At 33.3% G+C, this 121850-nt stretch overlaps 6 protein-coding genes across 20 annotated transcripts; 2 read left to right on the top strand and 4 right to left on the bottom strand.

The window, feature by feature from the left end:
- Positions 1 to 8620: 8620 nt before the first annotated feature.
- On the top strand, positions 8621 to 27065 carry LOC100243216 (OVARIAN TUMOR DOMAIN-containing deubiquitinating enzyme 12). 6 transcript variants are annotated; one of them, XM_010652909.3, is made up of 12 exons: positions 8621 to 9336; positions 10152 to 10729; positions 10832 to 11004; positions 11844 to 11917; positions 12121 to 12175; positions 13080 to 13154; positions 13290 to 13363; positions 13451 to 13499; positions 15077 to 15161; positions 25972 to 26028; positions 26500 to 26590; positions 26711 to 27065. In XM_010652909.3, coding segments are annotated over exons 2-12 (1062 nt in total). In that variant the 5' UTR covers positions 8621 to 9336; positions 10152 to 10401; the 3' UTR covers positions 26712 to 27065. The 6 variants fall into 6 exon arrangements, 4 of the variants coding, with proteins under 4 accessions (XP_010651211.1, XP_002282609.1, XP_010651212.1 ...); XR_002030351.1 differs by having other exon boundaries at positions 8623 to 9112; positions 15077 to 15150; XM_002282573.3 differs by having other exon boundaries at positions 8624 to 9112.
- Positions 27066 to 42351: 15286 nt separating this feature from the next.
- LOC104879624 (transcription factor TCP8) lies at positions 42352 to 42936 on the bottom strand. Its single transcript, XM_010653155.1, has one exon. The coding sequence runs from the start codon at positions 42934 to 42936 to the stop codon at positions 42352 to 42354; it is 585 nt and encodes a 194-aa protein (XP_010651457.1).
- An 8832-nt stretch (positions 42937 to 51768) lies between these two features.
- On the bottom strand, positions 51769 to 59367 carry LOC100260316 (DNA-binding protein REB1). Of its 2 annotated transcripts, none has more exons than XM_002282588.5 (2): positions 59202 to 59367; positions 51769 to 54643 (listed from the first exon to the last, which is right to left on the bottom strand). In XM_002282588.5, the coding sequence occupies exon 2, from the start codon at positions 54587 to 54589 to the stop codon at positions 52529 to 52531; it is 2061 nt and encodes a 686-aa protein (XP_002282624.1). In that variant the 5' UTR covers positions 54590 to 54643; positions 59202 to 59367; the 3' UTR covers positions 51769 to 52528. The 2 variants fall into 2 exon arrangements, with proteins under 2 accessions (XP_002282624.1, XP_010651215.1); XM_010652913.3 differs by lacking the exon at positions 59202 to 59367 and adding an exon at positions 58496 to 58664.
- A 3102-nt stretch (positions 59368 to 62469) lies between these two features.
- On the bottom strand, positions 62470 to 76616 carry LOC100255238 (protein TRAUCO). 3 transcript variants are annotated; one of them, XR_002030357.2, is made up of 4 exons: positions 75505 to 76616; positions 71813 to 72052; positions 70673 to 70783; positions 62470 to 65648 (listed from the first exon to the last, which is right to left on the bottom strand). XR_002030357.2 is itself a non-coding variant. In XM_002282594.4 (3 exons), exons 1-3 carry the CDS (start codon positions 76406 to 76408, stop codon positions 70731 to 70733), a joined length of 1197 nt encoding a protein of 398 aa, XP_002282630.2. In that variant the 5' UTR covers positions 76409 to 76616; the 3' UTR covers positions 69474 to 70730. The 3 variants fall into 3 exon arrangements, 1 of the variants encoding a protein (XP_002282630.2); XR_002030358.2 differs by lacking the exon at positions 62470 to 65648 and adding an exon at positions 65793 to 66147; XM_002282594.4 differs by lacking the exon at positions 62470 to 65648 and having other exon boundaries at positions 69474 to 70783.
- Positions 76617 to 84271: 7655 nt separating this feature from the next.
- On the top strand, positions 84272 to 112239 carry LOC100243315 (NAD(H) kinase 1). 7 transcript variants are annotated; one of them, XM_010652917.3, is made up of 13 exons: positions 84503 to 84610; positions 86941 to 87055; positions 93553 to 93697; positions 93809 to 93928; positions 96610 to 96738; positions 104191 to 104381; positions 105631 to 105744; positions 105943 to 106037; positions 106396 to 106502; positions 106912 to 106985; positions 108105 to 108183; positions 108333 to 108640; positions 111566 to 112239. In XM_010652917.3, the coding sequence occupies exons 2-13, from the start codon at positions 87035 to 87037 to the stop codon at positions 111872 to 111874; spliced, it is 1692 nt and encodes a 563-aa protein (XP_010651219.1). In that variant the 5' UTR covers positions 84503 to 84610; positions 86941 to 87034; the 3' UTR covers positions 111875 to 112239. The 7 variants fall into 7 exon arrangements, with proteins under 7 accessions (XP_010651217.1, XP_002285357.1, XP_010651219.1 ...); XM_010652919.3 differs by having other exon boundaries at positions 84517 to 84610; positions 86944 to 87055; XM_010652920.3 differs by having other exon boundaries at positions 84522 to 84610; positions 86973 to 87055.
- Positions 112240 to 113690: 1451 nt separating this feature from the next.
- Positions 113691 to 121390, bottom strand: LOC100265633 (protein RETICULATA-RELATED 4, chloroplastic). The gene is made up of 8 exons (XM_002285327.4): positions 120642 to 121390; positions 119378 to 119446; positions 118055 to 118186; positions 117900 to 117953; positions 117754 to 117798; positions 116262 to 116401; positions 114045 to 114170; positions 113691 to 113964 (listed from the first exon to the last, which is right to left on the bottom strand). Exons 1-8 carry the CDS (start codon positions 121170 to 121172, stop codon positions 113907 to 113909), a joined length of 1155 nt encoding a protein of 384 aa, XP_002285363.1. The 5' UTR covers positions 121173 to 121390; the 3' UTR covers positions 113691 to 113906.
- Between the last annotated feature and the right edge of the window lie 460 nt (positions 121391 to 121850).

Here is a 121850-nt window from a genome sequence, read left to right as displayed (position 1 = left end):
ATTCAAAAATCTTTTCTTGAGTTTATTGTGGGGAAATATAACAGTAAATTAAAGAGAAATTTATTCAACAGGTGACATGGAATTAAGAAGTTGTTCAACTTGAGTGCCATTCTTTTTTCTTTAGTTTCCACCCATTTTAACCCTTTTCAATATATATGTATTCTTAAAATTTTCATAATAAACGCAATTGCGTATTGCATTTTGAGGATTTTTTTTATATATATATATAAATTATATACCATCCTTATTAATGGTTGTGTTTCTTACACTTAAAAAAAAAAAAAAAAAACCTCATAGCTATGATTTCCTTTAAGATCATGTTTGCTTTTTGAAAAGTACTAAAAAAAAGAAAAAAAAATCGAAGGAAAATGATTTTTTTTATATTTGATTTTGTTGAGAAAAATATAAAAAAAATCGAATATAATTAAAATTAATTAAATTTTTATATATTTTAAAATTATTTAATATTTATATTAAAAAAAAATGAAATAAGTTTGAAGTAACATATAAAAATAATTTATTTATTTTTTATTTATTCTACTTTTTCACTATACTTTCTTTCCTCGCATTTTCCTCAAATTTTCTTAATCAAATATGACCTTAAAAAAATGTAAACCCAACCCACACAACATAGTGGAAAGGAGTAGTTAGGCAACGGTTTGAGGGGCATGTAAATGGAGGATTTTTTATTTTTATTTTTTATTTTCATTGAAAGTAGTGAAAATGAGTGGAAACTCTTCATCTATTTTTAATACGTCCTAAGCAATGTTATAAAACTAAGTCAATTGTACCCAAACTTTTCACTTTTAAATCAAATATATTCTTATTTTGTTTATATATATATATATATATATATTTTTTTTTTTCCTTTTCCTTTTTCATTATTATTATTATTACTAGGGTTTATTATATTTTACCCTTCCAACCTATATCGTGTTTTGCACATTATCCCATTGAATTTGAAATTGATCAGTGTACCCTCTATGTTTTATAATTATATGTAATGTATATTTTTGGAGTAATGGTGTAACATTTTTTTTTATAGAAGACACATATGCTCTTCACGTGATCGGGAGCAAAACGGTCATTTCATTTCAAAACACCAAAAACCCCAACCCAACTCTTCTCTTCCTCTTTCATTCTTCCTCTCCAACTGCTACTATTGATCCCTAAATTGCAATGAAAGCGTAAGCATATTGTGGGGTGAAAATTGCAAAAAAATGGTGATGATGTAGCATTTTTCTAAACTTTCATTTTCTTATTCTTCTTCTCTCTTCACTCTTTCTATCTCCCCTCATTATTATTATTGTTAATATGATCATCATTAGTGGAAGCATATTGTGAAGTGAAAATTGCAAGAAAATGATAATGATGATTATTGTTATTATTTGATCAAGGTATGAATAAGTTGATTTAAGGTATGAAAAATGTAATTAGAATACAAAAAATATGATCATGACTAAGGGTCTCCAACAGGCCGGGCCGGGCCGGGCCCTTGATATATCTAAGGCCCGTGGCTCCGGCCCGTGGGCCCTCAAGCTGGGCGGGCTTGGCGGGCCGGCGGGTGGGACGGGGTAAAAATTAAAATAATTTTTAATTTTGAAGGGAAGGGGTTCCCCTTCCCTTATGGAACCATAAGGGAGTTAGCCACCAACTGAGCTAGCTCTCTTTTGTGTAATTATTTTGCATTAATTATATATATATATTAGAAATGTTGTATGATTTTTGAAAAAAAATAAAAGTGAGTTGGTTGTTCAACGGTTACATGACCATTGAACATGCCACTCATAATTCAATTTCAAATATATGACCGTTGAATGGTCTTGAAATTTAAAAAAAAAAAAAATTAAATCCTAATATTTAAATCCCTATAAATATTAAATACCCTCAATTTTTTTCTATTCTCTCAACTCTTAAGCTCTCTCCCATTCCACAATATTTCCGATTATTGCATTTTGTCTCAAATTATTCAATATTATTGGTGGTGAAAAACAAGTATTGGTGGTTCAAAGAGTTCAAATTTGAAGGAATTTCTACTTCGGTTCTCCAATTTAGTAACATACTTCACATTTTCTTTTATTTATTTGTTACATTTTAATTTTACATTTATTATTTTTAGCATAATATTTTATCAATAATTATAATTATGGCAAGTGGTTCTTGTTCTTCATCTAATGCATGTGATAGCAAAAAATTTACTTCAAATATATGGAATTTTTTTGATAGAATATAAATAAATTTAGAAAATAATAAAAAAGAAATAAAAGCAAAATGTAAAATTTGTAACAAACTTCTTAGTGGTGGCTCAAATGCAGGTACAAGTCATTTAAAAAGGCATCATGAAAATTGTAAAACTAAAAATAATGTAAATATTAGAAATTCTATGCAATTAGGTAAAGATGAAAGTGGAAATTTAAAAACATTTTCTTATGATGAATCTTATTGTTGTGAAGAAATGATTGGTTATATAATAAGAGTAGAACAACCTTTCAATTTCACTAGTTCGCCATCACCACCAAGATATAATGATTAAAATATTTTACTAAATGTATGTCATATTTTTATTTTTATTTTTATGGTTGAAAAGTACAAATGATTGATAAATAAGTAGGTACCAACCTAGTTGGGATGTATTTATTTTGTAGTAATGTAAACTTTTCCCACATTTTCAAATGTAATGTATACATTCAATGAATAAAATAGTTAACAATGAATATTTTTATTAATGTAACATTTTCTATTTCTTGAATTTTTTTTTTTTAATATATATATATTTTTTAAAGTGGCGAGCCTATGGGTGGGCCTATGGGCCGGGCTTGGGCTGGGCCGCGGGCTTTTTGGAGACCCTTAAATTCATGACACAAATAATGTAACCTGAGTTTGAATAATGTGACTTGGGACCAAGATTCAAATAATCTAACCTAAGTACAAATAATGTAATTGAGATATGAAAAATATGACTAAGATAACCAATGGACAAATAATGTAACCATGGTACAAATAATTTGATTAAAATATTAATAGTATGACCAAGGTATAAATAATGCAACTTGGGTACAAATAATATGATTGAGGTATGAAAATGTGATCAACATAAAAATAATGTGACCAAGGTAAGAAAAATATGATCATAGTACAAATAATGTGACAAAAGTAAGAAAAATATGATCATAGTACAAATAATGTGACCAAGGTAAGAAAAACATGATCATAGTACAAATAAAGTGGGATAGTGTTTGAATAATATAACCAAGGTACAAAAAAATATCACTAAAATATGAAAAATATGATTAAGGTACTAATCATGTGGTCAAGGTATAAATAATGTGATCAAAGTATGAAAAAGTTGAGACATATATGAAAAATATGACCATGGTATAAATAATATGAATTGGGTACAAAAAATGTGACATGGGTACAAACAATATAACCATGTTGATTGAGGTACGACTAATGTGACTTGGGTAATTTTTATTTTTATTTTTGGCAAATCTTATGTAATAAAAAATATTTTCTATTCACACAAAAAGAAAAATAAAAAAGCTCAAATCAAAGACAATAAATCTTGGGTGTCAATAGTGTAAGTTTCACTTTACCTTTGGATTTCAAATAAGATAATAGTAGTTGATATGAGAGTTTAGGAAAGAAATGGAAGAAGAATAGGAGAACATAAAGCCATTTGATGTAAGCTTTGAGATATTTTTCAACTTTCATTTCTTGTTTGATTTTTTCAATGGAAAATACAAGTAGGTTTGAGGGAATGGTTTACTAATGCAAGTTTTTTTTTTTTTTTTTTTTAGAGTTAGTTTACAAAATATTTTTATTTCTTTTTTTAGGTCGTTGAAGGTCATTTTCAACATTTTCTTTTCATTATTTACCCACATGGCCTTTGGATGACTTTCTACCCTTTTCCATGATTCTTTTATAAGACTTATCAAAATAGTCCACATTTCAAGCTCGTTGTCGAATCATGTCTTCCTTTTATAATATTTTTCCTCTTATAAAACAAATATTTTAAAATGTTAGTACAAGAATTAGGTCCTTTTGCAATAATTTTATGTTTTTTTATTTATTTTCGTTGAAAGTTGAAGTTATAATTTTCAAAAAGATATTTTTATTTATTTATTTATTTTTAATTTAAATCTTTTAAGTATAGGGTATTTGATAAATCAATTTGATAACTTAATAATTTAATTGTAGTTATCTATATTAGTATATTTAATAAAGTAACTTAATATTGTAACTTAAAAAATTAAAAATAACTTTAATAAATCAATTTAATGGCTTAATATATATGGCTTATAACTTTAAGTATAATTTAGTTTAAGAATTTTGGGTCAAAATATCTCATTTTGACAAAAAAAAAAAAAATGCAATATGGTTCATTTTTTAAACTTATATTAGATCTACCTTTTTTACAACCACATAGGTGTCATGTTGGTTTTTGTAATTTTTTTTTTCAAGTGAAACTAAATTTTGAAAATGTGGTTTCAAGAAAGATATTTGTTCCCTTATAATTTTTTTTTTGAGTTATTTATTTATTTATTTTAGAGTACAAATTTTTTTGAACATCCACATGATATGCATAAAAAAAGGAAAAAGTGCGAGAAAGTAGAGGACATGAGAAACAATCAAATTGCTTGGAAATTGTATTGTATCAGGTAATTTCACCATTGTTTTAGTTCAAAGCGTTGATTTTTTTTTTTTAAGTTTTTTCTTTGTGGGTTTTACTCAATTCTAGTTTTTGAACGTGGGTGCTATGGTTTAGTAATTGTATTAATTTTTTTTTTCACTTTGTTAATTTTTTTTGCTTTATGGGTTTTGAAAACTTGTGTGGATTTTTATCATTTGGTTGTGTTGTATGTATTCTTAGTTCAAATATTGATTTTTTATTTCTATTTTGAGATTTTTGCTTATTTCTAGTTCTATGCTCATTTCCAATTCTAAATGTAGGTGTTGTGGTTTACTAGTTGTATTATTTTTTCCTTAAATTTGTTCAATTTTTTTGCTTCATGAGTTTTGATGTCCAGTGTAGGTTTTATCATGTTGTTGATTGGTTCTTGGTTTATTTGTTCTATGTAAAAGAGGTAAATAGATGTTTGTGAGTGTGGCATAGCCACAATCTTAATGAAAAAGCAAACATCAGGGCCAAATGTTTATTTGTTTTATCAATTCCTACCCACACCACACGAAAAAGTAGAAGTCATTTTATGACAAACTTATATAGATGACATATTAACATTGCTTCTAAACATTTGTTTAAATGATCAAGATATTTGACGAACGATGTTGTTACTTACATTTTTTTTATATCGTTGAGTGACATCGTCTTAAGCATGTATTAAGATAGTTTGAACTCAAGTAAAGTATTCTATCACATCTTCCACAAACATTGACTTTCACCTATATATGAACAAAGTTAATCTCAACATGATTAAAAGATATCATGAGTGTTATGGGATGCTAGGAGGATTATAATGTCATTGTTAAGCCTATAGAGCCTTAGATGGACTACTATGCTCTATACATGGCATTGTATTTGGAAGCATTGAATAGATTGAGACTATGATATGGATTATATCTGGAGGAGGTCAAGCATGGGAGAACTATAATAGTGATGCTTGTTACACTGGTATTGTTGATATTATTCACATGTCCACTGATATTATGCATTATCTAAGGAAATATTATCGTCTCCCATATGTACAACATGAAGGTGGTAGGTCACTAACTATGCAGAATCTTGAATTACTTTGTTCCTTATCCCATGATCAAATTAGGTATATGATTTTCTTCCTAGGCCTCTAGATCCTAACAACGGAAGTAAAAGATATAATTTTTTTTGACAGAAAAATCTAGATTAGTGTGCTTATCTTTGATTTGGATGTTCTCAAATCAATTTCGTTCAAAGAAGAATCTAATTGTAGTCGTAAAAAGTCTCGTAAACCCATAATCTTTAGTCATAATGACTCAACCTTGTACTTCACACTCAATCGATGAAAATGTTAGGGAAGGTGGATGCTAGGTCTCTCTTTTCTCTTTTAATGGTAGGAAATAACTCTATTGAAATCCTAATCCTTGAGAGGTACTTATAGGGTTCTTTAACTAGGCTTAAGTCACTTAAGCCCATCAAGGATTTGAGTAACTTAATCTAACTAAAAACAAATACTAATTGATTAATTAACCTCGCATGGTGATCTAATTAATCAATTAGTCAAATCCAAAGACTTTGATCACTAATCCATGTACAATCTTATTTAATTACCAAAACGTCCTTACGCACAAAAGTAAATTAAGTCAATCTAATCTTTATAAATCATGTCAACAAAGTATATGAGCTTAAGGAGAGACCTTTGGGACACATAAGACAATACTAACTCCCTTAGAATCTAATTTCGAAGTTGATTCAACATCCAACTATAGAGAACCACTATACTCCAATACCCTATGTAAATAACAACGAGATGCTAAGTGCTCAAGTTCGTGACCTGCTATCCATTGTGTTCAGTCTCTCCATGAATTGTTGTTTGTAGTCTAATACGGTGAAAATTATTAACGTTTCAAGACTACCTCTATTATCCTTTAGTTATAGATCCTTATATTATGGATTCAATTGATATATCTTAGCTCTCGGGAGCTTATGTCAAATTTTACTTAAGGATCTATTATGATCATAGTTTACATGGACACACATCCTTATGTTGACCCAATGGAACACTTTGTCTCAATTCCATGAGGTATCATAGTTTCTTTATTGAGAATACTTATTGTTATCGATTTCCATCAACGATAACCTAATCTATAGGGAATATATGATCAACTTATGATATCACTCATAAGTCAAAACCACTGTTAACTTTAACACAAACTCAATATTCTTTCAAGGTTAAGAGATAACATAATGAAGCAACTTGATAAAGTTATGACTACTTAATAGTTTTATGTCATGACTCACCATAGATCCTATCTAATGTGTAACCGTACACACTAGTACATTCACAATGAGAAACTCATCTCAATAGTTAAGATCATCTATTTCTCAAATTATGAGGTAATGTATTTCAGTATCTAATAGGTTGTTTAGGCCCACAAACTGATGATGAATAAATCATCTATTTGCAAGGAACCTATAACTTGAATTTTTGGCATAACTCATAATGTACCCAAGTTACGTATAATGAAAGAGATGTAGACCAAAATGCTTATAAGGTATAATGCATGGAATGAGGATAGTTAAAAGCGAATGAGAAATTTATTAATAAATAATAAAATTCGAAAGTTATTACATCATGTTATGCTTTATATGGTTCTATCCTAATACTAACATAATTGATAGTTGCTTGATTGCCATTTGTTTAAGGTTGATGAAACATCTTGAAGTGGAGGTCTCAAACCTAAAATTAGTACAACTCCTTACCTCTTTAGAACCAACATTAGTATAATCACCAAACTTTCAAACCCTTCATCAGTACACCCCCTACCTCTTCAGAATCACTTTCAGTATCCCCTACCACATATGTCAACCCACTTTCATTGCTCTTTGATGCTTCTTTAGCTATGCCACAAAGACATGAGTTTAAGTCATCAATTTGACCCCATACAAATGTCTACACCATCTACACCTTTGTATGATACATTTATATTAGTCTTTTTATATCGTATAGACAACTATATCTGTTTAAATATATTTACCCTCAGGCATTTTGAGGGGTTGATGTAGGTAATGTTGTGTTACCTCTACCATTAGGTAGACATTTGCAATGCTATGCTACCTTTACCATATTTATTTTTAGCTCCATCATAGATATATGTTCATCACATGTCCCATGGAGGTTTGGTAACTTCTATAATTAGAGAAGAGTGATCAAAGAGAAAGAAAGTACCAATTAAACATAGGTTCTTCTCTTGTAGAGGCATATGAGATTATTTATTTATTTCACTAAATGAATGATTAGTAGACATTTAATTTTTTGTGATTTTGATGAAGCTTGTGAAAATTACATTTTATAGTAGACTTTTAAAATTTGATTTCATTACTTTCAAAATTTATCTTTGAGGTATATGTGTTGTGTGTGTATAAATAACATCATTAAAAATATAAAATTATAAAGTTGGTATATAAAATTTATACATTAAAGATTATTATTTACCAATTAATACTCTTATTGCATGAAATTAAAAATATATGCTTTAAAATAATAAAAAATCTATATATTGACACTTAAAGAGTAGAGTATTATTTTAATAAAAATTAATTTGTTTAAAATACTAATAAATTACTGTTTTTATTTATGAATAAATTAATAATCTTAAACAATAAAATTATATAAATAAATAAGACAAAAATTTTAAAAATCATAAAAAAATGCAAAGGTGTGAAATTAAAGCAACTTTTTAAATAATAAAATAATTTTGTCGTGATGAAAAATTAATTTTATTTTAAATATTAAAAGCAACTTTTTTAGATTTAAAAGTTAGAAACATAAACCATCGTAGCTAATACCTGATACCTCTGTGATTTTTTATATCTAAGTTTTTTTTTATAAAAAAAACCCATAAACGCTTTTAAAAACAGAGTCCAAAAGGCTTTTATAGAGATGAAACGTCTAACAGTTGAATCCAGACAGGCCTTCCTTAAAGGGCCAGGTAGAAAATTTTGCTAAATCCCTGAAAGGGTAAAGGAAGTGCTTCTGAACTCTCGGAAATGCTTATATCAGGAGGGACATGAAGAGAAAGTGAACTGCAGAGAACCCAAACGCCGTTAAGTAACGGCTCCTCATCAGTGTCTGTGTAGTGTGTCCACTTCTCTGAGAATGGGCTGCTGCTAGTGTCAGAATAATCCGTACGACAGCCTCGTGACGTCCGTTCCCGTCGAAACAAACACAAAACAAAGCCCTCTCTACTGGTCACTCTCTCCATTTCGTGGCGTCTCGAACGCGCTTCTCTCAAATATCATTTTCATTTTCCTACCCTTCCCTCTCTCTCTCTCTCTCTCTCTCTCTCTCTCTCTCCTGTTTTTTTCTTCTTTTTTTTTTTTTTTGGTAAAAAAAAAATCTCGGTATCATGATTTGTGAGGATCAAGCGATGCGATCTCATTCGATTCACATAAGAGGTGAGAGATTCACCGTTTCGTGGATTTTGATTTTCAAGCCTGAATGAGTGGATCCTCACTGGTCCAAGTAGGGGTTCTGTTTAGTTGTCTGAGAAAATGGAGAGAAAAAAAAGGAAAGGAAATGGGCATTTTTTGATGATTGGTTGAACTAGGCTAGGCTGAAAAGATCAAGATTTTGTATTTTTTTCCTTGCATTTTTCTCAACAGCGAAATGGAGGACATAGGTAATGCCTGATTTTGCAATGCTGATTTATTAGTAGAATTTGTGTTTCTTTTTTGGCTTAATTCTGATTTTGTGGTCAATTTTGACTTTACTTGGTTTTGGAGATTGACATTTTGCTTTATCTGGTTTGAGGTTTATGGTTCTTTCATTTGCTCGTGAATTGTAATTTAATGTTCTTGTATTTTTTCTTTGTAAATTGATTATAGTTGGACGCACATTTGAACGGAAGATCCATATTCTTCAATGTCGTGATTTTTGAAAGTGGTTATTGAAATACCTAAAATACCAATGTTGGTCATGCATGCTTTTCTATGATTGTTGAAATACCGAGAATACTGAAAGTTGGTCTAATTTGCTTTTCTATTATTCTGAGAACACCATATTGGAATGATTTTAAATACTATGTCAAAGACAACTGAATGGTTTCTATTTTGGTGGGATGCATATTCACACGGCCTAGTTCAACTGTTAAGGTGGGAAAAAAGGGATCATGAATGATGATTCCAGTTGCCAAACTTCTTTACTTTGATTGCTCATCGAATTTTGTTAAGATCATGTTCCCTGTTGGTGTTTTATTTATCTATAATCTATTTGTTCGTTGCCTATAAAGAAAGGTCATCTCTCTCATTTAGATCAGAAAATCTCATTTTTTTTTTAGTTTATTGGTATTTTGTAACTTTTAGTTTCAGTATTAATAGGTTTCCTTAATTCCCCACAATTATTATTTTTTTTTCTTTTTCCTTTTTGATTAAAGTTTCATGACTATTATATATCTGAAATAGTCAAATTTATTTCCGGCAGCTTTATTTCCTGCAGGTAAAAGGTAACAGTTTATATTTGCGCATCTGTTGGTAAACCTTTTGGCTCTTGTGGTGCATTTTGTGGCAAATATCCTGACTTGTTGGAAGTAAAATGTTCAGTGTCATGTATTATATTGAATGGAAGCTGGATATGGTGCGCTTCACAAGATAGATTAAGTCATGTACATCTTTTAGCAAAAGAACATCTGGTTCAAGAGTGTCAAAAAAATCAGATTTTGAGTTAAGAAGAGACATAGAAATTGCAAATGATTACATATGAGCAAGATCCTGATGTTGTTCGGTGGGGTCTCCAGCTTTTTGATGGTGATCCGTTTTCTAATTGCGGGTATGGTGGCACCATTGTACAAAATGATGTAAGTTATTATGATGGACCATATTTCAAGGAAGATCATTATGATAATGAATGTAGCAATGTGGAGAATGATGAGATTATTGCACATGCTCTTCAAGAAGAACTATCACAACTTGCTGTTGACGAAGCAGCTGGACTTTCACATGAAGTGGTAGAGGATTTGCAAGTTTCTATTTTTCCAGAAGAATGGCCTGATCAATCTATGGGAAATTATGGATTTGGTATTGGGAAAATTCAATAATACCAATTTGATTATCTAATTAGTTTGGTTGGATGCTTTCCTTGCTTTGTTCTATTGTGCTTATTTCCTTTATAACTTGCAGGGCATGAGAGCGGCCAGGAAGATACAGATGATATGGGACTTTCTAGTTCATGTTCTAGTCCTGACGAAAAGTCATACAATGGGGAGGATTGGTCATATTCTCTAGATCTGACAGATGAATATGCACTCGATGATGAAGTAGGCAAAATATTGAATCAGATGGTTCCTGTTCCTGTAAGTGTAGCATCTATTGAACACTCTTTATGCTTGAATTAATGAGATAAGATATCCACTCTGTAAAATTGGTTAAAATTGAAAACTTGAAGTCCTGCATTTTGGGGAGTTGTATTCCATATATCACTTGTGCCCTTGTTTTTCCATGTTGAGGACTTGTCACAACATCCTCCTGCTGTATTATACCTGTTTAAGTTTGCTTGTGTCTGTGTAGCATTAGCATGTGGCATATTTTGCTAATCTTTAATTTCACTTTGTATACTCTTTTTTCAATAATTTGGAAGTTTCTAACAATCATTAATGCTGTGGATTGAAATATTACTGTTATAGAAAATAATTGGTTTTCACTTGCCTAGTTTATTGTGTTTCTGGTCACATAGGAAGTTTTGGTCTGGGATATCCTAATTCTGTATTCATGCTATGATTAAAAGAGAGATTTTGGGCCAAGAAAAGAAAAGAAAAAAGAGAGTGAAGTTGGTCTTTTTATAGAGCTAGGAGTACAGATTCTTATTATGTTCATCATTTTAAGCCTAAAGTGTTCTGTTCTATAATGTTCAGGAATATAAATTGATAATATGCAAGCTAATCTTGAATAGTTAATGTTCAGAAGTATGCATTACGTATTGTAACTGAATGGCTTAATGTTAGGTAAAATTGTATTGTCTCTAGATTCTCTAACATCTCCAAAACCTTACACATGAAATGGTCAGTAACACATGCTACAGGATGATTGATTGTTGTGCTTGCTTAATTTTGTAAATTGAGGGGCTAGTATATGCTTTAGCTCCTTATACCATCCTCAAACTTATGTTTTTGTTTTTCTTCTTGGTTCTGTGCAGCATGTTCCCAAAATCAATGGAGAAATACCCTCTCTTGATGAAGCAACTCTAGATCATCAGAGGCTGTTGGACCGGTATTGATTCCTTATCATCCTGGACAAGGAGTATCCTGTGGATGTTTTCTTTTTTCTTTTTTCTTTTTTGTTTATTTTCCTTTTGCTTATCTTTCATTTGTCAAGATCTTTGCATCTCTGTCTATTGTTATGGTTCTGTAGCAATTTTGTTCTGTGCCTACTCGTATGTACAATTAAGGCTGTGAATGTTTGTTCTTCTATAGATTGCAGTTATTTGATTTGGTGGAGCTTAAAGTTCAAGGAGATGGTAACTGTCAGGTTAGCAATTTAAATTTTCATGCCCTGATCATACACAACATGCTCTGCATACTGTGAATTGATTTATTTGTTTATTATTTTTTATTTTACTACCTGAAAATGGGGGTGTTACTCCTTATTTAGTGGAGGTTAAATTGAGTGGTTTACTATTTTGCCATGTACTTTTTTTTTAATAATGGAATGATAGTGCTAATGTTTTTGGTGTTAAAGGCAAGAGACCACAAAGGCCATACTGAACTGGCCATGTCTTTCCAGTCTTACCATAGGTGATCAGTAGATCGGCATATCATCTCCATCACTGGATGTTAATGCTGGTGTTAAGAATATGTGCTAGACGAGTGGTACTTTTGTGCCAGAATCTCGATGGAGTCTTCCCAAGCTTTCTTCAAATCTTGGGCCTTTAGTCAGTGTTTTTGCATGGAATTTATTGGTAGAACCAGTTTTCTTACCTGATTTCATTAAGCCAGGATTCACCCTCTTTTCAGCAGATTTAAATGTGCTGTGAAGAACTATTTTCTTTTTTTCATTGTCTTGTAACAACTACTGACTGTGAAACCAGTTAAGTAGGTCAGCCTGTTTCCTGTCCACCTTTCCTTAAAGTTTTGTGGATCTGTATTCAGCGCTTGAAGTGAATTCACCTTTTTTCTATGCCAAGAAAGACAGCCTTGCATTCACCATGTAGGTCATTTTAAGTTTTAGTTGAATGATGGTGAATCTCTTTGATATGATACCCTCTAACATCAACTTATTTGTACATCATCCATGTTGCTGTCTCCTGGCCCAATATTGCTATGTGGCTATCTCCTGGCACAATATTGCTATGTGGCTATCTCCTGGCCCAATATTGCTTGTGCTGTGATTGTTAGTGAATGCCACTAACTCAGTTGATGTCTAATTTTTCCAGTTTCGTTCTCTGTCAGATCAAGTTTATTGTACTCCTGAGCACCACCAATTTATTAGACAACAAGTTGTAAATCAGGTTGGCCTCTCTAATTATTACACCATTTTATATAATATTAGTTTGGGAACTATGAGTTAAAATTTGAGGAAGCAACCATTTTGGACTTTATTTGGATTGTGATGTTCCTTGTGTTTTAATATTTTGAACTATCAGCTTAAGTCTTACCCAGAGATATATGAAGGATATGTTCCCATGGCTTATGGTGACTATTTGGAGAAGATGTCCAAGTATTTCTCCACTCCCTTTTGTTGACTTGAAATTAAACATTTGGATAAAACTTGACTATGCTTTTGCTGTAATATGGATGAAAATAGGACTGGAGAATGGGGTGATCACGTCACTTTGCAGGCTGCCGCAGATTTGGTATGTTTTGTTAGCTCTTTTCATGATCATGTATTAATTTAGGAACTTTTATTCTGATCTTACAACTGTTATAGCTTGCATTAAATCACCTTTCTTTTGTTTGTATGGTTTCTATTTTGGTATCCCCCAGGCTCTTGTTACTTCCATCCCAGGCAACTAGCATATACTACCCACAATTCACTGTGAGCAGATAAGTGTTTTGGGTATTATGTACTAGCTGCCTGTGGTGGAGCTAACAATGCCTGGTTGTGGGTGGGGGGAGAGGGAGTGCATGCCAAACAACTAAAATATATGTTGATTTTTGCTGGATTTGAACCCAGATCTCTTTCAAGGAGAGGACATGGGAGTACCATGAGGCAAAATTTATCACTATATACAGTTTTGTGTGGTGCAAACAACCACTGCCCTCCCTCCCCACACTCAACAACACCCCCCCCACCCCCCCCCCCCCAGATAAATATCCTACTCTTTGGCCCCCATTATAAATTTCTACTCTGCCATTGCTGACCACATTATAGCTTCTGACCTCCAAAAACAATTGTAAATCTTGAGGCATGAAACTTAAGCCTCATAGTTTCATTTTTCAAATAATAATTGATTGTGAACGAGTAAAATGCAGAATTACCTTGAGTGAGCTCCAGTTAAGCCTCATAGTTTCATTTTTCAAATAATTATTGATTGTAAATGAGGAAAATACAGAATCACTTTGAGTGAGCTCCGGTTAATTGGAGATCTCGAGTTTAGGTCCTCATTGGGGAACCTGAGACCTCCAATTAACCAGGGCATTTTGATTGCATGTTAAACTATCAATTTTTCTAAAAGTTGAAGTTGTTAGAATTTGGTCTCACAATGTATATCATTCACTAACAACCAGCTTATAAAATCTTTGTGAGTTTCTTAGGAGGGGTGAGGGTGGTGATGATTGAGTTTCTGGGAACCCCTTGAGAGAGTTGGGATTTTGCCTTGTGTCTTATGTTGTCATGCAAAAACTGTAGAGCCATATCACTTTGTTGCTTTTAATTAAATTAGAAAGTACAGAGTGGAAGACTGAACATATGGGAAATAAAAACCTAATGATTTAGGCTTTTCAAAGATACACTGGACCCTATAGCAAGCTTCTTTTGTGATTTTTCTTGCCCTCTGTTTCAAGTTAAACCGTTGACGGTTATTACAGTCCATGTCTGTGGCCAAAGCTGCATTCAAGGTTATCACCTCCTACTTTATCATGGAGACCCTGTTGGGCCTTGATGCCTTAACTCCCCACTTAGGTGCAGATGTGGAGGGCCAAATTCAGCTAACCACACTATATGTTCAATAACAAGCAAGTCTGCATCCCATTCTGGTTCCACAATATTCACATGATTAATTGTAAGTTCACATGGAATTGATTAGTCATATTTACATTCATTTTTAGAAATCTATGGAAACCTGAATACATCAAGTACTTAAGGAGACTTAAACTTGATTTTCTGTGATCAATATGTTAAAGTTAATCTGTTTGCCACTTTGAGAGTGTTTTTCATAGAAATGTCAAACAAATAGGATGCTACCTAATGCACATTAATGATTTTTTGCAGTATGGTGTTAAAATATTTGTCATAACATCTTTCAAGGATACATGCTACATTGAGATTCTTCCAAATGTTCAAAGGTCAGAGCGAGGTATTATTTCAAGAGTTCTCATTTTCAACTACTAAGTTTTCATTCAGAGAACTTACTAGTAAATTTATGCTGTTGGATAGGTTGATTTTTTTACTGATGTTGTAAGTAATATTTCCAATGTTGATTCTGGTTTCTCCTTTTTAAGGATTTATGCCTGTGTTCATCTTCCTATCTTGCACCATGTAGGGTTGATATCTTTAAAATCTTAAATAAATGCAAAGCATAGCATGATGATTTTGCTGTTTATAACAGTTGTCATTTTTCTTAAGGTTGTAGTCAGTTGCCTTAAGGTGCCCTTCATTTGAGCTATCTCCATTGTGATGAACAGCCCATCACCGTTCATGCGGTGCCATAGCATTCAGTGCATTTCTTCATCAAATTACAACCTGAAAACACACAAACCAGTTCTACTTCCCTTCACTGTTCCATATCGATTTACACTATGGTAAGAGTCAAATGTACTAGTTCTTGCTCAAACATCAACTCAAAATCAAGATGTTTCCAAGCAGTAGAAGGGTTATGAAAGTAGCGAGAAGGGTAAGGGTGCGTCCTAGAACTTTCCCTAAGTAAGCTCGCAACTAGGATGACATGAGCAAGCTAAATTATGAAACATCACCTATGAATTCTCCCAATATGTTGGAAACAACAAGAATGGAGTAACCAAGCTTTGCCTCACCTTAGCTTAGAAACTTGGTCACTCATTGTGGCAACACAAAGTGAACAAGAGCAGAAAATTGAAACTTTAAATTTTATGAGTAAAAATTCATTTTGACAACTACATTCTTAACTTCCTGTTGAAGAGGATAACTAAAACTATCCTTACATTTCTTCCTCTCCCCTTCTTCTTGCATCAAGCCACCCTTCACCTCTCTTAAATAGAACTATTTTCACACTCTTTTCCAACGGATAGGAGACAAAGATAGCATGGGCAGCTTGGGGTACAACTGGCAGCAACTTGAAGTAAGGATGGCAGTGACTTTTCTCAGCATGGACAGTAGTTGTAGAGGTTATTTTAGGCATGGAAAGTAGATGGAAAAGGTGCCTAAGATAGCTGGAAAAGGTTGGTTCCCATGGTTGGATGATGTGATGGTCAATAGTTGAAAAATATGGCAGCCATAGAGCGGAGAATGTGGCAGCCAATAGCATGAAAATATAGGCAGTTGGCAAAATGTGATGTAAACATGCCAAAAACTAAGGAAAATACCAAAAAGCACATTAGACTAAAAGTTAGGGACTTGGTAATAAAACTAGGTAAAGTGATGTATTTAGAACTTAATATCAAATAGAAATGTTTAAGTTAAGGCAAAAAAAGAAAAAGAAAAAAAGGGACAAACTAAGTGATGGCCAATGTTCGGAAAATATGGCAGCTATAGAGCAGAGAATGTGGCAGCCAATAGCATGAAAATATAGTCAATTGGAAAAATGTGATGTAAAAATGCCAAAAAATAGATGTAAACATGCCAAAAACTAAGGAAAAAGCCACAAAACACATTAGACTAAAAAAATAGTGACTTAGTAATAAAACTGGGTAAAGTGATGAATTTAGAACTTAATATCAAATATAAATGTTTAGGTTTAGGCAAAAAAAAAAAAAAAAAAAAAAAGACAAAACTAAATTTTTCCATAGGATGACTAATGCACATGAAAAGAGGCAATCTTATAAATAGTTCAAGTATGAATGGGTTTGCTTTATGTTCATTCATTCAAAGGACCCTTGCCAGGAGTCCCATTATGGGAGCTTTTTTCAGGTCCATTGCCTCTATTGATAAAGAGGGGTTGGAAAGGCTTTTTGGAGAGGAAGAGGTTCTGAAGGCTTCATCTAGTTTATGGAGTGACAAAGCTCTAGGTCCAGATTGTTCTTTAGCAATTTTGTTAGCCTGTTGTAGAAAGGGATGATATTTGAGTTCTTGGAGGAATTCCATGCAAATGGATCTTTTGAAATAAGTCTTAAATACTATTTTTGTAGTTCTTATTCCTAAAAAGAATAGGGGTAGAGGATGTCAAAGACTTTAGACTTATCAATGATCTTAGAAGCCTTTATAAGATCTGGCATAAATTTTGTTAAAGAGACTGAAGAAGGTCATTAGAAAGGTTGAGTCAGAATCTTAAAATGCTTTTATGGGGAGTAGACTAATTTCAGATGTTGCTTTGATCATAAATGAGGTAATAAATTCCAGTGAGAGGGGCTTGGATGAGGGTTTATTGTGCAAATTAGATATCAAGAAAGTGTATGATCACATGAATTAGAAGTTTTTTTCTTTCTGTTATGGATCAAATTGGTTTTGGGCATAGATAGGTGGGTTGCATTAGTTACTGCATTTCTGCAGCCAGTTTTTTTTTTTTTTGGTTGGTGAATGACTATCCTACAAGCTTTTTTCAGACCTCTAGAAATTTTAGGTACCTATTTATTTGTGTTGCTAATGGAAGCCCCTAGTGAGGATACATTTCAAGGGTCATGCAAGAGGGGCTTATTATTGGCTTCAGGTTGGTGGAAGGAAAGGATTAGGGCAGGAAACTCATCCTCTCTTTCCAGATGATACCTGGTTGTTTTGTAAGGCTTGTGAGGAGCAGTTGAGATATCTTCAGTAGGTTCTGACTTACTTTAAGCTAGTGTTTGGATCGAAGCTTAATTTATAAAACAGTGAGATGATCCTGGTGGAGAAGGTGAAGGGGGTGAAGACTTGCTTCTTTGCTTAGTTGCGGGGTGGAACTACCTATCTAGGACTGCCTTTGGGTACTTCTCTTAACTCCTGCTTAGCATAGGATTCAGTGGAGGACTGCTGAAGAGGAGGCTGTCTTCTTGGATGAATCAATGCTTGTTCGTATGTAAACTGAAACTTATTAAAAATACTCTTTGAAGCATGTCAATTTATTTCATGTTGTTGATTGTCATTCCCAACATAGTTAAAAATAGGCTAGAGAAGATCTAAGAAACTTCTTGTGGGGGAATCAAGTAGAGGGGATAAAGCTTCATCTAGTGAGTTGGTCAAACATGTGTGTGGGTAAAAAGGATGGCAATTGGGAATCATAAGGTTTTCTACTTTAAATTGGGCCTTGTTTGCTAAGTGGTTGTGGGGATATATACCCAAATAACTTGTGAAAGAGGGTCACTAAGGGCAAGTTTGGGGCGTTAGATCAATGATAGAGTACCCTGGAGGTGAGAGAGGTATTTAGGGAGGAATGTGGAAAGCCATTAGAAGGGAATGATAAGAGGTTAAGATCAAAAGTTTAATCTTGATTAGGGATGGCAATTTTATGGGTAATTCGGGTCACCTGACCCGCCCCACCCCTATTGGAACGGGTATGGGAATATCCTATTCGGGTATAGAATGGGTTTGGGGAATATATAAAAACCCGAATTGGGTTTAGGGTGGGGATGAGTTTTTTAGTTTCCGCCCCGCTCGTATGTGAATTACCAATTCACCCTTATGTCATTACAAAATACCCAAAAAGTGCTCCATATATAATCATTTCTTCCTAAAGTTTTAAGGTTCTTTCACTCGTAAAAGAGTCAGAGGGCTTTCGTTCTCATTTCTTCCCGTTTTCTCATTTCTTCCTAAATTGCTCAGGGTTTTTTTTCCTTGTAAGAGGGCGTTCGTTTTCTCATTTCTTCCTAAATTGCTTCTTCCCGTTTCACCCTAAAAGCACAATTTTTGCTTTGAAAACCAGAATACCAAATTCGTAGACAACAAATTATTAGAGTTTCTATGGATTCCTCACTTCCAGGTAAGAAAACCCTAAGTTTTGAGGTTTTGTTAGAAATGTCTTGTTTTTCATATTTTCTGGTTTTAGTTGATGGATTTGAGATTTTTTGGATTGTTTATTTGTAGATTTGTGCATTTTGTTCTCGTATGTGCAGTTTGCAATTTTGTTGCACAACAAATGTTTGATTAAATGTGGATGAGGAGACAACACAACATGGGTGTTGTCGGAGTATGAATCATTTTGAAAGAGGTTCTTTGTAGCTTAAATATGATAACCCAGATAGCGTTTATTGAAATTCCAGAGACTCATGTTCTGTAAAAGCATAATTCCCGAAAATACATTTGGGACGGGGATGGGATTATCATCTCTTTTGTAAATGGGCATGGGGGACACCAACTCGCCCTGCCCCGGGTTTGGGACGGGGATGGGAAAAAAAATGTATAACCGAGACGGAAATGGGGTAGGGGTGGCCCGTCCATACCCGCCCTGTTGCCATCCCTAATCTTGATGGGGAATAGATTAAGGACCAAGTTTTAGCGGATAGGTGGATTGGGGAGCATTCTTTGAGGAAAGCCTTTCCATCTCTTTGTACTCTTGCATGGTCAAGAATGGAAGAGTGACGGATATATGCGTGGTGAAGGGAGATCAAGGTCATTGGAACCCCTTTTTTTGTAGCTCCTTTCAGGTTTGGTATTAAGAGGTGGTGGGTTTGTTTTATGGAGTTCGTTCATTCCATGGGAGTGCTTCGGGTGGGAGTGGATAGAACAGTTTGTCAGGGAGCAAAGAAGGGATGGTGTTTGGTAAAATCTTATAACAATTTTTTGTAGGGGAGGAAGGGGAATAAAGGTCAGGAGTGGTAAGAGATTCCTATGAAGTTAGGGTATGTAAAGAGATTGGGAAGCAATGGAAGCTTTTTAATTCAATGATTTCCTTTGAGGTGGACGATAGGTGTAGGGTGAAGTTTTGGAAAGACAAGTGTAGTGAAGAGCCCTTATGTGAGACTTTCCCATCCTTGTTTGCCTTATTTGATTCTAAAGAGGTATGGGTAGTTGATTTGTGGGAACATTGAGGAGGAGGAAATTGGAACTTCTGTTTGGTTAGGAACTTGAATGATTGTGAGTTGGGTGTTATGAAGTGTTTTCTTTCTAAACTTCAAGGACATTTAGTGAAAAGGGAGCAAGAGGATAGAGTAGTTTGGAAGGGTTATAGCAAAGGGGTTTTCTCTGTAAGGGGGCTTTATTCTTTGCTAGAGAATGATAGTACTATCCCTTTCCTTTTAAAGATAGTTTGGAACCCATGGATTCCTTCAAAGGTGAGTTTCTTCACTTAGGAGGCTTGTTGGGGAAATGTTTGGACTTTGGATTAGCTTCAACGAAGATGGTGGATTTTGACCAATGAGCGTGCATTGTGCAAAGAGGAGTTAAAGTCCATTGATCACATTCTTCTTCATTATGACAAGACGAGATTATTATGGCGGTTGGTGTTCAGTGGGTTATTTTTTAGTCAATTAGGGAGACCCTCCTTGGGTGGCGTGGGTCTTTTACAGAGAGAAGATGTATTAAGGCTTGGAGAGTAGCTCATTGCATTTTCTGGACAATCTGGAAGGAAAGAAAGAGGAGATACTTTGCCCTCTCAGATCTAAACGGGGACAAGGCTCCTGGTCCAGACGGCTTTTCTCTCAGCTTTTGGCAGTTTAGCTGGGATTTTGTGAAAGATGAGGTTATGGGCTTTATGAAGGAGTTCCACGAGCATGGCAGATTTGTGAGGAGCCTGAATTCAACTTTCCTAGTCCTTACCCCTAAAAAACCGGATGCGGAGGACCTTAAAGATTTCAGACCGATTAGCTTGATAGGTGGATTGTATAAACTGTTGGCAAAAGTGCTAGCAAACAGGATCAAGAAAGTGGTGGGAAAGGTGGTGTCTTCAGCTCAAAACGCCTTTGTTGAAGGAAGACAAATTTTGGATGCTGCCCTAATTGCCAATAAGGCAATAGATTCATTGCTGAAGAGAAATGAGAGTGGGGTGTTGTGTAAGCTAGATATAGAGAAGCCGTACGATCACTTGAATTGGAATTTTCTACTATTGGTATTGCAAAGAATGGGGTTTGGGGAGAAGTGGACTGGCTGGATCTCCTGGTGTATCTCCACAACGACGTTTTCAGTCTTGATCAATGGCACTCTAGCCGGTTTTTTCAATAGTTCAAGGGGTTTGCGTCAGGGGGATCCTCTCTCTCCCTACCTATTTGTTATCGGGATGGAGGCTTTTAGTAAGCTCATCCTTAGAGCAGTGAGGGGGGGTTTTCTTTCGAGCTGCAGGATAAAAGGAAGAAGTGGAGACGGGGCTGTGGTAACTCATTTGCTGTTCGCCGATGATACTTTAGTTTTTTGTGAAGCTTCCCAAGATCATATGACTCATATAAGCTGGTTGTTGATGTGGTTTGAAGCCATATCAGGTTTGAAGATTAATTTGGATAAGAGCGAGATTTTGCTGGTTGGGAGAGTAGAGAATTTGGAGGCTTTGGCTCTTGAGGTTGGTTGTAAAGTGGGAAGGCTGCCAAATTCTTACTTGGGGATCCCTTTGGGGGCGAATCACAAGTCCGTGGCTGTTTGGGATGGGGTGGAAGAGAGATTTCGGAGAAGGCTTGCCTTGTGGAAAAGGAATTATATCTCCAAAGGCGGTAGAATTACCCTAATTCGTAGTACTTTGTCAAGTATGCCCATATACTTGATGTCTTTACTTCGAATTCCAAGAGTGGTTAGTTTAAGATTGGAAAAAATTCAAAGGGATTTTTTGTGGGGGGGAGGAGCTTTGGAGAGGAAGCCTCATCTAGTAAATTGGGATTCCGTGTGCTCGGACATAAGGAAGGGTGGCTTGGGAGTTAGATGTTTGTCTACTCTCAATAGAGCCCTTTTATGCAAGTGGAACTGGCGGTTTGCGAATGAAAGGGAGGCTCTTTGGAGGGAAGTCATTAGTAGGAAGTTCGGGGAGGAAGAAGGGGGCTGGTATACTAGAGAAGTTAGGGAGGGGTTTGGAGTAGGCTTGTGGAAGGAAATAAGGAAGGAAGGAGCTCTCTTGCAAAACAAAGTTGTCTTTTCTGTGGGGAATGGTAGAAGGGTGAAATTTTGGAATGATAATTGGTGTGGGAATTTCTCTCTCAGTAATTTGTTTCCCTCTTTGTATACCTTTGCTTCATTTAAAGAGGTTTGGCTAGTGGAGTTATGGGATTATTCGGGAGATGAAGGGGTTTGGAATCCTAGCTTCTCTAGGTCCTTTAATGACTGGGAGGTGGAGGGGGTGGAGAGATTACTTCTGACAATCCGGGGTAGGAGGCTTAATCCTCTTTTGGAAGATAGAATGCTGTGGAAAGATACTAAAGATGGGATTTTCTCAGTTAAGTCCCTTTATAGTTTGCTAGCTTCAAGAAGAGATGTTCAGTTCCCTTATAGTAATATTTGGAGTATTTGTGTGCCTACCAAAGTGAGCTTCTTTGCTTGGGAAGCTTATTGGGGTAAGGTGCTAACCTTGGATCAACTTAAAAAGAGGGGCCGGTCTCTAGCTAACAGATGCTTCCTTTGTGGTATGGAAGAAGAGTCAATTGATCATATTCTTATTCAGTGTTCTAAGGCAAGAGGGTTATGGGAGTTATTGTTTGCTCTGTTTGGTGTTACTTGGGTCCTCCCTTCTTCGGTTAGAGATACTATTAGTGGTTGGTGTGGCTTTAAGTTGGGCAAGAAGCGTAGGAAGGTGTGGAACGCAGCCCCTTTGTGCATTTTTTGGGCGGTTTGGAAGGAAAGAAACAGGATAGCTTTTGATAATGAAGAGTTATCAATTCATAGGTTGAAGAATTCTTTTGTTTGTAATCTTTGGCTGTGGACTAAATCGGTTGTAAATGAGGGTCCTCTTCCTTTGATCAATTTTTTTGATTGGCTAGGCGCTAGTTGAGGGCTGGTATTGTATCTCTATTTCTTTTTGTGCCTATTGGCGCCTCTTGTATACATCCTGTATGCTTGGGTCAGCCTCAAGGCGCCCTTTTCTAATATATTTTTGTTGTGTGTTTGCCTACCAAAAAAAAAAGAAAGAGGAGATACTTTGATAGTGAAAAATTGTCTGATCAAAATCTAAAAAATATATATCTAAACAATTTCTCTGTGTGGGTCAGGGCATATATAGGTGGAGGATATACACATATAGTTGATTTCATAGATTAGTTGGGTTTTGGATGAGAGGGGGGGTATTTTTTTTTGTATTCTCTCATGTTTTTTTCTTAGTTCTCTTTGTATATGACATGTATATTCTTTTGCGCTTTTTGCGTTTTTATTAATACAACCTCTTACATATCAAAAAAAAGAAAAAAAACTTACTTTGGTTGCTCAATTGTTTGTACAAATAAGAGAAAAGGGGGTTTTGGTATTAGCAATCTCTCTTTTTTGTATTAGGCTCTTATTGGCAAGTTTAGCTCGAAATATGTGGGAAAGTTTTTTGTAAGTAGATTATGGTGGGGAAGTATGAGAAGGAAGGAGTGGGTTGGCACCCTTATGAATTTACATGTGATTATAGGGTTGGGTTGGTCTCTGGAAAGCTATTAGGAAGATGTGAGATTTTTTCTTTAATAAAACCTCCTTTGAAGTGGGTAATGACAAAAAGGTTGAGTTTTGGATGGACAGATGGTATGTAGAGGAGCCCTTGTGTAATTCTTTTCCCTTTTTATATGTGTTGGCTCTATCAAAGGAGGCTTGGATGGCGGAATTGTGGAAAGACATATAAGGGGGGATATTGGTTCCCACGTTTCACTAGGCATTTTAATGATTGGGAGTTGGAAGTTGTTGAGACTTTGTTTTCCATGTTGTGATAAAAGATAATTAGAAGGGCAATTTAATGATTAGGTGATTTGGAAAGAAGCTAAAAAATGACTATTTTTAGTCAAATCTTTCTATGTGGCTTTGGAAGTGGGGAGGACGGTCCTTTTTCCAAAGAAAATATCTAGAACCCATGGGTCCAATCTAAAGTGAGTTTTTTTGCATGAGAAGCTAGTTAGGGAAAAGTTTTGACTTTAGATAATCTCCAAAAAAGAGGGCGATCAGTAGTGAATAGATGCTATCTGTGCAAATTAGATGGGAAATCTATTGACCTTATTCTTCTTCACTCCAAAGCAAGGATTCTATGGTGCCTATTGTTTTCCTTATTCAGTGTAGATTGAGTGATCCCTTCTTTGGTGAAAGATACCCTTTTAAGTTGGCAGGACTCCTTTGTAGGAAAGAAAAAGAAAAAGGTGTGGAAAGTCACCCCCTTTTGCATTTTTTGAACAATTTGGTGGGAGAGTAATCAAAGAGTTTTTTAAGATAAGGATTAGAATAATCAAAATTTAAAACTTTTGTTCCTATGTAATCTTTTAGCTTGGGTTAACATGTACATAAGTGAAGACACAATGCCTTTGTTTGATTTTATAGAGTGGGTAGGGTCCAGTTGAGTGTCATGGGTGTTTTTTGTGTACACCTCATTTGAGGCCTTACCTTAGGTGCTCCTTGTATACATCCTATGTACTCTGATGTACCTTTTTCTATTACTAACTTATACATGCCTATCATTACCTATTAAAAAAAAAACTTTATTTACCTATCAGAAAAAGAAAAAAGAAAAAAAAGGAGACCCATCATAGAAGACATTTATATAGGAAATAGATCAAACACATTTGTTTAAGATTAGAATTTTGAGAGTTTATTACTACACCATAAATATGTGATATCCCTATTGGTACTTATCTAAGGCAAGATAGAAACGTTTCTTTCATCCCAAGAACTTTGCCTTACATCAACAGGAATGATACCTCATTTTATTTTTATCTCACATTTCTTATTATTATTAGAAGAAACAAATAAACTTGATAAGATAATGAGCTGAGAACAAAAATGGCTGGATGACAGGGTATAGATCTGCAAGTAAGTTTAATATTTTGACAGCTAATTACTTTATTTTGGTACATGAGGTCAAACTTGGAACCTCTTTATCCCCAACCCTAACTTTTTGTCACTTGAGCCATGCCTTAGGGAGTTAATTCTACAAATATATAGTTACTTGTTTGACTATTTAAGTAAGCAACAAGGAGATAATTGTAAAATTATAACATAGTAATCATTATTAATACAATTCCTTTCTTTTTATGAACTGTAATAAGATAATGAGATGGCATTTTCTGATAGTGGCTATGCTTTTTATTGTAATAATTCTTATAATTAATAATGCAACTGTGTAACAATAATTAGTATATTATAAATGGTATGATACTAGTAAGCAATATTATTATTATTATTTGCAAAATAATTATTTTACAATGGCAAAATATATATATATATATATGTTATTTCTCATAAAATGTAGGCACTTTTTGTAATATATAGCTATTAGTGAAATATTGATAGCACAACTATTACAATAAAAAGATCATACTTTGACGATTAATATTCTTTTATGGTAATTATTTGTGAAGGGGTAGGAAATATATGGCTTTTTAGAAGTTGTTGATCCACTGCTGCTGCATTGACATGCTTTTTATATGGGAATGATGTCCCTAGCAACAAATGGAGCATTCTAATTGGACTTGCCAAGCTGGTTTGGTTCTTTGTCTATCCCCTGCAGATCGCTTGTTTTAGGCTGAAATATACTGGCTAAGCAGCTTTTCTAGAAATTTGCTTCATCTTTTAATTCTATAGTTTCTAAAACCAGTTTCAGCTTGGTAAGACCATCTTTAAAGTACTTCATTACTGAACACCAAATGATTTTGGTGGAAATATGTGCTTTCTATAAAGCACACCCAAGTGTAACTGGAGTTTCAAAGCTGATTAGTTTCTTTGTTTACCCCAATAGTTCACTTGCTTTGAGCTGAAATATACTGGCCCGACAGCTTTGTTAGAAAATTTTCATCATCTTTTAGCTTTATATTTCTACAACTAGTTTCAACTTGGTATGGCACTATGGCCATCTTAGAATACTTCTTTATTGAATGCCAGTATGTACTAGTTGAATGTCTATTTGTGATTAAATTGTTGTAATTCTTCATAATGTTCAAGACTTTGGGATGAACTTCATTGGGTGGGGGTATTTTTTGCAGTAATGCTTTTGAGCTTTTGGGCAGAGGTTCACTACAACTCAATATATTTTAAAGGAGGTAAACTTTCACATCTTTTCACAGCAAACATTGTTCATTGCATATTGTTTTATTGGTAAAAGAATATGAATCAAAACTATCATTGAATTGGTTGCAAATGTGCCTCTCTGAATCTAAATGACTAATTCCTAATATTAAGATATGTTGGTTTAGAATTCTTTAAAAGGGCTGGACTTGTGTCTGGTCCATGTCATGGACCAAATTCGGTTTGACTTTACTGAAATGATTTGTTTAGTCAACCCCAGTAGTTGGATATGAGGTTTCCTTAACCTAATATTCATTATAAATTTTATGGTATTTGCATGTGCATCAATATTGGTGCGTGGTTTGAGCGTGTGATTCTTATGGATGGTTTTGTTTGGTCCCTTCAAAATTGTGTTATAACTCATCTGATAGAATTATTAACTGTGTAATCTTTTGTAATTGTCTCAGAAAATAGTAGTGTTTTAATCCATTAAGGTTTTAATTCAGATGTGCCTGAATTTGAGACTAAGAAGAAGAAGAGATGGTGGAGTTTTCGAAATAAGCAATTTGAGTCACAGGATGAATGCACGACTGAATGGTAATGACATTGCTTCATTTGTTTGATGTTTTTCTAGCTGGTTTCTGTGCCCGTCACTTTCTTAAAGAGGTTCAGCTCTATATTTTTATTTTATTCTTTTTTACTGGGTTTCATTTTCAGAGTGGGATTTTAGGGGCATACCATACCAAGGGCACAAATTTCTCCTGCCACTGCACTTTGGGATGGCTTGAGCATTTCCTCACCCGAAATATCTCTCATCTGCATTCTTTGTTCAATAATAATCCTTTTTTTTTGGGAATATTAAGAACTTTGCTGGCAGCATTGATATGGTGCTGGTATTCTAGATTCCCATCTGCTTGACTTTCGCATTTTCAGAATGTTTTGTTATTATGTACCATTTTTCTTAGCATTGTACATGCCATTTACAAACCCATGTTCATGGATGAAATTTGGTGGGTGTTTTTTATCCCTCTCTTTCTGGAAGAATGCAAGTGCAACTGTGCAATTAATATAATTGAGTTTTATTTTAAAATTAATGAATGGAGGAAATTGCTTCAGAAATCAGTAATCTTTGATTCATCTGGAACAATGATTCATCTTCACAGTGGCCGGTGGTGTTCAATCTTGTAGGTGGGGTTGGGAGCGCATTTTCGGAGAGATGTGGGAGTATGTGGAGCCTTCTATAGACTGGTTAATTCTGGTGATGTAGAGTAGGTTATCTATTAAATCAACTAATTTTCTCATCCTTTTGCCTATTTGAAAGGGTTCGATCTTGATGTTCACTTGAGACCAGAGGTAGGTAAACAAAGATTTGGGAAGTGGAAGATTAAGGCTGAGTTTGGTAATTGATTTCAAAAATAGTTTTTAAAAACCATTGTATGATGTTTTATAAAATAAAATGTCTGTTTAGAAATTTGAAATGTGTTTAACTTGTTTATTTTTATATTTTTAAATATATTTTAAAAATAAATTTTATATGTAATATTTTATTTTTAATTATTATAATTATGTTTGAAGACAATCCTCAGAACACATAAAAATACTGACGCAAAATAAAACGTTGGAATGTGAGACGGATAAAACTGAACCAAAAGTGGTTCTTCTTCCTCAGAAGAACAAAGTGCTTTCTTGATATCCTCAAAATTACTTCAAAAATGAAAATGGTGTCATCTCCATATTGCAATTAAGCCACAGGTATGCATTCTCTCCCCACCTTTAAGCCTTGCATGTATAAAAAGGTGTGGTTTATGTTTGAATCAAAACCAAATCAAATCAAACTAGTTTAAGAGTGGTTTGATTTTGTTTAAATAATTGATTAGATACAAATTTAATTTAGGATTTAAGTTCAATTTGTTTTTAAAAACAATAAAAACCGACTTGGGTCTTAAGTTCAAAATATATTTAAATTTCTAATCCAAAATATATTAAATGCATTTAAATATTAATTTAAGTCTAATTTAATAATCATGAATTTCAATTGTTGTACAATTAATATATATAATAATAAATATAAATAAACTTGTCAAATGTTGTACAATTATAAATTATAAAAGATAAAAATCTTAAAATTTCGGTTTGCTTTAATTTTTATTAGTTAAGCCATAAGAAAATCGAAAATTGAATTGATGAAGATAATTTTCAAAATTCTAGCTTTTGAAAATCAAATTGATTTAAATTGGATTGGTTTTATTGATGTGTGATCGATTTCAATACATCCTACCTGCAACAACCCTTTTTTTGAAAATTAACTGAAAAATGCAATGCCAACCAAAGACAACCGTGGGGATTTGTGGATCCAAAATCTTTTCTAAGCAGAAATTGGCCCAAGAAGCCATAATGTACACTACCATAAGCTTCTCAAAGTCAATTTTAAAGACAAAACATAGTCAAACTTTTTCATAAAACAAAATTCCCCTCATAGCAGAAGTGCAAGAAGGTAGTTTTCTCAAGTATTCAAGTGTTTCAAAATGACCACCATTGAACTCAAAAAACAAGAAGTTTACTTCATATGTTCAAGCCCCCATCATCATGCCTGGCCATAATGCTAGTTAGTTCAAGACAAAAAAAAAAAACTCAAATTTAAATAAAATTTCAGCTAATCCAATAAAGAAGGGAGTACTAATTACTCTTGATTTTCCAAAGGAATTGGCATAAGTCAAAATAAGAGACTGTTGATAACATCCAGCAATTAATTCTCATAATTTCAATCCAAATTCAACCTCATGAGGCGTAGATCTAATTCAAGAAAGACTTGACCAAGGATTATTCTTCTTCAAGGTGCTGTATTTAAAGCAGTCATTTCTACTTCATCCATTTACTTGGCTAGTTGGCACATTAATAGCGTATGCAGCAACCCATTTGACAATTTTGCTCATTTATTTTGAAAATTAATGAAGAAATTCAAGCGAATTTAAGATTATCAAACTCTATATAGCTTTAACTTTTCTTAATCCTACCAATTAACAATTTACATTACTTAACTTTAATTCTTGAGTCGTGAATCAACTTATTATGATTGTTATTGTTTCTTTTATATATATATATATATATATATATATATATATAATTTTTATGATCACGAAAATTCAGAATCAAAAACTTTGCAAATATAAAAAACAGGAGTTAATGGATCATAGAGTAAATTTACAAAAGTATAAAATATCAAGTACATAGTCTTACTTGTATCTAGATGCTACCTTCTATCTAGGGTCTTCCACTGGCCAATGCCTATATTCTCATTCATGTCTATGACATAGTATATATATATGCTCCTTAGTGAATTCTTCATTGGCTTAGGAGATTGATCAACCACCTCAAGCAAACACATTCAAGTTGGGGATTTGAGTGTGATGGAAATATATAGAGAACGATGACAAGATAGGTTTAAATCACATGTCAAAATCAACAATTATGAGTTTGTGTCTTAACATGCAAAACCACTTAAATGTAGTCCAAACAAGTTATTTTAAATTTTAATTTGTCTTCGCATTTTAACAATTTCAATGACTTTAACAATGAAAAGAGAAAATTAATCACATATAAGAATGCTAAGTATAACGTGGAAAAATCACTTACAGAATTTCCTAGAAACTTAGATAATGTAAAAAATCACAAGGTCAAATGGTTGTGAATAAATACATTAAAAATGTAAGAGATTGCATACAAAATTACTATATTTGGATGTTCTTGCTCTTTTGTGGCCTTATACCAATAAGAACCTACATAATTCATGTCTTCAATACATCACTTCACATTCCTTAGTGGGTGCCTCAACTTTGTTGTAAGACTACTATATCAATGTCATCCTCTTTTTTATTGAAGCCCTTTCAAGACCACTCTTGAAAACTTGAGAGATGGAGAACTATGACAAAAAGAATGACAATGCTCTTTTGTGTATCTTCTATCTTAGGAAAATCTCATATTTATTTCAAAATCCTAAGACAATTTTGGAGACCTTTTGTCTAATTAAGTTACCAAAATATCCTTGAAAAAAAATTGAAAATAGTTGAAAAATGTGTGAGGAAGTGGCCTAGTGTTCAAACAGCTGAGGGGATGTTAATTTGAATGTACTAAGCAAGACATTTAAATGTCTTGAGGAAATTGAACCTCCTTGAGCAAGACATTTGGTCGTCCTTAGACGTTTGATCCCCGTATTCAAATGTCCATACCGTATTTTGTGCACTTTGGACTCTTTTTCTATATTTTCTATAAAATTTCACCAAGTACTTATATCTTAATTATTCCTTATACTCTATTTACCTCAAATGTATACAAACCACAAATTCAGTTTAAAGCAACTCAAACTTGACTATAACCAATAAGACCTTTAATTTGGTGGTAAAATACATTAAATATAGTGCAGTAATGGAATAAAATTGCTAACCTAGACTAATACATCAATAATATTCTTCTTTTGAAATTTTATGACAAAACATAAGATTTCAATAATGCCCCAGTCTCTCAAATAAAACCTCATTAAAACCTAAAACTATAGTGTCTTGAACATCTTCTACTTTTCAACATTCTCATTGTTAATATGTGGTTTGCACACACTCAAATAAGAAAAACCAATGAAAAACATTAATGTATTGTGTGTATATATATATATATATATATATATATATATTTATTTAGAGAGAGAGAGAGATAAAGGATGAATTAGGGATTTAATTGGTGTTGTAATTATAGTGAAATACTAGGTGAAATGTGGCCTAAGAATGGACCAAAGTGGTTTTAAATTAATGGAGAAACAACTAATCAAGTTGCTAAAGTAGCAGGTAGCAAAGAGAGATACTGGAAAAGGTCGCAGTTGAGTTAGCTGCTTACTTATTATAGAGTGGCTGAGAATGAGCAATCGATGAAGCCACCTATGCTGGTTGTGTTGGCCATTTGTCTACAGGAAATTAATTTAAAAAGTGCTGGTTGTGATGGTCTAGAAATTTCTTAATATATGATATCAAGCATGTTTAAAAATGATTGATTTGTTGGAATATGTTGTCCATATCTAGTTGCAATAGAAATTATAATGCTTAGAACTAACTATGAATTGCACCATTAACAACATGGAAAAGGGTTAGGCATTGAAAAGTCAGAGAAAAGGCACCATGATAGATAGTCTTATAAAATTAATAAGGGAAGTGGTCATTGAGTGAGAACCCCTCAAGAAAGAAGAGTAAAATCCTTGAGATGAAAGATCCGAAACCACCTTAGGAAGATTCTTGTTTGGTTATAACATGGGTATGGATGTATGCCCCTAGTTGAGAATTCCTAAAATATAGGTTTTGATTATTATGATTAGTACATGGATATATGGTAAATTGAAACTGATTGGTTAAGTGGCTTTCAACGATGATCTTATCAATGATATTTTATAGATTATCTGTTGGATAAGTATTTGTATTTACTAGATGAATATTTTCAAATGCTTAGATTTTATAGTGGGATCCTTCTCTATTGAGCCATACTTCACCCTTTTCAAAAATAGCTCAAGTTGTACAAGTAGAGAGAGGAAACATTTGATATGAAACTTTTGTTAGTTGCTATTAATGTGATGCTTCCTTATTTAGATAGTTTATGATTGCTGACATTACAACAATGTGCTCTTATTATACTGTATATAAAAATTCGAGGAGGTAATTCTCATTTTGGCTATGTTTATGTATTTGGTTTGATGTATGCAAAGTAGCTTTTTAGTTGTTATTGAGTTCCCACTGCTTAAAATCACTCAGTGAATGTTTAAAGATAAGTTCCAAGTGCTTAAACCGTTGGAAAATGGGTTAAAAACTATTCGAAATGTGAATTGGCAGATGAATTGGGTGCTTAGACATGCGCATGGAAAAAGCCTATGCAAGCTACTGAGCAGCTTTGCGCAAAGCTTGAGATAGGTGTATTCTCATGGAAAAACCTGAACAAGATAAAAGCTTAGGTAGAAGGATGAGCTTGCTCAAGGCGTGCTTCCCACTAAAACCCCACCACGAATTTGTAGGCAAACTTGGCTTCCTTGGGCAGATTTCCCTGACATAACTAACTTCTCAACCTTGTATAGGTAGCATGGTATCTATGTTGACATTGCCATTGTTTTACATTCTGTTACTTATTTCTTCATTTACTTGTTCGTTATTTCTCCATTTACTTTAAATCTACAATATAAATGACATAAAACATTCCATTTAAAATCAATAAAAATACTTCCAAAAACATATTTGAAGTAACTTAGGGCCTGTTTGGTTGCTGTTTTTGAAAAGTGTTCTGGAAAATAGTTTTTGAGAACAATTTTTAAGAACAGTTTTGGTGTTTTTAAAAAAAAAAATTATGTTTGGGAACTGAATTTTAAAAAACAGTTTTTGTTCTCAAAAACAAAAAAACATGTTTGGTTGAGTTAATAAAAAAAAATTTAGAACAAATAAAACAAAAGACACGTTTGAAAGATGTTTTTTTTTCTTTTCTAATTAATAAAATATTTTCTTCAAGTAATTTTATATTATAAATTTATAAATAATTTTTAGATATATAGTTCATTTAAATTAAAAAAATTATTTATTTTATTAATTTAAAAATAAAAATATTTTTTATATTTTTTTAAAATAAATCAAACATAATAAAATTATTTTTATTAATATTTTTTTATTTAATCTTTAACTTTATTAAAAATTATGTTCTTGTGATTTGTTAATTTATTTTTTATCTCTACTAAAACCAAAAATTAAAAATGCCACCCACTTCTCTCCCTCTCTCGGGCATCAAGAAGCCCTTTTCTGAAGTTGCCCTCCATCGGGCATCAAGAAGCCCTTTTCTGAAGTTGCCCTCCAGCTGAGAGAATCCCTAAAAGGCCCTATTTTCCTCTGCGACTCTCAATCCTCGCAGGTACTAATCTAATCATGTTATTATTATTATTATTTTTTTTGCAACCCCCGTTTGATTCCCAAGAAAATCCATCCCCCATTCGATTTCCGGGAAAATTCATCCTCGTTTGATTTTCGAGAAAATCCAAGCAAAAACCCCAAGGAAAACAAAAAAAAATGGATTTTCTTGCTCCCTGTGTTTTCTGGATCCGTTTTAGGGGTCTCTTAGCTATTGTGCCATTGGATTTAAATTTCACAACCTTGAATCAAGACTGAGACTGTGCTGGAGAAGAGATGAGAACGGGAAGAAAAAAAAAACACGGAGAACAGATGGTTTTTTTTGTTTAATTTTGTTCTGTAAACAGTAAAAAAACGGGGAAAACAACATTTTGTTGTTCTCTAAACAGTGGCATTTTGAGAACACGGGAAACAATAAAAACAAAAACGACCCTCTCAACCAAACGAGTTTTTTGTGTTTTTTGTTTTCAAGAACAGAAAACAGTTCTTGAAAACACTAAACAAACAGGTCCTTAAAAACTAATTTTCCAATTTTAGTCATAAAATAACGAGTTTCATTAGAAAATTGACGAAAATAACTTACATGAGCAAGGCTAATAAAAATAAAATTTTCAAAAAAAAAAAAAGCATTTTTAGTTTTACCAATATGGAAAAAAAAAACACCAATTTTTATCTCAATTTAAGAAATACTTGTTAAAAAGTTAAGATAGATAAGTTAGTATATGGCGCAAATTTGAAGTTTTTCAACCTAAAGAGTGATGTTTAAAAAGCTTACAAATGATAAAATTTAACCAAAAAAACTATAACCTTTACTTTGGTTCGTACTTCAAGTTCTAAAATTTTAAGTTGACCTTGGATATCATGCTAAACCATGATTTTAGACCTTAGGGACTGAAATATTAGGAAAAAGAAAAACACAGCCCCCTTCCAAAAAACCCAACGTCCTTTTTGTCACGAAAATTACAATTTGGAAAAGTAGAGACATATATATAAACAAATATAAGTAAATCATATTTAGGGTGATATATATATATATATATATATATATATATATATATATATATATATATATATATATATATGGAATGGAATTAATGAGCCAAGACTATAGATTAATCACAATAAAAATGTCCCGCAATTGCAAGATCCTAGAATCTATCATGTCTAATCTTATTCTAAGGTAGAAATACCTAGAAATTTTCTAAGATTCTCAAACCTAAAGGCTGACATCTAATGATTTAGTAAATAGATTAGCCAATTGGCCTTTGGTAAAGACATGATTCTTAATAAAATGAACAAATAATACTGTCCTTAGATATGCGATCTTAAACTCAAAAACATATAAATTTGATCCCCCTAAATCTAAGACCTAAATTTAATGTCAAGGATAAAAGTACATTAATTAATAAATAGGTCCTAAAATTAATAAAATAATAATAAAATAAAAAACAAGAAGACTCTTAGGATGACGTAGCCTAAGGATAAAGAATGAAAACTAGACCTTGAATTATGAAACAAAATATGCTATCTAGAAGATAAAGCTCCAAAAATTTCTTGGAAAATGAAATCATAAGAAAGTCTAAAGGATTAGATTTATCACTTACTAGGCTTAAATCTTGAAGAGCAATTAAGTCATCTTTTTTAATCTAAATTTGCATTGGTCTAAGAGGTGTGTCTATCGGATTCTTTCCTTTCTTAAACATAATATGAGACCTACCACCTTTCTTAATATTCAAAATATGATGTCTAAGGTATCAAACTCACTCACTAGTCTATTAATATGAGTTTGAAAATTGTTTGAAGAGCCTATTACAACACTTACTAGAATAATATATAAATTTATTATATGTGGTGTATTTAGGAGCTTGTTTAGAGGTCGATTATACTGAACAATAATTTTTTTTAGGTTTTACAATTCTACTTGTGGGACTTCAAAGTTACTATTGCTCATATGCCTTTTGTCTTCAAAAATTTTCTCAAGAATCATTTTATTTAAAATTTTTGAAGGAGCTAGGGTCAAAATTTTCATTTTGACCCTTTTAGTCCTAGAAAATTTTGACCCTTTTAGTCCTAGGGTTACTATAACCACTATTAATATACCAAACAAATTCTGCAATGTCTTCTCAAGTATTACATACAAGGAACAACACCCTTCATTATTATTGTGCTAAGTTTTGATTCATTATTGCTATTTCATTTTTCTGCAATCTACAAATTTCTTGACCTTGAACAAAATGTTTGCAAAAGTAGTGCTGGATGAAAGGAAAACTAGCAGTCTTCTATCCTCCTTCCCTGCTTCATCTTCAAACCCTATTTGGATTGAGGAATATAAAAAACTTCATTTTTCCCATTCTTAGAAGTCCTTAAATTATTATTTCATCCAACATGTTCATCCCTTCTTCCTATAAAAATTCCTCCAAAAAAAGCATAAATTTGAAAAACTTGTTCTAAAGGAGCCATGTCAGATTGCTTCAATTGAACTCTTGACATTGGGGTGATGTCATCAAGATGTTAAGAGACAAAGTAAAAGAGTTCTTCAATTCTCCAATGTCCACATTCAGATTTTTTGGTCATGCTTTTCTAAAGGTGAATCTCATTTGTGGATTAGCTCTTAAGAAGGGGTGGATAGGTGCCAAAGGTTAACCCATAAATTTTACCACTCCCCTAATTTTTCTTTTTCTTTTTTTAATTAATTTTTTAGAGAACAACACAAAAAAAAAAAAAAAAAAATCGTAGACAAAGCAATGCTATGAATAATTAAAAAATGCAAATCACACACAAATGAAATTAACAATCTTTCAAACAAGAATAAAATAGTAATTTCATACGACTTTCATTCTCAACTACACATAAAATTAGGTGCTTTACATGTGCATTATCCTAAATATCACAAATTATTCAATAATCACAACTATGATATTCATCTAGAATAAAATGAAACTAAGAGAGTATAAAGAGAGATGAAAGAAAAAGACAAAAAGATTGAATGTGGAAAATTTTCAAAAGGATAAAAAACTATGACCTCTAATAATTGCAAAATCTATTATCAATAAAGATACTAAGTACAAGGTTTTACCAAACTCAAGAACTTCAAATCCTCTCTTGTTCAGCTTGACATCATTTTCATATGGAGTACTCTTGGAATCACTACCAAGTATGATCTCAACCTCCTCTTGATATCCAATTAAGAAAAAACTCAAGTTTTATCCCAAAAAATAAAAAACAAGAGTAGGAACGAAACTCAAACTTGAATCCACTTATTTTATTAGAAAATAAACCAACGTTTCAAAAACCAAATCGGACCGGCTGGTCCGATCGGTCTGACCGCCAACCAGTCACCAGTTCGGTTCAGTTCACCCCTTTGACTCGGCCAACCTCTCAACCAACATCGAACCGTTGGAACGGGCGGACAGATCGGTCTAATCGGTTCTTAACGAACCGAATGGTTCAAATGAACTTTTTCCTTAAGAAGAAAAAACCCAACCTGTGACCTGTTCGAAAATAAGAGGAGAAACCACCAAAGGATGAGGGCATAATTTAGGATTTACTTATCTGATTTTCCTGAAAATCGAGTATTATCGGAGGGTAAAGCTTTGGTGTCGACGATGGTGACTTGTCAAGTGGATTGAATCTTACAACGGCGACGTCGGTAAGGCAACCCCCTCACAGTCAGATTGCTCCCCCTCCAATGTTGGGTCTTTGCATAGTTGCAAATTTGCAATTGCAAGTGGTGTCGTCATTTGTGGGTCTTCACAGCAAAGGTGTTGTGCGATGGTGGGAGATTTTGGGAGCTCAAATTGATAAAGTAAAAAATGTCTTTTATATAGATTTATATGGATGGTATGAGATATAATTTAATGGGCAAATTAAAAATATGATAATTTTACATAAATTTTTAATTTTAAAACAAGTTTTTATTTAAAAATAAATTTTAAAATTTTAAATTTTAAATTAAAATTATGATTTTAATTTAAATTTCTAATTTGAAACTAATTTTCTGATTTTCAAATAAAATTTTAATTTTTAAATAATATATCAAGTATTATTTTTATTTTCATAATCATTTTAAATTTTAATAATTTATAAATTATATATTTATGACATTACGGTTCGATCGCCAATCCGACCAGTGAATCATGAACCAATAACTTTTTCAGTTCAATGACTGGTCCAATTCTAAAACCATTGGAAAATACTCTCACTAGAATAATTTTTGAACTCAAATACCCAACAAATTTTCAAAGAAATGATCATTCCCCAATATAGAAAATATTTAAAGCTCAAGAGAGCTCTTATGGTTGTTCTCTCATCTCTAACCCTAATTTGAAAAAGAAAAGTTTAAATGCTAGGGTTGTTTGTATCATTTTAGAAAAATGTAAAAATTTGTTTATTATGATCAAAGCTTCGTTGATCTGTAACGTGTGAAATTTTCTAAGATACAATCGATCGATCACTCTTTAGTGGAATCAATCAACCGTTAGGACAAGTGGATTATATCAAAGATATTAACACCCCTTTAGCTTCCAACCCTATTTTAATAAAATATAACAATTTAAAACTGGGTTAATAAATTTTTTTCACCCATCTACAACATGAAAAACTCTTTCCATAATATTTAGCTATCTTCAACTACAATGATCTTCAATATGATAAGAGTCTAAGGGAGGATTTGAAGTATATGATAGAATTTTAACATGAAATTATCACTACACTAACACTTACAATTTTCTCCCTTAGTAATTTTGGGACAAAATATTTTATAACAAGAGTAAGTACAAGAATATCCCACCCACTCTCATACAAGGCACACTCACTCACTCTCTTATTCAACCTCACAATCTAAGTATTATAATTCCAATATCCCAATATCTTAGAATTTCAACAATATCCCAAACATAACAAATTAATCAATAATCATAGTTAGAATATTCAGCTAGAATAAAATGAAATTAAGAGAGCATAGAGACGGATGAGAAAAAAAAAAAGACTGAAAGATTTATTATGGAAAATGTTTAAAGAGGTTAAATAAAAAAATAAAAAATAAAAATAAAAACCCATGGGCTGGCCTTTAACAGTGGCAAAATCCATGATGAAGAAAAAGACTGAATATATACAACATTTTATCTAAACCAAAGAACTCTAATCATCCCTCAGATTGTTTGTCTAGAACCTTCTAGAATTCAACTGCTCATCGTCTTCATATGGAGCACTCTTAGAATCACCACCATCATGATCTCAGCGGCCCCCTCTTGATACTCAATCAAGAAGCCATGTGGTTTTACTCCAATAAATGAAGAAAAAAAAAAAAGTAGGGTTGGGGAACAAGACTGAATCAACTCATTTTGTCAAAAAAATTCACATCGGAATAAAGTTTTCAACTTAAATACCATAAACTTTCCCAAGGAAACAAACACTTCTCAATGTAGGAAAGATTTAAATCTGAAAGGTGCTCTTAAGGCTACTCTCTCTTCTCTAACCCTAATTTGGAAATAAAACTTTAAATACTAGAGTACAAGTACAACACCATCCAATGGTCTAAATGGTTTCAAAAACTAAGTATAAATTTTGTGCATTGTGATCGAAGCTCTAGGATACAGGCAATCTATCATCTTTCAGTTGGATTGATCAAACATCAAGCCAATTTGATTAAGTCAAAGATAATATTGATACCCATCAAGCTTCCAACCATAATTTAATAAAAATATAACAATTTAAAACTCACCTGATCACTTTTTGCACTCATCCACAATCTTGGAAAATCTTATCATAACCATTAGCTATCTTCAAATGCAACAGTCTTCAATATGCCAAGAGTTCGGGGGAGGACTCAAAGTATGTGAGCTAGAAGTATACAATCGAATTTTGACCTAGAATTGTCAATGCACTAAGATACTTACATTTTTAAAATCTTTTAAATAATTCTCTTATCATCAATCTCCTCTCCATTCAATTTCATTTGACTGACAATAGAAAGAACATGATTGCTAGAAAAATTCTTGTAACTTTTTTGGAATCCTTCATTTTGATGGTATCAATTTTTGATCTAAGAGCTTGGTGCCTCACCATATTGCCTTCGTTATCTTCACTCCTGTAGCTTTGTACCTTAAGTTCAGAGTTTGCTATTGAAATCATTTCAAAAATGGCGTCATGATCCATAGCTTAATACATGAGGAACAACGCCTTGTTGTCCTTCCTCTGGTTTTTTATGAATCCAAAGAATTGTTGTGAAGTCCACTTGATTATCTGTTTTTTTATAACCATTTTCTATCTTATCTCCAAGATCTTGGGCACCATATAAGACTTTCATGTGAATATTCCTTTGACTACAATTTTTCTAAGCATGTTAAATAGAGGGAAGTGTTGGCTAAAACATACTGCTGCTTGATGCCATTGCCAATCTTGCTCTAATACCACGTTGAAACAATGTCTGGGCTCACAGAAGAGAAGAAGATCATTTGCTATTCTGAAATAAAACAACTTCAGTTTTTCATTTATTTTTTCCTCTGTAATTTTTCAGCAGTATATACATATATCAATAATACAGATTCCTTAGAGCAAAAATTCCTAAGCAACCTTTTAAAGCTTAATTATACTCCTAAAGTCTAATACTCAACAAACGCCACCTTCCCTCTAAAGTACAAAAAATTAATATACCACTTTACCCAATTCCCTTCAAAGAGAAATTCCTCCAAAGTTTTCTGGATGGTTCGGCACTGAGCCCAGCTGGGTGACAAAGGAAGACATAAAGTAAAGATAAGCTAGATAAAGTGCTCTTGGTAAGAATAGGATATCATACAAAATGATTGACTATAAAGCTTACCTCACCTTTCAAGATTTACCAAATAAAAAGCACTAGAGCAGTGGTCACTGTTTGGTGAATAAGCTATAACGTTCTGCTTCCTCTTGAAAGCACTGACGAGTAACCAATTGGGGGAATCAGACATACAGAATCATAAAAATCCATTGGATCCTTTGTAAGTTATTAAGGTTGAGCTCTGAGTCCAGAACAACATTTATTTATTACTTATACCTACCATGTTAGATAGCTTAAGTGTAGAGAGGACTGCCATAATCCCATTTTAGCTAAAAATATGAACTTAGGGAGATTTGGTCGCTGCCCTACCCATTTCAATTCCCTTCAAACCCATCTTTATGTTTCAACCAAAGCACTGGCACTGTCAGGAATAAGTTGGATAAACAACAGAACCTTTATGACAGCCATTTTAACCTCTTTTGTACTCATTATACTGAGCTTATCATCCTGGATAGTCCCTGCAGATAAGTTCAACCATTCAAAACGTTTGATAGGCTGTGCCAAAAACTCAATTTTGGCCAGCAACAAATTTCCCTAGCTACAGGCTAGAGATACTCTCTAGTTCCATAGAACTGCATATCAACTTGGAAGTGCTTTACATCTCTTCTTGCTACTTAATCCCCCGCAATGACAAATGGTGAAATAAATTTTCTGATTTCAATTTTAAAGTAAAATGATCATCATTGTAGCATTGTTATACCATTGATGGACATTACGCTACTCATTGTTATACCATTGCTGTGTCATTCACCATCTTTGGTTTCAAAAGGTAACGAATCTTTTACCAAATTATTGACCTAAGATACATCTTAAAATAGTTGTGAGATTTTTAAAACATTGCAGAATTTAAATCTTTGTGTTTATATTAATTTCATAATGTAATTAAAGCTATAGTTAAGTGCAAGGGATGTAGAAAGCTAGGGTTGAGGATATCATTGGTTGTGGCATCATGATTCTATTAATTTTAAAAATATAACTAAAACCGTTATTATCGACAACGGTTGAACATGAAAGCTTGGATATAGATTGATTATACAAACCGTTTTTCTTGTCATTCCTTGTTATATATCTTTCTAGAAAGCCAAAATAAATCGCAATATTTGCTAATTGTTAATATGATCTACATTATATTCTTCGTCACTTTTAGCCTCCATTTCAAAGTATAGGAATTATGCATCTCTGATAGTAATGAAATAATTAAAACATAGATAAACCTAAACTGTCATCTTCAAAGTGTAAACTAATATAAGAAAAACCATTATAAACTAGAAAGTTTCAATGAATTAATAAAAATTTGGATTGAGAATGATTATAGAAATGATTTTCGATCTTTTCTATTTATCATTTCACTCCGTTAATTTGTTGATGAGAGCCAAAATAATCATCGCTATGATATTACTTCATCATCACTTTTATCTTTCATTTCAAAAGAGGAATTTTTTATCAAACTGTTATGCAGCAAAGCATCATAGTAATGAAATAATTAAAATACATATATAGGAAAATGATAACAATAATTGGTAAACTATAATCTTCGTAAGTACCGGTCTAAAACCAAAAATAACTAAAACATTATTACCGACCTAAAACCATTATCAACCGAAAAAAATGGCATGTACCTCCTATATGATATTTAAATTAGTAAGAGTATAGGAAAATGATAATAAAGCCATCTTTATAACAGTATACAAATGTAATATATATTTAAAAACCATTATTTCAATCAAAGAAATAAGCTTGGGTGGAAATTGATATGTAGCTGAGACACATCTTCAAATTTGTTCATATCACCTCTCTCCTTCTGATTTCTTGTCTTCATCCATCCGTTAAACCTCTATGCTTTCCACCCAAAAATAATTCTGTAAACTTCATTGCCAACTCCTCATATGCCTCTTTCAAATTGCAGCATTTGTACACATTTGCTTAAGCAATCAAGCCTCTTACCTTCCAGGCTCCTCTCTGTTCAAAGTTCCATTACTGAAGAAACCCTAGTTGTTTCTGGTGTTTCTGACTTTAGGAGATGAAGTTCATGAGCCCTTGGTAGATTTATTCTTGGAACTTCTTGATTTATGTATCATTTCAACTCACAGAAAAGCTAGCTATCCAACTTTAGCACTAAAACTCTACTGGTTCAATTAAGTTACAACCAAAGCACTGTCACTGTCAGGAATAAGTTGGATAAACAACAGAACCTTTATGACAGCCATTTTAACCTCTTTTGTACTCATTATACTGAGCTTGTCATCCTGGATAGTCACTGCAGATGGGTTCAACCATTCAAAACGTTTGATAGGCTGTGCTTTTATGACACAACAAACTTAAACACCAAAAATGAAAAATACATTAATATTATGATTGTTGTTATTGATATTAATATTCTAGAAGCCACAAGCTAGCGAGTTAGACTTCAAAATGAGTTGGGGTTTCTTTGTCTCTCAAATGCCAATGAGATCCATTCTTGAAACCTCGGGTGAATCACAACAAACAGGAAGAAGAAAATGGACTCGATTATTCAAAACCACCATTCATACACCAATACTGCAACTGTTGGCCCTTACGACACTGCTGTTTATATAACCATGATTAAACACGCTGACGAAATTCCAGAAACCCAACATCCAAACACTCTAAAAGAAGAAATCATTATCCTCAACCCTGGAGGATTCCATCAACAGAGAAGTGAACGGCATGTTCACATATGCCCTCGGAAACAGCTCAAGTTCACATCCATCATCCGCCATGACCCCCGCCATAAACCCTCCCAGGCACTCCAGGCCGATAGTCCCTGATGCGGGGATCGCATTACAGGAACTCGACACCTGTCCCAATCCAGCCGGCGGAGCCATCAAAGGGACAGGGTCAATCACAGCGGCAGGAACTGGAGGGACAACAGGAACGGCAGGGACTGCAGAAACACCATTTACAGCGGCACCTGCGGTGGTCCCATGAGGAGCAACAGTGGCCTCTTTGGAGCGGGCAATATGGGCTTCCACGGCAGCAGAAGTCACGTGGGAGAGAAGCCAGGCAATGGTTTGGCCGTCTGTACGAAGTTTAAGTTCCCTGGTGAGCTGAAAAATCCTAGCAGCGCAGATGGCCGGAACCCTAACCCGTCGGCCTCTGCCCTCCACTTTCTTATGGCGGTCCTTGACAGGACGCCTGACTGATACAGATCGGCGGCGCTTAGAAGGCGATGACTTCGAAGAAGATTCCATGAACAGACAGACCAAAATAAGAAAAATGTAATTGATGGGGTTTATGTACAAGAAGAAAGTGTTTCCTTGGGCGTCTATTTATAGTTCAAACTTTGGACCATATGTACGTGAAAATGCACCAATCACAACTCACAACTGCTTCCTCCTGTTTTTCACTCTCTTCTTGCATTCTACTTTGATTTTTTTATTTTTTTTTTGGTAATAAATCCTATTTTACTTCATTTTTAGTCATTTGGATTTTGATGAAAATATATTAATTAAATATTTAAATCCAGGTGAGATTTTATGACATTTTTGTATTTATTTATTAGGATTGCAAATCCATTCCATTCATCTCTTGTGGGGTCCATTCCTAGAAAAAAAAAAGAAAAAGAAAATCCACAAATGGAAATGGTTGCAATAAAAATAATTTTCTATCTATATATTTATTTATCATACCATGTAATAGCTACTTCTCCTACATCTCCGTTTTTAATACTATTTGTGATATTGCCAATGTCACAAGTGAATTTTTCAACTTCAAATTATGTTTTTAAGATAGATTTTATTTCTATTAAATTCATATAAATTTTCATAATTCTGAAAAAATATTATTTTTCAAAAAAAATCCCAATATTTAAAATAATTCTTATATATTTTATGCTTATGAATCTTAATTCATTTTTATTAATCATATATACAAAATGTAATCTTTACCTAGAAGGATAAATTAAATAAGATAACCAATATAATTTATTTATTTTTGTATAAATCTTATCTTTAAAATACTAATTTTTGGATAAACTATTCTTATGGGAATGAAAATTGAAATTTTTGGATTCAAATTCATAATTGTGACAGTATAATTACTGTTATTATTTATGATTGGAAACTGAATTGGATTCCAAGTCACCTTTTACCTGTCACATTGTTGTATTTATTTAATGTAGGGCATGTTTGTTTTGCTTTCTATTAGCCCTTATTTCCCCTTTACAGCTGGGCAAATTTTCTCTTTCTTCCAAACTAAAGGAAATTAATTTTTGTTAAGAGTAATAAGTCTCTTTTCCCAATAATGCTATTTCTAGAGTATATATACTTCAATTTTCATGAATGGATATTGAGTCTTGTATGATTGGAAAGATTTTAAATTTTATAACACTTGAAAATATTTACTGTTTTCAAAAAATTTGAAAATTATAACACTTGCTTCTTGGGTATTATGAAAGCTGTCAAGGGAATAATCAAGTAAATGTTTTAAAAGTTTAAACATTTTATTCATCTTTTAAATATTAGAAATTTTTTAACCACTTTCTAGAATTACTATCAAAAGGAAGATTTTAAAAATCGATAAATTTTATCGAAATATCAAATATTAGAGGATCAACCGATTAGGTAAAAAATTGGAAAAATGGTCGATGGTGACGATTTATCACCAATGAATCACTCATAAATTGGGTGATTTTCTCGTGGAAAAAACTCCATTTAAAAAAATATTTATTTATCTTTTTTTATTATTATTATTCATTTGTTATTAAATATTTATCATTTTTGTTTTGAAAAAATTGTTGATTTTTAGTGACGTTATCGGGAAAAAAGGCCAAAAAATTTTTTTAAATATATTTTAAAAATTATTCATTTATAATTTATCTTTTATTTTAAATTTATATTATCCTTTTATTTTATATTATGATTTTATTTTTAACTACTTTTCATATTTATCTTATTCATCCTATTTTAAAAAATCACTATCACTTCAATTTTAAATATTTTTTATATTTATCCTTTAAAATTTATTTTATTTTAAATATTTTATTTTAAAATATTAAAAATATAATTTTATTTAAAAATTGTTGAAATATAAAAGCAATTAATAAAGTTATAATAATTATAAATTAAAATTGATTTGATAAGATAAATTTTTAATATAATTTTAATTATTTAAATAAATTAATGTTAATAGAAAAAATTGTCACTATAAATTTGTAATAAAATTTTAGAAACTAAATCTCAAATAAATTATTTTATGTAAATCAATTTAATTTTTTATTTAAAATGTAATAAAATATGTTGTAATAAAAGTTGTTTTTAATTTTAAAAATAAATGAATATAAATATATTAAAGGAATTTTAATTATTTAAAAAAAATTGATGAATATTATCTTAATCATATTTATATCAATTACATTTATAAAATAAATTTAATATGTATATTCTTTCTTATTTTATCATTTAAAAAAAAAATTTAAGCATTTTCATGAATTTTAAACCTTTTTTGTTCGATCAATATTTTTGTCAAAATATCCACTGATATTTTTTTAATATATCCGTAAAATTAAAGTATTGATATATTCATATTTATCGATTTTTCAAGCATTAGTCAAAAGCACTTTAAGAAATTTGGAGTGACCCCAACACTTTTAGAAATGTTAGTCAAAATTAAAAGCAACTTTGACGTTTTTATTAATGTTACATTGGATTATTGGAAATTTTGAGAGAAAATGTAAGAAAAAGAAAACAAAATATATAGAAAAAACAAAAAATGAAATAAAATAAATATATATATATATATTTAAATTCAGTAAATTATTTTTATATTCTACTTCAAACTCATTTTACTTATTTTAATTTTTTTATATAAAAAGTAAATAATTTTAAAATACTTAAATTTCTAATTAATTTTAAATATATTTGATTTTTTAAAATACTTTTCATAGCATAATCAAACTTGAAAAAAAATCATTTTTCTTATCATTTTTTTTCTATCCTTACAACTTTTCGGAGCCAAATATAACCTAAATTTAATTCAATTTATTTAGTAAATTCATTTTTTTCCCATGTTCTTACATATTATGCTCACATCCTAGACCCTTGGAGCCCTAATGTCCTTAACAATCACCCACCATAGGCGATCGTCGGTAGCCAACAATCAGCAACATTAATGATCAAACACTACCGATGGCCATCAACTGGTGACCTCATGCTAAGAAATAGAAAACTATAAGAGGAGTCGTAAACATTTGTTTCATCTATGATCAGCCACCACCAACTACTAATCAGTGAGGTCGATAGTTGTTCACTACTAGCTCGACCTTACCTTAACAAACTCTTCACCATCAAACTCTAAGATCAAGCCCACAAATAACAATGATTAGATTTTTTATTTGTTATAGAAGATTAGTTTAGTTGCACGTTATAGTTGTTGCATCCGTTGAATGGTTAGGATGTAGCTTAATTAGTTCTCCTTCTATTACAACAAACTATTCAAGTAGTTGCAAACTACTTACCACTTTAAAAACCATGTGCGTTATATAGAATGTTAACAAATAATAAATCTAGAATGGACCGATAATCCTTTTCTTCCTATTTTGCTATCTTTTCTTTCTTTCAAACATGGTATCAAAGTAGTGCACGCAATAGGAGACACCTCAAGAACCAACAGGTTTATCCTTATCTCCTTTCCCAGCCCAATCTCATCCAAACTAGACAACAATTATCTAGGGCAATGAACATGACACAAAACATTTTTCATTGAGAAATGCTTTTACAGACGAAATTTAAACTTTCATTGACAAAATATTTTTTCGCTAAAAGTCTTTTTTCTTAGTGTTGTCATTAAATTGTTAGCTAAGTTGTTGTCATATATATTAAATGTTAGAGCATATTATGGGATCATGGTGACACTAACATTATCTAGCAACAACAGGATATTGAACAATTACAAGATATTCTTCAACATGAAGATAAGTAAGTGATTCTTAGATTTACTTTCATATCTTATACACTTAATCCTCAATAACAACTCTAACATTGGTTATTGGAGTATCATGTAGTAAGAATTATGGTATGTTTATAATCAAATATGTGGAATATTGGATGCACAATCATCCATTCAATTTCACTAGCAGGTCCTCGTATGGATTGGTTTCGGGAGAAAATGTTAGTAGAGCTATTTTGTATGAAGGATTTACCTAAATAATTACTTCATATAAACTTGATGTTTGGTTATAATTATTGACTAATTTTAACTCTATATCAACATTGATATTTTTTGTGCTCAAAACCTATAATTTGGTTTTTATGTAGTAGGAAATTTTGATATATATTAATATATATTTTAAATGTAGATTTATGATGGCAAGTTTCTAATATAATGGCAAAACTATTCTAAAGTTATTAATAATATTACTATGGACTTACCAAGTGGCAAATTAATTGTGGACATACTTGTAGGAAGTTGTGTCCATCAAGTTTATTGTGAACAAACTTGAAAAAAGATATGTCCAAGTCTAATCTAAACTTATCAAATTTAATAAGGACTTAATAGGTATCAAGTTGATTTTATACATACTCGTAGGAGGTTATCCATATATAGCTGACATTTTAATCTGAACTTAACTATTGTCAAATTATTTTATACACAAACTTGAAGGTAGTTAAGTCCAAAGTCCTCAAATAAAATTTGAACTTCACTATTGTCAAGCTTTTTTCCATATAAACTTGAAGGTTGTTAAGTCTAACGTTATAAATTAGAACCTAAACTTAACTATTATCAAGTTTAGTACTGTTAGCAAACTTAGGGACAATTTAGTCCATAGTTTAAGAATAAACATGTAATTTTCATTTATGTTTTAGACATGTCTTACCACAAAAAAAAAAAAAAAAAAAAACTTATATTTCCTAAGGGTGTCAAAAAGGAGGAACATTATTACAATTATCATCTATGTGCTTAATTATCATATCACTATATACAAAAAAAAACCTTATATTTCCATTCACATGGGTATCAAAAAACAAAAAAGATTGTTTTTACAATTTTCATCTCATGTCAGTTCATAAGGTGCCAAAGCTATAATGATTTCAAGAGATTGGTCATTTACACATTTTCTGATTATTGTCATATTGACTACATTGACTAGAATGAGGTGTGTGCTTACCTTCTCCACCAAAATGGATTCTTTCTTCCCTTTGATTTGCTTGTTGACTACCTTGTTTTAGGTGGTAACACAACTTTGTTGTAAATTTCATTGGGTATTATCTAGTCTATCTCATTTCCAAATGGATAAACAGACTTTAGATATGAAGATAACGGTGTTTAAAGTATTAGGGACACATAGTATAACATGAAAGGTTATGATATCTACAAGTAGCAATAACATATGCACATCAAATATGGTCAAGATCCAATTGTTGACATGTGCATGACAAATATCTAATTAAATTCACTTGAAAAATAATGCTAACATATTTAACATTAAACGCTTTCGAGTTGATAGATTCCACTTGATAGGTTGATAACATATTATAACTTCAACGAAGCTCTCCATCAACCAATATGGTAAGTTCAATTGACATTGATAGTGTTTCTCATTGATGAGTCACAAACTATTTTTGAAGTAAGTTTCTTGATTCTTGAACCAATTATAAAATAAAAAAATCTCTAGTAACTTTCAACACAACATTAAGGTTTTCAACAATCCCTGTAGTCATAATATTATATATTTTCTTGGTAGAGTGTGACCAAGCCTACCAATCAACTCCTTCATTCATCATATATTTTAATGTTCTAAGGTCAATCATCTCTAATTACCCAAATATAACATAACTCTGAAATACAATAAGCATAGGAAGCGTCATAGAATAACTTAATTATGAATTACAGGATTCTTGAACTTTGTTTTCAAGTTTTGTCCAATGTGATAAGTGCATATATCATCCATTGCATGAGGAAAAACTTTATGTATTACTTTATCAATGCTATCATGATGATTTGATATCATAAACAGCTTATCAATGTGTCTAATTGCATCATTCAATTTTGTTAGAAACCACTCATAAGAAGTATCATTTTCTAAATCACCAACCCTAAAGGCTAAAGGATATATATATATATATGATTGTTGTCATTTACACACACTACAATAAACAAAGTCCTTAAGCACTTAGCTTTCAAAAATGTTACTTCAATTATAACCACAAGCCTTATTAGTACGTGAAACCTAGCAAGAAATATACCAGTAGTCATATAAAAAAAAAATACTTGAATTAATTATAACAACCAATAACTATATCAATAATGGTACTAAGATTTTTTTGCTTTAAAACGTAGTAGTAGAATGGTAAAGCTCTATGGAATTCCTCAAGTGATCCCTTAATAGAACCTAAAGTGAGTTATTTTTCTCTTCATGTTAGGATAGTCTCTTAAAAGCATGATATGATGTAACAAGAAATAAAATTCATTAATATTTATATTATAATTTTCTTTCTCATTTCACTATCTTATATTGATGCATTATCTATGTCTAGCATTCAGGTCTACATCACTTACATTGTACATAACTTAAGTACATTAAGAGTTGTATGAAAGATCCAAGTCATGAGTTCCTTTCAAGTAAATGAGTTGTTCACTGTTGGTTCATGGATTTAGGCAATCCATCTGAGGTTGTAACTCACTATCTCCTTATTTGAGGGATAATTGGTTATGGTTATCGAGATAGGTCTCCCATGATTAATGCACTAGTTTGTATGGTTATACATTGAACATTACCTACAATGAGTCATGACATTGACTAGGTCCCCCATGATTAATGCACTAGTTTAGGGACGTCTATGGTTGAGAAATTAGTCTATAAATGTGAGTTTTCTTATGGAAAAGTGTCTAGAAAAGGAAAATGAACGCTCTTAGGTATGCAACTGTAGGCTGCAACACTAGAGCGCTTAGATTAGCATTCAACCCTATGATTGAAATCCAAATTTTGATTATCAAAATTTATGACAAGATCCCTAAAGCCATGGAAATTATTTTGTTAATATGGTATTTCTAGTATGAAAATGCAGACTTTAGTAATTCTTAAATAGAAATAAAATTTCTTGAAAATTGGATTTCAAAAGATTATTTATTAAACTTTGAAATAGTGTAGATTAAAGAAATAAATACTTTGAAATAAAATTTGAAGATCAAAATTTCCTTTTGAACAATTATTTTAAAGGAATTTAAAATATTTTAAAAAAAATTATTTTATGAGAATCGTTATAGAATAAAATATTTTCTCTAGATTTTTATTTTTCTATTTTTGGAAATTTTCTTATTACATTTATGGACAATTTGGAGAACAAATAGCTTTTGAAAATTTTTAAGATGGATAATTTAATATTACTCAAAGTTGTATTTTTAATAATTTTTTAATGAAATAAATTATTGTGAAATTCCATTTCATGTCTAAGAGTATTTATTGAATTGGAAATATATAGGAAAGTAAATATTTTGAGGAATTTTGAATTCTAGAACTAAAGTACTCTTTTTTAGATTTATACTTAAGAATATTTTGTGAATTTTTTTAAAATTAATCTAATTAAATATTTCCTAATTAGATAATGTGCTCTCAAATTTTCAAAATTAAATTTCTTTATTACAGGTGGTGTTTGTTTTTTTACTTAATTCTAAATAGAACATTAATGCTTAATAGTATTAAATATTAGGTTGTTTGTTTTTATAGTATTTTATTTCTATTAAGTATTAAAAAGTAAATAAAAATCAATATGTTGTTTTTTCTATTTAGAAAAAGTTATATATTTTAGTTTTTTCAATTTAGTGAAAAAATTATAATAAGTCATAAAAAATTAGAAAAACAAACAACTTAAATTCTAAAAACAAATTAAATTCAGCAAAAAGTCAAAAAAAAACAAACACCACAAGTTTTCAATTTGAAAAATAAATATTATAAAAATACTTAGTAATTTGATGGAAATAAATTTCTTTCAAAAATTAATTTAAAAATAAAATATTTATTAAATTGGAATTGTGTAAAGAATGAGAATTTTTGAAAAGATTCTTATCAAATTAATTTTGAATAAAATACTCTTATAAAAATTTCAAATTTTTTAAGATTACATTTTTATTACACTATATTTTCAATTAAGAAATAAATATTTTTTTAAAAATTCACAAAAGGTAACTTATTCATCAATATTATTACCAAAGTTTTAAAACTCTCTATCTAATCTTAAAATTTTAAGTGAGAGCTTAGGCAAGTCCATAGCCTCAAAGTCAATTTGATTTGGATCACTATCATCCTAAAGATGAGTTGATAATCCAAGTAATCATACCTTCTCCCCCTCCACCCTCAACTTTAAAACCATTAAAGAAACCACCATGGCTAAGGACTTGAAGATTAGACAACAAGCAAATAAGATGAAAGAGGAAGGAAGAAGAAACATTCTAAAATTGCTTTTTCTTTTGTCCCTGTTGCACTCCTACCAAACACATTATAAGTGCTGCATGCAAGTATGCAAGGCTAGCGAACAAGGAGTTCTCTATCCTTGTGACCAAGCTTAAGCAAGCATCGTATTTTGATAGATGGTAAATGCGAGTCTTCACTTCACCCAAGTTCGGATAAAAAAAAAAAATCAGGCAACTAAATTTTTTTTGTCTTTTCTGATCGCCTATGACAACTGATGTTTCAAACAACTGCAATAAAGATAAAAAAAAAAAAATTGAGATTGGATGCAACCCATCCGTGCAGAAAAGAAACAATAATGAAAACATTACATAAATCTGACTAAAAATAAAATAGTGCCATTGCAGGAAATACAGTGGCTACTGCTAATCAGTCATCTCTGGAAGCAAACCCATCTAAGAATTAGTAAAAGCGTATGAAGAAGCACACCATCAAAGAAACAAATTTTGTGAGGAAAAAGACTTCAAACCTCTTTTGACCTGATAGGTATCAAGCTCAATCAGATGATCATGGAAAGCTGAGAAGTAGTTGCCTTAGCAAAGATATCATCCCAATGATCAGAAGCATAATACCCAAGATACAGGTTTCGTTTAGAATGGAGAAAAAAGGGAAATCAATCCAAACAAATAAACTTAAATAAAGTTGCTTTAAATTCAGTCAATCACTTTGCGCCATCATAAATCCAACAACCAACGGACAAAATGACACTGAAAACACCCGTATCAGTGTCTCTTGAGCCATCCAGAGGTCTGTTCTGATAACAACGTCCGCTTATTGCTCCTCTACAAAGATTTGGCATCAACCGTACAAAAAGAAGGCAAAAAAACAGGAAATTTAAACGGGGCTGGTTGGAGAAACACTGAGGAGCCTTTCAAATAGCATAGGAAAACCTGATAAATTCTTCACATCATCTGAAGGAACCGTGGAGGTATCCAAATTTGCCCATTCCTTTCAGTTTCTTGGTTTAATTTTTTAAACGACAAGAAGGGTGACTGAAGAACTAGGAACGATAATACAAGGAAAAACCAGAAATAAGGGGGGAACAAGTAACAGAAAAATGTTTTTCATATGGATACTCCATCTAATCAAAGCTATGAATATTTCATTTTAAAAAATCCTATATTGGACCCACAAACAGGGGAAGGAAACAAAATTGCCCACAGAGATTTTCTGAACTTTTTGGCATTTTCCTTATCTCAGCTGCACATTGACTTCAGCCATCACGCCCTTCAGTCACTTCCAAGCCAAGTCAGGAAGTCCGAATCATTGCTGCCAAACTCCAGATTGCACATCAATAACACTACCATCACATTGTCTTGGAGATCCATGTAATCAAGTCACAGTTCCCCTTCAGAAGGTTCCAAATCAGGCACTCAACATTAGCAAACTGGAACTTTGGCATCATAGGCTTCTCTTGCTTCAAGTAGATCTGGGCAATATCGCTGTGAAAGAAGTTCAACTTGCTCTGCAAATGACTTGTTCTTGTAATGCCCTATATGCCTGATCATTTGGTTCCACCGCTTTCTGCATAATTCTCCAGACCTATGGTCAAGAAGATTGTCCCAGTCCACATCTTCCATGCAGCAAGCATCCAAGTTAAAAAGTGCATTCAGCAGGCGATAATCATCGGCATCAGCCCAGTTACCTTGAACAACCATAGATGAAGTTAATTGGCCATACCATTTTAGGCAGCAACCTGAACTGATTCGAGTGCGCAACTTGTCACTTATTGCTTCCCAACTGATATTATCTCGCAACATACCGTGCTTGGATTTCCTTTCCCCTAAAGCCTTCATCCGCAGATCCATGTTCACTAAATCAAACAAGGTCTGGTACTCTTCTTGGTGCCACTGTCCTTTCTTAGCATTGGGCAATTTTATCCTGCGCCATGTATCCTTCACTTGAAACCTATGTTTGCCAAGTGCATCAGCCAACATTCTCCATTCTGATCCATGTTGTTCATGGAATCTCCGAACAAGTTCATACTCTTCAGGGGTCCAAGTACGCTTCTCATCCCTTTCAAATAAGACATGGGCTCGGTAATATACGCTTTCATGAGGCCTCCAAGGCAATGCAGCCGCAATTTCCTTCCAACAGCCTTTGAGTTCACGGTGAGACTTACAGTTCAGAATCATATTTATACCTTCCTCCCCCAAGCCATGGTCCTCTATATAGCTTAAAACAGCCTTTCTAACCATCTCATCTTCTTCTGGTGAGAATCGTTTGCCTTGTACCAAACCCTCTTGACCATCTGATGAAGGGAAAACCTCCACATGACCAGAAAACCTTACTCTCTTAGGCGTTTCATCAGGTTTAGACTTTTCAGAAAGATCAGCAGTCTCAACGTTTTCTTTGGTTGTTGGCACTGCTTCAAACTCTGGTCCTTCTGAAACATTTTCAACTAACTTGGCCTTCTTCCTCTTCTGTTTGCTGTCATCCTCAGTCCCAACAATACATGCTTCTATTTCTCTGCCCCTTTTTTTATTACCGGTTGAATGTGTACCACCCACAAACTTCTTATTCCCATTTAAGGTGCTTTTATCACCCGGATTCCCAGCCACAAGTTGTTTCAATTCACTTTCCAAATCATCCTTATCCTTCTTCTTTCTCTTCTTCTCCTGCTTTCCATGGTTGACCTTTTCCATTATATTCCCATCATAGTGGTCCCTTACTTTTCCAATGTCTTTTCCACTCACAATGTTGTCCTTCCCCTCAACATCACTACTCTCCTTGTCTCTCTTTCCTTTCTTAATCTTCTTTGTTCTATTTCCTTCTTCCCCATTCTTCACTTCAGCAATGTCTTCCTTCTCAGTGAGTTTCTGTCCCATAACTACCCTATCTTTTCCCTTTTTATTTCGCTTGGTAATTTCCATCAAAGACGAAATTGAATCAGTTCCATCTTTGTCACTATCCTCCCTATGTCTCCTTTTCTTATCTTTTCTTACTTTTAAATCACAGTTATCCCTCACATCCTGCTCTTCATTCAACTGAAGGCTCCCTTTCTTCTCTCTTCCATCATGGAACTTAACATCTGAAAACTCTTTGACTTCAGTAGCTTCTCCACCAACTCTCCTATGCTTCTTCGAACCCTGGTCATATCCCTTCCCACCCCTTTTAAGTTCTAATTTCGTCACCTTCTGATCATTCTCCTTTTTATTACTGTTAACCACTTCCACATAATCCTTCACATTTACAGCCTCATTTTGAATAATATCGAATCCAAAATCATTGCAAACCACATCTTCCTTGTTTGTTGTCTTCATTTTCTTCTTCTTCTTCTTCTTGCCTTCCTTTCTCATTTCAGAGCCATCCCCCACTCCAGCATGCATTGCATCACTGCACTTATTTAACTCTTCAGGAGCACTGCCCTCATGCTGCTTCCGTTTTTCACTCTTACTCTCTATCTTCGCAAGCATGTTGTCTTCCTCTATTCTACCCATGCATGCGAAATCTCCGTCAGCCTTTTTGACTGGTTATGGCTAACTCCTGCAAAGCTGAAAACAAGAAAAATTAATCATGTCAGAGAGCCAACAGTTGACTAGAAACCCTTCAGATGACTGCAGTAAATGGTCATCACTCAGAAACAACATAAGAACCAAGCCCCTTGTTTGTTTACCTCTCCTTTTCCAATAATTTGAAGCAATACATTTCCCAAATTAATTCAGGCACTTGGTCCCACTTAAGGGGTACAGGAAATACTATATTTACATAACACAACATAACCAACAAAGGATGGTTCGAACCATTTACAATGTGCCAAGAAGCAACTTCACATTTGAAGGACCACCAATAGAACTTCATGAATAACCTTTTTTTTTTTATCTATGTAGAAAAAATTCAAGGTTATGATGGATTCCAACTACTCCAAGCAGTTTCACAATTTATCCAACCTCTGGGATGAATCCTTGAGAAGCACCAAGCACCAGGACTATCAAGTAAATTCAAAAGTGATATTTATCAGAAGATCAAGGAGAATATCCAGCTGGATTTACACAACCACATGGTAACTTTCTCTTTTACTTCCTTTCACTTAAAAAAAAAAGGAGGTACAAGAGGGAGGATCACTAAGTTGCTCCAATCACACCCTTTTACCCAAATTTAAGCATGTGGAAATAATGAAAGAAAGGTATGATAAAGTTCTAAGCTACCTTAGATCACTCAAAAGATATATATTTTTTTTTATAGGTAAATAAGAGTTTGTATTAGCAATGCCTAGAAGCAGCGAAAAAAGTACACACGAAGTATACAAACTACGTCCAAGAAGTTAGACAAAAAGAAAGATGAAAACCTTTCTCCTAACTTGAAAAAAAGCCCCTCTATAAAATCAATCATGGACAAAGAATGATCCTCTAGATACACTCTACCCCAATTCACAAAAGTGTACAAAAAAAAAGTGTTTTAAAGCTTGGTCGGACCATTCTATGTCATTGAATACTCTTTCATTTCTTTCCTTCCATAAAGTCCACATTAAGCAAAGGGGGGCAGCCCTCCAAGCATTTTCCCTACTCACAAAAGCTCCATGTCAACCAATCAAACTCCTTTTAATTGAGGAGTGCAGGACCCACTGCACATCAAAAAGAGAGAAAAGCAAGCTCCATAGCATTGTATCCTTCTTACAAAATAGAATCAGGTGGTCACTGGTTTCCTCTTCCACTTAACACAAGTAACACCTATTCAGCATATTCCAACTCCTTTTGAGCTGATCAATGATCAAGATTCTGTTCCAGGACACTCAAAAGGATCACTCAAAATATACATATATACCTTTGATGCATGACACAAAATTTTAATCCAGGAATAAGAGCAGCTCATGACAAAGTTAAATTTCCCTTCTTCACACATCAAAACCCCACAACTATCCACATCAGGAGAACAATGAATTTGAAATAGAAGCAGTGTGTTCCAGAATTTCATTTTACCCCCTCTTGCACATTTTTCTACACAACAGCAAAATAATTGATTGCAACTCTTTTCATAGACTAGAAAAAACCCAAATGACAATGAATCCCCTACACATCCAACAATTGAAAGAATCCCAATAAGTGAACAAAAATTATGCTTATACTCTTGCTACTGTAGCATGAACCTTCACAGATTTCAATCATTTGAGGTGGAACATATAACTCCAAAAATTTGAGATATCCATTGAGAAGAGGTAAGTGTTGGTTCCCCGTGGAGGTGAATCCTTTTGAGATATCCATTGAAGAGGCTTCAGGTAAGCTGAGAGGTGTTATTGTGAAGAGGGGAAGAGGTTGTTCCAGTTGGATTAGGTTTGGGGAGGTGAGTCTAAGGAACTTGCTTAAAGGAGTAGAGGCTTGTTGTAGGGAGGAGTCATTGGTTTGCAATAAGGCGTGGAGAAAGAATGGAAGGGCATTTAAGCTTGAGAGATGTGCTAACGAAGACGGGAGGTTTATTCTTTGCTCAGAATGCGATGTGGAGGCTAAAAGATTTACTTTGATTTTCCTTGAAGGAAGAGGATTGTCAGGAGGCTGGTCCACTCTGGCCAGTAAGCTTTGTTCCCCTGGATTGAGGTTTTTGCCTCATTCTGAGGGGCAATCCAGTCCTGCAGTGAAAAGGGTTTTGGGTGATCCAGAGTGGATTCAGTTAGCTGAGGGGTCAAGGCTAAGGAAAAACTCTTGAAGCTCTGCTTGGTGGGGAAGTAGAAACCTTGGTTACCTGCGTGGAGGAGGTGTGTTGACAGAAGTTGGGCTGTAAGTAAAAGAGTAAGAGTTTCTCCTATTGCCCCATCTTTATGCAGTTTTGAGTTTGAAGATGAAATGGATTTCGTCTCGGTCCTTGCAAGAGGTTCAAGGAGATTTTTAAAAAAAAATTCTCATGTCAAGCATTTTAACAAACATTTTGTGCCACAGAGAAGCTAACATCAAACATATAATCAATAAATCTGATTGATAATACACTCATGTGAATATTGGTTCAGCCAGTAAAAAACTGACTACTCCAATGTTAAAGAAAGACAAGTACCATCATATTTAGACGAATTATACTTGATGTCATTCAATTTTATTTTTAATATGTGCAATGTTGCCAATAAGACCTTTAACATGTCAGTAAGATGAGTCAATTAATACAATTTGATTATGCATTTGTCAAAATGATGAACTCTTCTATTTCAAATCAATGAATAGACAGTTATTTTTCTAAAATTCTTCATATTCTTTTTGATAGGCAAAAGAAAAATATAAATTTTGTATATTCTTTATGTTCTTTATATTCTATATATTAAAGGATCTCTCTAGGATTGTCATTATTATCTATCACTTCAGTTCCACAACTTTCTCCCATCATTTCTGCATTTGGGTTTCCATTTAAATCTATTTTACATTCCACCACTAGTTCTTAAATCATCAAACACAACAATATGAGAATTTTAAGTACTGAACTTTCTATCTATAACATAAAAACAAACACAGGGAAAATGCTGTAAAACAACTTAGGCCCTATTTGATAACTATTTTTCTAAACAGTTTTTTAAAACAATCTTTTAAAACTCTTCTCTAATATTTTGTAGAACAAATGTCTGTTTGAGAACCTGAAATGTTTTTAAACTGTTTTCTATGTTTTTAGAATAACCTTTATACTTAGTGCTATTGTTAATCATTCTTCATATTTGTAGAATTATTTTTTAAAACAGCTCTTACAAAACAAGTGAAAACAACTAAAATATACTCTCTATAACCGCTATGTTTTCCGTTTTTAAGATTTTCAATTTTCTGGTTGCTAATCACATTTTCTTGTTTTTTTTTGTTCCAGAGAAAACAGTGCCTTACTTTTGAAATTTGTTTTCCTTTCCCTAATTTTTTTCACCAACATCCAACCAGGGCTTTGAAAGAGACAACTCCTACACTTCATTAGAATTACCAAAAAAATGGATCCCAACAATCAATTGTGCACTGTTTGGCTACTAGAACTTGTAGGAAAAGAAAAAAAAAACTGAAAACAAGAACGTTCGACTGAACTGTGCCTATTACAATACTTTGAGATATGCAAGTACATTTTCCAACTACAAAGTGTAAGATTCAAAGTTCTGATTATCTTTTTCCCACGTTTTCTCAGCCACCAAACACAGAAAGCAAATAATACACACCCAAAAAACGCAAACCCAAAAATGCAGCCCAAGAATTAACAGAATGAAACACAAAATTATCAAAACTTAATTAATTCATCCAAAATTGTGGGGCGAAATCAACAAAAACCCAAAATTGGGGTAAAAACTCAAAGTTCTCTTGATTTATTCCACTGAACAAGACTGTTAGCTTCTAAAATTTTGAAAGAAAAAGAAGACGACGAGGTGAAGGAGAAGCCTCAGCTGAAATCAAAAGATTTACCAAAAGAAGAGGACGAAGCCAAATCGGAAAGCCCTAAACCACCAACTAGATCTAGCATCGGCGGCAGAAGCGGAGGCGTAGCAGCAGAACCAGGGCGAGGGAGGATGGGATGGGGCTGGTTGTTCGAATGTAGGGTTTGTTGTTTGGTTGAAGGAAAGAGCACGAGCATCTGCTATTATTCCAAATTCGATACCTAATATTCCAGGGATTGAAAAATCGGAAAATGTCGCCGATATTTCGAAGAAATATCGGATATCGGACGGCGCCGAAACGATAATCGTCACCGATTATCGATCGACGGAAAAATCGACAAAAAAATCGGCAAAATCGCCGATATATCGGCGAAATATCGGCGAAATATCGGCGAAATATCGGCGAAATACCTATTTATCGGAAAATTTCCCGATATTTTCCTACCAGTCCAACCCGCGCACAGGATACAAAATCTGGCTCAAAAATCGTGGATTTAGGGTTCGTGAAATTTAAATCCAATGGCACAACAACAAAGAGACCCTTAAAACAGATCCAGAAAACACAGGGAGCAAAAGAAAAGCAAATTTTTTGGTTTTCTTTGGGGGTTTTGAATGGATTTTCTCGGAAATCAAACGAGAATGAATTTTCCCGGAAATCAAATGGGGGATGGATTTTCTTGGGAATCAAAACGGGGGTTGCAAAAAAAATAATATCAACGTGATTAGATTAGTACCTGCGAGGATTGAGAGTGGCAGAGGAAGATAGGTCTTTTTAGGAAGAGGAACTCTCTTGGCTGGAGGGCAGCTTCAGAAAAGGGGAAAGGGGAATTCTCTCGGCTGGAGGGCAACTTCAGAAGTGGGTGGCCCTTTTAATTTTTAGATTTAGTAGAGGTAAAAAAAAAAAAAAAAAAAAAACCCAATCATTAGAGCAATTTTCCTCTACCCATATAAATAATTATAAATTATTGAATTTTATTTTGATTATTAAATAAATTAATATTAATAAAAAAAAGTTGTTACTATATGTTTTTAATAAAATTTTAAAAATTAAATCTCAAATAAAATATTTATATAAATTAATTTAATTTTCATTTAAAATATAATAAAACATGTTTTAATAAAAATATTTTAAAATTTTTTAAATAAACATTATCTTCAGCAAATTGGGTCATCTTCATCTAATAATATAATAAAATCACATCGATCTCTTCCTTAGTATAAGGACTATTGTAATATCATATGTATTATATTTATGTATAAATTGTTTTTATTCAATAAAATCAAATATTTTTTAATTCAATTCTAACTCTATATACTTTCAAAATTCATATATATTATTTTTAAAATTCAAATATCGAATCTACCAATATATCTTTGTTTAAAATATCTTTTTAATTATATATATGTCAATTACACTTACAAGATAACTTTAAAATGTGTATTTTTACTTATTTTATCATTTTTTTTAAGTTTTTTCAAGCATTTCTATTAATTTTAAATAATTTTCACTTTATCGATATTTGTGAAAAAATATCCACCGATATTTCTGATATATCCGTAAAATCGAAATACCGATATATCCGTAAAAACCGATATTTCAATCTTTGCTATTATATACTTCTTAAATTATTCTTATTATTTTTATTTTTATTTTTATTATTATTATTACTATTATTACTTATTATTATATAAACTTTATTTTAGTATCCAAGACTAATTTTCGGTACCGTGGGCTCCACCAATAATTTTTGTTTTTCACATATAAAAGATAGATGATAAAAAATAAAAAAGAAAGAAACCCGTTGAGGGTTTTTAAAAAACAATTCTGAAAAACCTAAAATATTTTTAATATTTTTAAATATATTTTAAAATTAAATTTATATCCAATATTTTATTTTTAATTATTTTACATATTTAGACCATTATTTCTTAAAATAACTTTTAAAAAATAAATAAAAACAACTAAAAAATATTCTTTGAAAATACTTTACTTTTTTTCTTAAAAACAAAAAAATATAAAACAATTTTTTTTTATTAAACATGATTTTTTTATTTTTTGTTCTAAAAATAGTTTTCAAAAAGGTCAAAAGTCCTCATAAAATTATATCAATTGGATAAATATAAATATTTTACAATTCTTTTTTTTATTGGTCAGTTATTAATTTTTATTATATTAAATTTAAAGTAATTTTTAAGTATTTATGATATATTTTTTTATAAAAATTTCTACTTTTTATATTTACTATTTTAAATTAAAAAAAAACCTTTAACAATTTGTTTATATTATTTTGAAGTTAATTTGTAAATGGTTTTTAAATTAAATTTTTCTGGAAGGAAGGAGGTATAAGCAAGGATGAAAATATCGGTAATCACGGATATATCGGTACTTCGATTTTACGAATATATCGGATATATCGGAGATATATTGGATATATCGGAGATATATCGGCGGATATTTTGGAAAAAAATATTGGTGCTTAAAATTGTTAAAAACTCATGAAAATGTAAAGAAAACCTTATAATAATATAATTAGAAGTATAATAGACATTTTAAAGTTATTTTATTGAAAATTTTGATATATGTATAATATGATTTATCATATTTGATAATAATATTATATGCATCGATAAAAATATGAATTTTATAAGTGTACATTTATTATTAAATTACATATAATATTATGATATTTGATTACAATATGTCTAATTTTAAAATATATATTAATATTAAAATATGATCCATTTAATTCAATTGTATTAAACAATATAAAATAAATTATAATATATATATAATTTTTTAATATTTAATTAATTATTAATGATATTAAAAACATTATGAAGAAAATTATATAATTTTTATATTTTTGGTAATTAATTAAAAGAAAATTTTGCTTTTAATTATAAAATAATTATAATTAATTTGCTCTTTAAAATATTCTTTTAACATTTTCTTTATATAAGGACTTTAAGTATATATATGTTTAATGCACTTTAAATCATAAGAACGAGCCCAGATGGCAAGAAGGCTGAACTCCAAACCTTTTGGTTTGGGGTTCAAATCCCCTCGGAAGCAATTTGTTTGGGGAGGTGCACTGTAGCGGGGACACTGTAGCACATTGACTCCGTTGACCCGCGTTGACCAGGCAATATATCACCCAAATATCGCGACATTTTCCTCCTTTATAAGTATAACCAAGTTGGAATACTCTTAAAGAAATATTTTATTATTATTATTATTATTATTTTGACAAGTATTCTATTTTTTTTAAGAAATTTTGGATAATATTTGGTTTATTAATGTATGATTTTGTGAAAAGTATTACTTATTAAAAATATTAATTATTTCATGCGAAAAGAGAGGAGTGGTTGGGCAATTTAGCCTCATATATTATTTTATTGTATTGGGCAAGATATTTGATATTTTTAATATTATTTAAATGTATTAACAAATGAAACAATCAAATTAGTCAAGATTTGATGATAATAAAATAAAATTAATAATACGAATGGTTCAATCAAATTCATCATTCCTAAATTTTGATTTTGAATGACAAGTTAAAATGCCAAAAGATTTTGAATATTTTTTTAAAAATTCAAATAAAAATAAAGAAACTATTTATAGTTAAAATTAAGGTCGCAACTAGCATGAATTATATTACATGTAATTTGAATTAAATATGCATACAACCCGAACCCCAACTCAATCCCACCTTTAACCCAAAGTGCTTAAGCTTAATTTTCTCATTTCTTTAGACTTAAGTCAAGTTGAGATTAGATTTGAGTTGATTGGATTAGCCTCAAGTTATAGGGTTATTCAAATTCTATAAATAAAATTCATGTCGTATTGAGTTGAATTCATATAAAATAACCTTTATAGTTTTACATTTTATACATTTATACTGAAATTTAAATAATAAACTATACATCATTTTTAAGATAGTAAAAAAAATTATTTATATTTGTAAAATAGTTTGAAAGTATACAAATGAAATGTTACTTGTGTCCGAAGCTCCATGTCATATCTTTGGAGTGCCATTTACACATATTCAAAGGAAAAATCTCAACCTGATAAAATCTCACACTTTATTTAATTAAGCTAGCCATGCAGCACCTTGCATGTGCCTGCACATGTGCTACCACCCTTAAATCACTACCAAGTCATTGTTGCACTAACATGCTATTCAACCCTGCAAATACCTCACGCTTTTAAACTTGTCTTCAACATGGCATGTTACGTTGCATGACATAGGCAATCATGAAGTAAGGTGTTACCAAAGGGGCACTTAATTTTTTAACATAATTTTTAAGAATATTTTGTACATCTCAGGGTGTTTCAATTTGGAGCACTTTCAATTGAAGCATTTTCATTAAAAAGGTTTTTGGAAGAATCATTTATTAAAAGTGTGTTTCATAATGATTTTAGGAAGTATTTTTTACATCTTTGAGTGTGACAACTCCTAGTCCTGTAGACCCTACCCTATGGGGTGCAAATCAACAATCAACTAAGTTGAATTACACTCAACAAGGGAAGGATCTACAATAGAGGAGGCGCAAGAACATCACCACCCTCAACAAGAGCCCAACCAATCAAAGAAACCAATTACCATCAAAGAACCAGCATTAATAAAAATTTTAGTCTCCAACCAAAGAAAGCAAACAAAATAACTTTTTAACCTTTAAATCGAAAGCACTTCATCATCGAAAACAATCTTATTTCTTGCCTTCCAAATCGTCTAAAAGATGCATAAGGACCCGACTCTCTAAATCTTCTTACGTTTTTTGCCCACAAACGAACAATAATAACCCAAAAGTGTCTCTCTAACCAATAAGGGAAGCACCCAAGACACCCTGAAAAGTGCAAAGAGCAACCCTCATAAAACTCGCCTTTACACAGTGCAAAAGGATGTGGTCTATAGATTCTTCCTCCACTTGGAAAAGATAACATTGATTTGCTAAAGACCACCTTCTTCTCTGAACTTGATCTAAATGCACAGATGCCCAAATTTCTATCAAATATCCATACCCATTGCCAATTTAACCCAATGACCCAATTCCCATGGGTTGTTCATTTAAGATAATGTCCCCTTCAAATAGTAATTACCCATTACCCCAGTAATACTCATTTCCCACTTTGTGAGATGCCATGGATGAAGGAGTGGTAATAAAGAAGATCCCAAAGGAATGGTACTCCTCCCTCTCCTTCCCACATTCTTGGAAAATACCTAAAGGCAAAGAGAAGGTTCACCATCACCATGCTTGAGAGAAAAAGGCATCACAACCATCACCCACTTCAACACCAATCTCTACAACATTTCAGAGTCATGAATTGTCTCGAAACTATAAAGTTATCTCCGAGTTGGCTAATTCACATGGCAATTCAAAAAAATACTAAACTTGGTTATCAATATTGTATTGGACATGGACCAAGTGAATACGACTCAACCAAATCATATTGAGCTTGGACGAGATTTTGAACCTTGTTTTAAATTGATTAGTCAGCATCTTACACAAACACAAACATCCAACTAAAAACTAATGGGCCAAAGGCCCTTGATGTCCTCATTGCCACCTTTGCTAGGCACCAAAAGATGCATATGCAAGTCACTATGGAACCTCATCAAATCACCTTATAATGAAGCCAACAATTTTGCTGATGATCTCTCAACCAATTACCCACACATGGGTTTTGTCATTGATCAAGTCAAATAAAGAACCAAAACCTCCTTCTCATCAAACAATTTTATTAAACCTTCCCTATTAGCCACACCAATAAATTTAATGCCAGCCCCCTCAATGCCAACATAGAACACCTAGGCTCGAACTCCTCAATACACAAAAGCCCATTCTTCTTACTATCCAAAAACCTAATTTACTCCAAAGCACAAGCTTTATGAATAGATACATTTCCAAACAATTGTAATTCATTTTTTTTCTAAATCATCCTTCAACTCCTTTTTCTCTACAACAAAAGTAAAACTCCATCAACCACTAAACTCATAGCTCCACAAGCAATTCTTAGCTAAATCCCCACAACCAATTTTGTTCAACCACATACTCCAAAATCTAAAAAGAAACTCCATTTCTGACCAATAAAAGAGAAAGGTAAATGATAATATAGGCTGTGAAAGAAACTTTCTTAAACATTAGAAAAATGCTCTCCCCAATTCATAGAGAGCAAGAAATATCCAATAAGACAAATGACTACCTTCTTTGACTACCATGCCGAGTGTATGTTCCAATAGAAGAAGAAATATCCAATAAATTGAAACCTTCAATGAAGTTTGAAGAGTCTCTCATAGCTAAGGAGATCCTCAAAACAATTCCATCTATCAAGAGAAAAATAGAACACATTAAAACTATCAAAATGCACCTGGATCATTCCACAGCCCTCTAATGTTACCCTTACCAAATATCCATCCTTGTTGTGCTTAAGATTGGTCATGCATTCCTGAATTACCCACTAAAATCCATCTTCACAATTCTTAGAACGATGAGAAAGAGAGTACGCACTCTCTCCTCCATTCCCAATAAATCCAGCACCCTCTCCTCCATTCCTAATAAACCCAGCACCCTCTTATCAAAAAATACCAGAAACCAAACCCCGGCTTAGAAAAAAAAAAAAAAATCCTCACATTTAGTAATTCCTCACTCCAAGAAGCAAACCCAATAGCTTCCAACCAAAAACAAAGACATATAATCCATCTTCGTTCCTTGAATGCACACCAAATTAATCTTATTTGACCTTAGAAAAGATTCAATGGACTTATGCTTTCCCTTATTGTTTATACCTCAAACATTCCAAGGAATAATTCTAAGCTTCATCAACACCAATGATAGACCTGAGTATAGAACAACAAGTCCTATCTATTACACCCTCCATAATTCACCAAAAAGGAAAGCTTTTGCAGCCACTTATTTTTCTAAGAACTTGCGCATATCCTTTTTTTTACCAAGCAAGAACCTTCTACCCCCATCTAGATCATTGTCCATAAAAAAAATCCAAATTTTCCTCTTCATAACCTCAAACCCAAATGCTTACTAACCTCACAAATTTTCTATTACTCCAAGCCAACATAATTCTCTTACTGCCCTATCAGACCCCATGATACGATGTCTTTATCTGATGCCTAAAAGATTCCAGATAGACGTGAAATTGATTTCATTAGGAATTAGTACCATACCTGCACAAGAATCAAAACATTTAGTTTTATCAGAAACAATAAATCCATTGATATGAATTAATGAGTACAAATGAAGGACAAGAAACCATTTCAAAATATACAAAATTTGATCAAAAATAATAATAATAATAAGTACAAGAAAAGTTTGTGTAACCTACTTCAAGAGATAACTGAATATTTTTGCAATATCAACCTAGAGTCAAAATTATGTGCAATTTGAAAAGGCTCTATGCAGCTTAAGGGTTAAAAAAAAAACACCCTACAAAAAAATAGTTGTTTAGCTCCCTTCTTAGCTAACAAACCAGCAACGTTAGTAGTTAGGCAGAGACCAAGAGAAGAGCATCCCAACTCCCTCTAACAGCATCAATGATTTGGCAAAGCCTCCCATCAAACTTCCACGAACCTCTTTCCTCTTTAGACACCCACGAGATAACAATAGCTAATATCTTATAAATGAATCGAAAGCCCAATGAAATGGACCAAATTTCCTTCATTTGAACTCCCTCACAAAAACGAACATTTTTTCAATATCCAAGCATTGAGAAATAGTAGCATATATTCTATCAAAAAGAAAGAAAGAAATAGTGGCATATATATATATATATATATAATCTGCCATTCTTCAAAACTTGATTCACTACCAATGCAGAAGAAAACATTGAGAGGAACAAACGCAAGGAGGGATTCTTTTTCTTGTAGGGACTACCAGAGGAGGATTTTGGACCCCCAAAAAGCAAACACTCTAAAGCAACCAAGCACTATTAGCCCATATTTCTAAAGCAAGATGTTCTGGTAGAGTCACCAACCACTATTATCTCAATGGCCAACAAGACAGCATTAAAGATGTCACATCTTCTTTAAATGTATCCGCTACATCCAACTCAACCAAATCTGAGTAGCCAACCACCACTGGATCCTTCTTCACCAAGACAGCAAAGCTCAGTCCCTTCTAAACCAACACAACCTGTTTGATCTTGGCAGCACAGCTAAAGGCCCTTTCCCTGATATACTATTCTCCAAACCCAAAACCCTACTCTCCTCAACAACACCCCTAAACAGCTGGGAAGCCATGGAAATCCACTCTCAAAAATGAACACCCTCTAGGATAATAATGAAATAATGCTTTGCATCCTCCAAAAATACCTACAAGCTTGATTTTCCCTAATCACCAATCTATACCACCTAATTTTTTGATAGGCAATCTATACAACCTACCTCAACTAGACAAAAAATAATATAAAATAAAATAAAATAAAACCCTCATTTTTCCAATCACAGCAACTCAACCAGCATTTTAACAAGCAAATGCAACCCCTCACATGCACATTGATCTATCTTGCATGTCCCTAGTGTCTTGTTTCCCATTCACTTCTTCGCTGGTCTGTATCTCAAAGTTTGGTCATGGAAATAGAGCCTTCCCCCTTTTTTTTCACACTCTACTTGGCATGCATTTTGACATAAATCTCCAGAAAACATAATAATAAGAATAAATGCATAATTGATGACAATCTTAAGGTTGAACAAAGATTGACTAATGTATTCAATTTGAACAGAAGTATTAATTGAATAAAAAATAAAACATAACAAGACATAACTTCTCTTCCAATTATAGGCAAAACCCCTCTATGCGTAGTTAAAAACTAAAACACAGATTTCAACTATTTTTATTTTTTTTTATCAGAAACGAAGAAGATTATATTAATAAAAGAACAAATACAGGAGAGAAAAAAGAGACAAAAGAAAGAGAAAAAAACCAAGGGAAGGATGAGAGGTCCTTCCTACACAAAAACCAAGGAAAAACACCCAACAATAGAACTCTAAAAACAAAAGAAACTCCAGCAATCTTCAAACTCTTGAAACGCAAACCCCAATCCAATTGAGTTGTAGAATGCTTAGAGGAACTCCTCTAAAAGCTTCAGTACAAGAAGCCCATAGAGAAGAATAAAACCGGATCAAATCCCAAACCATCTCTTCCGTTCTCCCTTTATCCTCAAAGATTCTATTATTCCTTTCTTGCCACACCATCCAAATCAAAGTAAGGCAAGCAATTTGCCAAAGTGTCTTGCCTCTTAATAAGTTCCCCAAGCCTTTAAAAGAAATAACCAACATGTCCTCAATGCTCCTTGGAGGGACCCAAATCACACCTACTAGATTGAACAACCTGTGCCAAAGTCCAATGGTAACGGGACAACGAAGAAAAAGGTGGTCAATCGACTCTCCATTTCCTTTGCAAAGAATGCACCATTGAGGACAGAGGGCTTTGTAGGGTCTTCTCAATTGCAACTTGTCATTAGTGTTTACCTTCCCATGTGCTACTAACCAAGCGAGGGCCTTAACCTTTGAAGGGACTTTTGAGCTCCATAAAAACTTGGCCGGAAGGAACATTAAAGGATTTGAATCTTTTGACAAGGCATAGAAAAAAGATTTCACTGAAAACAAGCCTGACGAAGACAAAGACCACGCTCTTGAGTCTGAAGAAGAAGGGGAAAGAAGCACAGAATGAAGGGAGGACATTAATCTCTGAAGGAGATCAATTTCTGAATCCGTTAGATTGCGGCGAAAGTTAAAATTCCAAAACAATGGTAAGGAATTGTCAAAGACATTTGAGACAGTAAGGTTTTTCACAGAAATAACTCTGTAGAGATCAGCAAATTGAGAACACAAAGTTTGGTTTCCCCACCAAAGATCTTCCCAAAACCGAATTCTCTCCCCATTGCCCACCACTAGGCGGACAAAAGGGGAGAACTCTTGGAAAACTTGAGCAATAGCCTTCCAAGGACATCTGTGAGACCATCTAACCACCATGTTGGCGTCCCATCCATTAGGATGTGTCCCATATATACTCGCAATAACCTTATGCCAAAGACCGCTCCTTTCTCTAGGGAATCTCCAAAGCCATTTCCCTAAGAGGGCACTATTTCTCATAGAAGTCTTCCCAAAGCCCAAACCTCCCATCTCCCTTGGTCTACTAACAACCTCCCATCTAATTAGGTGATCTATCTTCCCTTCCCCGGCCCCAGACCAAAGAAAATCCCTTTGCATCTTCTCAATCTTTGAAGCTATAGATACAGGGATTTTGAAGAGGGAGAGGAAGTAGCTAGGGATGTGAGACAGACAAGACTGAATTAAAGTGATCCTCCCTCCCAAAGACAAATAGGCCTTTTTCCACCCATCCAGCCTCCTCGAAATTCTCTCAACCACTGGATCCCAAAATCCTATTGTCTTTGGGTTTCCTCCCAAAGGAAGGCCTAAATAAGACAAAGGCCACTTTGACACTCTGCACTCCAAAACCAAAGCCAAACTAGACAACATTTCCTACCTAGTGTTAATACCTGAAATGGTGTTTTTTTCTAAGTTGATTTTTAAACCAGATACTTGCCCAAAAAGCAAAAGGATAATCTTAAGGTTTTGAAGAAGATCCAAAGAGGCTTTAGAGAAAAATATGGTATCATCAGCAAACTGTAACAAGGACACTCTAGTCCTATCCCTCCCCACAAGGAAACCCTCAGTTATCCCAGTTTCCTCAGCTCTAATCATCAACCTACTTAGAACATCTGCTACTAGAGTAAAAAGGAAAGGAGAAAGAGGATCTCTCTGTCTCAAACCTCTAGAGGCCTTAACCCAACCCTTTGCATTCCCATTAACTAGGATAGCAAAACTAGAAGAAGATAAACAGCCCCTCATCCAAGATCTCCATTTCTAGCTGAACCCCTTCCTTTGAAGCACATGATCTAAAAAGCCCCAATCCACATGATCATAGGCCTTCTCAAAATCAATTTTGAAAACTATCCCTTCCTCTCCTGACCTTCTTTTCTCATCCACCACTTCATTGGCTATCAATACAGCATCCAATATTTGTCTCCCTTCCACAAAGGCTCCTTGAGAGCCAAAGATTGTTTCATGTAGAACTTTGCGTAAACGCCCTGATAAGACCTTAGCAATTATCTTATATAAACTTGTAACCAAACTAATAGGTCTATAATTTGAGATTTTAAAAGTTTGGCTTTTCTTAGGCACCATAGCAATGAATGTCGCATTTGTACTTTGATTTATTACCCCTTTAGTGTGGAACTCAAAAAACACCCTCATAAGATCCTCTTTTATCACATCCCAACACTCTTGATAAACTGCTATAGTAAAGCCATCAGAGTCAGGGGCCTTTTCCTTATTCAATTGGAAAACTGCCATTCGAACCTCCTCTTCCGAAAACGGTCTATCCAACCAAATTGCACTCTCTTCAGAAATAGGGGCCCAATCAATCCCTTCAATCTTCCAAGAATCACCTTCGGGTTTGGAATAGAGATTCCCAAAGAAATTTACAATCTCCTCAGAAATAACCTCAATGTTATTTAAAGTCTCCCCCCTCTCAGAAATCAGAGACTTTATGAACTTCCTGCTTCTTCTTCCAGTGGCCACTCTGTGAAAAAACTTGAGTTGCAATCCCCTTCTTTAATCCACTTAACCCTAGATTTTTGTCTCCATTGTACCTCTTCCTTCAATAACAAATCCTCTAACTCCTTCCTTCTTAAGGTCCTTTCCGAAACTAGATCAAGATTTAAATTCCCTTCTTGTTCAATTCGATCAATTCTGCCTAAGTCCATAAGAATCTATTAGTTGGACGTTCAGAGCATGAAGCGAAGGCACTCACACTCACATCTTAAATTGAGCTTTAAGTAACTTAAGCTTCCATGCACACCTTCAAACCTTGTAGAGTCACATATTTTCTTGCAGCAAGACTTGGGCATCCTTTTAAATCTATTATTTTACCAAGACTGGAGTTTTATGCTCCTTACTTGTGTCATGCATTTTTTATCATAGTTAGGTAAAAGAGTCAATGGACAAACAAAGTTCCAAAATTTATGGCAGATCTAAGCAGTAAAAAGTTTTTTTTACTTAGTACCCATCCCTCTTTACTCAAGGAGAAAGCCTTACTCTTACCCCCATTTAGAATTCCATAACCAAAATAAGGTGAAAAACAAAACCAAGTCTCCTAACAGATATGCAAAAGCTACAATATAACCAACCTGAGCATTTTCCTCATTTTTGAACTGATTAGTTCTGCTACCTCTGCAATTTTTCAACCTAGCTCATGACCAATTCAACAAAACGCACATTTGGATGAAACCCCTTATCACCTGCCATCAAAAAGAAAGTTATAATTATATATCAAATCAGCCACCAGAAAACTGCCCTTCCTTTCCCTGAAAGAAAAAATTAATAACACAAGAAAACTAAGACAATAAAATCAGAAGGAAGCAAGGAGTTTAGTGTTTTGGTCAGACAGTTGTAAGAAAGAAGATGTTTGTTTTTTGTTCTTATGTTTCATCATGGACCCCTAGGGTGCAATATGGGATTTAACCCTAACAAAGCGGAAAATTCAAGTACAAAAAGAATTCCAAAGTGCTAAACATGAAAGAATGCTTGAAAATGGACCAAATCAAATATTCAAGAAACATAGATCAAATACTTATCTGTTCTTCTCCCTTGGGTTTGTGAAACTAGTAAAGAAAAACACTAACAAATTTATGACCACCACCATCTCTATACTAGAAGGATGGACAAATCTGCCTTGGTTGGATCTGAAGAGAAATACAGGACTAAATACCCTGCCATCTAACTGCAAGTGCACAAAAAGGGTTACCAAAACCTATTATAAGCATGGAAACCCTTTTCTTTGGTGTGAGTGTAAAGGCAAAGACAAGCTACCCAATAGGGAGCCTGCCCCAATATCCTTAAAGCAAAAATCAAATCAAATCAAATCAAATAAATAAAATCCAGAAGTCAGTTCAGGTGTTCAGTACTACAAATCAACAGACCAGTCAGAAACTTCATAAGAATTATTGTAAGGTACCATGCAATCAGTACAAAATGAATTTTAACCAACATAAGAGTACATGTAAACATGACAAGAAGCAAATCTATTAAAATATAATAAAAATAAGGGGAATAGTAAGCTCTAGGATTTGCATTCAGTCAAATAATTCTGTTTTCCTTGTATTCCAAAGAAAAAATTGAAATTACACAACTCCTCCATTCATTAGTCAGTAATAATTTAACAGATCAAAATTACAGTAGAATGCTAAACTCAAGATCCATCTTCCACCTCCGAATACTAATTTGTAAAGAATTTGTTGCTTGCTAATGTTTCTTCTCATTGGACACACCATTTTCAGTTTGGCTGTCAAACCCATGATAAGGAACTTCGATCATGGGCCTTGGGACTGGGCGTCCATTAAGTTCCTCCGGAAAGAATTCAAAATCAGGACCAAAGTTGAACTTTACCACACAATGTGGTTGATTGGGTAGAGTATACATTGAAGCAGCAGGATAATATCGACCACCACATAGATCCTTGAAAGCAACTCCTTGGCATACCCCATTCTTGAAGAAAGATATCTCACTTCCTACACAGAAAATCAATTATAAACATATGATGGAAAAAAATGCTTCTTTCAAAGCAACAAATACAGGTTCTCAGTTGCTTTCTAGATTTAGAGAAAGAAACAGCCACACTTACGATAACATAGACTCAGCCAATCAGACACAATGTCATTTATATAGTGAAGAAAGCAGCATTTTCATTTTAAATATGTGAAGCACACAGCATTTTCATTTTAAGAGACAAAAAAAGTCTTCAATTTGTGGAAAGGAAACACATATGTTACAAACAACATGCACTTTATCTCCATTGATAGTGCAAAAAACAAGTTATGGACGCAATTTTGCATGGCATAAGGCAAAGGAGAGTGCATGTTGTGAAGTATTTGACACATTTTTTTTATAAGTAAACTTACAGAAAAATGATATATATAAAGAGAGAAAAGGGCACCTGAAGGCCAATGTGAAGTATTTGACACATGATTGCTACTTATCTCTTTCTTCTATGTCCCCCTCTCTCCCCCCCTCCTTTTTATTGACACATCTTCATCAGCTCTCCTTTTTTCCTGCTTCTGTTTTCTTTACACACCTTGATCCACTACCCTCTTTGACCTTATGGTTCATTTTACCCTTAATTGTAGAATGGAAACAAAGATCCATATAGTTGAAAAGTAGTCAGTAAAATAGGGTTTAAGGCATAGTTGATCTGCATTGAATAGTTACCAAAATCTGGAGAAGCCACAAATAGATATATTCTGGAGTGAGGAAAGGGAGGATCACCTAGTGAATTGGAAATATGAGCACATAAACTGAGGGCTTGGAAATCCAACATCCAAATTGAATGAAATTTTTTTCAAATAATGGCCTTCAAGATTTGGTTAGAAGTTGATGAACTGTCATTTTTATGAAGTTTGGATTTTTTGAAGGGGTGGACAGAAGTGACTTCATCACATTATTGTAACAAAGAAAGTATAGTTGACAGCACAGAGCAGTTCAAAACTTCCATTTTTTTTTCTTTTTTTTTTTGGTCGTGAGAGAGAGAAAGAGCTCTTTCAAAACTCCGTTCTAATATTTAATCATTTGATCTCATTCTCACAATGAGAACAACTAATAGGATCCATAAAACCGTAAAGTAGAAACCACATAAGAACCATCCTGCCATATGCAGTAACCCATCAAGACTCAAATTCAATTTCTAAAACCGCTAAACACTTAAAAAATAAAATACAGTACTAAAGAACCATCCTGACAAATGCAACAATCCATCAAGACTCAAATTCAATTTCTTAAACTGTTGAAAACTTAAAAAAAAAAAATTACAGTACTGAAATATTCCTCATAACATCCAAACCACTAAAATCAACCAATTTGGCACACTTAAATCCAACCTCTTGAAATCCCCCATCAAACCTTAAAGATATTTCTATATTTTTTTTTAGCCCAAGTAGTTCATTGTATGACCTAAGGACCAAGATACAAGGATGCATCTGATATGCATTCTTGGCAAGGTACAGGGAGCAATATGGAGGATGAGGAGTGGTAAAGTCATCAAGATGGTTATCATCATTTATTCATGTGCAAACAAAGCCAACAAAATGATTGTTTGATTAAACTTAAGGTGCTACAAGGATAAAACTCTTTACATTGGCAGAACTATGTTGGTCCAAGACAGGGCCACTGGAACCCAAGGTTCACAAGGGTTTTTTGGTACTCGAAAATAAAGGCAGTTAACTACTTTTTGGACCACATTTATGAAGGAAAAGATGGATGCAATAACTTGGAAACTGATTAAAGGACAATTTACAGATAAATCATACTTCAAGGCTGTGGTTATGGAGAAGAGATTAAGTTCCATAGGAAGGAGATATAAGGTTCTTAGGCTACCTTCTGATCTCTTTCAAGGGTGATACTATGAATTTTTTATAAGAAGGGAGCCTTCAACTGGTTCTAGATGTCCATTATTCAAATGACTTCATTTGGATTTTAAGTTCTAACACACAACATTAGAGTGGTTCATATTAAATTAAAAATGGTTCATATTTCAAATTTCCATGGATTTCATGTGCATCCTTGTGAAACTTTTGTCTTCCCATTCTAAATGTTTCAATCCAGATTGAGATATGACTGGAAATGGCAGCAGTCATGAGACTAGGATCTACTGATAAATTTTTATTTTATTTTATTTTATTATCAGAAACAATATATGTATTGATAATAATAAAGGTACAAGAGAAGGATCTATAGATAAATTTTTTTTTGATAGATAAACCCACAGAAGATATATTAGAAAAAGGGTGCTTAAAAGGCAACCCGAAGCATACGGATCTACAGATAAATTTGCCCACTATTAATGAAAAAACTCCATAGTTCAAAACATGTAATAGATTTCTAAGGCACCTTCAACTTGGTCTTATACTATAGCAATGGAAGGAGGTATAAAGATGAAACAAAACCCTTATATATACACTCAGCCACCCCAAACCGAACCCAACAACCACCCCCTTCCTCCCCCAGTAGATGCACATACAAAGCTGGCTCTATAGATAGAGAGGGGGGGAGGATGAACAAAGTGAAGCACCAACACAGGTTTGTCTTATATACATATAGTAATCTTTTGTCAGAAGGGAGCAGCCGGTTCAAGCATTGAAACATTCATTCCTTAGTAATCTTTTGTCATGGGATAGCATGTACATAGAAGTAGGCTCAATGTCTCTTATTGATTGTGTAGATTGATTGGGTTCTTGGTGAGGGATGGAGGGCTTGTTTTTTGGTTGTGCTCTCCCTTTGGGGTCTTGCATTTGGCACCCTCTAGACATGCCCTCTATGCCTTCGTGTATAGCATCCTTGCTTGCCATTTATAAAATTTGCCTCTTTGCTTGTCATATATATATAATTTGGCAGGAGCCAGACAAAAAAATGCCCTTGATCAGACATAATAGATACAACTTAGGTTGCCACCAGTTTCACTAATTCTTACAATTTAAAATTAAAGATATAAAATTGACTGCACATGCACTACTACAAACCCAATTACCCTTTAATGCTCATAGACCTCACAGAAGTATTTACTTTCTTCAATCTCAATGAGAAGTTAATACTGTTAAAACAGTCAAGGACACAAATAAAAGATAAGTTCCTACCAACAAGATGAAGATAACAACAAAAAATTATAATGGCAACAATAGAAAAAACCCATAACATTGTTTCATTGCAAAAACTATGTTCTTTTGCAATAGAAATTCAATTAGAAACATAATTCCACATGTTCTGTAACCACATATGCACAAAAATGTAAACAGAATACTTACAGAACACTCGCATTCTTGGATAACATGCAAAAGTTATAACCCACATTGTATCAAAAGTATGCTGAACAAGCTCTATAGCAATGAAACACCAAAGAATAGGCAAAAAGAATAACATCTGCAAAAATATAAGCATAAGAACACCCGCACTAAGGAATAAAACAACTACTCACCAGGCACCACTTTTGGAGGATCTTCCTTGGTGTCGGTTGCGCAAACATATCTCTGCCCCTTATACCAAACTAAATGCGGTGGTTTGGGAGCATACATTGCACCATCCGGCAAATTTATATAAAACCCAATAACATCACCCTCCACATACCCTTCCCCCCCATACGTCTCCCTCAATGCCTTGTGCACCTTAGTCCCATCTATATCCCTATACCCGAAACTATTTGCATCGTACCCTACTGGCGCCTGCAAGTCCCCCTTCTCCGTCGACCATCCAAGCCTCGTATGCCCTGTCTCCCCCAACTTCAAAACCCTGATTTCAAAATACCAAGCTCCTTCCACAACCCCTCTAGTAGCCCTAACCATTCTATAACCTTTCCCGCTCGCAGCACGCATTCGATCATCGCTCAGCTCCACTTTCTCCGCCTTGTAAATCTTCGAGAGGCATATTTTCATATCCGGAGCATCGTCATTCTTGTCAGGAAACCTTGGGACTGGGGTTATTAAAACTGGGTCTTCCGTTGGGGCATTATTCGCAGTTGCCTTCGCCTTCTTCTTCCCCTTCCTCGAGGTCGATTTCGTCCATACATTATTGCTCTTCTTCTTCGCCTTCTTCGCAATTTTCGGCGTCTCCGTCGCCCCCACCGCTGCTGCGGCTATCGAGATGGCTTGCTCCGTTGCTTGGTTCTCCTCCGGCAGTGTTGGCGCATTGAGGGAGGAGAGTTGCTTCTGCTTCTTGGGAGGCGGGTCTTCCTCATCATCATCCGAAGAGGGCTTCGATTCGTCGGAGTGGTCGTGGTCTTCGGGTGGTTCATGCTTTACGCCGTTTGCAGTAGCCGTTGCAGTGGTGGCGCAATCGTCGTCTTCTTCGTCTTCGTCTCTGTAGGTGGCCCGTAGGTCGTCCATGGTGGAGACAGAGAGAAGACTTTTAGGGTTAGATTTTGTTAGGGTTTCTGTAATTGGATTTCACAGGGGGAGAGCAGTGGCAGTAGTGGAGATCAGGAGTTACAGATCAGAGGGGTGAGTGTTGCATTTTTGGGGTTCTGTTTTTACTGGGCTTTCTCAATATTGGGCTTTAGGGTTTCTCGGCCATCTCCAAACCTGTATTTGGTTTCAAGAAAATTTGTGAGAAAATTTAACTAAAGATGAAAAAGTAGAAGCGATTGAATGAAAATAAAAATAAAAAATTAGATTAAAAAATGAATAAAGTATTTTTATATCCTATTTCAAAATTATTGTGTTTGGATGAGGAGAAAATATCACATCTGAATTGGGTTGGGAGAATTCAGGCGAAAGCTGTTTGAAAACTGTTATGTTTTTATAAAATATATATATATATATATATATATATATATATATATATATATATATATTCAACAAATTTTCAAATGGAATTAATTCTTTGAGAAATTTTTTCTAAGGAAAAAAAAATTTGAATTCTGAGAATAAATTTATGGTGGTTTGTACAAAGCATCTTATAAACAATTGAAAAGATGAAAAAATAAGTTGAGAATTTTTGCTTTGCACATAAATAGATGATACCTTCATGAAAAATAGGTTAGAAAAATCATTTTCTATATTGGAGTTTACAAATAAAATATTATTTTTAAAACAATTAAAAACTATTTTTAAAAAAATTTGCTTAAATATTGATTTTGAAAGCCATCACCAAAATAAAACCTTAAATCATCTTTTTATGTGTTTTTTCATTCATATTCTTTTCCCCATTGGTATCTTTTTATCGGCTAATGTGGATATAACTTGAGTCAAGTTAATTAAGGTTGTAAGCAAAATTGAGAAAGTCAGCAAACCCATTCAAACCAACTAAAACCGATCATAATAGTTTGAAAAGTTTGGTTTTCAATAATAAAAAAGGTAAGTTCGATTTAAGAATTTTGAAAATTGTCTTATTAGTTTGGTTTTCAATTTATTTATCTTTATCTCATCACTGATAAAAACTGAACTGAACCGACATATTAAAACTTATACATAATTGATTGATATTTGATAAGTTTTTTATTTTCTCTTTGTATCAAATTTTATTAAAGTAATTCATTGTTTTTATATTATGGTCAAATTAATTCTAAATGCATTCAATATATTTTTAACATCAAATCCAAATTAGTTTTAATTAATTTTAAAAACAAATTAGATTTAAAACCTAATATAAACTCAAATTAATGGACTTTAGGTTCAAAATAAACACAAATCTACAATTATGCTAAGAACTAAAAAACCTTATTAAACTGACCTTAAATTTGGTCAAAACTGGTTCATGAAAACCGAATCAAACTGACTTTAAAATACTTGGTTTGATTTGATTCAATTTTTCACTCTAAATTTGGTTGATTCGGTTTTTATCACATATAATCGATTGTGTTAGTTCAATTAATTTTTTACTTAAAAATCAACTAAACCAACACACCCTAGAGTTGGTCTAATTCAATCTAACTTTTAAACAAGTTTAAGCAATTAGTTTTAGTATTTAGGTTGGGTTGAGTTAACTTTTTCAACTTTACTTCAATTTAACCTCGAGTCAAAGTTTATATATCCAAGCCTAATTTAAACTCAATTTAATATTTTATAATATTTATAATTCATAATATTTTATATAATAATATTCATTTTATTCTTTAATTTTTTTTTAAAAATATTAAATTTTAATTATAGTATATACTATTTAATTTTACTAGAGACAAATAATTTGTTCCACTATTATAATAAAATGTTTTCTATTTACTATTTAAATTTTAGTTTGAACTTTTTTTCAAACATTATGGGCATCTTTGACTCAATTCAATGGAAGTTGACCTATAAAACCTAACACACTCAAACATGAAAGTTAAAGTTTAGTTAGGTTTAAATTGAGTACCGTAGGGTAGATTAGGTTTGGATTGAGTATTATTTTGTTAGCGTATTTTATAAAGTGACTCATGTGTCACTTTTATTTGGATATGATAAATGTGCCCAATTTGGTTTAATAAATAAATAATTACAAGCTAAAAATCCTAATGATCAATTTTAAGGGAATACGATAATTACTTGTTTGTTTTGATGGAAAGTAGGATAAATTGGTTTATATATATATAGATTTTTCTTCATCTGAAAGTGTTGATCATCATAAAAGGGTCGAGAAATAAAAACATGGTTGTCTTCATCTTTGCTTTTCTACGATCAATTTATTTTCAAAAGATTACTTATGAATCAAGATATGTCTTTTCTTAATTATGATGTGAAAATTATATAGTTCCAAGGTTTTGTTGTTCATAGTTTATGTCAAATTAGAATTTGATTTGTATTATGAAAATTAAAATTTTCTAACAATCGATATTAGAGTTGTCAAGTTTAAGAACTCGTGATTTTCCTTTAGAGAATATTTTATGTTTCCTTCAAGGATGTTTAATTTTTGCATGCTAGGTTTTATGATATTTGGTTTATTAGGCTTTTGATCTTGTTTTCTTATTGGGCTTTTGGCCTATGGATTTAATCCTCACACATGATTAAGTTTGCATGTAGCTTAGGGATCAAGATAACTTTAAATTAGTCTATTTCAGTTAGTTCACATATCGGGATTGCTTAATGTATTAAGACTTTTCCTCTTTGTCTTGCCTAAGAATTCTTATTGCATGTTTGACTTGTGATGAATGTTACGCTATTAGGCTTATGGATTAATAGCTTTTAAACTTTATTTCTCTTAAGCTAAACTTTTGTAACACAATTGTTTCACGAGACGAACATAACAGGCTATGCAATTTTTGGTTGGCTTTTCATATTCATATATATACTATAGATCTAAAAAATTGATTAAAATGAAAATTAGTATACCATGAGATATATTCTAATGTGTTTGTATTCACCAAAGTAATCAAACAGAATGGTCTCGGTGATATCAAATTGAATAAATTAAATTATCCTTAATTTTATTTATTATGCTTATAACAGAAGTAACATGATGAGACATGGTAGATCCCTCAATATTTATATAATGACTCTTTTTTATTATTAATTTTTTCAATTTGTTGTAAATAATTTAAAAAAAAAAAGAACATTGGCTTCTAGTTGAAACCAAAAATGAAAAACTAACGCCTTAGTAAAACTATTAATAATTAGTTTTAAAATTTTATTTTCACTTCCAAACAAAAAAAGAATTCATTTAATAAAATGTAAATTAAATGAGTTCAGTTTCATTTATACCATCGTTAAGAAATTAAATTGAAGTTTGAGACGATCCGGTTTGAAAATTTCATTAAACAAAATGATAAATTTATTGGATTTCATAGTTGTCTTTTCCACTAATTTGATTATATTTCAATATTGTATTTTAATAAAATTTAAAATGCTTGTTACCATGCCCTACCCAAAATGTATATATACTATTAGATTTAAAAAAATAAAAAATAAAATACAAATGCAACCAAAATCGGGTAATAATATTAAATTAATAAATTAATGTCATGTTTAATTAACCATATATAATATAGGATATGATAAGTGGTGAGATATATTATCTTCCATATTTTTTTTCATTTCTATATAGGATATGTTAATTTCATACTAAAATATGATATATGCATATCCAGTGTGTTGACATTTTTTTTTATCAAAATTTTATCTTTTTTTATACTTATTTTGTAAAATAATTTTTTTATTATAAATTAAAATTATGGTTAGAAAAAAAAGCTAACAAAATATTTATAAAATAATATTAATATATGATATATAATTTTTTATATATATATTGAATAACATAATATAAAAAAATTATTTGTAAAGTTTAAATATTTTAATCATGAATATTATTAAATATAAGAGAAATTTCATTTTTTAAATACAAAATATTAGAATGTAATATAATTTTTATTTTAAACATTAAAAATAATATATATTTCATATTTTTTTTATTTCATAAATTAAATATAAATATAATATAACATAACATATCTCATCGAATATTTTAGCATATACATATTCTATCTTACCATATCCCACCAATCAAACATACCCTAAATAAATATAGTTCTCCACGATCAACTTCCTGAGATATTTTGACCATTTTTTTTTCTTTTTCTTTTAATCATTCCTACATAGATATCATCTCACGTTGATTTAGATTTTTCTTTTCTTCTTAAAAATTGTCCACTAGTTGAAATATGGTCATGAAACACTATGATTTTATTCCATTAATCACATGGGTAATAAAAAACTAATTTTTTATACCATATAAAAAAGTGATGGCTAATAAAACGATAATTAATAAATATAAAATATATGTCCAAGCAATGTGAATACCCTATAAAATGTATATGCTTCTTGCATTTCTTAAATAAACAATATCCTGTCTTTCATATCTAAATCCCTTATTCAACAAACCAACCATCTCCCAATTTCAATTAATAGTGGTGAAGTAAGTTGGACCAATAAATTGCTTGTCATATTAGGTTTGGAGGTGTCTTTTAATGCTTGATCAAAGACTCCAATCTTATTCAGATTTAAAACCCCATAAATGATTTAGATTTTTTGGAGTATTCATACCGATCTTTCAAACTAATTTGGGATAAAAATAAAATGATACTTTGTTTGTCTCACCTCATGCTCTTTATAAATATATAAAAAATATTTTAATATAATTAAAATTTAATTATTTATAAAATAAAAAATAAAATATATATAAGACGGGTAGGAGAAATTTTTGATTTAAATAATCGAGACTTGTCTTAATCTTAAGTTGTTGCCATCCCTACATCCATATAACAAAGACCTAGCCCATTTTTTTATCAACTCCATGTGGTTGGAGTCAAATGTGGCATGTAGTAGTATAGTGTTGAATAATGTGGGTGGGAGACACGTTTTGGAAAACCCCGTGGCGGTCAACTTCATTATTCATATGTAGATGACAGCTCAAAGCAACTGTAGAAAAAGATATTGGCCACCATTTTTGTTTTCTCCTCGTACCTTTGTGGGCTTGAATGGGGAAAACGAAGGTGGAAAATGTTGACTTGACTTGTTCCCTTGCTCCCTTTCTCCAAGTCCTCCCAAAAGTTCACTCTTATTTGTTTGTGTTTTTACTTTTTAGTTGATTTATTTAAGTTTGTGACGATGATTCAACAATGTATTGGTTATTGGAAGAAAAATGGTGAGTGGGTAGGTAGACTTTTTTTTTTAAATTAAAATTTAATTATTATTAAAAGTATTAAATTATTTATGTTTAAACATTAGTTAATATTAAATTTATTTATTTTTATGTGTTAATTAAAGTTTAAACATCTATAAAATTAATTATTTTAAAATTGAAATTCAACTTATTTTTTTTAATTTCAAAATTCAATTTGAACTAAATCAGAACTAAATGATGACAAACTGTTTCAAATTATAATATTACATAATTCTTAAATAAAATTTCACTCTGATACAATTTCGATCAAAAACATAAAATAGTTTGTATTTAGTCATGTAAAAATATTTTAGAAGGTTTATCGTGTTTTCCTTGGGCAAAGAATTGACCATAATTTAATGGTCTCAAATTTAAAAAAAATAAAATAGGCCTTTGTCATTAATCTGAACATATAGAAGAATATGATAGAGTGGAACATGATGTCTCTATTTTTAGAAAAATTTGATGGACTTGCGGTTTGTTGAAATCCACGGACTTAAAGCAAATTGAAATCCGAAAATTATTAGAGTGGACCGCTGGTTGTCTTAATGCAGACCAATGGAGGTAATTTCTTTTCTTTTGTCAGAAGTCTTTTGAAAGATCTTCAGGGGGAGTAAATTTCTTTTCAGAAAGAATAAATTCAATTGCTACCTTTCTTCACGTTCTTTTATTGAAAGTTACAATTTGAAGACAACTTTCAGTGATGAAGACTATTTGGAACTATTGAACACTATTTTTTTATTTATTTTTTATTTTTTTACATTCTTCCATTTTCATACTCTTTTCATCAATTTTATTTTATTTATTGAATAAATACAAGAAGATAAATATATAAAGTCACGGTTGTTTTAAATATAATTTAATGGCTCAAATAAAATAAAAAATGGCCTTAGTCAACATATAGAAGAATATGATAGAGTACAACCAAATTTCAAAATAAAATTATTAAAATTATTAAAAATTTACATAAACACTTACCAATAATAAAATTGTTGAATTTCTTTGAGTTTGTTTGAAATTGATTTTTAAAGAAGTTAAATAAGCTTTTTAAAAGCAATTTTTTTTTACAGCAATTTGGTATTTGCAAATCCCTTTTAAAAGAATGAATAATCATTAGATATGATCTCTAAATAATCATTTGCTTATTTTTTTTGTTATATAACATATTATAAAAACACTATTAAAATATTGTTTTTAGTTTATATTCAAATATCAATGCAGTCGAAAATTTTGAGGAAAATTACTATGAAAAGAAAATAGAAAATATATATATATATATAAATTCATTAAATTATTTTTGTATACTATTTTAAACTCATTTAATTTATTTGAATGTTTTTATATAAGAATTAAATAATTTTAATTATATTTGATTCTCCTTTATATTTTTCACAAATAAAATTAAACATAAAAAAATTAATTTTTTACATTTTTTTATTACTTTCTAGAAACATAACTGATTTTCATTAAAAATAAAGTATTGTTTTTAGTTTATATTCAAATATCAAATTGATGTTAGATTGTTGAAAAATTTGAGGAAAATTACTATGAAAGGAAAATAGAAATAAAATGTAAAAAGAAAAAAAAGAAAAAAAAGAATTAAGTTATTTCTATATACTATTTTAAATTTATTTAATTTATTTTAATTATTTTTATATAAGAATTATATAACTTCAATCTTTTCATAATTTTAATTATATTTGATTTTTTTTATATTTTTCATAAATAAAAGAAAACATAAAAAAATAATTTTTTTAATTATTTTTTCTTTTTTTAATACTTTCTATAAACATAAATGATTTTCTTAAAAAATAATTATTTTTAATAATTTTTCTTTTTTTTAATACTTTCTAGAAACACAAATTATTTTTTCTAAAAATATTTTAGATAAATATTACTAATAAAAATATTATAAAGAAAAGCCTTCTAACAAGAATCCGAGAGACGAAATAGAAAGAAATGGAACCTCCAAAATCATTCTCTGTCAATACTACACGTGGAGTTCAAATGCAAGGGGTGAGTGTGGGGGTCCACCTTCAAAAGTAGAACAGAAATCGCCCAATGATTAGATGGTGCCCTACAGTATGGTACAACATGTGCACTCATCATTTTTCCACTAAGATTTGGATAGGGTTGCGTTTAAAAAAATATCCTAAAATTTATCAAATATCTGATTATTTTTTTTAAAATATCTTTTAAATTAAAAATATTTTCAAAAATTATTGTCAAACAAACTTTAAATTAATATATTTAATAAATTATTTTTAATTTAAAAATAAAATAAGCCATAACAAAAATAATATTTATGTAAAAAAATTTATTTTGTAGTTAAAATTTAATATGTAAATGACACTTTCATATTAATTTTTATTATCATTTATTTTTTTTAGAAAAATAAAAAATAATTATTATATTTTATAAATGATAAGGAAAAGGATAAGATATTGATTTGATGCTTACCAAATTTATAATTTCTATTATTAAAAATGTAAGATGAATTCTATGCCGTTGAATGAATATAAATTTAGATGAAATATATAAATAAATAAGATGAAAGTTGAAAATATCAAAATAATGAGATCAAAGATACAAATATCACACTATACACATTAACACGGTGGTCCGCAAAGCACCTGAATATCACCAAAGAAGTGATTTCCTGCTTCTCTGCTGGTTCGGGTAGTTGACCATGGACCGCAAGATCTTCTGACTTAATCAGAAAACTCCAGGGACCCGACACGCGTAAAACGGAGCCCACCGAGGATGGGAATCAGCATGAGCGTCAGCAACTCCATGTCCAAACGCACACCAACCAACCCTCTGCACGATATAAGTAGGGGTTGAATTCAGAGGAAGACAGACAGTTGTGAGGGTTTCAGGTGGAGATCTCTCTTTCTGTCTCCCATTCTCAAGCTCTGTCTCGATAATCCATGGCTCCTTCCAAGCTCAATCCCAATGTATCAATCTTCTCTCTTTTCTCTATATTCGTATATGTAGTTTGAATTTATTTTTCGGAATTCAATTCTTGATTTAGTCATTTGATTGAATTTATGAGGTTGTTTCTGTTTATGACTTTTTTTTTTTTTTTTGGGTCATTTTTCTTGTGTGGTGGTGTAGGTTCTAGGGAGTTTTAGTTGAATAAGTATATGGAGTGGTGGAGTCACTGATCATTTAGGGTGTTAATTATTTTTGTTTTTGCATGCAATGGAATGCATAGGGGCAATGGCTAATTATGGGGCTTTATCTTGATTTGATTATCTCCTTTTCTCTACCTGTATTTGTACTTGCATTAGGAATTCTGTCTCTTTCTCTAAATTCAATTCTTAATTGATTCAGTTTATTTATTTATTTACTTCTTTATATTTCATTTTTTGTTGAGGTGTTGGTTTTAGGGAGTTTGGTGGGTTTGGGTTGTGAGCATTTGATACTGTTTGGCTGAGAGTCTTAGTTGAATAAGTTTGTGGAGTAGTGAGATCACTGATCATTTGGGTGGGGGTATTGTTAATTGTGGGAGTTTAGCTTCAATTGATCCTCACTTGTTCTCTATGTATATTTGCATATACACCATTCTATATCTTATCTGAAGGCAATTCTTGATTCAGTCAATTGATCTTCCATGTTTTTTTTTTTGATTATGCAAAAGTTTATCACTGTTTGTGCGCGCATGTGTGTGTTTGAAGGTGTGGGTTTTAGGGGTTTGGTTGAGTTTTGGAAGTGTGCATTTGGTGCTGATTGTATGGGAATTTTAGTTGACTTTAGTTTTTAAAGTGGTGGAGTCACTGATAATTTGGGGTGAGAATTGATTTTATTTTTCATTTTTGCATGGAATGGAGTGAATTAGGACGTTTATTTGTGATGCTTCACTTGGTTTCTGAGAAATTAAAGGACAAGAAAAGAAAAGAGAAGAAAATAAAATTTGAAACCCATACTTGGTTCTGTTGCTGGTTTGCATATTCTTTTCTATGACAGTTCTTTACCTATATACACAAGAAAAAGGGAAAAGAAAACCCATGTTTATCATTGTTTTGATTTCTGAAAATAAAGGATAAAAATCAACATATCTGAGTAAACTTTAACTTCTAAATAATCATAACAGTGAGAAAAAAAAAAATAATAACAGACTTGAAAGTCTCTCTCTCTTCCTGGGCCACCACAGATAGCTCAAAGAAGTCAATTCTGTAGAGCTGGAGGAATAACATACTGTTATAGCAAGAAATGGTTTGAGTGGAACAAAAAATGTGCTTTATTTTCCATGGAAAATTCTGTATTGGATTATGCTAGTGATACATGGTGAAAGTTGTAAGCTGAATGTCTCTTGAAATCTGTGCTCCACCTTCTGTAAAGCATTGTTATGTCCGTGGAAGCCTTTAGCTTTGTTCTGGCTTTGGAATTTTACCTGTATATTACGGCATTTAGTGTGAGATGTTTGGTTTGTTTTAGCCTTTTTTCCTTGTTTTTTGTTCTTTTGGTGGCTGATAATCAACATTATTTCAAAATTTAGTTACATTCTTTTGGGGTTATTATATGTTTTTCTATCAAAGGGGAACAATGGGCTGCACGATCAATTTGGCTTCCTTCCGTACCCATAAATCCTCAACTACAATGAAGGTTGGATTCAATAAGATTTCTATTGTGGCCTTCAATAAGACTACCTGGTGCTTGACATGCTTTGAAGAAATTTTAATGCTTATATCTTTGCCAGTGAGTGAATATCTAGAATTATATAAACACTTTGATTTGGACTGGACTTCATGGCTGCCATCCATTATCATAATTTTATGTGTTTGTTAGAATTTATTTTTTGAGTAATTTCAACAGGTGGTTCTAGAATATCAGGTATCTTGGTGTTGATTAAACAATCTAATCCATTTTGCACCTTTATTGATTAAGTGATTCAATGATTGGAGAAAAGAATGTTCCAAATAAGGTTGTTGTGTCTTATGCAAAAAGAGGACATTTTGAAAGCCAGAAAAGCAATTATAAAGAGGTAGCATCTTTATTGTTTACTTCAAATTTTTTTTAATTCTTGGTTTCTTTTATATATATATATTATACTGTATCTGTATTTTACATAAAAAAATGAGATATGTTTCCAAAAAAAGTTTTGACCTGGATGGCACAGTATGCTGCGAATAAGCCCTATCAGGAGAGTTTTGAGGTGGTGCCTCATGAAATATTTTGGAGCCTTAAGAAACAACAGACCGATAGAGATTTTGAAGATGTTGAACTCTTTTTACTAACTTGACACATTGTTCTCTCTTTGTGGTTCATCACACTCTCTCAAAAGCAGTGAAGCTGATGCTGGTCATTGATGGGTAGGTCTGTCTGAAGGGGGAGAAAAGGGCGTAGAAAGGTGTTCCCTTGTGAATTCTAGAAGGAGCATGAAAGGAGGACACTTGAAGGTATTGAGTGAAAAATCTGGAAACTTAGGGAGAGGGGAGAGGGTGTTAGCTTCCCTTTTTTGTGACAATGACTGCCTATTCTGACTCAACAAGGTCTCCCAGGATTTTGTTGTTGATTTGAATGGTGCATAGGATCTGGCTATTGCTGTGTTGGTTTTCCTCTTTTGTATGTTGTTTAGTGTGCTGCATGCATTACTGTTGCCCCTTTTTGTTCCTTTGTATATTATCTCATTTAATTGCACCCACCTCCAGCCACAACACAAACACACACACCATTTTTTTTTGCTATTAATCATTACTTGTAAAGAAATGCTGGATAGCTGGCTGTTGATTTTACTCAAGAAGCTAGCATTTCATATTAAGGCTATGGACTGTTCGGAGAGAAAAATAGTGGATATAAAAAATTTAATCTAGAGTTATGTACAAGATAAATATTTGTAGATATGCAGAAATGCAAATTCCAAATTAAATCAACAAATTTACACCTCTTCCTTGGAGGAAGGACATGAGTATGTGAGAAGCAAGTTGGTGTAGGACAAGGCTGGAAAACAACCAAAGATGCGTAGAAATCCTTAACAGCTAGGTTAAATAGAAAAGACCCTGAATTATAGAAATCCCAAGAGTAAATATGTGCTGTCTTTTGCAATGATCTGAAGAAGAACAATTTGATGACTAGTATGATAATAAGAAAAAATAAATGGTGTGATTTGTATATTCTTTATAGTGTTATTTTTGTCATAGGGTTGAGTTGTTGCTTTAATTGGAAATTGATTAGAGAACCAATACAAGTAGTCTTTTAGCAAATAAGATATGGTTTATCTAGTAGTTACTTTGGTTTTGTAGCTTTTGATTTCTTTTTCTTCTTCTTTGTTTATCAAGTCATCTCGATCTAGCTTTCCTTCTAAATTTTTTCCTTATTTCTATACAACTCAATCCTACTTTTCCTATTCTTTAAACTATTTGTGTTGTTGTTACATAATTCCTTGAGATAGTGCCTTATGAGATTTTTCATATTATTATTAGAAATTTTACAATAATGGGTCGTTATTTGGAGTGTCAACTCTTTTTCATTTCTGTCCCTAAGAAAAATAATTCTCTTAGGATTGAAAACTTTCGGCCCATTAGGTTGGTGAGTAGTTTGTATAAGGTCTCACTAAATGTCCTTTCTAAGCATATTCATGAGATGCTTCGTTGGATTATATCGCTTTTTGGGAGACACTTGTTTGAGGATAAGTCTTAATGCTAGTCCAACTGCAAATGAAATTGTGGATATGGGTCTTTAAAATGAAATTTGAGAAAGTGGATGACCATGTTGAGTTTGAGCAGAAAAATAACGCTAATCCAGTTTTGTTTGTCCCACATTTCTAGCTATTCCTTATCCCTTTTCAAGATTCCAGCATCAACAACATCAAGGATTAGGAAATTACAAAGAGATTTTCTATGGTCAAGGGTTGGGGAGGGTAAAAGAGATCATCTTAGTAGTTGGGACCTTGTGTGTAAGCCTAAGGAGTATGGAGGTTTGGGGTTGGGGAAGGTTTCTTTGAGGAATTGTGCTCCCTTGGGGAAGTGGCTATGGAGGTTCCTTAGAGAAAGTTTCACCCTTTGGCATCAAGCCATTTCGAGCATTTATGGGACACATTCTAATGGATGAGACACTAACATTCTAGTTAGATGGTTATACCAGTGCCCTTGGAAGGTCATTGAGCAAGTTTTTCATGATTTTTCTACACACATTTGCTTTATAGTGGGTGCGGGAGTGAGGATTCATTTTTAGGAAGATTTGTGGTGGGGGATCAACTTTTGTGTTCTTAATTTTCAAGACTTTTTGGAGTAGTATAGAAAAAACTTTCCATCCCAGCTATCCTTGATAGCTTTTCCTCTTCTTCTTGGAACCTTAATTTTTGTTATAACCATACTGATTGGGAGATTGAGGATTGTGAAAGATTTATATCTTCTCTCAATCATTTGCATTTGTCTTCAATCGTCCCAAATGTGAGAGCTTGGTTTTTATCCTTCTCAAGTTCATTCTTAGTAAAATCCTTCTTTGTGACCTTGTCCAATCTATCGGATTTATATCCCTTTTCTCCTTCCAAATTTGTATGGAAGTCTAAAGCCTCATCTAAGGTCATGACTTTTGCTTGGCTAGTGACACATAAAAAAGTAAATACCAATGACATGTTACAGTCGAGATGACCTTACAAAGCCCTTAGAGCTGATTGGTGCATTCTGTGTTCAAGGAGTGGAGCAATGGTTGATCATCTTTTTTTACATTGCTTGGTGGCTATAAGGCTATGACACCATCGATTTAGACAAGTTAGGCGGGATTGGGTTTTCTCTAGGACCATATGCGATATGAAAATCATCTCATATAGAGGTTTCAAAAATTCCCTAAGAGACAATATCTTGTGGCAAATTGCCTGTCTCATTTTGATGTGGTTTGTGCGAGAGAGAAATGTTAGGGTCTTTGAGAATAAACGGATGATAGTAGAGACATTGTGGGATCAAATCCACTTCTAGTTCTCTTTCTGGACTTCTTATACATTTGCTTTTCAAGACATTCCTATCAATGTTGTTTAGCTTGATTGGTCCTCAATGTGTAGAACAAAAGGGTTTGAATAGCAATGAGAGGAGTTTTGTGTAGGCTTGGAGATGCTTTTGTATTTCCTTTTAGTCTAAACCGGTTGGCTATGTCTCCTTGTACTGTGGTAGAGTTTAGCCATTTTTGATCAACTTTTTGTAACCATGGAGAGGACTCCTCATCCTTCTCATGTTCTTTTATTTATTTTTAATACATTTTTGTTTCCAATAAAAAAAAGGGAAAAAATTTGGGTCTAGATGGAGGAAACACATTCTTGGGTGTCTATCCTTAGTTTTCTTCTTCTTATTAATAGTAGAACCATGGTTAGATCGAGGCATTGGCCCTTCTTCAGGGTTGCCCTCTTTCCCTATTTTTTACTTGGTCTTAGTGTATTTGCTTAAATAAGATTTGGAGGGCTGAAGAACATGGTCTTCTTGAAGGCTTTTAGGTCGTGATGGATTATGTGGGGATATCTCATTATCATTTATAAAGAACACCATTTTCTTTAGTGTGAATGTAGAAACAATATCTAATATTAAGTTCATCCTTAAATCTTTTTAGAAATTGTCTAATCTAAAGGACACCCTGGAAAAGAGTACCCATTGCTGGTCCAGTGTTTAGACTTTGACCTGCCTGCATGTTACCCTTTATGGTGATTAATCCTAGAGTCCTTCAGTTTTGATATCCTATTGTAAAAAGCTCCTAGAAGGCTGGATGATTGGAAGAAGCCTCACTTTCCTTGGTTAGGAGGATCCTCTTAATTCTATTGTTCTTGTGCATATCCTTCTCATCCATTTTCACGATTCCTGTTAACGTAGTGATGAGGATGAATCTCTAAGATATACATCAAGAAAGGGAATTTGTATTAGTTTCAATTAAAGTAGGATTAACATTACTTGGAATTAAATTAGGATTAATATTGGTTGGAATTAAATTAGAATTAGCATTAGTTGGAAGTAAAGTAGGATTAGTATTTGTTAGAGTCAAATTAAGATTAGTTAGTTAGGTTAGAAGATAATTAGAATTAAAGTCATAATAGGTTATTAGAATCCTAGTAAACTTTGGATTTCTTAGAGAAGCTTATAAATAAAGTTAATCGATGTAAATCAAAGAATGAATTGATTGATATTATGTTTTTCTTCATTGCAAGTGTTACAATTCTTGATGGTGAGATTCCATTGATTTTCTTCTAGGTGAGACTCCTAGAAGGCCTTAGTAAGTCTCTAAGGTTTCCATATTTTTTCGTCGTTTCTTCTCTCTCTATTTTTTATATTTTATTTTTCTCTACCATAAACTTTATTCCTTATTCCTCTCCTTACACCCTAAAAATAAAAACCCTTGCCCACCTACTTTTGAGTGTAGGCAACCATCCTAGGGTTGTCCTACCTCAGGTAGTCTCCTAGAATCCTTATGGTCTAGAGTTAGTAAGGAAGAGAGATCATTTTGACTTTCTTTCCTTTTTTTTTTTTTTTTTTCTTTTGGTGTTGGTGGAGAGAAAATTATAGAGAAAATTCTAAAGGGATTGCAATCCAAGCGCACCAGGAGAATACACTGACTGCAAAATAGAACAACTACTCAAACCATTAATGAACTCTACAAAAGAATTTCTGCTGCTGGAGACTCACCCTCTGCATGTGTATAGGGAATTCAAGGAAGATCTGTCAGAAGCATTTATGGATCACACATTAATGGTGGATGCAACTTTGCTCTACAGTGATTTCATTTGTCATCTTCAATTTATCATTGTGATTATTGAAGATTTGTTCCTGGAGGCACTTGTATGGGATGAACAATCTCTTTGTTATGTTTTACTTTTACCCTTGTTTCTATATTTTGTCTATGTCTAGACACTGCAACTATAACTGTCAGTAAAATCAATCTTGCCCCCTCTTTCTCTCGCTGAGTCTCCCCTGAATCCTTGTTTTGCATCCTCCCTAATAGTGACGGTACAAATATTATTCCTTAACTGGAGTTTATGTGGAAATCTATCACTTCTCCGCAAATAAGATGCTTTGCTTATTAGTGGCTAAAAATAAGGTCAATACTAATCACTTTTTGTGGATTAGGAGGGCCTATGAAGCTGTCAACCTTGAGTGCTGTTTCATATGAAGGGTGGGGTGATAAAAAAGTATGCTGCCACCACTGTTTTATTGCCTTGGAATTATGGTAGATATTGGTTCTTTAGCATGCAATTTTTTGGCTCCTAGAAATATTGAAAATATGTAGTCATTGCTTTCTGGGTACTGAGAACTTAGGGGGAGAATCTCGTGGCCAGGGACCCTTCTAGCTATTCCTTTAGTGGGTTGACTTGAAATTATGCTAGGGGATGGGAGGAGTCGTGTTGATGGTTTTTCAATAGTATTTTCCAATTCACTTCTATTTGGGTAGATTTCGCCAAAGAATTCTTGGAAGTTTTTGAAATGAGGATGATTTGCTGCTACCATGGCAGGTGGATAGTTGTTTTCAAAGCTGAGTGCTCTTCCCCCAAGTAGATCTGGGTTCAACTTCAGTTATTGTTCTTTGGATATCAAGGGCAGATGAATATTGGGGGTGTTTCATGAAAGGGAGAGGTTGCTAAGGTGTCTCTCAGCCAGCTGGTCTATGGTTTAACTATTGACACACAAAGATCTTAGCCTCATTGAAATTCTTGACAAGTCATTGTTGATAGGTGTTAATAATCTTTGGATGAAGGGAGGCTTAATATTCTTTTATGGGTTTCTTAGAGTGGGGAAAGGCCTTGGAGAAGTGGCTCATGGATCCACTTTACTGTTGATCATTTATGAACCATTGTGTGCTCTTTTGCATGTCTAGCTTAGCAAATTAGGAAACATGTAGTTTGGCTAGGTACAGGATCTGCCTTGTTGAGATGTTTTGTAGGTGAATTCTTCCCCCTTGAACTTTGTTGTTCTTGTCTAGGAATTGCTCATTTGTTTATGGGGAGCCACCTTTTGCTGGTTTCCTTCTTTTTTCCTCGTTGTCTTTTGCTTGAAGGATATCTTTTTTTTTTTTTTTTGGTAATAAAAAAAATGATGTATGTATAAATAAAAAAAAACATGAGAATGATGAGGAGTCGTCCCCACAATTACAAAAACCTAATAAAAAATGATTGAACACCTACACTCTATATACAAAAAGGTTAAATCCATATAAGAAAATACATGGATGTTGTTTCCTTAAACCTTGACTAAACTCCTCTCAATTTTACTTTGTCCCTTTGAAGGATATCTTATCCTCATATTTCTTTTTCATCATTTTGTTATCCTTCCTGATTCTTGTCTAAAAGTAATTTGATCCCTTCACAATCTGAAGGGAAATTTGGTTTTTGGGTTGGTTGAAACCCAAAAAAACTACGTGTTATGGTTAAGCAAATGTGATAAGAAGAATGAATAAAAACAAGGTTAAAAATGAAAGCTAAGGGGAAAAAACCCTTGTAATTGGTGGATTGCTCAACCCTAAAACGACTCATATCATAAGTGAATATGAACAGACAATTATGCTCTTTATTAGTAGGGTTATTTACTGCTGGAACGATACTGTGGTTACAAGGCCTCATGGGGTTCAACTCATCCATGTGATATTTGGAATGTGTGGGATTGTTCTTTTTTGAACTGCCTTTTCAATGAATTTGAAGTAATGCAGCCAACATTCTTCTCATGCAAGGATAACCATATAGTGAAATGAACTTTTCATGAAAGGAATCAAATGACATTCTTTTATTTATCAAATGAAATGCTTTTGTTTCATGTTTTTATGCTTTAATAAACTTCAGTGACACTTATATTGGATGCAATGTATCTCAGTACATATTCTATGTATTCTAGTGGAGATTTATATAGTTATATATTAAAATTTGTCAGATATTTTATTTAATATTGAGGGCTTAATTATGTTTAGTGTCTAATAGACTTTGTCTGGGCAGGGAGATGCCAGTGTATCATGTTCACAGCCAGAGAATGGTTTAATTGATCTCTTCAATTCTGAGAAGGCAGTTCAGGAGCTTCTTCAACAACCTCCTGTTCAAGGAATTGATGATCATCTTATAGAGTTCTCGGAGGCTCTGAGAAGTATGATTGTATTTAGTCCTTGAAATTGCTAATATCTTTGATGGCACTGTCTGTTTTAACCATGGCTATGATCTTTGATGAAGCTCATTTTTTTTTTCAACTCATTTTTAGCTGTTGCTAAGGCATTAAGACGAGTGTCTGAAGGAAAGGCTTCTGCTCAAGCTGAGGCAGCTGAATGGAAGCGTAAATATGAATTAGAGAGGGCACGGAATCTGCAATTGGAGCGTAAAGGTTTTCTAATGATTAAACAACATGAATTAAGTGTAGATACTGATTACATGCATTTAGAGATTGCATATATAATTGCTGAGATGCAAATAAAAATTGTTGAATATTTTTTATGCATATAAATTCAACTCTACTAAATCTTGTCGCAACTACTTGGGGTCTTGAATTTTTTTTACTACATGAGTTCTTTTCTTGCCTTTGGTATATTTAGGCCTCCAAGGCCATATATGTGTTAAGCTGTAATCATTGTGTGTTTGCTCATAGTCTCTCTTTGAATCTTTTTTGATCTTTTTTTTTTTTTATCAGAAATGAAGAAATATGTATTAATAGAAGAAAAGATACAAGAGAAGGACGAGAGGTCCTTCACACAAAAACAGAAACTGATCAAAGGAAAAAACACCCATCTTTAGAAAACTATATATAAAGATAATCCCCGACTATCTCAAACTTTTTTTGAATCACAAACCGTAGTCTAATTAAGTTGTAAAACAGTAAGAGGAACTCCTCTAAAAGCAGCAGTACAAGAGGCCCATAGAGAAGAATAGAAATGAAGTAAATCCCACAACATCCCTTTCGATCACCTCTTATCCTAAAAAATCCTAGTGTTTCTCTCTTGCCACACAATCCACAACAAAGTGAGGCAAGCGATTTGTCAAAGTGTCTTGCCTCTAATTGAATTCCCTAAACCTTTAAATGCAATGATCATCATGTCCTCAATACTCCTTGGTGGAACCCAAGCTAACCCTGCTAGATTGAATAGCCTGTGCCAAAGCCCAATAGTTAAAGGGTAATGAAGAAAAAGGTGGTCGATCGATTCTCCATTTCCCTTGCATAGAACGCACCACTGAGGACAAAGGGAGAAAAATGTACTGAACTTAAGGAGGACACGAGTCTTTAAAGGAGTTCAATTTCTATATTAGTAAGATTACAACGAAAATTAAAATTTCAAGAGAGCAGAGAGGAATTGTCAAGGACAACTGAGATGGTGAGGTTTTTCACATAAATAACTCTAAAGACTAGGGAATTGAGAGCATAAAGTTTGCTTTTTTGATCTTTCTTGTTCTTTTGTAGTGTCTTCACTAAATCACTCCCTTTTATTGTTACATTTATTGGTAATTGTTACATGTGTTCTCTTGTCCTCAAACTGGTCCTGTCTTCAGCTTCTAGTGAGGCCGGTTTCTTTCCCAACATCCTCTTTTAGGTTGCCTTAGTGTGCAGACATATTCTGTTAAATGCTTGGCACCATAATGAATGATTGATGTCACATCCTTTTTTCAGAACCTTTCCTTTAATTATTAAGGTACTGATCGATCACATAACATTTTAAAAGCTCTAGCCCACTTCAGCAATCCTTTTAATTCTGAAGGCATAATTGGTTCAAGTCACCACCCCCACCTAGGCACTTTGGAGGCCCAAAAATTAGGCTGCCTAAAAGAAAAACTAGCCTGATTTCAATTTTTTATAACCTGCAACATTGCTAGTGTCTGGCTTCATTTTTTATTTTTTATTTTATTTTATTTTTGTAATTTCCTAATATATCCCCATTTCTGAGCAACTAATTCTCATTCAATATTTTCAAACCACAAGAGTTTTCACTTGACATTTTCTTGTTATATGGTCTTTTCAAGCAGTTTGCCATATCTTACCATACTATTGTGATCACCCATACATTTTCAAGCCTCAAAAGAAAAAAAAAAAAAGTCGAATTGTAAAGACTTTCCTAGTTAAAGTTTAGTTAAACTATACTACCTACAAATCTGAACTCATTATAGTTACTTGGTCTAAACTTAAACCCCTTATGCCCTATTTGGCAACTGTTTTTGAAAATAAAATTTTGTTCTTTAGAAAAAAAAAAATTCAGGAAAAACACGTTTGAAAATTAAAAAATAGAAAACGTGGTATCTTCAAAGAACATCTTTTAGTTGTTTTCAATTGTTTTCTGAGGGCCATTTTAATTTTTTTTTTTTTACAAATATAGAGAATGATTAAAATAAAGCATTACATATAAAAGTTATTTTTTAAAAACATATTTAAAAATATATAAAACAGGTTAATAGCATTTTAAGTTCCTTAACAAATTTTGTTCTACAAAACACTAAGGAATAGTTTTCAAAAACTGTTTTTCAGAACTGTTTTGGAAAAAACTTCCCAAGCGGTCCTAGTTTCTATTAAATTATTTTCCTCAACTCTATCTCTTTGATCTTTCCTTCAATTCATCTGACATGATGCAAGTTTTTGCATTTTTTTCTCCCTTCTAGCCTATCAAATTTGTTTATGAATTTTGCTTGGGACAGCTCAGCTATATTTTGCAAGTCATTTCTCCATGCCTTATTGTTTCTAAAGGGGCTTGGAATGCTGAAGTGCATTCTTCTGGCAATTTCATATGAAGTTTGGCTCTGCAAATCATCTGTTTGAAGGAGAGGTTTCTAATAGCCTCAAGAAAATTTTCTGTGAAGCAGTTACTTCAAAAGTTGTATTCTTTTTTCAGAAAACTTTTGGAAACACTTTTATATGTTGAGAAATCATTTTTAACAAGGTGTTAGGTTGCTGTTTGTGTGTATTTTATTTTATTTTTTAATTTTCTCACTTGTATAAACAGTGATTGGTCAATTTGTTTCAATTTGGGGAGTTTACTAATCGAAATTGGACTCACTATTATCAGAATATGGGTATTCCAATATCAGGCGACGGAATTTGTACAAAGCTTCAAAGTTGGTGGACTCAGGCATCTCCAGATAATGCAATGGGAATAATAAAACTAATTCTTCCATGTATTCTCTGCTGGGAAATTTGGAAAGAACAGAATAGGAGAGGTACTTTCTCTAACTTATGCACAGTCTTGGCCATACTGATGCTTACCATTAAAGAAATTTGCCCACCTTTTCTTTAGGAAACTAATTCCCCATCTTTTTCCTTTTTGGAATCAAATTTCTTAGAAACCTTCAGGGTCTAAAAAGTCGCAAAAATGTCATAGGCTGCATAAAAATCAGTTTAGGTGGTTTGAGCTATGGCATCCTGAGAAATTTGGGTGGAATTGTTGAAGATCTTTGAAGGTTATAGTTTTTCAGGGAATTAGTTTTAATTTGGTTAAGAAATGAATGCTTTATTTGAGATTCTTAAACATCGAGTTAATTGGGCTTTAGAAATATTCTCCTTAAAATGCATCCTGATGTGCTCACTAAAATCCCATAAAGGAGGTTACTTATCCTTGAGAAATAATTTACATAAGGTGGGAAGATGTGAGAATCTCAGGGAAGTTTTTTCTTTATGTACTTTTGATAATGGGGAATCCACCTGGACATTGAGACATTTACTCCAACTGGCAGTAAAGCAAACCTCAGGTGAGATTACCCACCCTTTTACTTTGCATTCACTTAAATACCAGGGAGGCTTGACGTTAGGACCATCACCAGGGGCCATCATTAAAAGAGAATTAGGTTGAGGGCTACTTCGCAAATTAGGCTTGTGGGAGTGCTTGAAATTTCCTTCTTATTGGTTCCTTCCCTTTGATGAAAAAGTACAAATTTGTTTGGATTTGGTCAAATATGATTCCTTAAAATATATGCCTAAAGCTTGTCACACAAACACTACAAGGGAAAAGAAAGAAAAACACAACATAACAAAAAACTACCAAGCAGGCAAGAAATCTCCTACAAAGTACATTGCTTTAGAGGTCTAATATTTAGCCAATCTATCTACAAATAGCAAAGAGGAGCATCTCAAAGCTCTAGTCAAATGATGGTTTTGCACACTTTGAGTCCAACTTTTATGAATCTAGCTTCCCTTGGGAAAACCCAACCTAAGACCATTGTTGAGTTTCCTTGAGTCAACATATCACCATAGATCATTGTGCTTCCAAGGATTAAGCCTTCCAGTAGAGTTGGGATCTTTGCCTCAATGGCCAATCCCTAACCAATATCAGTGGAAAGAGAGTTATGAACAAGTTTCCCATGGTCTCTAAAGTGACCTCTAATCCTAAGATGTGTCAGATTTCTTAGGGAACAACATCAAAATTAAGCTTGAGATAGCTCACTGGGGTGGGTTCCACTTTGCATGAATCTTTATAGGCCTTCTTCTAGAGGAGCAAGCAAATGTTCAGTCCAATCAGATCATGTTCATTGAAACCCTATCAAATATTGGAGAGACTGTGGCCCAGATTGAGTTGAGTGAGAAGACTGAATGACATAGCAATTATAAGGTTTGCATCTATCCTTGAAGATCATAGCATCTCTCTAGTCATATCACACAAAGAATAACTAAAGACACCATTTGTTAGAGAATTCTACCCTTAGCATTGCCACCAAACCTTGTAAAGGTGATGATAAAAAAATTTAGTGAACTCCTGTAAGGGATGCAAGTGGCCATGGCATATGAAATAACTTGTGCCAAAGACTCAAAGCTAGCCAGTAAAAGAAACAAATGATCAATTCCCTCTCTCTCTCTTCCTCTCTGAACTATATATTCTCTCATTCTGTGTGGATAATTTCATTGTCACCTTAGATGATTTGTAGAGGTTCTTTGCTTTGTTTTTTTAGGCTACCTTGGAGTTATTGGGGATATCCTTGATTTTTTTAAGGGCTTTCACAAGAAATCTTGCGGTGAGTTTTGTGGTAGGTAGCCATGTGAATTACTTTCTAGAGGAGAGCTGTGTGTAGCATTAAGTCTCACCCCTATCTCCCTTTGTGGTTCCTTAAGCTTAATTTTGATTTTCATTTTTTGCTTAAGTTTGGGGGGATTGGTATTGATGATTTGTTCAAAGATCGCAGGGGCATGGCTATGAGACTATTCTATGAGCCTGAGTATATTTATTTTTCCATTGAGGTGGAGATCTTGATTTATTGGAGGACTTGAAAAGATGTTCTTGACAACACTAACTTTTTTGGTGGATGAGAATTTCATTTAATTATTTTTTTAGTTTTTTGTAGTAATCTTGTGGGGGTCTTATAGTTGAAGGGACCTTGGAGATATGATGCATGGATCCACTGGATTGCTGATCTTTCTAGAAGCCTGAGATATTCCTTAATGTGGACATCTATGTCAGCTAACCAGAAACCATCGTTTGGATAAAAGGGTAGCCACCTTGTAATAGGAGTGGGACTTTCTTTCTCCCATCACCAGTGCGAGATGTTTCTTAGATTTCTTTGTTGGATTCATTTAGGGATTGTTTCTTGTTTTTTGGGAGCCGCCTTGTTAGGTATAACCCTTTTTTTTTCTATTCCGTGGATTGCTTGAAGGCTATTTCATCTATCCTTGTATTTCCTTTTATCACAAATATTAGTTTCTTGTTTATGTAAGCTGGTAGGATTGCATGCCAAACCCCTTAAATCACTATGGAAATTCTAGGAAGGAAAAACAGTTGTTTCATGATATTCTCCTCTTTATTCTAATTGTGGTTTGATCTTTCCACTGCCCAGTTTCTTTGGATGCTGTCCCATTTCTTCTATGTCCAAGAACAATTTTTGTGATTGCTGTTAACATGATATGTCAGCACAATCCACATTACACTGGTTTTCTCTTTCTAAACGCTTTTCCCTTCTTTTATCACTTTATAAATAAGTGGTTTCAGCCTTTCTTCTATCAAATTTTTGGGCACCAGTTTTCTATATGCTTTGTATTTGTTTTTATATTGCACGTTTAATAGCTGATTTATGGGACCAAAATTCTTGGCAACATATACAACTCATAAGAACATACACAAGCTCATGCTTTGAGTCAAGCTTTGCTCTGGTATGTCTTTTTCATACTTGAATTAATAGTAAAAGGGTTTATCTGACTGCCTTTAATTCAGTTAAGGTAAATAAATATATTTTTATTGTTTGCTCGTATATACTTGCCATATAAGCTAATATATGTCACATGTCCCTGCATGTTTTAAGTTTGCATGTCGTCACATGTCCCTGAATGTTTTAAGTTTTCATATTTTGCTTCATTTCTTGAAATTTATGATCCCCACAATTTTGCTTTCCCTACCTTTCCTTAAGCGACCATTTAACTCTCTTCCAAAAACAAATTTAACCTGCATCACTTCCATGTATAATCTCCAATTATAATGAATTCCGATATTCCCTCTTAAGTGGCCATTTAGGTGTTGTGCTGTAAAAATTTTCTCCTTCATCAGAACCTGTTGAATCTTTTTATCTATAATTTCCAATTAATAATTCCAAGATCATATTCTCTTAATCTCTGACTCTAGCTACACACACACGTATACAAATATATTTGGGCAATTATTCCTATCAAATCTCTTTCTTTCTGTCTTTGTAAATGCCCCAAAGTTTGTATCTGTATCTTAAACATTCTTAAAAAAAAAATTATCATTTCTATACCTGTGATTCAATATAGATGAGACATGTATGCATATACTTCCCTTCTTCTCATCTTTCTCATACAATTGGAATACTCAATCAGTTGATTCCATTTTTTTTCCTGTTCTTAGCTTCCACTCCAAATGAAAGCAGAGGTTTCACTGAGGTTGAATCTCCTTTTATTCTCTCTTACTCCTCACCCCTTATAAAATTCTAAAAAATAGAAAAAAGAGGATGGAAAAAGGATTAGTTTCAAATATTTGATTTTATCTCTAATATTCTCTACCCTTTTTTATGTCAATTAGAAAAAGGAAAAGTCAATGCATCTGGAAATGAACAATTTATCTCTATCAATATAAAGACCCAACCATACAGTTCTTAATGCCAGGTTTTTTTTTTTTTTTTTTAAATTATTGCCATCAAATATCTGTCACTCAATCTTGCTTAACAACCCCCCACCCCCCTCTTCTCTCTCTCTCTTTCTCTCTCTGTGTCCCAAAGTTTGTATCTATATCTAAAAATTGATAATTTTTTCTTCTTTCATTTCACTTTCTTGTAGACTATCTATTTGAGTCTCGGTGTAATAATTGAACTCCAATTTTAGCTGTCCTCCATTCTAGAGTGCTTACAAAAGCTCTACTGCTCTCTTAGACATACTACTGTACTTGATTGCTTGTGCCCATTTTTTTAAAAGTTGAAATAAGAATTATGTTATTATGCACTTAACAAAGAGGAGCATGAATCACCAATTATACAGGAAGCATACAAAGAGGATCAAGAGTTTTTTATTAGGTAACTTGCTCTTTTATTTCTTGGAAATTGAACTTAGAATCTCCCACATTCCCTCCCCCCAACTTCTTACCACCTCAGCCAGGCTTCAAAACTACAAAGAGGGTCAATGTAGCAACAAAGAAAATACAGAACCGTCCTACAATGAATTTAACTCATCTCTGAACCATCATCGAACTGTAGAAAATAAACATTGGCTTCGCCTATAGGATCCCTTGCTAATGCATGCAGCAGTCCTAGGCAATATCCCAGAATCTGAACTATGCTCTTCATCTTCGAGAAGTCTGCTATTCCGTCTTTTTTGTAGGTTCTTTGAGACAAGAAAAAGGAGGTATCCTGTGATCCTTTAGATGCTGCTCACCAACAGAGTTCCTGTGCCAACCAAACAACAATTCTATCACCTACCCGGTGAATACCATGGCAACCTAAACAAGAATAAAAGATTCCGCTACATGTAACCTTTCCACAATGGATGTCTTAGTGGCTCACTAATTCCTCTCCCCTTTTTTGTATAAGAAACGTTTGTGAACCAAAACCTATCCTCATGAGTTGACTGATCATAAAAAAAAATTAATATCTTTTCCCACACCACCTTCCAGAAAAAGAAGCACACCTCTAAAGGTATGCTTGAAATTGAAACCACTGATGGAACCACCCTGCAAATAAGACTATCACACTTCTCATTCCATCTGGGTGCCAAGAGAATGCTCCACTTTGGAATTGTTTTAGCTTAGAATGGTAGCTTTTCAGGGCATATCTTCATTCATTATACTAAGGTTTCGCTTTGGCTGCATTTAATGGAATCCTGTTTTGAGTAGGCCTAGGGACTTGTTATGGAATGTTTTAGGGCCCCAAAATTGACTGTTATGTGTGTGTGGTGTGTGTGTATTTAAAACAGAAAAGTCGTGGAAGGTAGCCAAAGGTTGGACATGCTTTTTGGTAGTTAATGTCGTGCAATTGAGAAATGCCATCTTGTGGGTTAGTTTGTGAGAAAAGAAATAATGGTCTGTGATTTAACAAAGGATATGCCGTTGATGGATCCTAGTAGCAAAAAAGGGGCTATAGCCAACCTTAAGTAGTTGGGCTAAAGCATTGTTGACTTTGGGTACTTGTTCAATTTAATGAATGAATTTGCTAGTGCATTCTTAATTTTTTGTTCATTGTAAAATTTTATTTAACTTGATTTGAAAATTATTATTGTACTGTTAGCTTGAATTTTTTTTCTTGGATGGTCCCTTATCTCTTTTTGCAATTTGCATTCAATATTTTGATTTTTGTGAATGTCACTGATGGCTAAGGCATATGATGTATGCTTAATCTGCTTTATAGTTTGAAGAAAGGATTTCATTGGCAATCCTTGGAGAATATGCATTGGGTTTGTTAGGGACTAGAATTGTGGTGTGGATTCTCCTTTAATCTTGTAATTTGCTTTCCTGTTAAGGCTCAGTTCCAATCAGCATGTAATTGTGACTGTTTTTTATTGAAAGGGTTGAAAAGTGACTTAGCTCCAAGGAAAGGTAAAGTTTTATGGGTGCTAGATGAATTAAGAATGCTTATCAAAATTTCCTCTGCTTTTTTTTCTACTTCTGTGCTTCTGTCTTGATTGCCAAAGGTCTGCAGATGGCAATAAGAAATTTTAGTTGGAGGGGATCAGAGCATGACTTCAAATACCATCTAGTTAATTGGGTTATTGTTTGTTCCAGTCCTTAGTTTTTGCTCAAATTCCATGCAAAAAATCTCTTTCTGGGAAATGGTACTGAAGTTTTAGCTTACATCATGATAGCGTTTATGATTATGTATTTTTATCAACATTCTTCTGATGGATGGAGGCTTACTGTCCTTATGGTGTGGGCAAATTGCTTTGGAAGTGGTTATAATGTTACTTCCTAGACAGATGGAATGGTGCAGTAATGAGCTGATCAAGGATAGGTTTCCAGTAACTTAGGCTATTGTTGCAGATAGGGAGAAGACTGTGGAATCAGTAATTCAGGAGAAACCTGAATGCCCAGGATTTGAATGCTGTTTATCTCTTAGAGTTGGTCTTCATTGTTTGGGTGATTGGAGGTGGTGGTCGCCTGAGTCCAAGTTTTTAAATTTTCCTGTTCTGCCGTAGAATCTCCTACTGAAAGTTTGTTTCTTTTAAAGAGGTTTTAGGATTCAAAAATTCAGTTTCAAATATTCGTCTTGAAATTTTCATTCTTCACCTAGGCAGCTTTTGGGGATGGACTTCTTACTATAAGCCAAGCCTATTATAGGGGTTTGACATTGGTGAACAGGAACACAATTTTCATTCATGGGCATTTTGCTTCTGCCCTCTGGCACAAAGTTATGCTTGACTTGGGGTTTGTGGGACTCTTTGCAACCTTTTTCCCTGGTCACCTCTAAACTTGATCGTGATGATTGGTTCTATGGGAAAGATGCTTTGAAAATTCTCTGCTGCTTTATGGCATATCTGGAAGGAAGAAAATGCTAGGATCTTAGTTGGGCATTCTTGAATATTTCTGAAGCCAAGGAGAAAATCAAAATGCATTTTATCTAATTGTCTGTCTTTAAGGGATTTTGAGAGGATTTTTGTGCAGTTTTTAATTATTGGAACGATATTATAGGTTAATGCCCTTGTGGTTGTTTCTGGTTCTTGTTGCGCTTTTCTAGGGTAGCTTGCCTTCCATATCTGAGCCCTCTTTAATATATCTTTCATTTTTTTGTCTTCTTTTTAATCTGGCTTGCTTCTTCATCTTGTAAATTTGGTAAAGCAGCTTGACTCCTCGCTTTTCTTCAATTATAAATGAATGACCACTTTAATGGTGATTTGTACAGTTGAGTAAATACAGATATCAAAAACCACATCAGCAACACAATAGTCCTATATCCGAACTATTTGGGGTTGGCAAAACAAGTTCCTTTCATGTTCTTAAGTGAAGATTTATTTGACCACAAATGTGTCTCAGTTCATCATAGCATGATTACAGAAACCAAAATGCAAAGTTATTAATACTTTGTATGGTTCATTCCTGAACATATAAGAGACCATGTATCTTATAGTGATGAATACATGTTCTCCTTTTTTAATCCACGCTTTTGTATGCACTGAAATTTGCCATTACGTTTGAAAAGAAAAACAAATCTCAAGACTATCTTCCTAACCAAGAAATTTACTGGCTTGTCTTACAGAGCTGTCATCTGGAGAGCATAATGGTGATTGTAGTGCAGAGAACTTGACCAACCAACCAATGATGTGCAATGAAGCTAGGAAGCAATCTGAAAGGTGTTGTGGGATGCATGGAATTTTTTCCCATGAGGTCCTTCATAATGGGGAAATTGATTCTGACACTGAGATGGTTAACAATAAGTTTATGAGAAAGGTAGGTTATTTTCTGTCCTCTTAATTGATGGCCTTATTATAGTGAAATGTTTGTCGATTGAAATGCTTGTCGATTGAATTGCTTATCTCTATGTAAATATACATCTGAAGGATCACTTAACCCCAAACTTCTTAATTGTGTTTATTCTGAAATATTAAGTTTCTAGATGGCTTTTCCTATGGTGGTGGTGGTAGTTGTTGCTGTTAATATTTTTTTCATTGTTATTTATTGAGTTCATAAATAAAACATAATATCAAGAAAGAAGTGGGCCAAGGCACAGAATGCTAATGGTGTATGACAGATAGAAAAAGCTTGGGTCAGGCAACCCCAATCCGGAGAATCCAAAAAGGAACATCTTGGAACTGCAAAATGGGCTCTCAAACAGTGTTTTGAATTTGTTTTGTTTGATTTTTATTGTTGTCATTTTTGTTATTCTCATTATTGTTATTGTTGTTGTTATTGTTATTCTTATCATTATTATTTTAGTTTCTCTTTAATACACTAACAAGGACAAAGTGGTGCGACCTTCTAAATGATTTTACACTACTTGCTCACAATGTTGATCCACGGACCTTACTAAAGAAAAGAACTCAAACTTTGTGAGCTACCGAAGACTTTGTGAACTACCAAACAATGAAGGTGGCCCCTGTTTTTTTTCTCGACTGTAGGAGGTGGCCTATGGATTCTTCATCCTCTTGTACACAGTATTTATTTAGGATCAACCTTTGAACCAAAAAGCCACTTTAGGTTACGCACAAGAAGCTCTCATTGTTTTGCCCATGGACTCTTCATCATTTAATCTTCTCAATTGATGATAGCATGTCTTTACCAAGATAGGACATTAACGCTTTTTCCATATATTCACGCCACCTTCCCTATGTGTGCTTATGATTTAGCTTCTCAAAGACAAATACAGATTCCTATAGCTTCTAATCACGAAACTGTCTCCCAGAAGTTGGATTGCAATGCATCCCATCTTTTGTCCAATCATGTAATCCCCCTTCCATGTGTCCTTGTCTATCAAATGTAATACATAATATTTCATGAGAGATGCTGCCACCCACCATATATCCCTAAAAATTTAACTTATCAAAAAAATATATTGTTGCTAATCTCTATTCTCCCACTTGTGTGCACCTTGAAACCCATAATTAACTAAATTACTAAAATGTCTTGTACAAGCTACAAGATAATGAGTGCTTCAAACTGCCCAGATTGAACTGTTATTGAACTGTGCTTCATCGGGCAGGCATCATTTAAACTTTCATGGTGGTGCAAAGGAGAGAAAAGTGATCAGCACAAGCAGGATATTGTCTCGTTTGAAAGAGGAAACATAACAACTGCAGAGCGCAGCAGTAAGCAGGTATTAGTTATTAAAATTGCCATATACATCGGATTTTGTTGTAATTTATTGCTACTGTTTTTTTGTACTGCTTTATTGTCAAATTCTTCTCATGATAATTTGAGAAAAGTTCTGAGAGTTCTGTTTGTTTAACTTCTAGAATTAGTTGGCTGGTGCCTCCAACATATTCTCTAATTGAATGCTCATTTTCATTTTCAGATTTCTTTGAAGTGGGAATCTCACCCACAGACTGTGCTCATTTTGACCAAACCAAATTCAACTTCTGTTCGAATTCTATGTGTGGATATGGTCAGGTGTGGATATTAAAATATCCTTAGTTTCCCATCTTGCATTCAGAAAGCAATTTCTTTGGTTGCTTTCAATATTACACTAGATTTTAGTTCTAATTATTCGAGGCACTACACGAATGAAGGACTGATTTATAAATGGATGATATGATGCAATTGTTGCAAGGTCCGCTGCAAATATTGAGATGACATTCATTTTTGTTTTTGATCACTTCAGCTAGTCGTCAGCAGCACTCATTGTTCTTCACTAGCATGGTTAATCAGAATTATTTTGATATGCTACTAGTGTACCTTTCTAGCTTAATAAACTAAATCTTGGATTAAATATTGTTATGTATCTCATTTATCATTTTGTTATCACCAGATGGCTTAGAGAACAGAAAAAGATGGAAATTTTTGTGGAACCACGTGTTAAAGTTGAACTTATGACAGAGTCACCTAACTTCGACTTTGTACAAACTTGGAAAGATGGTGAGCAATAATACTTAGTGATTCAAATTCACTTGTATGATTGCTTCTTCAGTTATTTAATGTATTAGCATTTTAAGCTCTTCTCTTGGTCTAAATACTTTAAAGTCTAGTGCTTGGTTTCTTTTATTGGTGCTACACAAGGAAATGCCTTCATGTTAATAGACTTTCAACTCTCGCCGTTGGTCAAGCGTATTAATGCTGTAATCCAACTGTGTTGTTAAGACTATACTTGCATGGAAAGTATATACTCAATTTCTACTGATGGTTTTTGTTATAGCACAGTGTGCAGGCTTTAAACTAAATGTTGATTAGATGATAGTACAATAATTCTTTCTAGTGTCACTTTCATTTAAATTATTGTCTTGATTTTTCTCTCTGTTAGTTTCACATTTATTCTTGTTAATTACAGACAAGGAAACTTTGCTCCTGCACACAAATGTTGACCTTGTTGTAACTCTCGGTGGGGATGGAACTGTCCTTTGGGTATGTTCATGGAATTTCATTTAACTGGATTTAAATGATGTCAGCATCTTTTCAAACATTGCAGTGATAAGTTTCTGTTGAGGCCTGGAGGAATTTAGTGTAACACATTATATTATTTCATGTTTAGAATCATTTATTTGTTCTTGTTGTTTCTGAGTGGTACTTTCTTGAAACGGAAAGTGGTTTAGGAGCTTAGCAGTGTCTTCTCAGATGGCACCTTTACTAAAAAGCAGGTAGTCACAAGTCCAATCCTGCCTATCACAAGTGCCCTGTTGGGTCTAAGACCATGGAGCATAAAAAAGGTAGTTAAATAAATGATAAGAATTCAAGCATTGGATGTGTCCATCATCCTGGGGTGGGAAGTCAAACTCAGATCAAGAAGCGAGAATATTTAGTTTGCCAACCATTGAACTATTGCCTCTTATCCTTTTTAAGTTTGGATTTAGTTCATGTTTGTTTACTTTTGAGTCATCTAATAGTACATTTGTATTAGTGTTCTGAGGTGTCCTGACTTGCAGTAGAGAGTGGCATAAGCGTAAAGCTATGAGGCATAAGGGCTTTATTTTATTTTATCTTTAACACATAGCAACAACAAAGTTTGAAATAGTTTTCCTAACTATTAAGATAATCCTGCTTCTGTAATTGTGTTGGATGTGAACTTCCAATGTTGTGATAGATGCATTGGACTAAAGCTAAAACTAAGCCTGGTTGAGGGCTCTGAGTATGTTCACTTCTCCTGCCTTCTGTTGATCAGAGAAGTATTGAATTTCAAGTTCTGTTTAATCTATATCACTGAAACTTTTTAAATCTGAAACAAGAGACTTCAATTGTGTGTAGTCCAAGATTTCTCCTGCCTTCTGTTGATCAGAGAAGTATTGAATTTCAAGTTCTGTTTAATCTATATCTCTGAAACTTTTTAAATCTGAAACAAGAAACTTCAATTGTGTGTAGTCCAAGATTTTGTTAAGCTAAATCTCAATGAGTCTGGGAGGAAATTCACTCTCAGAAGTTCAATGAAATCAACCTTGAATTTGCATAAAACTTCATGTGTATGTATGTTACATTGTCATTCTTTTGGTTTCAAATAGCTATTGGTTACCGTCTGATTATTATTTGCAGGCTGCATCCTTGTTCAAAGGGCCAGTTCCTCCTGTAGTCCCTTTTTCTTTGGGCTCTCTGGGTTTTATGACTCCATTTCGTATCCTGCATTTTTATCAGAAGGTGTCCATTTCTTTAATAAATTGAAATTGGTATGCTGGACATACCCTTGGAAGTTTTAGGTGATCTTTTACTGAGAAAATAATTTTTTCCTGGATCCATGTCAAAGTAATCTTTAACACCCTTCAGATTCTGAACAGTACAGAGAATGCCTTGATTCGATCCTAAGGGGTCCTTTTAGTATCACATTACGACACCGGTTGCAGTGCCATGTTATTCGAGATGCAGCTAAAAGTGAATATGAGAGCGAAGGACCTATTCTTGTTTTAAATGAGGTTACAATTGATCGTGGAATATCATCATTCCTGACAAATTTGGAATGCTATAGTGACGGCTCATTTGTCACATGTGTGCAAGGAGATGGATTGATCTTGTCAACAACATCTGGAAGTACTGCATATTCCTTGGCAGCTGGAGGATCAATGGTCCATCCCCAGGTATGTTTTGACTGATCTTTATCTTCAATCCATAACTTTCATAAGGTTTCAAGAAAATGTGTTCGCTATTTAGAGTATGCACCCTATGCATGTGATAATCAATTGAACATATTTAGGAAATTTCCAATAAAATGGTTGTTATGCTATGTGGTGAGTCTTCACAAAGAGAAGTTTTGAGTCAGGAAATGATTTAATTAGCAACATGTGGAGCCTTAGCAAAAAGAGCAGAATAAAAAGTGAAACAAAACAATGACCTTGAAAAGTGCAAATTAGCTAAGATATTTGATTGAGGTGTTCTGGTCATGTTTGACCAAGAGTTATCTGTTTGTGTAAAAACCAATATGGTTAAATGTAATTTCCAAGTGAAAGGCATCACAAGGACCAAGGAAAATATGCAAGAATTTGGGTCTAGGTTATGACTTGTGAGAAGAGAGGTGATGGTCTATAATCTAACAAAAGATGAATTTGAATGGGGTGGAAGTAACTGAGGAACTTGCAGTGTTTCTTATTTTTTTAATTTTATTGATTCTAATTATTAGTTTTTTTGCAAAGCCAAATTTGTTAAAAGGAACATAAAGCACAAAAGAGGAGTTAACTGAGAGGAAGCCTAGCCAACAACTTGTGTCCAACAAAAATCAAAATAACAACTTGTCAGCCTAAATACTACAAGCTTAAGCTTTTTAGGAAAATTCATTGTCTAACATGTTATTAGAGCCTTGCTTTCCTTAATTTATTAAGCACAAGGGAGGCTACTGTATTTCCCCAATATATTAAGTCCACGTATAATCCCAATGGAGGCTACATGGGAGGTTATTAGAGTGTTTGATATATATTGTGGCCCAAATCCAAGTTTAAGCCTTTAAGAAAATTGGTTGTCTAACAACTAGTGTCAACAAACTCTTGGGTCATGGACTTAATAAAGAGGCCAAGTAACAGGCCTGATCCCTTAACTCTTGGGAGAGGTCTATCTTGAAGGATCCTATCTTTCTTCTGTATACATGTCATCCAAAGAGTTGCTAGGAAAGCAAAATGCCAAAAAACCCTACTTCTGTTGCCCATACCAAAACCTACTGATTCCCTGCTTTCGCAGAGATGAATTGCCAAAGATCACACATGGGGCTACTTAGAAAGAATAAATGATTAATTATCTTCTCCACTTCTCCTGCAAAGAATGCATCTGGCATAGCTATGAAAGGTCTACAGATCTGAAGCAGATTATCACTGTTCACTCTATTGTGAGCCACTAGGCATGGGTAAACAGTGCTTTAAGGGGCTTTTGGACACCTATTCAGTTTGGATGATAAGATATTTTGGGTTATCTTTTCCTCAAAAGAAAGAGGAGGAAGTATTTGGAGAAAAAGGATCTCAACCCATCCAAGGATCCACCTTTCATGTCTAGGATGGAAGAAAGAATCACATCTTCAAGGGATGGCAGGAGCAACTGCTAATCAAGAATCCTGCATTTACAAAAACAAGTGCCAAGATGGATATATAAGAGTAGAACAATGAGATTGGGGAGTTCTTCCTTCTCAGACGAGCACAATGGCAAGGGAAAAATTACTAAGGCAAAGATCACCCCTCCAAGGACTTATGAGAAGATTATCTTAGAATAATTCCAACAATGAATTTGATGGAAGAAGAATTGAAACCCCTGAAAGATGGATTTCCATAGGCTTAGTTAAGTACTCTTAACCCTAAGTTTGTGTCCATCCATTGTGTTGTAAACCATACCTGCTCTTAATGGAGTGTCAAAAAGACCACTCAGAAGGGAATATGATCCATAACCACTTATATTAAAGGCAAACTAAAATCTCTCTAGCCCAGGTCCTCCACAACCTTAGGCTTGCACATCACCTCCCACATAATGAGATAATCTTTGTTGCCTTTTCAGATATGTATCTATTTGATTCATAAGGGAAGAACTTGCATCTTTATCTCAATTTCAATTCAAAAATGGGTTTGATTCATACTCCAAGTTCTGACCCTGCCCCCCAGACTACAGGAAATCCTGCTCCATTTTCTCAATCTTGGAAGCTACACTAGCTGGGATTCTCAAGATGGAAAGGGAGTAGATCAGTATGAGTGAAATGTGAATGAATCAATGTGATCCTCCCGCCTAAAGAGAGATAGGCCTCCTGTCCTTCATGAATCCTGGACTTTGTTAACAACAGGATCCCAATGGACAGGTGTTCTTGGATTAAACAGAACTAAATGGCCAACTGATCAATTACAAATCACATTCTAAAGAAGTTGATGACAACTGGTCTAGGATGACATTCACAACCAGCAATGAGCTCCTCTCAGGGTTAAAAGCCCCAGAGCCATGCTGAACATTTTTGAAGGGCCTTAAAGACTATGGATTTCTGAATCATCAGTAGATGGGAGAATGGTGGTATCATTGGTGAATTGAATATGAAACACCTTTATGTGGTCTTTCCCACCCTAAAAAATGTCAACCAGTTCTAACCCTTCAGCTCTTAGGATCAGTCTGTTAAGGACAACCCAGGTCTAAATAGAAAGGTGATAAAGGATCATCCAGACTGAGGCCTCCAGAGGCCTCAGTCTGACCCCTCTAGAGGCCTTAGTCTAACCCCATCCTCTCACTATTCAAAATCATAAAGCTAGCCAGAGAAAGGCACCTTCTGCAATCCTTTTATGCCATATCAAACCAAATTTCTGAGATTAAGAAAGTATCCAGGTGAGTTCATTTTGAGTTGAAAGTGATGCTACATTCAAATTTCCACTTCTTATGGTGGCAAACAGTACACATTGTGCTTTTGTAATAAGATTTGACTTCTCCTATCTCATTAATGCACCAAGGCTGATACTTTTTCGAGTTCTTAATATCATATGATTGATTGATTGATTATCAATATGAACCCTGAAGGACTACCATCATATCCTAGTAATTTCATCAACTTGCAGGTTCCTGGCATCCTGTTTACACCAATCTGCCCACACTCCTTATCCTTCAGGCCTCTGATATTACCTGAGCATGTGACGCTCCGTGTACAAGTGCCTTTCAATAGCAGAGGCCATGCATGGGCATCATTTGATGGCAAGGACAGAAGACAGTTAGCACCTGGAGATGCACTCGTTGTCAGCATGGCCCCTTGCCCTGTACCAACAGCATGCCAAGTTGATTCTACCAGCGACTTCCTGCGCAGCATCCATGATGGCCTTCACTGGAACTTGAGGAAAACCCAGTCCTTCGAGGGCCCTCGGGACCTATAACTTCTCTCTTTTCCAGAAGAAAGTTAAAAGCAATTCTCTCTAGAATCTAATCCCATACTGACTCAGCTCCTCAGTATCACCTTATCAGGGAGGGAGAGAGGGGGAACCACTAAATTGGTAATAAGTTCATTTTTCTTACTATTATTATTATTATTTATTTTTTTCTTTTTCGTTAGTGAAGTATAGCTGTTCTTGTATATTTATGTAGTCATTGTGGGCAGGATGAAGGACATTATTAGTATTTAGATTGTGTTTATATGTAATTGAGATGAATAGTCAGTGCTTTATGTGCTGGAACTGTGTTGTAGCAGACAACCCCAAAAAGGGCAGGTACAAGAAAATTATGTCATTTCTTTTACATTCCATATTTACACATTTTGTATGCTTTTTAATATGCCCTTTTTGTACTGGGTCAAGTTTTCCAGTCAATAATGTGAGCTCCAATTATTGATGTAGCACAATTATGGTTCGGACCAGAAAAAAATCAGAACAAAAAAAAATAAAATGAAAATTATGTTTTGTTAAGCTATTTAAAAAATTAACCCAACAAATTTTATACTCGCATCATATACACTACTCAAAAAAAAAAAAAAAAAAAAACCATTTATCTAATTAAATGTCCCAACTTTCAAGATTTTTTTTTTTGGTTTTATTAAAAATTTATCTGATTATAAGTTTTCGAAATAAATATTAATGACATAATCATAAACAAATAATGATATTTTGAAAATCTTAACAATGATTCATAATATTTTAAATTTTAATAACCATAAATCTTAATTTATTTTAAAATAATATTACATTATAGAGATTAATACAAAAGAATTGTATAATAATTAGCCGAATAAATAAGGTAGTGATAATTTAATATTTCTAATAAAAATATAAATCACATTTTTTTAAGAAGAGTGAGAAAAATTTAAGAAGTATTATAAAATATGAATATTAATATTTTGATGAAACCATAATTGTTTTTTTTTCTTCAAAATTAACAATAATTTTTTTTTAAAAATATAATGATTAATAGTATTTTATTTAAAATAAATTATGAATAATTTTTTTTCTAAATACATAAATGCATTAAGAGTTCGTTTGTGAGTAATTTTAAAAAGTGTTTTTATTTATTATTCAAGCATTAAAATTTGCTAAAAACACTTTTTAGAATTACCCCAAATGAACTTTAAATTATTTGGTAGTGTTTTTATTTAAAATATTCTTAATGAAAGTGTTTTTTCAAAATAATGTTTTAAGGAGAATCTTATAACAAGTGTTATTTAGAAAACACTAAAAGTGATTGTTCAATACTACAAGTGTGTTTAACAATTTTTCTATTCCAAGTATTTTTAATGAGATTGTTTTTCCTAAAAGTGTTTTTAGGAGAATTATCAATTAAGTGTCTCCATAAAACATGAAAAGTGAATTTTTAATATCATAAGTGATTTCTCAAAATTTTAAAAACATTTTCTAAATTTTGTCAAATATTTGAATTTTTTTTTTCAAAAACAAAATGTTTTTAAAGAAAAATTAAATGTTTAACAAAATTTATAAAATAATTTAAATTTTTTTAAAAATCACATAAATCATTTGTAGTGATTTTTGGAAAAAACATTTGTAGGTGAGTATCTAATCATTTTCAAAGAAAACATTTCTACTAAAAATACTTTAAATAGAAACACTGTGAAACCGTCCCAATCTTCTCTAGTGATTGATTTGACATTCCTTGATGGAGTCACAAAAAAAAAATGCATAGTATCAAATACAATCATCAATTTGGAGCTTCAGTAAAGAAAAAACAGAAGGGAAAAACAATGCTGAATGAGATGGGAAAAAGAAAAGGAAGATGTAACTACAAAATGTCGACGAAGTGTTCAACTATGTATAGATATCCAAGAAATTAACCTAATTAATTATATCCTATAACCCATAACCACCCACAAATCCAATTGAGATATCCATTTGCCAGAAAATGGGAGAAACCAATATTCACTTGTAAAACACAACAACAAACCAAACATAGAATATACTTCTAATACTACTCATGATCCTCCTGAACCTTTTGAACCCCTACCCAACGAGCATAATCCACCCACCTGTTACACCATTTTGATACTTGTAAGAATAGAGAGAAATTGCTTCAGAATGGAAAATATCAGTGGGATTAGAAGCTTACAACAATGAACCCAGGAATGTGTTGCCTGTCCGGACAGCAAAGCAGAGTGCACTCAGTAGAAGCTTGTGTTTGTGTAGCATTGGCTCCAAAATTCGCTGTTCAACGACACCAGCCACCACTTGGTACCTGTTAAACACAACATATCCATGGTAAATGTTCTGGGACTGGAGAACTTTTGATTGGATTGTGATCGAGAGAAGAAATGGACTAGAATGCTTCTAGCATGCCCCGATATTATGTTCATCAGGGAGGAGCATTTGAATATCTGTCCATCCAATTTGTTCATGTTGCATGAAAATGTATCATACCAACAACCACAAACTAAGCCATTTTTATACGAACCAATGACTACAAAGGAGATGCTCTCATGAGTCATGACCAATTGACACCATAGCCCTTCAACTTGGCCTACAACCCTTGCAATATCCCCTTCAACAAGCCTAGCAACCACCTCTAAATCCCAAATTTCCAGATCTCTCCACACCCAATATTGACAAAGAAAATGCACCATCAAATAAGGCACTGATCTTGCATCAGCCTTGCACACTAGACATCTAATAGAGAGAAACTTACAACTAACAAAAGAATTTCATGATTAATACTCTCATGGATGCTGTATTTTAGATAAACATACAATCCTAGCAGAGGTCAATTGATCAACTAGAAAACTGATGTATCTCAAAGCAATCCAAATTTTGGGAATTTATCCTTATTTGCACCTCCCTACACCACATTCTCCTAAAATTAAACTGTTTTCCCATACCCCACCACAAATCTTATTCCTTTTTAGAAACTGAAAATTTCCATTAAAAGGCCTTCCCTGCACCACCATCCACAAACCCCCAGCTGCTTCGTAGCCACTCCCTGCTACAGAACCACCCTCCATCACTCTTCATCTCCAGCAAAATCACAGCTGTTTGCTATTATTATGAGAACAAATTATGTTATTCTAGGTAATATTTCTTTTAGTGACCAACACTTTTCAAAGAAATTTTGTCTAAATAGCAATTAAATAGTGTGCTAGTCTAGCATACAGTGGGTTTATATATTAACAGCTTAAGCTTTTAGGTTAATCAATAGTCTAGCATGGTACTATTTGTCTGTAACTGTTGCCACTTATTTTTTTCTGCTGCACTCAATGCATGGATATGGGGCCACACGTTATGGAGGGTTTTAGCCAGGTACACACTATAGGTCCATATCCTGACAGCTAAGTTTTTAAGAAAATTGGTAGCTGAACATGGTGTTTTCAGTAACAAATCTTTACAAACAAAATATTATTTTGATTGCATTTATATCCCATTATCATATCCACTTTTCATGTAACCTTTAGCCATCAAGGCATTCTTGACTAAATCCATCGACATACATCAATGGTCTTGTCCTCAGTAATTGGACCTAGTAGCTCAACTACTTGTATGTAATCTGAAGTTCCAACTTTATATTAGATGCCTACATCTAGTTATCATTCTATGGTTCTTGCAAATAGAAACTACAATTTTTTTTATAACAAGAATCATGACTATTCAACTGTTTAATAATGTTTTAAAAGAAAATTATATCATGAGTATCTAAAAAGACTAAAATAGCTATATCTTGTAACCTCAGATTCAACAGTCCACCAGACTCGATCTATCCTATACTGTGCCCAGAAGTTCTCAGGGTGCCCTCCAGTTTTATCTTGCTTAACTGCAGAGCAATGTATGATTGCCATAAGAGAGGGTATTATCATAATTGAATGGGTTCCTCTACCATAAGGTACCCTTCAACTTAACTTTGATGGGTGCTCTTTGGCTAGATTTCTTATGGGACAATAGAGGTGGGCATCAGGTCCTCAAATCTAGTTGAATTTGTGCAAGCAGCTGCGGCTGAGATTCTAACTTCACTAGAAGGCTTTAAAAAGCGGCTAAATTGTCAAGTGCATCCAACATCCTAATGGAGGGGAATTTGGCAATAGATCTATTGTGGGTGTTCAACTGTATAAGAGGATCATGGAGATACAACCATTGCTTGAGGAGAATTCCAGATCTTGCTAGATGGCTAGAGACATGCATTTTTCCGATAATAATAATAATAATATATATATATATATGATAAATAAAAGCAAGCACACTGGGAAGATTTGCAATCTCAACTCATTTGTAGAAGATTAAAATATAGACAATATATCAAAGGTCAACATGCATAAAGAACCAATATTAATCCAACCCAACATACCTGAGGTTGCTGGAAATTGCCATATAGACACCATAAGCAACACTAGTGGATAATACAGGCACATCCTCAACTTCACCTGCAGAAGATGAATCGACAGCCTTTCTTGCATTGATTATGGCATTGGTTACAAGTGTACCAACCTAGACAAATTTGCAATCCATTAGATGCTAGTACTTTCTGAAATGGAACTCTTACATAAATTTGTATAGAAAAACGATGAGATCAAATCCATGTAACAATAGTCAGAAATAAAAATTGACCAGGGTAAAAATTGCATAAGGATAGGAAAACTTTCATCAATCTCTTGAAGTTAAAGAGATTGAAAGCAATATCAAAAACATCGAACACTTGGCAACCAAGGAAAAAAAAAAAAGAATGCCAAAAAAGCAGTCAAACTGACCATCCAGTGTATAGAACTGCAAGGACAGGATGTAGTTGTTTGCATGTGTGCATGTTCACATTGGCACGTGTCTGTATGAGGGAGAGAAAGAGAGAGAGAGAGCAGAGAGGTAGAAGGAACATTTTGAAATTTCTCATTTGGGATGAAGCACAACCCAAAAAGGGAACATAGTCACAGACCTTGAACAAGTATCCAGTGTACAGAACAATGTTTAAAAGGTATGGGCATGCTATGAAGTGTTAGGCCCTAAATGAGTCAGGTAAAAGCCTCAAGCAGCTTAGTTTGTAGGGAACTTTTACACTAAGCATTATGTTGACAAAGGCAAGAAGCAATGCAATATGTTTTCCAAATCCATTGCATTGCAAAAGCAACCCTAAAGGAATTAAAAATTCCTTTAGGATTCGAAGAGTTGAATTACAAATTTAAGACTTGCTATCAAAAGAAAAAAAAAATAAAAAATAAAGATGTTTAATACACACAAAGTTATATTCTAGTGTATTGAGATAGTTAAATGCATAAATGAAATCCTCTACATCCAGAAACCCATATTGCTTTCATAACATTATTGCAGTTTTAACTTAAGAATGTTCTTAGTAACATTCACTTAGCACTAACTCCACCAAGAATCAGGCCTGAGCTTCCTAGACTGTAGTAAAGAACACTCAAATTCACCAGAATTGCAAGTCAGGAACCACAAAAAAACACCCATCACCACAACCACAAATCAGTTAGAGGTAAGCAAAATGTTTGAAACCTCATTGATTAACTCAAATCAAAATTCCTCATGGAGCCATGACAGTTTCCCGATAACTCAAATGTTTGTATTTTGTGGCAATGTATTCAACCAGCACAATGCAGCATTTCACAATACATCTCTCAGACTCTCAGTGGGTTAAAAAACAAGCAAAATTCATGAAGAATAGAGTAAACATAGAGATGAAAATTGCATGGGAGCAGCAAGGAACAAACTCTCACAGAAGCACCGATAGGAGAGTTCATGTGGGAACAAAACAATCTCCATAGGTAAAACACTAACCACAAGAACCTAAATCTAGATCAAGGAACTTCCCAAGAGCAGAAAGATCAATTTACCAGAGATGAAGTGGTCCCAACAGCAAAAAGCTTCGACCCATTACGCTGCATCACAACCCAGATAACATAAGCTATGAGGATCTATCAAGGTCTAAATTTTTTATATAAAACCTAGAAGATATGCAGATAACAACATATTCACTTACCACTATTGCACCTATTCTCTGTAAAAATGAAAATGATGTTCCAGCCAGAGCAACCTGCAGATGGGATTAGAGAACCAGATTAGTAACTGTATCTAGTTCTTGAACGATAATTGTAAAATATTCAATGCAAGGCAGCTTATGGTTGAACCAGAAACCTGAAATGCATTTTCAGGGCAACTATGGAAGAATTTAGCAATAGCTCCCGCACTGACTGCAAGAGGTGGTCGGAGAGAAACAGTTGGTGCAGGAAGCCAAACAAGCATGAAATCTGCAATTATGGCCATCACCTAAGAAGAAAACCAATTACAAACATGAGCCACAGGAATACTAGTATACTACACAGGCTATGCATGGAGAATGTAACTTTTCCTCCTTATGTACGTGTGTATTAGGTGGGTGGAGGTTCAGGCCACAAAAAATTCATCCTCATAGAAAAGAGATGGACTGTGCATCACCAATCAAATTTCATAGTTCATTCCCATTTGCCACTTCAGAATGTGTAATTCATATATTTGGAACAATTTAAAGGACCTCAAACTAATACTGAAGTTCAATACATCCTTTGAAGTGAAAAGGTTGCTTTTGGAAAGAGGGCTGAGTATTGTATAAAATTTTAAAGCATACACCACACAAAGTTATTTAATGCTAACAAGATTGCCACTCACGACCTTAAGACCCACGAGGTTAGGAAACAATATAGAAATATTTGCAAATCCTTTTAGATGGATCTAAATGCATATTTTCAGCCATGCTAGACCAAGTCCTTGAAGCAAAAAAATCTTTTTCTGAGTTTTCTTGGAAAGTATGGCAAGCCATATATACTTGAAAAGAAATATCATAGCATTCCAACACACTATGGAAAAAAGGATTTCCATGCCATTCTAGATCAGTGCAGGTAAGGAGGTGAGCAATCATGCTACAATATTGCATGAACTATGCAACAACATATACATATTTGAGTGATAAAATGCACTGAAAAATAATGAAAAAGGACTGGACTATAACCATGATGTTTTCAACTAAAGAAATTTAGCAACATGGTCTATTTGACCTTATTTTGTTCATCAAACATGGCTACAACTGACAGCATCCACATTAGTTGGAGCAAGACAAGAATCAAACTTCAATTGCAAGAAAACATGTTTAAGCCATCAGGCATTAGAACTACTAGGCTCTTCTGAACATGAAAGACATGAGTTCAGAGAACAAACGCATTGAAAACTGCCTGCGTAAACTCAGGGAAAAATTCAGTGTCATGTGGCACATAAAACCAGAGAAAATGCTTAATGTATTACTTCAAATATTATGTGTATTATAGATGATATATATGGTAAAGCAAGTTTGGTTAAAGATTGAAGTTGGCATGTATTAATTAAAACACTTCATCATACTAGATGCTGATGAATCCCGGCCTCCAATTCGAGGAAACAAAGCATATGCAAACTAATAAGACATATCTATGGTAAAGAGAGCCGTACAACGTCTGCGATAACAAAATCCAGCTCTTTGAAGAAATTTTCTCTGCGGCGTTCATACTCTGCAGCAGTCTAGCAAATAAACCAAACAAAGATAGGGTGAGAGGTGAAGAATTAAAAAACTTAAGCACAGAAAGGGATAGACTATGACAAAAAAAAGATCAATAACTCTTTCAAAAAGCACAAAGATGTCAGTAGGGCTATGGCAGAGCAAGGAGTGCCAGTTTTCCTTGTGCTTGTTACATCAAAACCAGAAAATGTTTAGCTCATGCTGGCTAAAGGCTAAGCAAAATAGTTTGGTTAGACGGTTTCATACTTTCTTCACAGCATTAATCCACATTCCTTTTTTGACATTCCTCATATCTCACCATCAATTTCAATCAAAAATTTCATCCCTGCTCATCGGCCACTGATTTTTGTCATGTGTAACTTAACCATCTCATAGACAATGTTCCTAGTCTCAACCTTAGCTGGAGCTACCCCCAACTTTTTCCAAATACATGCTTTCATTACTTCTATCTTTCTGTAAATGCCACTCATCCACATGAACATCATTTTATGAATGCTCATTTTACCAACATGCTCCTTAATACCATTTTTGTTTTTTCCTAAGGAAACTTTCATGGCCAAGCCCTATGGACCAAAACTTTGGGGTGATGAATGTGTCCATTACAATCAGGACCAAATAATTCAGGACATTCAACCAGCAGCAAGAATCGAATGCAGGATCTCACACATTCTGGCATTTGCTGTAACCGGCTGGGCACCCTGACAGGCCTCTTTACTACCCATATATTCTTCTAAAGGAATTCCCCACTTGATACACTTCACAACATGTATCCCACTTCAATGATACCCCAACATCCATTTCACCCTGTCAAATCTTCTCAATGCATAATCAAAGATGACAAAAACAATCACTTTTCATGTACTTCTCCACCCAAAATTTCACCATTCCACTTTTCCATCCAAAATATATAAAAATCAAATTCAATACACTACCCACTTGTCTAAAAGCATCAATGGTTTGTTCTAAATTAAAATTAACTCGAAATGGCCAACAAACAACAAGTACGAATGCCCAGCAAATTCATGGATAATGGTGGGTGCAATTTGGTTAGTGTTGATTGTATTTTCCGGAAAACTAAAGCATAGAATGATTAGAAAATATAAATTTTCGACGAAATTAGGGGAAATTAATAACCTTAGATAACAATAATTCACGAGCATCACGAAAACAAAATAAAGATTCATTAGAGGACAAAACCTTAGTGAAGATTCCGACACCACATTCCATGGCGACTTTGGCCAAGAACAGATCGTCAGCCAACAGCCGCTCTCTGAAACCGCCGAACTGCAGCAGCCACCGGAACACCGCCGACTTCTCCAGCTCCAAGTACTTCTCCACAATGGCGGCCGGAATCTTCCCGGACTCGATCGCCGCCGCCAAGTCTTTCGGAACGCTCTCCAACGACCGCCCCATCTCCGCCAGCACCAACACCGCCGCCTTCTTGTTATTTTTATCATCATGGCCGCCGCCGCCGCCTACATCGTCATCTCCGCCACTTCCACCTCCGCTGTTTCCCATTCCATTTATACCACCGCCTCCGCCGCTGGAAAATAACGGCATCGCTGGAGTGCGGCGGCGAGGCGACCTGCTGGAGATGGGGGAGAAAATGAGGGCTGTTCGGAAGGAGATGGTGGGTGGGGTTGACGGACGGTGGAGGTGGAGTTTTGGGAGAGATGCGGCACCGCTGACGGCTGCGGTGATGGGTTCGAAGCCAGCGGCGATCGCCATTGTTGTTTGTATTAGTCTGGAGTTTCTTTTGGTTCAGAGTTTGGCAGCTCCAATGTTGGTTTTTTTGCCTCTTATACGAGAGACTGTGTGCCGGAATGGACTGTGGAGAAATGCGAAGCCCAGGTGCATGTGTTGGGCGTGACCGCCACGCCCCATGGTTTTTACAAAACCCGTGTTCGAGGTCCCATGCATTCCATGTGAAGGAATGTGAACGCGAGCAAAGAAAATTTTCGATGGGGTGGGTCAAAAGGAGGAAAAGGCTTGGTGCTAGAATATATATATAAATGGTTGTTGAAAAAACAAAATGTTATGTAACTGTTTTTTAAAATAATTTTAAAAAACAGTTTTTGGAATCTTTGTAAAAGTCTATTTAAAAATCTAAAATATTTTTAACATATTTTTAATATTTTAAAAATAATTTTTATATCTAATATTTTATTTTTAATCATTTTATATATTTGTATAATTATTTTTTAAAACGATCCCAATAAAAACAAAAATAATAATAATAACTAAAAAAATATTATTTAAAAATACTTTATCTAAAATATGTTATCTCAAAACACCTTATTTTTTATTTTTAAAAACTGAAAATAGAAATTTATCAAACTTATTTTCTTATTTACACACATATATATTTGAGAAATATAAAATTGTTGTCAGAAAACAATTATAAAA

This window comes from Vitis vinifera, chromosome 6 (assembly GCF_030704535.1).
Source record: "Vitis vinifera cultivar Pinot Noir 40024 chromosome 6, ASM3070453v1".
Taxonomy (NCBI): domain Eukaryota; kingdom Viridiplantae; phylum Streptophyta; class Magnoliopsida; order Vitales; family Vitaceae; genus Vitis; species Vitis vinifera.
Note: the sequence above shows the minus strand (reverse complement) of the source record. Positions and strands in the feature narration are given on the sequence as shown.

What these genes read in the sequence shown, in the direction of transcription:
- LOC100265633 (XM_002285327.4), bottom strand. Translation starts at nt 121,172, where the DNA reads ATGGCGATCGCCGCTGGCTTCGAACCCATCACCGCAGCCGTCAGCGGT. An exon ending in GCCCTGAAAATGCATTTCAG is followed by an intron (nt 117,954 to 118,054) that starts GTTTCTGGTTCA and finishes TCCCATCTGCAG; the next exon opens with GTTGCTCTGGCTGGAACATC. An exon ending in TTGGGACCACTTCATCTCTG is followed by an intron (nt 116,402 to 117,753) that starts GTAAATTGATCT and finishes AAATTTGTCTAG; the next exon opens with GTTGGTACACTTGTAACCAA.
- LOC100243216 (XM_010652909.3), top strand. Translation starts at nt 10,402, where the DNA reads ATGATTACATATGAGCAAGATCCTGATGTTGTTCGGTGGGGTCTCCAG. An exon ending in GACAACAAGTTGTAAATCAG is followed by an intron (nt 13,155 to 13,289) that starts GTTGGCCTCTCT and finishes TTGAACTATCAG; the next exon opens with CTTAAGTCTTACCCAGAGAT. An exon ending in TGCAGGCTGCCGCAGATTTG is followed by an intron (nt 13,500 to 15,076) that starts GTATGTTTTGTT and finishes GATTTTTTGCAG; the next exon opens with TATGGTGTTAAAATATTTGT.
- LOC100255238 (XM_002282594.4), bottom strand. Translation starts at nt 76,408, where the DNA reads ATGGACGACCTACGGGCCACCTACAGAGACGAAGACGAAGAAGACGAC. An exon ending in TCCTCCAAAAGTGGTGCCTG is followed by an intron (nt 72,053 to 75,504) that starts GTGAGTAGTTGT and finishes TTTTCTGTGTAG; the next exon opens with GAAGTGAGATATCTTTCTTC. An exon ending in TGACAGCCAAACTGAAAATG is followed by an intron (nt 70,784 to 71,812) that starts GTGTGTCCAATG and finishes TTTTGATGGCAG; the next exon opens with GTGATAAGGGGTTTCATCCA.
- LOC104879624 (XM_010653155.1), bottom strand. Translation starts at nt 42,936, where the DNA reads ATGGAATCTTCTTCGAAGTCATCGCCTTCTAAGCGCCGCCGATCTGTA.
- LOC100243315 (XM_010652915.3), top strand. Translation starts at nt 84,584, where the DNA reads ATGGCTCCTTCCAAGCTCAATCCCAAT. An exon ending in CTATGTGTGGATATGGTCAG is followed by an intron (nt 106,038 to 106,395) that starts GTGTGGATATTA and finishes TGTTATCACCAG; the next exon opens with ATGGCTTAGAGAACAGAAAA. An exon ending in GGGTTTTATGACTCCATTTC is followed by an intron (nt 108,184 to 108,332) that starts GTATCCTGCATT and finishes AACACCCTTCAG; the next exon opens with ATTCTGAACAGTACAGAGAA.
- LOC100260316 (XM_002282588.5), bottom strand. Translation starts at nt 54,589, where the DNA reads ATGGGTAGAATAGAGGAAGACAACATGCTTGCGAAGATAGAGAGTAAG.